Source organism: Xiphias gladius, chromosome 16 (assembly GCF_016859285.1).
Source record: "Xiphias gladius isolate SHS-SW01 ecotype Sanya breed wild chromosome 16, ASM1685928v1, whole genome shotgun sequence".
Lineage (NCBI taxonomy): Eukaryota > Metazoa > Chordata > Actinopteri > Istiophoriformes > Xiphiidae > Xiphias > Xiphias gladius.
In genome coordinates, this window is record NC_053415.1 from 14,850,257 (window position 1) to 14,994,019 (window position 143,763).

General features: G+C 39.2%; 9 protein-coding genes across 23 annotated transcripts; 2 read left to right on the forward strand and 7 right to left on the reverse strand.

Annotated features, from left to right (window-relative positions):
- Positions 1-451: 451 nt before the first annotated feature.
- On the reverse strand, positions 452-42,706 carry LOC120801578 (obg-like ATPase 1). The gene is made up of 11 exons (XM_040148724.1): positions 42,692-42,706; positions 42,492-42,583; positions 36,585-36,728; positions 34,904-35,031; positions 22,220-22,395; positions 18,371-18,451; positions 17,907-18,004; positions 7,453-7,593; positions 6,808-6,904; positions 2,696-2,818; positions 452-553 (listed from the first exon to the last, which is right to left on the reverse strand). Exons 1-11 carry the CDS (start codon positions 42,704-42,706, stop codon positions 452-454), a joined length of 1,197 nt encoding a protein of 398 aa, XP_040004658.1.
- A 3,532-nt stretch (positions 42,707-46,238) lies between these two features.
- sp9 (sp9 transcription factor) lies at positions 46,239-48,132 on the forward strand. Its single transcript, XM_040148723.1, has 2 exons — positions 46,239-46,259; positions 46,834-48,132. Exons 1-2 carry the CDS (start codon positions 46,239-46,241, stop codon positions 48,130-48,132), a joined length of 1,320 nt encoding a protein of 439 aa, XP_040004657.1.
- A 2,261-nt stretch (positions 48,133-50,393) lies between these two features.
- cir1 (corepressor interacting with RBPJ, CIR1) lies at positions 50,394-56,454 on the reverse strand. Its single transcript, XM_040147524.1, has 10 exons — positions 56,268-56,454; positions 54,985-55,079; positions 54,619-54,692; positions 54,463-54,476; positions 54,245-54,297; positions 54,098-54,146; positions 53,375-53,495; positions 52,401-52,507; positions 52,034-52,119; positions 50,394-51,582 (listed from the first exon to the last, which is right to left on the reverse strand). Exons 1-10 carry the CDS (start codon positions 56,337-56,339, stop codon positions 50,883-50,885), a joined length of 1,371 nt encoding a protein of 456 aa, XP_040003458.1. The 5' UTR covers positions 56,340-56,454; the 3' UTR covers positions 50,394-50,882.
- Positions 56,455-56,921: 467 nt separating this feature from the next.
- On the forward strand, positions 56,922-60,264 carry scrn3 (secernin 3). Of its 3 annotated transcripts, none has more exons than XM_040148351.1 (8): positions 56,922-57,031; positions 57,276-57,448; positions 57,571-57,752; positions 57,972-58,171; positions 58,871-59,083; positions 59,189-59,351; positions 59,451-59,631; positions 59,757-60,263. In XM_040148351.1, the coding sequence occupies exons 2-8, from the start codon at positions 57,293-57,295 to the stop codon at positions 59,916-59,918; spliced, it is 1,257 nt and encodes a 418-aa protein (XP_040004285.1). In that variant the 5' UTR covers positions 56,922-57,031; positions 57,276-57,292; the 3' UTR covers positions 59,919-60,263. The 3 variants fall into 3 exon arrangements, with proteins under 3 accessions (XP_040004285.1, XP_040004286.1, XP_040004287.1); XM_040148352.1 differs by having other exon boundaries at positions 57,279-57,448; XM_040148353.1 differs by lacking the exon at positions 56,922-57,031 and having other exon boundaries at positions 57,280-57,448; positions 59,757-60,264.
- Positions 60,265-60,999: 735 nt separating this feature from the next.
- On the reverse strand, positions 61,000-69,860 carry gpr155a (G protein-coupled receptor 155a). 4 transcript variants are annotated; one of them, XM_040148348.1, is made up of 14 exons: positions 68,716-69,860; positions 67,253-67,652; positions 66,758-66,926; positions 66,490-66,645; positions 65,693-65,776; positions 65,452-65,572; positions 65,235-65,319; positions 64,933-65,023; positions 64,614-64,821; positions 62,972-63,102; positions 62,461-62,556; positions 62,311-62,375; positions 62,030-62,167; positions 61,000-61,799 (listed from the first exon to the last, which is right to left on the reverse strand). In XM_040148348.1, the coding sequence occupies exons 1-14, from the start codon at positions 69,179-69,181 to the stop codon at positions 61,604-61,606; spliced, it is 2,406 nt and encodes an 801-aa protein (XP_040004282.1). In that variant the 5' UTR covers positions 69,182-69,860; the 3' UTR covers positions 61,000-61,603. The 4 variants fall into 4 exon arrangements, 3 of the variants coding, with proteins under 3 accessions (XP_040004282.1, XP_040004281.1, XP_040004283.1); XM_040148347.1 differs by having other exon boundaries at positions 64,599-64,821; XM_040148349.1 differs by lacking the exon at positions 66,490-66,645 and having other exon boundaries at positions 64,599-64,821.
- Positions 69,861-72,121: 2,261 nt separating this feature from the next.
- Positions 72,122-80,361, reverse strand: LOC120801526 (acetylcholine receptor subunit alpha-like). The gene is made up of 9 exons (XM_040148636.1): positions 80,319-80,361; positions 78,773-78,915; positions 78,638-78,682; positions 77,735-77,844; positions 77,093-77,288; positions 76,161-76,398; positions 72,832-73,055; positions 72,342-72,578; positions 72,122-72,250 (listed from the first exon to the last, which is right to left on the reverse strand). Exons 1-9 carry the CDS (start codon positions 80,359-80,361, stop codon positions 72,122-72,124), a joined length of 1,365 nt encoding a protein of 454 aa, XP_040004570.1.
- Positions 80,362-86,332: 5,971 nt separating this feature from the next.
- Positions 86,333-95,426, reverse strand: chn1 (chimerin 1). Of its 5 annotated transcripts, XM_040148919.1 has the most exons (7): positions 95,175-95,426; positions 93,621-93,705; positions 90,503-90,676; positions 88,716-88,793; positions 87,849-87,986; positions 87,151-87,256; positions 86,333-86,534 (listed from the first exon to the last, which is right to left on the reverse strand). In XM_040148919.1, exons 1-7 carry the CDS (start codon positions 95,424-95,426, stop codon positions 86,363-86,365), a joined length of 1,005 nt encoding a protein of 334 aa, XP_040004853.1. In that variant the 3' UTR covers positions 86,333-86,362. The 5 variants fall into 5 exon arrangements, with proteins under 5 accessions (XP_040004853.1, XP_040004855.1, XP_040004854.1 ...); XM_040148921.1 differs by lacking the exon at positions 90,503-90,676; XM_040148920.1 differs by lacking the exon at positions 87,849-87,986.
- A 22,986-nt stretch (positions 95,427-118,412) lies between these two features.
- On the reverse strand, positions 118,413-136,409 carry atf2 (activating transcription factor 2). 4 transcript variants are annotated; one of them, XM_040149075.1, is made up of 12 exons: positions 136,335-136,409; positions 135,611-135,682; positions 134,163-134,259; positions 133,965-134,083; positions 133,721-133,846; positions 133,110-133,288; positions 131,763-131,877; positions 130,008-130,130; positions 126,700-126,936; positions 126,051-126,257; positions 123,232-123,337; positions 118,413-120,443 (listed from the first exon to the last, which is right to left on the reverse strand). In XM_040149075.1, the coding sequence occupies exons 2-12, from the start codon at positions 135,656-135,658 to the stop codon at positions 120,214-120,216; spliced, it is 1,587 nt and encodes a 528-aa protein (XP_040005009.1). In that variant the 5' UTR covers positions 135,659-135,682; positions 136,335-136,409; the 3' UTR covers positions 118,413-120,213. The 4 variants fall into 4 exon arrangements, with proteins under 4 accessions (XP_040005009.1, XP_040005010.1, XP_040005011.1 ...); XM_040149076.1 differs by lacking the exon at positions 136,335-136,409 and adding an exon at positions 136,213-136,317; XM_040149077.1 differs by lacking the exon at positions 130,008-130,130.
- A 1,431-nt stretch (positions 136,410-137,840) lies between these two features.
- Positions 137,841-140,284, reverse strand: atp5mc3a (ATP synthase membrane subunit c locus 3a). 3 transcript variants are annotated; one of them, XM_040149281.1, is made up of 5 exons: positions 140,155-140,284; positions 139,857-139,954; positions 138,980-139,054; positions 138,277-138,467; positions 137,841-138,150 (listed from the first exon to the last, which is right to left on the reverse strand). In XM_040149281.1, the coding sequence occupies exons 2-5, from the start codon at positions 139,893-139,895 to the stop codon at positions 138,036-138,038; spliced, it is 420 nt and encodes a 139-aa protein (XP_040005215.1). In that variant the 5' UTR covers positions 139,896-139,954; positions 140,155-140,284; the 3' UTR covers positions 137,841-138,035. The 3 variants fall into 3 exon arrangements, with proteins under 3 accessions (XP_040005215.1, XP_040005216.1, XP_040005217.1); XM_040149282.1 differs by having other exon boundaries at positions 140,067-140,188; XM_040149283.1 differs by lacking the exon at positions 140,155-140,284 and adding an exon at positions 140,043-140,065.
- Positions 140,285-143,763: the final 3,479 nt, after the last annotated feature.

Consider the following 143,763-nt stretch of genomic DNA (forward strand, 5'->3'; position numbering starts at 1 on the left):
GGTCGGCAGGACCGCTATCACCATCCCCATGCAGCTTCCCACTCAATACAGACATCCCAAAACACACACAGACTGGTTTTGTCAAATGTTTTATTGAGTGTAGACATCTGGGCTACTGTAAAACATGCATTATCTGCAGAAGGGGGAGAGGAGCAGGTGGCATTGTCCCCGCTGTCAGCTGTGTCAGTGTTGGCACCCGTGATGGAGATTAATGAAGTATCTGGAGAGTAATATTCTCCTTCAAATGCTGCTACAATTTGGAGTGGGGGCCGATCCTGATCTTAAATAGCAAAGCTGTCAGAGTTTACTGAACCTCTGCTTTGGCACATGAGGGGGGATTTGATCAGGATGGAAAAACAAAAAGTGAGAAAGTGGCTCAGTGTATCACCCCCCCCCCAAAAAAAAAGGGTAACAATACAGTCAGTTATAGAAAACAAACAGATTGTTCTTGTCACTTTTTCTTTGGGGCATTTGGTGTGTTAAATTTGAAAAAGATGATGTCTCCATCCTCAACAATGTAGTTTCTTCCCTGTTGTCTGTACTTCCCAGCTGCCTGTAAGATAACAAAAAACAGAATTAAAATAAAATTAAATAAACATTCAAAAAACAAACAAAACACTGTATGGTGCACTGTTTCGTACTTTAGCTTTCATCATTAATTGGCATCATGGACAATATAAAGCCCATAATAACAGTGTATATTGTTAATAAAAACAGAAAATAATAGTGCAGGATTAGTATCCAATCTATTTCATTGCCTTCAATAACTTCAATTGCAAGTGTCATTTTCTCTCCACACACACACACACACACACACACACACACACACACACACACACACACACACACACACACACACACACACACACACACACACACACACACACACACACACACACACAAACCCATGTTTTGTTCAAGGGGTGTCTGAATTCCCACTGAGTGAATAATCCTCTCTTCTGCCTATTTCAGTTTCATGTACACGAGCACAACATGTTAATAAGTCTTTGATTACAGCACTATCAAACTTCTCAAGGAAACAAAATAAGTTCTAACATTTCTTTTGTGTACAGTAAGTGTTTGTTCTCCTTCCCGGCAAACTCAAAATAATTGACTTGAAGTGCTAATACGGACAGGTTTATGCATTCTGGTTCTGCACAGCGCACAATTAATTAGAAGAATCAATGTCCCTTTAAAGGCTCAGGAGACCATTTAATCCAAGCTCAATACCACCAGAAACACTGGATGGAGAGGGAGACAGGGGGAAAAAAAAATCAATGGCTATTTGTGATTCCTGAGTATGTATTAAACCAGACACGTCTAACTGGTTCATTTGCACTTGAAAGCAGCCATCTGGAGCAGCAAGCTTGGCTTAAGCAGATATGATTACTAATAATGTGATATCCTCGTACGCTGGCCCTATTCAGAAGGCCTATTCCCACAACTGGCATTAAATAGCATGGACCTTAATGCCACAGTCAGAAACGCTCCATGTTCTTATGAGGCTCAAAAAGGGATTAGTAAGAAAGCATGCAGTAAGGACCTGACACTCAGATCTCAGCCTCAGATAACAATGCTGAAACCCCCCAGAGACTGACAAATTTCACCCTCTGTTTGCGGCTTATGAGGGCTGTGAACAATACACTGCTGCTGCATTAAATATTAAATGCTTATTAAAAAAGACTTGAATGGTAAAGAGATTTGAATGTTTCATAGTACTTCCTTTCCACACTGGTCCCCACAGGTCCCCGTGCGTCACCATGACTACATTGGTTGAGTCTGGAGTTGATGGTGATGATAGTTGGATTGTAACAGCATGGCTTACAGTTGCTGCTCACAGATGTCACACATAGCAAAGTTAACTTCTGCTTTAATTCAGTAAATTGTGAATTCAATTTTAAATTGTGTCTATACAGAAAAATACATTCTAATTATTAAAAAAACACTTTGATGTGAAAGGCATTGTACAGTGTTGATTAGCTGATTATTAACCCTGTACCTTCATTTACCGAATAATAATTTATTCATCTGACACTAAATTGATGCCAAACCTAAAACAACACTTGTAGTAGGAAAGAAAAGCATTTTCAAGCATTTTGCAAAGTACCTGCTGTAGTTGGCTCTCAGTTATTGTCTTAACAAATGCACCATGAAATCAGTTATTACATTTGACAGGAGTGTGCACATGAGCAACCTACAGCCCAGTTAAAAGGTCAAAACAAACACTGGCCGTCATTAAAATAAGATATGCAAGTCACATTTATGCACTACCCATCCATGAAACAGTCCTGATTTGAGGAATTTCACACTTTATTTAACTTGCCGCTTTATATCACTGTCACATGCCCACAGTGGCTTGGGGATTTGGCAACAGAGAACTCTTAGCAAACAGCGCACTCTAAAGATCTGATAAATGCCTGGTGAGGTGAAGTAGTGCTACCTCTGAGCAATGAGCAAGAACTACCATCAGCCGGTTAAGACACATCGTGATAAAGATATGCACAGCTGGAGCAGAATGGCAGTGTTTAGAGCCAGAACCAGCTGGCTTGTCAGGAGTGGTGCCGGAGTGTGTGCAGTAATTTCTTCCCCTGAGTAAAGGTGAAGCGCAGTTTGCAGTAGGAGCTGTGTGGTGACTGTCAGCTCCACTGATCACAGGAGATTCCCCCTCATCTCCTCTGGCACCCTGACTGCTCACCTTGACAGCGCTCTCGCTGCCTTCCTCTTTAAAATCCTGGAATTTCATTACTTCCGCCATAATGAAGCCCTTCTCAAAGTCTGTGTGGATCTTCCCCGCAGCCTGTGGAGCCTTAGTTCCTTTCTGTCACAAGGAAGGAAAAGAGAGGACAAATGAATTGTTTTGGAGAAGATGGATTACAGCATGCGAGCGACATGGTGTTTGATAGGGTGATGGCGCTGTGAGCATCACTCTGGGGTGTTTTCAGTCAGGGGTATTCTTGCCTCAGCCTTGATTTCTGGATAGCTTTCCACTCGACTGTGCCTTGCTAGAGCGGCCTGGACACCGATAAGGACCCAGCACTGCTATCAATGCCTTCTGATTCCCATTCCGTGGTGGTATTGATTTCTGTCCAAGCAATCTTGCCTCATTGTGGGTCGCTGCTCGGCTCTCTGGTCATGACAGCAAGAAGACTCGGTGTTGCAGTGAGAGGCCAGGATGGTATAGACCTCACTGCATCGTGCCTTACTATTGTGGCGCTCCAGAGTTTGGTAATTCAAATCCAAACATTTATAACATCTCTCTCTTGTTAATGCAGGGCTATAGTGCTAGGGTACGTGAAACTGTTTTTGTTTTCTTTAAACTGACATGAAATAGACAGTAATGGTTTTATCTTCAAAACATACATTAAAACATGCCCCTGCAGTTATTTCAATCCAATTTAAAAAGCACAAAATGACAATTTAAAAGTTTTATAAATTCTTTGTACCCTGAATCCTCTTTAACACTCAAAGACACAACTGGTAAAATGTGCAATTTATATGCACCGAAATAATGCTGGGCAGAAATGACAAATGACCCAAATAAGTGACGTGGCTGCAGTGTATCATTATGACTCCTGGCTGTCGACCTGCTCGCTCCCTCTCTGCTCTGCAGCTCTGTGCTCAGGAACTGTTGAGCAGTTTTAATTATGTATAAAATCAGGTTGGGGTCAACATATTTCATGCCAAAAGAATGATGCGTATTTAATGACTCTAATACATTACCATCTCTTTGCAATCTCATTGACGGAGTGCTTGTGAGTTTAACTACCATTAATCAGCATCAAGGTTTGTCTATCTGGAGAAAAATAGATTAAGGGAGGGATTTTTTTCATATGGCGCATTACAAGAGATCCACATTGTCCTAGTTAAGAGCTATGCAGAGCAGGCTGATAGATAATGGTCACCTCGAGGCTGCCTAATAAAGCATGTTAAAGGACTTAGGAAGACGACATTACTGAGTGTAGTTTTTACAATACAAGATGTATTGGCTTAATATAGTTACTCACTGATGCTTACCTGACTAAATGCCCCTCACACCCAATCAAGGCTGGCTGTAATCAGTTATGACGAGGAGGGCAGGCATGTATTTGAGGATGCCTTTGAAGTGTTTCGAGACTTTTTTTGTAAATAGCCAGGACATCAGTCATGCCGAGACAAGTGTGTGCCTGAACTCGGTGATGTCATCTGACTTAAATGTAATCTGTCCTGTATAGAAAAAGATGGAGTGAGCTCACCTTCCCCTCTGGCCTGTACACAGTCAGGCCAAATCATGTTTGGATGTGATTCATATCATCTACAACAATACATCTGATATTTATATAAAATAATATATATTAAGACTTGCCATTATTTACAGGTTTGGTGTTACACGCAGCGGTATAACTTTCTTTTCTAGTCAGTGGCAAATGAATCAGGACAGTTATTGCACTTTGCTGCACTGATATAAAGTCTGCATTTCTGATCAAAATGCGAATATTTGTCTAAAGTATCATGTTCATGGCATCCTGTTGGCAAGCAGTCTGACGCTCATACTGTATAACTGCAATGTCTTGCGTTAATATCTGACCAGGCGTCTTGTTTCATGTTACTCTCGCTTCTTTAACTTGCTGTCTTTCTTCTTTGTCAACCATCTTATAAAAGCACAACACCCTGAAATAATCTTCCAAAAGAACACGCATTGTGGGTTACTGAGTTTGTATGTGTTTCACACAGAAATTTTAACACAGAAATAACAGATGATGTGGTGAATTCCTGTATCATCTGTACATGTCCTCCTTTGAGAGAATTGGTTAAGCTTTAAACGTAGCTACCACTTCTCAGTGGGATTTATAGGGGAAAACAACATTTTTGACTAGTGCTTTGTTTTTGTGAGTTATCCATGGATCTATAGCTGGTGTTCATATTCCAACTAGTGCTGTTCACCACAGCGGCGGGGTTTCCTTTAAACAACAATTTATACTATGCTTCAGGAAAATGAATTGAAATGATTGAAAATAATGTTTGTTATGGTCGGGAATTGTTCACCATTTTTGGCAGCATACAAGACCAATGTCATTCACTGCTAATGCTATTTATTTTGGTGGGTACTAACTTACTACCGCGAAGCTAAGAACTGGAAATGCCATGTAAGCATCGTCATGAAATGTTTGTAGATGTGCTTAATTTTGTGAAATAAATTATATATATATTTTACTATTTTTTTTTTTAAAGTTTGGAAGAAAAAAAACTATTGTGTCATACCAGAGATCTATCATGACAACACAAAAACACTCTCTCATGTACAGTCAGTTGGCAGTTTTTTGGGTACGCTGAGCTAAAACTAATGCAGTCTAATACAACAGTTCTGTAATAAATCCTCCCGTGTTGATTCAACTGTATGATGATTCTGGAGGATGTTTGTGGTACTGTTGAACTGTACTGCAGTTTTTCTGTCTATGTTATTTAGCCTACCCTCACTGATATAGATGGGGCGGACAAAATAATAGAAACACCTGTCAGTGTAACACAATACAATTCAACATTACCACAAACTGCAGCCTCTAAAATTGCCATACAGTTGAACCAGCACCTCTCTAAAACAGTTTCTACAAAAACTAAACATTATAACCTTCATGAAGGGAGGATTTATTGCAGGACTGTTGTATTAGGCTGTATTAGTTTTAGCTAGGTGTACCTAATAAACTGGTAACTGATTGTATGTCCTTTGAGATAAGAAGTCATTTTAATTTTAGAGAACTTTAAAGTAGTATCTGCGATAATGGTCTTAATTGTAACACACTCTGTGAGATTATTCTGTCATTATTGCTTCCAAATAAACATATTTCAAAGCAGCCTATTCAAGAAAGATATTGAACATATCTCATAAAATTTTCTTGACTATTCATAACTCAAATGAGAACACTGAAGAGGCTCACATTCAAAACCTTACTGATCTGCTTAGTGAGAAGTTCTTTGAAAATTGCTTTGTGAAAATGGTCCTCCAGGCTGTGTTTATGGCATTGAAATGGCATTCTGTGATGTAAAAGTTTGATTAAAAATTGCAATCCCTTGAAATACATAATGGGTTGGAAGACTGGTGGTGATTAAGCACAACAGGGTAGAACCCAAACGTTAGTTTTTAAAAAGTTTCTCAAAAAGTTACTTTGCTGTAGCAAACCACCTAATGTTCATGGATTTATAATATGTAACCCCTGACCAGTCATTACCTCATTATATCTGTACTCAATTCTTCTATTTGCTCAAGGAAAAAAAAACAACAACAACATAATAACAGGATGCAGAGCCAACATCTGTATTGATGTAAGTCCTGCGATCCCATTGCACAAAGCTGTTGGCGGGCCGGGCTCAGTAAACTGAGACACACAGGGAGGTGGAGCCCCCAGCAAGGCCCACAAACAGTCGAATGAAAAGCGACATCAATTTTGGCACAGACAACCTCCGTCACACAGATTAGGCAGGCACAATGCACAGGCTCCTTATCTCCAGCGGCAGGAGGAGGGCAGGCAGATCTGCACAGGATGGAAACATTCTCATGGATGTAATGGGCAAAATCAATTGTTACCTTCCTCAATCAATGTAGCCCCCACTTTCACTGTTCAGCAGCTCACCAGTAATTGAAGTTATCCTTGGCCTGTAATGACTAGCTAAAGCACAACCATGACAAAGTTGAAAGTGTGTGATATCAGTGAGGGTGCCAGCAGGGTGGAACATGGGACACTGTGTGTATTCTTTTGTGTGTACGTGGTTGTGTACATGTGGTACACACCCGCACACTCTCACGTATGTGCACAGCAGGCGGCTGGCTCTTACCCGAATGGTCCATGCACGGACCTCATCTGGTCCAGCAGTGAAGAAGTACTCCAGCTTCAGGGCTGCGTAGCCTGCCTTGATGATCTTGCTCAGGGCGCTGGTGGAGAGAAATTTCAGCTTGAATCAAGGGGTCTGAACTGTTTAAGTAGTCTTTATTGCCACTGATGCCTAGACAAACTTCACTTCGGTGGCAAGGCCCCATTCATTCCAAAATAAACTCATTAAGTGAATAAGATGGGTCACTTCGTTTCACATAAGACACTCAACTCTCCAATGGTTTCTTTGATTAATTAGAAAGCTTGTAGACTCATTTAGCATTTTTAAGAATTCAAGCCGATGCGTCGTTGTGCGCTGAAAGAAAAAAAAAAATCTGCCGTCACAATTTTTCTCTCCATAGAGGTTTTCACACGAGAACAATAAACTCAAAATGCCCAAGTTATAATTATACCTACAGATGACAGATGACAGTTAAAAACTTAATTTAGAGGAAAACCCTTTGACTGAGTTGTTCAGTAAGAAGAGGGATCCTTTGCTTTATAATGGTAATTACTCTGCCATTTATTATTCTATCAGCACATGCAATTAAAGGAGTGCATGGAGGACACAGCTGATAATAAAGTGTGGGGAGACTGAATGCTAATTAACCTCTGCGTCTTCTGCTCCGTGCAGTACATCTGTCTCTCCTCTTCACTCTTGTCCTGTAGCTGGCTCTCCAGGCCACCGCTGAAGGGGATGACCAAGGCCCCGGGGTCGTGACTGTCCACCCACTCCTTGATTTTCACCAACCTGGTAAAAACAGCAGCCACAAAACTAGATGGAGGACTTGATTAACATGAAATTATTTGTTATCTGCTGGTGCATGCATATTAATGAGAGGCAGAAGTCTGCACTCCAGAGCTGGCATTTCTCTCGGAGAGTTTGACTTTCTTTCCATAAAAGTTTCTGGCCAAACATTTGATTTGACATGTGCTCTCTGCAAGGAGCAAATTCATAAATTTAATGTGCCCTTCATAACTTGTGGTGGAAGAATTATTTAGATCCTTTACTAAAGTAAAAGTTGCAATATATCAAAGTAAAAATACTAGTATACAACTATTACAAGTAAACATTCTGCATTTAATTTCTTCCTTAGGTAAAAGTACAAAAGTATTATTAGCAAAAGGTACTTTAAGTACCAAAAGTAAAAGTACTCATGCAAAATAGGCACAGTTATATATATGTATTATAGGGTCAGAATCGTACTTAAGTAAATGTACTTAGTTGCTTCCAACCACAGTTCACAACACACACAAAAACGTAGCCTGATTTTTACCATAAAAGACAACGAAAGTCATTCACCTGCTGAGTGTCAAACTGAACATTTACCGTAAAGTCAGGAGGGAATAAAACAGCTAACCATCCTTACCTTACTTATAAATGTCATTCTCTTAAACGCCTGAGTTTTTTTTTTTTTTTTTTTTTTGTCTTCCAGTCCAGCAGGACACCTGACATTGCAGGACAAAGATATCCTTACACTTAATGGTAACTCTCAGTCAGAACAATATCAGGGGGTTAGGGCAATTATGAGATTAGCCTCACAAGCTCTCAGGCTGGGATTGGACAGGTCTCAGAGAACAGCATCACACAAATCCATTTTCACACGGCGGCCCTGAGAGCTCCTAGACTGGATTGATTCTAAGGGGTCCCGGTCATTATCTGTAATCCTAGTTTCCTGTTTAAAGCCCATAACAATCAAAGACTGGGAGGGACCCAACCACCTCAATACCACATCTATTCCAATAACAATGTCACCTCTTTATCACCTACAGCACCATATCACTGCTCCTACCTAATGATTATCAATATACAATATATGACAGAGTAACGGGTGCAGGAAAAGCACAGTGTTGCTTTGATTGGATGTTTTCCCCAACAAACTACAACAACACTACAGGGTAAATTTGAAAGGCCTCATATTCCAGTTTGTCTGTCTGTTCAGATGCACATCTATTAAGAGCTATAACCTAATATTTCCCTTTCTGCTCACACTATATATGCCGAGTTGATGTTTGACTGCCACTGCAATAAGGTAGTAGCTGATGTCTCACCAACAAAGGAAAGAAATATAAAACACATTTAGTCAAAGGCAAGAACCTGAAAACACAGGAGATGGCAGGCGTTCCAAGAGGGGAAAAAATCCAATCTGAGATAATAACAGCTGTAGTTTGTCACTTTTAGCAGCACAGCTGTCTATTTGGTGGCACGTTATTTGCATTCCTCAGGTATTGCGTTCTCTACAGGCGGCTGAATAATGATTCACAAATCACTCTCTCCACACCAGTCAAGGGCTGTGATCCTGTGAATAGACCATTGTACCTGAGACTGTAATTGGTGAAGACTTGACAGAGCTGAGCCAAGCCAGCCAAGTAACAAAGAGGCTCTTGGTAGAAGGCTGAGGGATGATTTTAATAATGTGAAGCCGAGACAGAGAACGTGAGCTGCAAATGAGCTCGGGGGTCTCTGGGTCCTTGCACTGAGTGACACAGGACCAGACAAACACCTTGCCACAAGCACATGAAACATCCCCTTCTCTCAACTCCGGAAACAAAGCACTGTCAATTAAGAGCTTTGATGCTCCATCAACATGACTCCCAAAACCAATTCTGTCAACTTCACCGCTGCCACTTTGCAATTTGTATTTATGTCCTTTCCAATTATTTGTGTGAAATTTTCTGTAAATTGGGGAAGATTTTTATGTAAAACATGCCGCGGATATTTTTTGTCTTGTTCCTATCTCTCTGTTATTCATGAAATTCTGAATTATGAAGGGTATTCACGTAAGTCTGTATTTCAGAGAGAGTAAAAGTGTTGTTTTCTATACATCAAGGCCTGTTTACAAGGAATTCTGCTCAATGTCATGTACAGTATTTCCTCTTTTTCTACCACATCAAAAACACGCTTGACTTATTTTTTTAATGGAGGGTGAACTGGCTATGTTTCTTTTCTGCTTATTAGCCACATAAGCAGACTGAAACTACTCTATGTGCATTTGAGAAATTTTATGGTCAAAGCATCAAATAAAAATGTTTTCAAAAATGTTTTACAAGTCTAAGTTACACAAAAAGTGTGTGTGTGTGTGTGTGTGTGTGTGTGTGTGTGTGTGTGTGTGTGTGTGTGTGTGTGTGTGTCTATGTCTTGTCACTCCCATTATTTCCCAGCATTGAGTGCCATCTCTCACTGCTTGGTTAATAGAAGGATTCAGCACTTTCTGGTCTTCATATCCCTCTCTGAACAAATGATGCCTGAAATTTTTATTCTTTTTATAATGGAATTCCAATGGCCTTTGCTGCAAATCAAGTGGAAATTTTTGCATATCAAGTGGGAAAAATTAAATGTTAACCACGTTTTAATGTGATTAAGGATGACAGGGACATTATTTCTGCTAATCATTCACCAGCTTGAAGGCTCAAACAAGGCTAAGGAACAAGCCATGTTTGTGCTTTTCCTGCTACTCTCAGTTCAAAGAAAGAAAAATAGTTTTCTTACAAGTGATTTTTTTCAAACTTTTCCAAATATAATACACGTATGCATTAATTATTTTGGTATATGTTAACTAATAAAAACAAGTTCAATACGAAAGCAGCACCATCTGTAATTTGATATCTGTTTATCTCACATCTAGAAAAACAGCTGTCATCTTATTTGCTCTAATCTTTATATTTAACGCCTGTTGTATTTACAATACATCTCATTTAAAGTAATATATATTGTGAAATGACAAAATAAAGAACAAAACCATTGGAGCTCCCACAACAGACTGGCCCTGAATGGTGATGTCCCATGGGGGGCCACCCTCGGGAGCTAGTCTATTTGTCTCTTTGTGTGGGAATCCTGGGGGGGGGGGTAATTCCTGTGTTCCCACATGCCTGGGGCTTCCCTGGGCTTTGTCAGTGCTTTGATCTGCTTAAATGGCTCAGGAGGGAAAAACAATGGGAATTTCTAAAGTACAGGGGCAGCTACCTGAGACAAAGACCTGGGCCTGCGTCTGACATGCATTCATACAGGTTGGCTTTATTATGAGCACTTAGCCAGTTAAGCCTGTAAAAGGTGGGCAATCCCCTTCAGTTTGAGTGTTCCTTTCAGATGCAATTGAACGCTGATGGACCTGAAGAATAATCCACTACCTACGTCCCCTGACACACCCACAGGTAGAGGACACACCACCTGAACCCGGATATAACAGCCACGTGTGTTACCAAGCCACATAACCTGGCAGCTGCTAGCTTGCATGACGGGCACAGACTCATCAAGTAATAAACCCAGGGTCCCCTCTGTTTTGCTGGTACTACGTTGTGCGGACAAGCGTCCTAGGGGGTGAGGATGGGGTGGCACACAGCATGCACTGACCCCCTCCTCTTTCCATCCTCTGTGAAGGAAGACAGAAATGAGAGGTATGAGCTCATGGTGGCTTTTGAGGCTGGGAAGTCAGGGGCTCTGTGGGAAGCTTTTCATCCTCCCAGTGGTGAGCTCCTGGGCAACAAGAGTGCAGACGCTCACTGCTCCCTGCGGCCTTGGCCGGATGGAAAAACATTACATATCAGTTTCGGAGAAGGAAAGAGATCTGACACACACACACACACACACACACACACACACACACACACACACACACACACACACACACGCTATTGCCAATATTGTCGACTTCTTTCAGCCTTCAAAGCGATCATGAGCTGAAGGAAACAGAACATGGCGCAGGCACAATGGGAGCAGCTTTAATTAAGAGCATCATCTCACATCATACCTCAAACAAACCTCGAGGGTTTGCTGGTAACAAGCTTTTTTTGAACAACTTTCTTTTCTTTGATAACTACACCCATTAAATTTTTAAAGACAAATCTTGTGACTTTAAATGTTTGCACATGATAGATAAAACTCTAGCAGACTATCATTCCCGGGTTTGTCTTTACGATGGTTGTTGAGAACACATTGTCAAAGCTATGGCATGGATTAAGACTATTTGTGGGAGGAAGGTGGGGGGGGGGGTCGGGGGGTGGGGGGAAAACATCAGAAATTCAAACAGTAACCCAGAGGAGTACATTCTACATCACCCAAAATAATTCCCTATGTGGGGTACCCATGCTGTCATTCACAGCAGTTGACTGGGCGAGAGAAAATAAGGGGGCTGGGGTAGAGTGGGGGGAGTCATCAAGATGTGACAATTGTGACAAGAGCAGGCAAAGTGTAGCGCTGAAGAACGCCACACGGATTTCTCCATCTCTTCTTTTTTTCCGGCTTGACAGCTTAATGTCTACCACATGCAATATTTATTCTCATCGTGTGTCAGACTGTCTAGCTGTCCTAGGGAGTACAAAGAATGCCACTTATTAGAATAAAAGCAGAAGGAAGGTAATCAAGGACATATGTAACATCAGCCAATCATGCCCCCTTCCAAATCCGGCATCGTTTTTTTTTTCCCCATTCACAACAGTTCAACAATAATCCTGATAATAAGCATTCAGGAGCTTTATGTGGCAACACTAAATTCATTTATATGTCTCATTAGAGCTGCCAAGGCTGTAAGCTACTTACTGTGGCATGTGCGTTTGGTCTTAACCTTATCACAAAGATAATAAAAAGCGCAGTTCGACAAAGCCAAAGCCATCTTAATGTATCATTAGACAGACTTGAATCTCGCAGACATTTCTTTTTATGTCTGTTATGCCAAACTACAGGCTTTAGAGGGGAACAATTCCCAGGGTGCCCTCAGAAGATAGCAAGCATGTTGTGCTGCTACAGAGGTGTCTACATACATTATGAACTGCAGGAGACTCACTCCGCATTAGTGTCCTTGGGTTTGGGAAGAAGTGACAATCTGTATTCGATTTTCTAGAGCAAACTGATTTCTTGCAGGCTCATTATGGAACAAAAAAGAATAGAGAAAGTCTCCGTCAGTCTTATATTTAGGATCTGTCTCATTAGTTACAACTACAGTGCCGCGTCTTCACCACAGGGACACAACAAAGACAACAGGGTGACATGTGACATGTAAACGGTGTCCTTTCATTACCTGGACTCGGGACAGTCAATAACCAGGCTAACTGGACCGACAGGACTTTATTAGCACCATCTGTTTCAGTTTTACTATACAACCTCTCCTGTTGTTTTCTCTCACTGAAAGCTAGCTAAAGGCATCCATTAGGATCGACTGTGGGCAGTAGGGTACAACATCTTACCATGGGAAAGTGTTTCTCAGGATCCCACACTGCACAAGGAGAGTGGACGGCTGTGCACATTAAAAAGGAGCAAGTGATCGTATATCTCCCACACTGCTTTGAAAAGTGAACTCCCTAGATACTACTTCCTAAAAACTTGGATGGAGCCAGTGGTTTTGCACTCAATAAAGTTTCAGTTGTGTTTATAGGAATTATGGTTTGGAGTAGCTGAAGTGGGCTGCAGTGACTGCTTTCATGGATTGGTTTTCAGTGAATCATAATAGCCCCCCCCCCTCCATCTCAGTTTTTCCTCTGTCTGTAAATCTTGATGGGTACTCAGAAATGTTTTTCAAAATGATCAGACAAACAATTAAAAAAAAAAGCATGCTTAACTTATTACTGGTATTTTTCAGAAACAAAAAAACGATTTAACTAAATACAAGTCAGAACTAAAGCTGTGCAGATGAAGGATATTTTCTCCATATGTTCTCTTGAAGAAAGCTTGGGAAAAATAGGTATAAGCTCTCAAGAAAGACGGTGCACAAGAGACATGCTGAGGCTCCTGTCAGGGCTTCCTTTACTTTAATTGTCAAAGCTCCTCCTACAGGCCAACTAAAGTATTAGACTCAGCAAAGACATTTTCCTGCCTTTCTCCTCCTTCTTTAACTGTGGATCTCTTTTAACTTAGCACCAAAGAGGTCACCCCTCATAATAACCGCAATAGTCTCTGCAGTGAGACCTCACCAGAGTTGAAAGATAAGGCTGATTTTCTTCTGTATATTTTTTATTTCAATAAATCCTGTGTCCGAGACTAACCCCAGCATTGCGTTAGTCTCTAAATACCTACCGCCCTACCATTCCTACCGAAGATATAAATCTTTAAAAAGGTATCACAAATATATAGTTTAATTTTTTTTTAAAAAGGATAAATAATTTCCTAAACAGCTGTTCACTGCAATTTCTAGCATAAATTAATCAAGCAGGAGTAAACTGTGCATTTTCTGGGGACTATTTTCAGCCATGGATTGATACAGATTTTGTCTGATAGTGAGCAATTATGGCAGCAGGACTGTGTATGTGGGATTGACTCAAAATAAACTACAGTGTTCATGTTCATTGCAATAAAGGAACAAGCCACTCAGTGCATCTGTGGGGCACACTGATGTGTTTTTAATAGTTTTCAACAACAATTAACTATATCAAGCTCTGGGTACACAAACCACATTGTAGGATCAATTCGTTGCTGGTTTTGGTCTTTTTATGAACTTGTTGACTGGGAAAAACACTGAATATTTCTAGCCTTCTTCTTTAACTTCTGACAGATGAACAGATAGTGATTCAGTGTCTTGCTCAACAACACCTCACCAAAGCTGTTTGCTGAGATCAGACTGGGACTTGTCAAACAAAGGTGAGTCTCCTTAAGCACCGAGACAAACCACTTCTTGTCCATAAACAACTGTGTTTTCAACTTCATAGTTACTGTATGTGAAATGGCTGATGAGAGTACAAGCATGTCATAAGATTTTTTGAATTACACCATGCCAGACAAATATGGAAAAAGGAGAGATCAAGTTATGCCTTTGTTGGCAGGATAAAAAGAGGAAAAAGGTTGACTTGAAGAGCAGCTGTAGTATGAACCTATTTCAACCGTGGTTTCCTGGCATAGACTAAGACAGGGGCACCTAATGTAACACAGGTTGAGATAAAGAAGTACACATGCCCATATCTGTACATTCACTACATGCAGTAAATACACACACACACACACACACACACACACCTGTATAAAGGAAGACAGACAAACAAACCAGGCACTCACAATATATATATATATAGTGTTTGTGTGTGTGTGTGTGTGTGTGTGTGTGTGTGTGTGTGTGTGTGTGTGTGTGTGTGTATATATGCAGTTCTTACACTCACCAGGAGAACCCACGCCGCAGAGGCACTCACAGACAGGTCACAGTTGCTAGTTTCCTTAAAGGTCACCTCATCTACTTAAGAGGCAGCAATTTACTTTAATGCACATTGTCCAAAAGAAGAAATGACAAGAAATAAAAACATCACTGCATATCTGGAGTATTCTCAACTGTGTCTTTTGCCATTAAAAAATGTGACTGCTCTTAGTTCTCAGAGGAGGATTAAATAAATATCTGATATCAAACCTATTAAAAGAAATAAAGAGTGATACAGATGATGAGGCCACAAGCTTAATAAACAATATCTTAACTAACAAGTGAAAAACACAAACACTGAGCAGGCCGCAGCCATCACATCATCAACAGTGCTTTAATGACCCTCTCTAACACACAAACTACAGTATGTGATGCAAGCCTTCCAGGCAGCTCACTGACGCCGAGGAAAGAGGAGAAAGCCTCTTGATAGACTCTTGTAGATGCCATTCCCTATCACGCAATGCCTCTCAGTCATGAACACATGACAAATGCGGCCTTAATCATTTTTTACGAGGGGGGATGTGCAGGGGGCAGCGCATGGCTAGAGGGGAGAGGGGAGCGGTGAGCAGCAGGCGGCCCCCTCTGCACAGAGGAGAGGGCTGTGTGGTAAAGTCTCCTCTGGAACATCACTCGGCCAGCGTGCCTTTGATCTCCACACCGCAATTACGCCAGCATCCAAATGAGCATGGAGTCGCCTCTGAAACAGACTTCAAACATGCACATGTACGCATTCTCATACACATACACATACACAGACACTGTATAGGATTGGAGCCATGTGCTCCTCTCAACAGTAAATGATGTACTGTCTCCAGCAGAGAACCTGGGGATGAAAGGAGGCCTTGCTCCTCGTCTGATCCCTCCATTAATGATGGCTTGCTAAAGCTAATACTGTGTATTCTTGTCTAAACAAGGGCAGCTTGGTATGTGGTTCCCCTACTCTAACAACAATGAACTTTTTTTGGAGACTCAAAAAGTCTGATAAAACTACTGTACTTGTCCATGTGTGTTTAAAAATGGTGAAATATTCACTAGTGTTCTCTTAACTGTCTCTACGACCTGCTGTTAAGTGTCTGTAATAATAAAAAACAATCAAAACTAATACATTTAAATCAAAAGTAAGTTTTGGTGGAGCATGTTGCTAAAATACATAACATCGAGCTAAAGCCTGACTGGTAACATGGACTCAACAAAAAACAGGAAATATAAAACAGTACTTTAAAAAACGCAGGTACTGAACCTGTGAAATGGCCTGAATGGGTGTCCTGAGAGAGACTGATAAAATTGGCTTATTTACCTCATTCTATGATTCGCCTTCTTTTCCTCCACACATTAAAGCTGAGATTGCAATTTGTCTTGCTGTTTGCTTTGAATAGTCCTTAACCGTATCATCATCTCTCCTGTGCTGGTGGAAAAACACGGGAGCATGGCGACAGCCAAATGGCAGTCTGGCGTCTCTGCTGCAGACTAGCTGCCATTAGGGCTCAGAGCAGCATTTATTGTACAATTAGGGCCAACTAGATCTACCTGTAATCATCTCCATACAGGTGTGAGCTCCTCTCTGGACAAGGGAAGTGACTCATCACTTGTCAAACATCCACACTTTGATGTCAGCATTGTTCATCGTGGAGCCCTCAGGACACCTGAGCAGTTTGTCTGTTTGACTGTTTAAAACGCCATAAGATTTATTGCATTTCTTACAGTTAAAAAAAACAAAACAGACACACGCACACAGCAGGAAAAAAAAGCTCTCTTCCTACTGATGACGGATGTTCCACATATCATGAATCATTTGATTTATGAGCTCTCTTTCTCCTCCCCCGGTCTGACAGTCATACTTTCGTGTCAGGAACATTTTAACAAACAGTCATAGGTAAACAACTTCCCTTGTAATACAATGCTGCCAAGTAAGGCACTAAAAACAAATTTTGTAAGAACTGACACCACTAGCATACAGGGCAATTGGAAAAGTGCAATAACAATCCACAAGTAGGTCTTATTGACAAAATGGCTGCAGTGTGGAAAAGTAGCCCTTTCAGTTATAATGGATGTCTAACATCAGCCTTCTAGATCACCTCTCACTGTGGCCAGATGACGACATTACTATAAAAAGTGTTTGTAACAAAGCAGAGGATCTTAGAGCCGTGAAGAAGTTTATATTAGTGCATTGAAGGTCCTCCTCAGTCAGTTCACATTATAAATAGTTTGCACCTGCAAAGCAAAAAGTACAAATCCCTTGTAGATAAGTATTAAAAAGCGAAACACACGTACTTATGCCATTTTTCTTCTACTCACTTAGTACAGAGAAAGCCTAGGTTGTCATTGTGATATGTGGAAATTTCATGGCTGTAAAGTGAAGCTTGTAACTTGATCAGCAACATGTGAAGACAAATATTTGGAGTTAAGCAATTTCAGAAAATATTTAAGGAGTGTTATCATTATAAGTTATTCGCTTTCTCCAGATGATATTAATTATTTCTTTGGCTTTGATTGTTCATATATATATTTTTTAATGTCATTTAAAGCCCTCACTCTCTTTGATATCATATGGAAATGAGAAATTTTGATGGAAAATCGAGACCATATGCTAGTATGTGCTTAATGAAGTGCAGAGTCTGGAGGCTGGTTGGGGTTTGCAGAGCTGGATGCTGTGTTAGAGCTTACTTAGTGCCACCTCCAGGCAGATCCTCTCACAAAGATATGACCGTTACTGTCAGCAGGAGACCACAGTCAGTAGATCAACTAGGCGAACTCTCACACACATACACACACTTCTCACACCCCAGCACATGCATGCGCAGAAGCATGCGCACACACTTTTTATAGCTGGAATGCAGACTCGATCAAAGTTAGTAGAAATCAATGTAACCCTGTACATAAGTAAGAGAAAAACTCTTTGGTGATGATTAACGAGTGCAATGAATTGACTCCATGTCGTCTTCGAAGCACTTACCATTTGTTCTTTTTCCTGATGTAGTCTCTCTCAGAGAGGTTAACAAGGTAAATCATTGGTTTAGATGTCAAAAACAAGTATTTGTTCAACACTTCGATCTGTGATAAAGAAAGAAAAGGCAAGTACAGAAAACGCTGTCCCCAAAGCAGCCTTTGGGGACAGCATGGACAGAGATAAGTCAAGCCAAAACAAAATTAGGGTCTGGTGTATAACCTCTGTGTGGACAGACTATATAGCATTTAAATCAAGATCAGCATGGCCAGATGTCATTAGCTTGCACAAAAGTAATGTCAAAACATAACCAGTAAAAGATTAATTTGTGATTTGTCAGAGAAGACATGTTTCTCAAAAATAAAAATAAAAAAGAGGAGGAAACAGCAGTTGTATTTTTAGGTTAGATATAAAGATTCACAAGATTAATCACTGTAACGTACATGTTACTGACTGCAACATCAAAGGCTTACCTCCTTGTCGTTCCAGTCGTGATAGTAGCGGACATGTTTCTTTTCATCCACTACCCAGCTCTTGATTTTGCACATTACGTCCTGTTTGGGGTTAAAGAGAATGAACAAGAAGCCATTAAAGGAGATGAAAAAGAATATAAACCCAGCAGGGTATGGGGTAATTATTTCCTAAATGCATTGCATCCTGATGCCAAAATGAACAATGGCTGTGCTCGCATTTAAGCAGGAGTGGACTGGCTTTGACGGGGATGGCATGCACAAGACCCCATTCCCTCCTTTAAATCAAGACAAAATGCCTTCTGGGGTGTCTCGCTTAGAGTCGCAGTTTTATACATCAATATTCCATTGGGACTGTTTAATGAAAAGGATAGAGAGAGGAGACAAAATTGGAAAGAGCAGGGAACTAATTGGAAGTTGGTTAGTTAGGTGTAAATTATTGGTCCCTCCTCGGGCACTTTGCAGAATGCAGTCATACTGAATAAGTACTAGTGAGATACAGAACAAATTATTCACTGTTTCCTCTGGAGAAAATATTGAGTATTTCCAGCTATGTATGCCACGTTCATTACTGAGGTACTTGTGGGCTGAGACCACAGGCAAGACTGGGTCTTGACAGGATCTGGAAGCGGAAAAGGGTGGGAAAATGGGAGGGAGGTAGTTATAAAATTTGTAATAAAGAAATTGAGCCTATTATTGTTGATCCAGCCCCAAAGAAATTAGCGGAACACATTCTTTTTGTTCCTGTCAACTTGACCTCCCCCTTCATATAAAAACTCCCCCACCCCCTGCAACACTCCCCCAACCTCCTTTTCCCTCCCCAAACCCTTGCAGCACTTCACAATCATACTCCCTTTTGAAAGAACTGAGGAAAAAATCCTGCCAGAGCCTCAATTACACAATGGCAGAAAAAGCTCCACACACTGACCCCCAGCCAGCTGCATTCACTCTCTGCACATCTCTCTCCACAGGAATTCTAAAGGCCTTTTAGTCAGGCAGCCAGAGTGCAGCCAGCGGGAGAGAGCGCAGGAAGAGCTGCATACACTCCGCCCGCGCCGGCCCAAGTCTTCACAGAGAGATTAATCATCTGTGAAATGGAAACAGCAAACGGCCGGTGACACAGGCTGAACCCGCTCCAGGTTTCCCTCATCAGCTCGCAGCCGCCGTGCAGCGTTCCTCTAACAGGCAGGTGTTAATAAAAGGCATATAGGTCCCACAGGGGTCAAACACATACGCCTGCCACCATGAAGCGCTGCTGGTGGGCTGGCTTCTTATTATTGTTTTGTAAGGATAGGGATTTTGAGGATTCATATGGACAAAAGCGATGAAACATTGTTCTTGTAAACAAAGCACCAAAAAATTGATTTAAATCCTTATAACAATGCATACATATGAGCCCTGTGCTCCTGCATGCAAAGAAATTTTGCTTAAAGTCACAATGACATATAAAGTAACTCCTTCAGCCTGATAGCGGAATTTAACCATAATATACTATTTCACAATAAATTCAAAATTCTTGATTTGGTTTTTTTCTTAAACACCATAACTTCAGCTTTGACCCCTTTCTGTAGCAGCAAGTGAATGAAAAACTCCAACCAATATAACCTTAACAAGTTTTTTTCTTTTTCATTAATTTTGCCCCCTACCGGTCAGATAAACTCTGATCATTTTCTTTTAGTTCACAATGTTAATCATTCCCTTCTGTGTTTTGTCCAGCCCCAACATCCTGTTTCAGCAGGAAGTTCATTAAAAAATAAGCAAGATTCCCTCAAAACACTTCATGTTTCATTTGTGTCACAAACAACATATATTCAGCATTATTCTTTTTGTAGTACATGCTTAAGGTGTTATACGATACTGCATAATTATATACTCATAAATACAGCAGTTCTCTCTCAGCCTAATATGGTATGGTAGACTGTTTCCCGAATCTTGCATGACAATGTACAGTACATTTCCCGTGCTGCCTATTTTGTCTCTGCAAGACAGTACTTTGCACTTTCATTCCAAGACTTGATGAGTACAAAAAACCCCAAAAATGCCCATGTACATTAAATCAGGCTCCTGAATTTAACTGAACTGCATTTTTCATTAAGCATATTTTTTTTAGCAACACAGTGACTTGTGTGGTTTTGCCACATTTGTTAGAAAATTTCACATTTTTAAAATACATTTTTTTAATGTAGTTTTAATCTTATTTGATTTTACTTTATTGATATAAAACAACATGTCTGTCTAATCTAATTTTGGATTTTTAGTATAGCTTAATGTAAACTACTGTCACCACTAAACCGGCTCTATAAGTGTGACTGGTGTGTCATCTTGAATCATATCAGATTTACCAATGTGATAATAACCAGATATCTAAATGGTAAAATAAGTTCCTGTCTCATTCTAATGCCACTAAAGTACTTTTTAAAATATGCCACAAGCAGGATAAAGCATTTTCTGCTCATGAAATTTCAGTTCCACATAAAAACCTGTAGAGCTTATGAGTGTGACAATTGAAATTAGATCTTATTTCAAATTACACAATAAAAAGGAAAGTCTAAGGAAGTAATCACTATCCAAATAGTTGTACAGACTTTCCATTTATTTCATAGCATCCTGTGGCTCTACGAAAGAAGGTACAAGCACAATTGTTTCTTTTAAACTGTACACGTAGACATAGAGTTGATGCACATGGTCTGCATACAGATGCTGACATAAACATGTGTATATGTGTCTGGGCACAGCTGAGCATGTCAAATGCCAAGCTCAGCCTGTGAGACAATCACACAATTCCCCCCATCTGAAAGCTTGGTTCACCCTTTGATAAGCCCCATTCTTTGCCATCTAAAGAGGTCTTCTATAGATTCTCACTTGCCGACATGTGCACAACCTTGACAAGTAATGTAGATCATTTTTATTCATTGCCTAAAATTGTTAGCAATTATGTGCGTAAGCGGCCACCTGCCTAGCCTGAATGGCTCCTGTCTTTGGGGCTACAGGGGTGTGGGGAAGTGCTGTTGGCTGCAAGGAGGAGGAGGGGTAGGGGGGGGGGGGGGTGTTTAGTCTGAGGGGAACCAACCAGGCAAGGGGCCTCTGCAGCAGGTGAAATGGCCCCTCTCGTTAGCGTAATGAGTGGTCAGAGCCTCAGTGTGTCGGGGCCTGAAATTGGGCATGCCGCTCCAAGTGAAAGGCCAGATCCCCTCGCATGCTGGCCTAGCTCATCCTGCTCCAATGATGGAAGGGCATCATGAGACATTTACAGCCAAATCATTGCTAAAGTTGGGTGCTAAGCCTCATTACCTTAACAATATGACCACCTGAATGTGAGTGCATCCACATACTTTTTGATCTGACATCCAGAATATGGATTTTTTTTTTTTTTCTGAGCTTACCCTGCACCTCATTGCATATAACCGAGGATCCTCTGTTAAAGAGTATTCTAAACATTTACGGTATTTATAGCCAGGTATAGGCATATGCGTCACCCACTGTATGGCCTTACACAATTTCCTGAGCCGCTATAGGTATATAAGCATGAGCAAGAGCTGTGCCATGATTTGAGTATTACTTTAGATGAAAAGACCTGTGTGGAAACACTTTCATTAGCCCAGTGCTGTGACCCAGGGTCAGCAGCTGAATAAGTAACTCTCTATTAATGATTTCTACAGCAGAAAACCCCTGACCCCTGATCACTTTCAATCTAAGAAGGGGAAAAATATGGGGCAGGGGGAGGGGTGAGACCTATTGGAAGAATATAAAAAAAAAACGTATTTTTTTTCTCCTTGGCCATGTGTGTGGGAGGGTTATTATTTGTGCCTTGCTGCGAGGGAGAGCAAAGGGCCTGCTGGGACATTGACTCACATATTCTGGTTTGAGTTTCTTGTCACCGCCTCTAATCGCCGTCTTCTCCAGCTTGTCAATAGCAGGGCCGATCATCTCTTCATCCTTTAGCCTCAGCTCCTCATGGATGATCTCCATATCCCTCACTGGGTCCACTGTCCCCTCAACATGGATGATATCCTCATCCTCAAAAACACCTGCAGCAATAGGACACAAACACACAGAGAAAAGCATTAGTATAGACTTTTTTTTTTTTTTTTTAGCTACAACAGCACTGCTTTACACAAACACATAGAACAAGCAACAGAATCAATGTCATTGACTTCTTGAGATCAAATGTGAAACAGTGATTAGATTTAGCCCAGAAAATCATTAGCTTTTGCAGAGAATGTGGGAAAAATAAACATCCAAATGAGAAAGCACAGTAGGAGGCATAGGAAAGTCGTAACAAATACAGTAAAATATTCAGGAATATATTTAATCTTTCTTGTCAGTTTGCAGATGTCAGAACCGTAAGAAACAAGCTTATAGTTTCAAATTAAGTTCCACCAAAACTGCATGACCAGTATCTGGTCATGCATTTCTACCCAACTGTCTTAAAACTATTAGCGATTAAGTTAAAAATATGAGAAATAAACAAAAGGTATTATGATTTCACAGAAAAATGTCAACAATCATAAACGAAAGAGGACAGTGTTCCCCTAATCATTTGCGTCATAGCCGTGGCTGTGCTGGTGATTAGGTAATGAGGCTCTGAAGCAGACTATTTAGCCAGCAGTGGCTCTCAGGACTCCTTCTGATTCTCCAGCATAGCTCAGGGTAAGGGAGGGGAGTGTACATCTGTCACATGAGAGTGACAGCCTTTCACATTACCGGTGGCAACTGTTCTCCTCAGTGTTATCCCAATACATTCTTTAATTTACAACTCATACAATTTGTGAACCATTTGTTTTATAATAATACTACTTAAGTAAAAGTAGCAATGCTGCAATAGAAACACAGTCCAGACTATACAGACTATAAGTACAAGCCCAGCAATAAAAATGTCTCTTAAGTTAAAGTATTATTAGCAAAGTGTGTTTAATGTATCCAAAGTAAGTGTACTCATAATTCAGAAAAAATACCCCTGTAACTACAAGACGGTTATATATATCTATATTTATATATATAATATTATATTACTATTATATATTATTGGATTATTATTACTAATGCAATTAAGTAACTTGCATGTCGTAGCTGGCCAATGGAGCTAGTGTGAACTATTTTATATACTGAGTTAGTTTATCTAGGACGGCACATTCTTATTTTTGGTATGTAAACTCTTAATCAATAAAGTGTCCTGTGCCTAAATCTGTCTAATAAATTAAGAGGAGTAAAAAGTACAATCTTTCCGACTAAAGTGTAGTGGAGTAGAATAGCATGAAATGGAAATATTCATGTAAAGTACAAGTATCTCAAATTCGTACTTAAGTACAGTGTTTGAGTAAAATTACAAGGTTATATATCACCACTGGAGCACCTTCATGCTAGATTTATGTAAGCAGTGTATAGTTGGATTTGGAATACAACTACCCACTTTTTCGTAAATCAGTCAACAACAGTGACTAGTAAAGTATCACACTGTGGCATAATGGGAATGCCATATCATTCAACAGGGAAGTGGATGTCAGGTGAATGATCACTTGGCTTTAAGTATTGCTGCGTTGAGAGACACTATGTGTGGAATGTGCATGGTGGAGTCACTAAATGTAATCAACAATCCATATTCATGTGTTGACACCTGAGTGTGTGAAGGACCGTTGATAGGTGAGGCCCTGCGAGATAATAACGTCACCAGCGTGATCCACATTACTCATCGCGGAGCTGTCATACCATCTCTCAACAAGTTCTGACGCATGTTGAAAGTATTGATGATTCAAATAGCTGTCCGTAGCTGTCCTGATAAGAAACTGCGAATCTGATATTCAGGCAAATCTTTGCAGAGCTGCCTCCTGTATGAAGTTATCAGATCACTAAAAAGACCTGCTGAAGTTATCATCTCCCATTCCACTAATCAGGTCAATGTCCTAGTTGTGTACACAGATTGCATTCACACTAGTGACCTGGCTTTATGGATGACAATGTTGGTCCACTATTTTTGTCCATATTGAAATATCTCAGCAGCTATTGGATGAATTGCCATGAAATTTGGAACAGATTTTCATGGTCCCCAGAGGACGAATCTTAATGACTAACGCGATCCCCTGACTTTACCCCTGGTGCCAGCACGAGGTTGTTATTTGTGATTTAGAGTGAAATGTCTCAACAAGTGCTGGAATGGTTGCAATGTTGGTACAGACATTCATGTCCCCCACAGAATAAATTATAATGAATAGCATGCTAACATGCTACATCTTAAACCTTATACCTGCTAAACATCAGCAAATCAACATTGTCTTTGTAAGCTTGTTAGCATGCTGGCATTTGCATTTAGCTCAAAACAATGCCGTGGGTAAGTACAGTCTCACCAAGCTGCTAGCATGTTTGCAGATTCCTAATCTTGTTCACTAATAAGAACCAGTGCCTCTGAGACCTGTTCTGAATGTTTTTATACTGTAAGGGACACAACATTGTAAACTGAGCCCATATGAACTCACCAGTGATCTCCAACATGCACAGAATATCATATCTTTTTCCTTTACAGTGTTAAGGAGGGATAAGTACCTGCTTTTCCATGGAACTAAACTACAAGGCTTTTACAATCCACGCGTCACCCATCAGTTGCATCTAAACAGACACAGCTAAACAACAAAATGACAGACAACCAAAAATCCTACACCAGTGGCTTTGTTATTCATGCAAGTCAACATAAGCTGAAGACTTTTGTGCAAGCTGTCATCCTGTGCGTTGTCCTCGTGGTGAAATGAACTTATCCAATTACTCTTTGCCTAATCAGGCTGTTTTGGTTCCTCTCCTCTTGCAGAGGTACTCCACAGTATAAACAGTTCTCTTACGCCACACAGAAAGGGGCTAATCAGTGGAATTATTGTTTTGCTGCTCCAATTTACCAGCTCCCTGTTCAGCACTGATTGGAAAGAAAATTTGCTATTGTGTCTGCATGAACTCAGAAAGTATAATGCAATGTAATAATTCTGTTAGCTGCAAGAATATACATACATTATAAACAATTATGATGTACAGTTTTGATACACTGTCTCCAAGGGAATATGCATATGAGTCTGTGGTTCAATTTAGAACATACTAATTGAAAAAGGTCCACATGGTTAATAAACCATATACCAATCATGGTATAAACCATATACCATGATTGGTATAAATCACTGTTAATGAAAGCTTTAGAAATGCCCATATGGACAATCATTTAAAAAAAAACATTTCTAACTTTCTTAAATAAGTAATCAACAGTTTTTTGACCATTGTTATATGTCCTAATAAAAACAGCTGATAAATCAAAAATTCAAAAAGGCTTTGAAAGAGCAGGAGCAGCTGATCACTCACTATTTAGTCATCAGTTGACACTCTCCCCTGACTACCACATATTCCAAAGTAATTTGCTTTAATTAATTTCGCCTAATTTAACATTTACATCTACTTTACCGCTGTCCCATTCAAGGCTTAGAGCTGGAGAACAAATGCACGAGGTGAAAAAGAGGAGAGAAATCTGATGGGGCAATCTCCACAATTAGTCCTTTAACAACTGAGCCTGGGTAGGGCTCTGTGAAGACAGCTCTTATGAGGCTGCAGCGCCACACAAAGCCACATGCAGAAAAAGAAAGAGGTCGGAAAGGCCCAGTCTCAGGAGTCAGGTCTGTCTCGCAATTTACATGTTACTGCTTCTTTCAAATAGTGTATGTTTGGAAGACATTATTAACAGGTGCTCCATTATTGTCAGAACAAAAGGATTAGTCTCTAGAGGGTGACTTGTGTTCAATAGCCTAATTAGGGATCAGGCTAAGGTCTGCAAAATTATGGACTTACAGCAGCACTGCAGACTGGTGTAGTCTGAGAAGATAAAACTTCACGAACTGATACATAGAAATGAAAAAAAAAGGAAAGAATATGTATCCTTTAATTTTGTTAATCTGTTTACATAAACCGCTTCATGCAAAATTCCCTATATCACAGGTAAGAAAATACAGTGTAAACAAAGTAACAAAATTTTTTTTTTTTTTTTTTTTTTTTTTTTTAAGTAGCTCTCTGTTTTCAGTTAGCACAAGTTTAACACCTAAAAGCACCAAGTGTGCTTGAGCTATCTTATATCATTACTTTTCTTTCAGGCATTCATCTGAGTCAAGATCAATACTGATTAAGCTGCTTCCTCTGATGTTGCTACCTGGGAGGATATGTGGTCAACATAATTCAGTTAAATTATAGTATTCATTGACTTCTAACTTCCTGTGCATGTTTTCACATGCAAGATGGGTAAGAGCACATCTAAAGAACTTGCATTCCTTGCACTGCTTTTAAAATGTTCATGCAAACTCAGTGCCGCAATTCTCCTGGTATTCAGAGCAGTAAAAGCTATTTTATGAGTCTGTCAGGAAAAGCACATTATGGATGTCTTCCCAGGATAAAAACACTGGCAATGCACACAAGGGTATTTATGGTTATTCAGGAAATATCTTCTCGACATTCATTTTAGGATACATGAAATTAAAGGCGATTTGTAGTACGCTACTTCTGTAGCAGAGTTTGTGGCATATTCAGCCACGTTTCTTTGCATATGTCAATTATGGCAAATACATTGGCTGCTAAAAAGCAGTATCGCACCAGAAAATTGTGGGTTTTAGCCCTTCAGAGATACACTCATGTTTTCTACATGATCCCATCTTTCCAAATAGATCACAGTGAAATCACAGTGCCTGATAGTATGAATATCAGTACCTCAATAAGTGTCTCCAATTCCTATGTAATCTACTGTCAGATGTAGTGTCTCTTACCGAGGATCTTACCATTAAAGGAACATCTTTCCAACATATTTGTAATCACTGACTGAAAAAAAAAAAAAAAAAAAAAAAAACTACATGTAGGGGACAGCCGTTCAGACAAGCATGTTTTGTGTGCAGTTGAAAAGTGAATGTATGGGGGGAGGCTTCAGTTTTCATGAACTCTGACAGAAAACAACAGTGTTAATTCCCTTATCATTAGCTAAACCTCTGTCATTCCATTTATTTTGTTAAACCACGGAGTATGAGAGTGCTTTGATTGAAAGGAACCGTCATATGCACATCGCTGTTGTCCCACATCATTCAGCGAACAAACCTTTTTAGATCCTTAACTACTATAGTGCTGCTGATTGCACAGGCGCCAGCAATTTTCTAACCAACTGCCACCTGAACAATGATGTGTTCAGCTTTCAGGCCCTCCAGCCTTTCAAAGGTGAATCATTTCACAGTTTGGAACGAGATCTCCATAGCAACTCCTCTTTGAAGGGTTTAGAATCACCATCCAATAATTCTATGATCATCGGGCCTTGCCATTCCCAGTGGTTCTTTTCACAGCGGACAGGCAAGGGGGGCATGAGGAGGAAGCAGGAAGATTCTACAGTCTATTTCAGGCAATTCATCTTGCAGCCCCATTAGAATTCAAAATATTGCGACCTTCAATCACCGAGTATGTTATCTGGAGCTGTGGCGATCTCCAGTCAAGATGGGTAGACATTTTGCTCTAATCATCCATGATGAGTGGAGGCTGACAAAAACGCTTCATTCTCGCTGAGGCAAAATGCTCATTTAAATGCTGTGACAGCACCTCAACACAGCCTGAAAACACACAAAAGGAGGATGATCCCCACAGCTAAATGAGCCTGATTTTGAATTGCAGTATTGGTTAAAACAACAACTAACTTAAACAAAGAACTGCATGCAACACAGAGCAGCATATGTATAATGCAACATTTCTATTTTTACTCATGAATAACAAGACGCACGAGTCGACCAGGTGCTAGGACCCACCTGACACTGTCATACGACAAAGTGTCTTTTTTGTCTTAGGATGGTGAGGGAAGTGGGTCTTTTGCTCCTTATAAAGTAGTTAACTTTGCAAAAACAGAGTGGATCATGGATGAACATAAAAAAATAAAGATATATAAACAATACGATGAAATCTGACACTTACATGCTACAGTATACCCAGTATCTGCAAGAATGTAAAAGCACCAGAGACAATAGTTACTTAGACTAATTTTTTTTTTTTTTTATTAATATCTTGGAGTTTATTTTCTCTTTGATAATTTTATTTTCAAAAATTACAGTTGTTGGCTTGATGGTACCTCATCAGAGAAAAATATTTCATCCAAGCTTTGTATGGCTTTGCAAGCCCATTGTTTAAAATTAATATGTTATTATATACTATATGGCAAATACTGATATTTGCCATATCCATGGATTAATACTCTATTGATACAGTATGAGAAAAATTTGTTCTTACTATAGGCTAATGAAAGCAGGCTAAACTTGTGGAAATGTTTGGTCAGAAAAAAAGTGTTAATGTTAAGCTAATGAGAACAGTGTACCATCACTATACTGTGGTAATGTTGAGAAAAAGTCATATATAATGTTTTCTTTGCTACTTTTAAGGATATGCTACTTGATCTTATAGAAATCCATGCAGTGAGCTAAGCTACGTTCATCTCATTGTTCAAGTCTTTCCCCTGTAAAAAAATGATCCCATATGTTGTCTTTTATAACCCATAGTTACGTTGTATTATTAGGTGACCTCTAGTGGGTGTAGTAATTATGACAGGAGCAAAGGAAGAAATCAGGTGACGTAGTTTATATAGTGACAAAGTCTGCATTAAGCGGAGGTTGAGGTGGATGAATGGGTTGACAAAACACAGGACTTTCATTCAGGACACGGCTATTCGTTTCCCATGTGAAACCGATAATCAGCATTTTGTCTTTTAACCATGACCGTTACACAACCTTAAACGTGTGTTTGTCATTGTTACCATGACAACGAAGGCTCCTATGCCTCATATCATATGAGGGTAGGGACAAGTGACTTATACAGTCGTTTAAAAATCCAATGTTTTACACTTTTCTGGTGTTTTATTTGAAGTTTTGGTATCCATGTGACGATATATTTGTGGTTTTAAACACCAAAAACCATCTCAATATAGTTTTCCATCTCCTCTCTCACGCTTCTCTCTGGAACTCTACCAAGAACGGGGCATTTTATGTTGGTCTCTGAGTCTCTCTTTTGATTGGCTGAGTGACGTACAGCCAGGCCAACCACAGGTAATGGATTGTAGCCAACTACTGTAGCTAAGTTAAAACTGTCTGACATCACAAAGTTACGGAAGTCCTGATGGCTCCTTTTAAGGTACAGTTTCTGAATATGGGCTGTGTGCATTTCTCCACGGATTGAGTGCTTGATAGTTTCAAAGTATTTATATAGCACCTAAACCTGCTCAAAAAAGACATGGAATTCTCGCTTTCTAGAATATGGGACCTTTAAGTTGGAAGACTAAATGAATTTGTCAGCATACTTTCAAAGATAACCCAGTTTATATTCTTTATTTTTTATAGTCAACAAACCCCTTGAAAAGACTAAAAACAACAATGAACTGAACCTTCTATCAAGTACTGCCTTTGTTCGAAAGAGCTGATATGGGTTGTTCCTCTGTTCCATAGACCTGCATTGATGTCCAACAACAGTCCTAAAACAGTTTACTCCTGTTCGAGTAATGTTTGCTAAAAACTACAGTGCCAAGCTGTTCTAGGAAGTTACTCAAACTTTTGATGAGCATACATCAATCCCATGTCACACAATTATGACAAGATTGAAAACATGTCATGTCATGTCAGCATTTAAAATTATGTTTACATGTTTTCACTATTTGTTTTGTATTTGCAATAATGCACGATTACATTAACATACTTGTGTAGGCATTTGGAGGATTTCTCTCTTTTAAACAATCTATCTGCAAAAGAGTTTTAGCAAAAAATAAAAGCACATTTTTAATAACTAGTATTGGTTGTTTAAATGAATACATCAATGCAACAACTGACTGCACAACCAAACTGCTGCCAAATTCGCTCATTGTCTGATCTGTTTAGATAGTCACACACATGGAAGTTACTGGGCTGGCTGAGGTGTTTTGGATGTTTGTCAAGTTTGAACATTTGTGAGTTGGTGAGTGATAAGGCAGAATTCCTGGATAGCAGCCATTACTGGCGTCAATGAGGAGGCAGGTTGGCCATAAATCTTCTCTGTCTGAATAGTCACTCGAGTTTGCTGTTAAATTCTGTAGCTTAACAATCTCTTGATTTGTTCGCTATAGTGGAGTATGGGCTAACGTCTGAATGATGCACCTACCAAACACATTCAGCACAGATTCAGCAAAGTGATAGCCAACTGACTCAACCACTCACTCTTTATCATCCGATGTGGATATTTATCAGCTAATAATGACTAATGTGGAAGTCCATGAGGATATTGGAGATCTTTAAACAGTGAAAAAATTTTCAACGTTAGTAAATAGGACTATTTTCTTGAGAGGCACAATTGTTGTCAATTTGTTGTTGACTGACACTTTGATTTGACTAGCCACAAAAAATCTCGCCAAAATCCACCTACCAGCACCTTTAAAGATGACTAAAAAACACATCATGTGTTTAATCTGAACAGAAACTAAACCTTGCCATCACCATGAGGTTACCAGACAGCCAGAGGAGACTCCAGGACAGAGCCAGGTTAGCTGTTTCTCCTGTTTCCAATCGTAATGCTAAGCTAAGATAACTCTGGCTCTGCTCTGGCTTCATACTTGACGGACTGCTATCAATCTTCTCATCTAAGTGTTGGCAAAACAGCAAACATGCATATTTCCCAAATGGTTGCGTTTTCGTGTTAAATAAGGATGATTAGCATTAGTACTCACTGAATCACATCATCTACACGCATGCTGTGTGTTTGAACCATGATGGCAGTCAGTGCACAATATTATACAACTGATGCAAAGGATTGGGGCTTCAGCTAACAACTATTTTCATCCCTGATCTGCCAATCGTTTTTCAGTGAATCACTTAGTCATTTGGTTGATAAAACATAAAAAATAGTGAAAAAGACTCAAAGCTGCACAGTGTGCAAGCTGATGTCCTCAAATGTTTTGATTTTGTCCAACAAACAGTCTAAAATCCAAAGGTTTTAAGCTTACAATGATATGACAGGGAAGACCAGCAAATCCTCAAATATTTGGCCTTTTTGCTTGAAAAATGCCTTAAACAATTAATCAGTTATCATATTAGTTGCTGTCAATCAACTGATAAATTAATAGACTAAACGTTTCAGCTCTACAAGGATACAGTTAGGTAACATCTGTCCTGTTCTATTGCCAAGATCTCATGTAACGGATCAACTCTATTTCAGTAAAAACTATCACCACTATTTTATAACATGGGAGGAGTTCCTTGTGTCTTTTCAGGCAGTAGAGGAGGAGAGGAAAGAGCCTCAACTTAACCAGGAGTTGAGGTGCTGAAAGCATGAATATCACAGTGAGAGAAGAGTCTATGCCAAAAATAACAGCTACTTTCCAGTCGGCTGCCCACAACCACAGCCAGTCCCTTAATATAAAACGTGCTATACCACAGTATCTTAAGGCTAGATTCTTACTGTGTAGATTCTGTCGTGCAACCGTAAATAAGACTTCATTATAACTGAGCTAGAGGATTCCTACGGTGATGGGCAAAATCTAATTGCTGGAAACCAAACATCTGGGAATAAGGCCAGGTGAGCTGGCAGAGTTGCTAGTGGGGAACAGAAGAGTAGATGAAGTAGAACATGTCTGTGTCTTGTCTCAGACAGTGAGGATCCAGCCGCGTTCCAGTCACTGCAGAAGCACTGGGAACACTTAGCCTGCAAACCATTTGGTTATGAGACCAGGGAACACCAGGCAATCAACAGAATCAGCTTTCAGGATGTCATCATGCGCCCTAATAGTTTTTGGAATTGTTGAAAGCAAATCCACTGTTTACACAGGCTTTTCAAAGTCATTAGGGGTTGAAAAATATTCTTAACGTGCACACTACTAGGGGAATTTTGTGACCAGATATCATGAAGACAATCCAGTTAGGCTGCTCCCTGGAAAAAGCTTAATCTTTTCAAAGAAAAGATGGTAACTTAATACACCTTCATGTCTTTATAAAACCTCTGTAACACCTTGTGAATGTTCACTATTTCTCAAAACTTCTAAACACAGAACTGTAACCGATATAAGAAATAATGGACAAAATAATTTAATTGACAGAATTGGCAGAAACGTAGCGCTGATCTCTAAAGTTTAACAAGACTTCAAACATAATTTCATCACATTCAGGTCAATTGCTTGTGTCCTCAGTTTGCAATAACAATCACACTGAGCTGTTTCATGTTACTAATGCTGTTAATCTCTCAGTAGTATCTTTACAGACCCTTCTACTAATTACTAGACAAAAAAACGTACTACTCCAGACACGGAAAAGTGTGATCCTCCACAACCATATAATCAAGCTATATAAAAGTAGTGGCTTCAGCATTGCAATCTGCCTCACACCAGATAGATATAAATACAAAACAAAACCAGCTATGTTTAATGGTTAACTTGTGAAACACAACACATTGTTTCCAAGGACTTCACAAGTGTGAAAACAATGGCAAACCAGAGCAGACAGATGTAAAAACGCACAGAGAAGAAGCTTTCAATCGTCCTATTACCAGTTGTTGTGGATGTTTGTCTTCTTTGTGTGAGCAGAAACAAAAGAGTTGGTTTTGGGTTACAATCGGGCATTTACATTTGGTCCATATCAAATGCACTGTAGGTGTTTCTAATCATGGACACAATAATAAAAATAAACATAAACCACATAAGTAACAATATTGTTATGTAGAATCGTTACCTAAATTATTGAGGCTTTTTTAAAAATGAAACTCTATATACACAGTTACCAGTTTATTAGGTACACTTAACTATAACTAATGCACAGTCTTATACAACAGTTCTGCAATAAATCCTCCCTTCATGGATGCTTCAATGTTCAGTTTTTGGTGACACTGTTTTAGAGAGGTATTTACAGACGCTAAATAAAAGAAATACATCTCTGTATAATGTATTACAGTTCAACAGCACCACACACTACATCCTCCAAAATGACCAAAAGTAACCTAACTAACCTTCATGAAGGTAAGATTTAATGCAGTACTGTTGTATTGGACTACATTACTTTTAGCTAGGTGTACCTAACAAACTGGTAATTGAGTGTATGTATGACCTGTACTTAAATATTTCCGTCTGTGGTAGGAATGAATTGGCTTGGGACTGAGTGCCACAGATGGGCAGGGAAAAGTAAGTATTGAGAAAGGGACAAATACATTGTTTGGGTCTTTCCATGGGAACTGTTGACAGTAACAAAAATGTAGAAATACACCAGCCTTATCCTTAAAATTTTATTTTAGCAAAAACTAAACTAACAACAGAGCTGTTTATCTCTAATATATCTTGTCCAGTCTGTAAATCATTACGCTACTAAGTCTCGCAGTGGGTGGTCTTCCACCTCCACCTCTCACCAACCATCATGCAGAAAGGCTATTTGAAACCTGCACTGGAAAAGAAGTACTACATGTGTCATTGATACACAGAGACAATTTAGGAACAATACAGGAAAATGGCCTTAATCTTAACCTTTTCTATCTGTTCTATGCCTGCCACCAGCGACTGTCTAATCAGAGCTCCTTTGACACAGAGGGAAAGTCAATAACAGCATACAATCAGTAAACAAATTCTGCTATTTCTAAAAGGGTCTCTGCATTCATTTCAGTTGCTGTAATTTGATTTATTTTAGCGTGTAACACTTTAATTGTGTAAGACAAAGACCATGTCAGGGACCAGGAAGAACTTGAGGCAGAGGGAAGCTTAGAAATTGTTTTGAAGCCTGCCTTACTGAGGGACACAGAGTTTGATGGGAACCATTTGCTGAGTCAATCACATCTATACATTCACAGAGTAACAGAAGGCAGTCTTTCTAATCATTCGAAATATATTAGTTTTTTTATATATTTTTACTATTATTACTACAATTGTTGTCATCAACATAATTATTTGTTTTTGTTTATGTTTTGTATCTCCTTTAAGCAATAGAAGTGGCAATACTCCTATATTATTTTATGTTTTATTGTTAGAATTGTTACAAAAATACATGCTGTTAAAAACAAAAAGGAAGGGAAAACAAAAAAGAGACCTTTATTCTCACAATATTCTTATTAATAACTTACTTACCTCCACTATTCTCAAACTTAATCAAAAGTGGCATTAGTGGTATTAGAATCATATTACGATAACATGTGGTGGTCCTTCTCAACTATCTGGTAATGTTTCCAAGCCCCAGGATATGATGCTAACTGTGTGAAGCTTAAACCAGATGCAGATCCTTTCACTTCCCACTTCTGTGAATCTCATTCAGGGAGCCTCCCAGTAGGACTGTGAGGTTTGTCTGACTTCATTAATCCTGACTGTTATGTTGATCTTGGCACCCACCACACTAGATGCCCCACTAGCAAAGCTACGGCACAACTAAGGCGTCATGGTGGAGTCTTTTAGTGCAACCAAATGTTGTCAACGGAATTGCTTTAGCTACAGTATAAGATAGAACTGCACATATATGTTTAATGTGATTTGTTGATGATCTGAAATCCTATTAGAAGAAAGCAACCCCTCCACCTGTGACTCACGTGTCATGTGGAAGATGCCGTCACAGGCGCTGATATGGGAGAGGAAGGCATTTCCCAGGCCTTGGCCAGCATGAGCACCTTTCACCAGGCCAGCAATGTCTACAACATTAAGAAATGCTGGGATTTTGCTGCAAGCCAAGAAGTAAAAGGAAAAAAAGGTCAGCCATTTAAAACTTCAAAATAATATTAGTACCTTTTTATTTAAATAAACACCTTGGCATTAGCTTGTCCTGCAATTCAACACAACAGTCCTGTTAAAAAATAGTACTCTTGAGAAACTGATTTTTAAAAATGTTATTGACCCTGTGTCAGAGAGGTGCCAATCATGAGGATTTTTTTTGAGTTTTTAGTTTGTGATGTTGTTGAATTGGACTGCATTATAATGTGAAGTGGTACGAATGAATTGCTTCTGCACAAGTGTAAAAGAGGTGAACAAAATATCAGAAATTCCATTACAATGTAATTCAATATAACATCACCACAAATTATAGTCTCAAAACGTACCATAGCATTGAGTCAACAAACAAATAACCAAAGTGGTCTCAACGGAAGTTGAACATGTAAAAGAACAATTTTTTCAACAAATCCCATGAAAACACCAAAACTAATAATGCATTGGTCTGCCTCTCAACACTTCCAGACTTCCCTACCCTGGCCGTTGCACTCAGCGCTACGCCCATTGGTTCGTAAATATATAGTTTCACTTTTTAAAAAAAAGACAATTCTCAAAATAGCTGGGTGCTGTATTTTTTTTAGCAATGTCATTCAAAGAGGAGTTAATTGAGCATTGTTGAGGACTATTTACAAAGGCGGATTAATACACATTTGATGCCCAAGTGAGTAATTTGCATGTTGGACTGACTCAAAATAAACTGCACCTGCCATGTTTATTGTAATGAAGGAACATGTCACCCGGAGGAACAGTGTGGCTCACTGATTTGTTATTAATCATTTTTGGACAACAATGGATGTCTACGACACACATGAATAAGCTATATGAGGCTTTAGATACTCTGGAAATACTTGTTTGTAGGGTCAATTCATCTGTCGTTTTGGTCTTTTCATGGGATTTTTTTGTGCAATAAGAAATATATAGAATGTTACTAACCTAACTGAATCCTAAGAGAGTCTGTCAGGGTAGGCAGGTAGGTATTGTAGAGTTGTTAAACTGCATGGTATTTAATTACACAAGTGTTTTTATTTCTATGGTTATTAGCAGAATCTGTTTTACATGTGTTTAGCTTAATGTAAAGCTCATAAGTAGGACAGAACTGAGTACAGCCGTCCTAGTGAGATTCCTGCTGCTCTTTGAGAAGCAGGATCTTGGTTCTGGTCACTAAAATGTACTGAAATGTTCTGTAGTATTCAGCATGCCAATTCTTGTCTGTCAAAAAGAGATGTCCGGCTAGTAATTCATCAGCATGGCACAGCAAATCTGAATTCAGCCCACTTCAACAGCCTCCATACATGTGTATGACAACCAAGTGTCGGAGGTTCAGATGCTTCAGATTTTTCTTCAACAGAAAACCTTGGAATAGAGCAGTAATCATACATCATACAGAACTGGCAGCTACGTGTCAACAACGTTGTTGTGTGTTTTCTCATACCTATAGCAAGAAGACTGGTAGAGAACACAGATCTGAAGTGTGAATAATAGTACGTGAATGATGAGACCCCATACCTGGCAGGTTTGTGGAACTGGCAAAGGAAATCATAGCGTTCATCTGGAATGGGCACTCTGCTTTCATTTGGGTCAATGGTGCAGAAGGGGAAATTTTCAGCTGCAGCCTGACTCTTTGTCAGCACGTTGAAAAAGGTTGACTTCCTGAAAATAAAAACAGCACTGAGGTCAATCCATCTAAAAGTGCTGGTGTGTAGAGCCTGATGGTTTGATAGAATGATGATAAAACACTTCAGTAAATTATGCAAGATTGGCTTTTTTATTTTCTGTGCAAGAAAGTAAAGGTTATTCTAATGGTTTTGAATATTTGAGCACTTGAATCAAAAATACTCTGTAAAATACTATACCCAATTACAAGGTCAGATAATCCCATAATAGATCAATTGTAAATGGAATCCAGGGGCAAATTACATTTCTGATAGATCTCAGCTGTTGAACTGAATCAGCCAAATGCTGCCCCATGTTGTGATCACAGAGAGATTTATTTTTTACTGCACAAGCAACTCAAGTATACTTCAAAAATCTACAGACAATGGCAAGTGTCTAAGAGTAATAATGGCATGGCAGTTATCTATAATCCCGGACTTTCGGTCTTTATCCCCTCACTTGGTGCTCCACATTGAAATGATTGTTTGCTAAGTCCTATAGGCATGAAATTGCTTGAGATTGCTAAAGTGCATGCATTAATTTCTTATATAAAGCTGGATTGTTTCTCTAACATACTTGAAGGCTTTTCTTGGGTCACCTTGGGGAAAAAAAATCATCCATAGTAACACTATTTACACATTGTCAGGTGTAAAAAATGACTTAATAATCTAAATAATTACACAGCAAATTACTTACTTACTTACTAAATTGCCAATTAGAGCCCAATATCCTGATCAGTAATAGGAAAAGTTATGTGTATTGAGAAGTTTGCAGCCAGAAATTAGACCAGTGTTTTTCCACGGGTGGGTATTGAAAACTCCTTTTTATACAGAGGGACGACAAGTAGGCCCAATATTAACTTAAAAACTTGAACAGGGTTTACTATGACAGCTAGGTATGTGACAGACAAAAATATTTCTAATGCACATAAACACCTATCACACGACCGAAGTTCTGTACTTTGACCATGTGATGACAGCTGTGCTAACTCCAAATGTTGAGCTGTAACGCTTTAATTTAATTTTTAGCTTTAATTAATGTAAGATTTAGTATCACAAATTAAATTTGACTCTTCTGACTCTCCTGACTCTGTTTACTTTAAAGTTTACTTGGGGGCTAAAGGTGTTTTTAAGATCTCACTTTATTCTTGCTTGGTGTAGCCTTATTTTTCATAGCCTGCTATGTCTTTTTAGCTTGGTTACTTAATCAGAGTCAACCCCTGCGATGGACTGTTTGATCCATATGTCCTGGAAGAATCTTCAGCGCATCTAGGCCAAAAAAACAAACACGTAGTTATACCTTTCTAATATTTGTAATTCCAGGGTCCACTGAGTAATATTAAGTGGAAAAATCAGGTACTCTTAATTAATGAAGGTTTTTCATGGCACAGCAATTAATTACCTCTGCGGTTATTGTTGGTAGTCAGTAATAAGCGGCTGTGGCCTAAAATCAAATTCTGCCCTGCCATATAGCAGGAAGCAGGGGGTTAAGAGAGATTTTTCCTTCAGTAAATTAAGCGCTAAACACCAAGTTAAGCCAAGAGAGCAGAAGGATGAGGAAAAAGACAACTTTATAGTCAGTTCACACACAAGGGAAATTTTCGATATAGAAAATCTCCTCCTAAGTCACACAGATATTGTCCTACATTTACTAATTTCTTCAAAAGGGGCAGAGGGCTACCTGTAAGACAATTACAATACATTTTAGTAATTTTTTTTAAGAGAACATGCAAATGTGCACCGTCTCAAATGTAGCTGTTTTTCTAATACATTACATGACCATTGTTATGGTTGATATTTGTGTTAACAGTCCATATGAGAAACGATGACTCCCTAGCTAGTTTGCGAGGCTGAATAAGGAAGTGAGATTTGTTTTTCTGCGTGAAGGCCCTGTTCATCTTAATCAACTTGTCTGTCTTCATGGAAACTGCCTAATTCAGTTTCATGAAGGCACTGTTAGATTGTTTCCCTGAGCTCACATCTATCCATTCTGTATAAATGAACACCTAGAAAACTTTGGATAGCTTATGTAAGAATAACACACACATCTTGTTTGCTTGTTAAAGCAGGGTGATTTTTGCTTTTTTATGTTTTCCATCAGCTATCAGAAAAAAAAAAAATTGAAAAAAAAAAGCCAATATTTATTTATATCTACAAATGATAACTGTTTAAAATATCTTCAGGAACTGAGCAAAATATGGCCATATTAACTTTTTAAAAATATTAAAGGACATTCGTAGGATACACAAAGTATATTTTAGATTAATTGCTCACATTGGTTTCTTAATTTAGATCTGCTACATGTACAAAGAGTGAGACATGAGAAAAAACCCCAGTGCATGATGAGTTTCATTAGGCAGACTGTGCTGATGCACTGGGTGAAAGGCAGGTACCAGTATGTATCTCTATTAAATTCATTTTGGTCTAGGTAGATAAATTGGGGGAGATCTATAAGAATGATTTGACATGTGGCAGTTAGGCCATACACTGTATATAGTGTAAAATACTGTATGTCCCAATAAAGGGTTAAATGGACAAGACTAAACTATTTTGTGTCTATGAGAAGGAGAATGGTAGTAAATAGAGCATGTACTGGTCTAAGTGTAGAAATAGCTGCAAGATTGGCTGAATCACCCTTTCAAGCTTCCCATGTGTGTGAAGAATGGTCAGTTACGCCCAACTAACAGCAGGCTGGCATGTGAAGCACATTCATGAAGAAACCATAAGAGGGTTGACAAGTTGTACTTTGACACAAATGTGTTATGGCAGACCAGAACCTCAATGAGTTCTGCTTCTTATACCAGGAAGAAATTGTGGTTTCGCTGCGGTTAGAAATGAAAACACTGGACACTAGAGAGATCTTTGTGCAATAAGCTCCAAAATCTGGCAGAACAGCTAAGGCAAACTGCATGTGAAGAAGGGAACTGAATCTGTATAGAGTGTTTATTCTACATAATCAACATCCAGTACCTAAATATATAATAAAATGAGTCCTGTGAAAAATACTCTAAGCCTGTCTGCAGTTTAATTGAAACACTATCCGTGCCTTCGAGTTCGCTGATTCATTACAGCAACTGGATAATGTCTCGACATCATGGGCCTTATGTGTCCCTTAAAACCTGCAGTGTTCGGGTCTTAAATAGCTTTCTGGGCTGCTTGAAAACAATGGTTCTCGTAAAAATGACTTTAAAAAAAGAAATTCAATGAGCTGCAAAAAAATGAGAACCTGTTAGCTGAACGGAAGATGACCTATCACCTTAGCCCTTCCTGTAGCTCTAAGGGGGGGTTACATGAAAGTCATGTAGGATCTGCCCAGTGATTACGCCCCGTCATTGATATTGCTGAAGGTCTTGGTAGTTGCTGACAAGGTGGATTAGTCTGGCAAGACCTGACATGCAGACAGCGTTTCAGCACCTTAACACAAAATATGGCCCCGCCACACCGTGCTACAGTAGAGATTCTTGTCAAGTTGTCCACCTTGCCAATAAAAATCTCTTGCATGGAAACAAATTAGAGACTGAAACACTCTTAGAATCTCCAGGTTTGTATCTCAGAGAAATGCTCAAATCCATGCCAAAACACTGTTCAAACAATCATCATGTTTCCTTTGCCAATAAATGCTCCATCCTCTCCAAACTACCTCACGTTTATTTTGCACCCCTCATATTCATTGATTGTCTTTGATTACACCAACCTATTGACCAACAAGAATTTGAGAACACCTCAAAGAGACACTTGTACACACTCCTCTTTATGGTTAAGTACCATCTTTTTAATTTCACCACTAGTTGCTCACTGTCAACTTCGTTTACATAAATTCCTCCAACAAACCCTCACCACTTACATAATGCAAGCATCCTCCTTCTGCCCTCCTATAATAACACCTTATACCATAGAAGTGAGAGGCAAGATCTTTTACAGACTACACATACAAGAATCTCTTTCCCTATGAGCTTGTATACATTTAGTTCATTCCGCTGCAGATTTTTAGGTTTAGCTACAAAAGGTTACTTTATAATTGCAAGACACCAAAGCATATCTTGCACATCCCTTTATGCTTGAAACCCTCTTCTTGTTAAAAAAAAAAAAAAAAGGGTAATGAAAAAAAAAGGGTAATGAAAATAAGATTGCTCTCCCCTCCCCTTATAGGAAAAGATGTACAAAGTATGTATAATGGCACTTGTTTACGATTCTATTTAACTAAAAATGTAGAAAAGTTGCCAGACATGCAAAATCATCTCTCTACATAATTATTTGCCACTGGCACTGATTGTACCTGTGAGATTGGTAGCTGTTTCAAGCAACTATGGCCAAACAGACATGTCGAATTCCCAAAGAGAGCACTACCTCATGCGGTGTCTGACACAGTGCAAAGCTGAAAGTTCTGTTGCTTTGAACGCGCCAGTGACTTTAACACAGTTTCCTCAAAAATGCACTACATGTATCGCATTAAATGTGCTTTCTCTGTCAATATTAGAGACATATTATTTGTTAAATCTACAGCGGGGACTGGCTCGCATGGTGGGTCAGTGGTACAGTAAGCACTGAAAGCCACGTGTGCGCTTTGTGATGTGGGTTACCTCTGGTTCCTCAGATTTTCCTCCACAGTTCAAAGACAAAAGCCACAGGTTAGGTGAACTGGAAACTCTAAATTGCCTGACATACGACTGTAATAGCGACTGTACTGTTGAGTCTACAGTGTTTTTCCTGTGATGGACTGGAGAGCTGTCTAGGATGCACCCTGACCTCTGACCAGTGACCTTTGGCCATGCAGGGATGAGTGATAAGTGGATATTTAAAATTAATAGACAGCAGAAGTTGTTAATGCTTTTCATTCATTTAATGTTTTTTTTTTTGCAACCGCACTAGAGTGGTAGGAAGAATATAGCTTAGTTGTTGCTTGCCGTCATGCAGTGTTATTCACATGTAGATGGATCATGACAAACTCTCACCAATAAGACGTCTAAGAAAATTGAAGTGCTATTTTCTCTAATTGAAAACACACTGCCGTAATAATAAAACACGCATTTACAAATTCAGAGACACAGGATGCAAAATACATGCTACATAACCGCAGTATACACAGTAAACGATCAGAACTTAAACTATTTTATTTAAGCCATGTATTTTGATAGCTTTACCCGAAATGATAGCACTTATCTGCTGTAACACCCAAAAAACAAGTAATCTTTGAGGCATTTTGCAAAAGTATATTGCACACTTATTTATAGAGAAAGAAAGTTAAGACACATGGAAGGAAAGACATGGAATGAAAAGCTCTTGTGAGATTTGATCCTTAGGAAGCAGGTGGGACACATGGTCCCCGCCACTCTAGAGCCTTAGGAACACTCCTCAGGTTGGTAAGGAACATTGAAATTTTTTCCAGAGACAGTCATCTAAGGAGCAGGAATTTTTTACCATCTGGCTATTATGTACATCGAAAATCATGAGCGTCATGCTCCATGACATTTTTCTTGTTTCAATATAAAGGTTATTTTGTGCAGCAGGTGTTGAACAGCTCCTGTCAAAAATGTAATTGAAGTCTGAAGTTGTCCGTGTATCTAAATTCACAAATTTCTTTAAATTTAATCTCAACTCTTTGGTCATGCACTTGACTGTACTCACTTTAAGTCCTGCCTTCCATGCATTTATATGTAGGGTTTCATAGAAGGCAAGTATAGTTTAGATGTAGACAGACCACATGTTCATCCTCCTCTTACCATGGCCATAGTATCTATGTATATAAAAATCTTTTACTTACCCAACATTGGGCAAGCCGACAATTCCTATTTTCAATGAGGTGCCGAACCTTCCAATCAGCGGTGGTGGCTTTGGTGCATCATCTCCTTTTCCCTAATAAAGACAATGTGGAGAACTGCAGTCAGAATGAGCACCTGCCATTACATAATCTACAGTACATTCCCATTCTCTCAATGGAGCTAGCCCTTAACAACAACGCACCTTCTTCGGAGCCATTTCTCACACTCAAGTTTTTGCTGACTTCCACAACAGCTCACCAGCTCAGAGAAAAAAAAAAAAAAAACAAACAAAAAAAACTCATTGACAGAAAATGGGCTAAGCTAAGTCCTCAAATGTAACCAGTCGACCGCACTTCAACTGGCTCGCTCCTCACGCTCAAAATAGAACATGCAGCCTCTGGAAATGAAAGTTGACACTGTAAGCTGGCAAGCTGATCTGTACTTCCATATTTAGCTGTCGATACTATCAATGCAGGTTGATGAGCTGCTATAAGATCAGTCTTACAGGGGACTGCTACTTGGAAAGTGGGTCTTGAAAGCGTAGTTCATCTCTGTCAGAGGCTTGAAAACAGCTGCGTGCTTTCTATTAACATTTGAATCATCTGTCTGACAGCCCTCTAACTGAAGACATCCACAAGTTGAATCTCTATACTGACAGGTCCAAACAATTCTGCCACCAAAATAAATTATGACCTGGCAAACTTAAAGTGCAAGGAATAAAACAAACTCATGGGAAACGGCAGATGAGACACAGACATTGTCATTTGAAGCCACCCATAACAAAACAAAGAGGAATAAATACTGTTTTTAGCATTGTTTATATTTTGCAAGGTACAATCACAACCCAAAAATATCTGTAAGAAAAGTAATAACATCTTGACAAAATCTTCATACTTGTGAGCACTTTTTCATTCAACAAGCGTCCTTATGATCAACTATGTACGAGTGTAATCATCATACAACGATATCCAGCTTCAGCACCAGAGAAATAAAGCATAACATCTTGGCACTCATAGTTTCCGCCGACCCCCTTCGAGAGAAGCAGGTGTAGCCGCGTGAACACACAAAATTACTACAATTAGTTAAATGTCCTCAAATAAACTTCCCTCATCAGAAATACAAATTAAAACACACAGGGACACAACCAAAAACCATCACCCAATCCGGCAGCCTGTCTGGTTTAACATGCAGAAAATGAGGATCTAATAATCTGGATTTGAGGCAAGTGAGGCCGGCTTTGTAGAAAGAATTTAAATGAATAGGTCTGAATTAATCATTTATCTTTCGTTGATGGATGCACCCCCACTTAGGCTCATCACAATAGGTGCAGAGCGTTTTGTTCGACCATATAAATCATTCCCATTGTTTAAGGTACATTGATCAATCTAATGGCTTGTAATAGGCTCCTAATTGCCACAGAGAAGTGCTCACGAATGGAGTCCAGAATTACAGATTCAACTCAAAATTCTCACTTGAATGACAAGGCAAGATCATGTTCTCCGCTTTTGTCTCAGGTAGACATCCTCTGAAAAAGCACTGTTATTTAATATTCTAAGTTGATGTGACAGTTGAAATGAGAGTTGAAATCCTTCTAAATAAATTTAAGGCAGAGTATATAAAAGGACAAGTACGTGTATTGTTGCATAAAGAGTCAGTGATTCCTGTGCAGTCTTCTTTGTTAGGACTTAGAGGCATCATTATTCCAGGCTGAGCAGGTCACACTGCTCCTTATTAAGATGTAATACTATACGACTAATCATGTAGGCCTCCATAAGAATATTAACATCTGAAACGGAACAAAAACTGTAATACCTCTCTAATATTCATTTCAAACTAAAATGATGAAATCATGTTTTTAATTGAAAAGATAAATAATGTGATCTTAATTGAAGGGTAAATCTATTTTCTGATTTTTCTTTTTTAATAAAAGAAAATACACTGAAAAGAAATGCTGAAATCTGCGTTAATTTTCATTTAACGCTCGAATTAATTTCACTTCTTTAGCAACAATCAACTTTGTTTATGCAGAGCGGACATTTAATACTGTTAACAGCACTCTGCCAAATTGTCATGATTGCAAAAATGTTTCCATTTTCTTGGCAGCGCTCAGTATTTGATCAGACTGATTTTTATTCACCCTTCCAAAGGTGGGGCTTTACAGCAAAAAAAGAGTATTTGGACAAATTGCGCCTGTGTTGGCTGGCAGCATTCATACTCTATAATGGAGCATTATTTGCCCGTTTTGAATACTGTATTGCACATCTCTCGGTCAAGCCTTTCTCCGGGAAAATTGCTTTAACTTTTAAAGGGATGATGATTCCCATCAGAGCAGGTCAATTTTACATTGTGCCATTACCCGTGAGCATTTTAACAAGCTATGGAATATACTGGCTTATTGAATAGTGATAATAAAAGAAATATATATATATATATATATATATTAAGAGTCACGAGTTTAGGGAAACCGGTGACAAACGCAATCCTCTTAATTGTCCACAATTTAATTAAATGCCTGATTAGGTTGGCATTAAATTTTATTTCTCAGCTACAAGACAGGCAACGTGCCTCCTGTTAAATCAATTTAATGGAGATGACTGGCGGCCTTACAGCAGGCACCCCTGGATGCTGCTCAAACTTTTTTTTCCGACTACAAAATACTTGTCTTTTTTAAAATGGGATCTATACGTGCTGATAAAGCAAGCTGCCATTTTTAATTAACCCCTCATTACCCCCCCCCCCCCCCAAAAAAAAAAAAAAAACAAAAAAAAAAACAAGTAGACGGGGGGTGGGTGAGGGGCGAGAACACACGCACAAGCACTGACGCGCGTAGATTTTGGCTGGAAGTGAACAAACTCTAAGTTAGTTTATCGATTACAATGTGTTTTCTTTAGGTATTCAGTGGCGGGTCGTTACCTTCAGACAGCTCATAAATAATCTAACCGCGGTATGAGAAGCGAGGTCTGTGCTGTCAGGCCTGTTTTCTGGACTTCTTCACTAAACTTAATCCATCTCTGATTTTCCAATATGAACACAAGGACTTGAAATATTCAGGATGGACCATCTAACACCAGTCCTTACCCCCCTCCCGTGCATTACAGCTGTACCATGGCTATATCGACTCTTTAGATAAAGTCATCAGCAACGACAGCGTCTCGCGCACTGTTCGGGAGACTCTGGACTTAAATAGCGACAATTTCTCCATGACGTGTTGCGCACGATCTGAATATTGAAAATCAGACGGGAGAACCTGGGACTACACGGAGGAGCGTGTCCCCGCGATCCGCAAACGCTTTGAAATGAGTGGAGAAGCTTACCTCGTGGAGAACTGTCGCGTGAACTCAATTTCTGAGACATTGAGCCTTCGTGTGAGAATACATAAAAATAACGGCATGCATTAAAAAAAAAACAAAACAAAAAAAACAAAAACATACCAAATCGGGTCTTGCATGACAGTCCGAGCAGACGCTGCACAACAGATGATTGACGGCGGGGTTTTTGGTGTTTCTGTCTGGGGTCGAGTCTCTCATTGGCTGACTTCCTCCCCAGGCACGAACGCAGCCATGAGATTGGCTGCGCGTCCTCGCCAGCTGTACTTCAAAGAACACGCTCTCTACAACTAGGTAGTGTTGAGAGCTGCGGGACAGGAGAGAAACCGTGTGACCCGAGTCAAACACGGTGAGTCTGAGTCAAATTGGAGCCGTGCAGCACTGAAATCGCGAGCACTCTCATCAACTGCCCAGACCCTGGATATGGCTACGTCTATACTTGGGGTGAGTCTGACTTTGTGCGCAGAAGTTGTGCGTAAAGTTATTGTAGCTTACTTTCCACGGTCAAAAAAATAGAAATAAAAATAAAGTGTTTACTGCTTTCTCGAGCATGCAAGCGTTCGGAGTTCTGATTTATTAGTGTCATTTAACATAACTTTACTTATTTCGGCATTTACTTGTTGTTAAATGTTAAATGCGGATAAAGCTTGGCGGCAACTTAATCAAACCAGACCTCATCCAACTTTGCAGTGTTTATGGTATTTCCTACTCTCCATGGTACAGCCGATCTGATAGTAAACATTTTGAAAGAGTTTGTAAAAATGTTCATCGTTATTTCGTACGTTATGTTTCATTTATGTTATACGCGGGGTAAAACAGATACTTTTAATCTGTTTCGCCTCCTGTCCCTCCAGTTCAAATGCCACTTTTGAATTACCAGTTGTTGGAATTCATTTGTTGAAGTGCTGTTTGGTCGTGAATCGGTCGTCTGCTTCCCAGCTATCCGGGTTAAACCGGCATCTGTCAGCCACTATCTGTCGTTGCCTGTTTTAAGTCCAACTTTTCGCGTGTTTTTCAGGAAGAGCCACGGTTTGGAACTACACCTCTAGCTATGCTGGCTGCGACTTGCAACAAAATCGGTAACACCAGTCCGCTTACAACTTTACCCGACTCCAGCGCTTTCTCAAAAGGTGGATTTCATCCGTGGAAAAGGTCCTCCTCCAGCTGTAACTTGGGATCCAGCCTGCCCGGTTTCACAGTAGCAACAAGCCGCGCATCGACAGGACTAACACCGACCAGTGGCACAGGCAACAGCGCCTTTTGCTTAGCCTCCACCTCCCCGACCTCGTCTGCGTTTTCCACAGAGTACAGCGGTCTGTTCTCCAACTCTGCGAGCGTCACGTCCCAAGAGTCCGGACAGTCGGCTTTTATCTCCAAAGTCCACACATCAGCAGAGACTCTGTACCCGCGGGTGGGGATGGCGCACCCGTACGAGTCGTGGTACAAGTCCGGCTTCCACTCCACCATCTCTGGCGATGTTGCGAACGGAGCGTCTTCCTGGTGGGATGTCCACACTAACCCCGGGTCGTGGCTCGATGTCCAAAATCCCGCAAGCACCCTACAGACCTCGCTGCACTCCGGGACGCCCCAGGCGATCCACTCCCAGCTGAGTGGCTACAACCCGGACTTCTCCTCGCTGACCCACTCGGCGTTCAGCTCCACTGGAATCAGCCCCTCCGCGTCCCATCTACTGTCCACAAGTCAGCACCTGTTAACGCAGGACGGTTTCAAAACCGTCATCCCCACTTACACAGACGCTTCTGCCGCCAACGCCATGATTTCTGGGGGCAGTTCAGGAATAAGTAGCTCGTCGAGGTCGTCCAGGCGGTACTCCGGCAGAGCAACATGTGACTGTCCGAACTGCCAGGAGGCTGAGCGGCTGGGACCCGCCGGGGCCAGCCTGCGGAGAAAGGGACTCCACAGCTGCCACATTCCCGGCTGCGGTAAAGTGTACGGAAAGACCTCTCACCTCAAAGCGCATTTGCGATGGCACACCGGCGAGCGGCCTTTTGTCTGCAACTGGCTTTTCTGTGGGAAAAGGTTCACTCGGTCCGACGAGCTCCAGAGACACCTTCGCACCCACACCGGCGAGAAACGGTTTGCGTGCCCGGTGTGCAACAAGCGCTTTATGCGGAGTGACCATTTGAGCAAGCACATCAAAACGCACACGGCCGGTGGAGGAGGCAAAAAGGGGAGCGACAGTGACACCGACACCAGCAACCTGGAGACCCCGAGGTCCGAGTCCCCAGAACTTATTTTGGAGGGGGTAAATCCCAGAATCGCTGTTAAGGATCCGTCTCCTCACGACGAGCCCTGATCAGGCGACACCCCAAAATCGAACCAGATTCAAAACTGCACAGCGTTGAAAACGGGTCTTACTTGACAGACGACACAGGAGAAAATATTCCGAGAAGCGGTTGCAAAGTCTAAAAAAAAAATCTATCCTCCACAGGCGTAACGAGTGTTTCATTCGTAAATCCATCTAAAGAAACCCGGAGTGATTTACTGTAGGCCTTTGGAAATTTTTAGGGACAACTTGAAAATGAGATGGATGTTTGCTAAGCGTGCGCCAAACCTGTTGAACTTTGGTTGGACAGTGTGAGTTACATCTTGTATATTGCCCACTAAACTATGTGTTATTTTCATGTAAATGTTAGGCTATGATTGTTTTATTCGTGTTGGTATCCTGGAAATCAGGGAGTTTACTTTCGACGCACTTTGTGGATATGTATGTACACAGCTTTTTCAACTTTGGTTAACCATTTTATTTCTTTGCTAAAAAAAATATCTATATATAAATGTTTACCTGTATAAAGTCACACGTATAAGACTTTCATTTTATCGTAATTAAAACATCTTAAAAAAGGCTTTAACTGTGTGATGTAGATTTCATATTTTTGTTTAATTATCTGTTAGGTTTTAGATTTGAAAAATAAATATACATTTTTATTTAATTTGGAAAATTATTTTAAAGGCTGAGTGCTGTTCATAGGCTACTTTTTCTTAAAACCACCTATAATACATTGACTTTCACTGTTTCCCCTATGGAATAAATCAATGTTTAATGCCCCGGAAAAGACATTTCATGCCTAAATGAAAATCTTGTTAAATGGTATTAATTATGACTTGGAGCACATCGCAGCCCCATGTGTCTTGTATTTGCGATTAGGGATTCGTGTCTTATCAAATATCTAATTAATCTCCGAGACACCTTTTGTTCAGTTTCACTTTATCGGGGGGTTTCTAAGGGGGTTTGATGACAAAGGTCCCTGAATATTTATTCTAATTGTCCAAATTAACTGTTGTCATTTGCATACCAATCGATGGGCCGAGAATAAGGATATGGCTTCTGTCTCTTTGCCAGAAACCGCATAGCTGTTATGGGAACAGTTTTTTAAACTTCAGAAAAAACGAAGGGGCAAAGAGTCACATGCAAATGCTGCATTAGAAATGGTCTTTGCTCGGCGCAGTCAAATGGTGCCTGCATGTTATTTGAATATCAGTGGCCCCGTATTGAAAGGGTTCAAGGATGCTCTCTGACTTCTTTGTGCTTACCCAGTGCAGCGTCCGACTCTCAAAAGAGAAAGCCGGGGAATAATTACAGCGTGAGCCCGGGGTTCGGAATACGTCAGGGAAAAGCATCTCCTCCTGACACCCTCTTTTTCCTTTCTTTGTTTCTTTCTTTTTTTTTTTTTCGAAGAGGATGTTAAATTGACCAGAAAGCAATAGAGGGAAATTATTTTCATTTCCTTTTGTGCAACAGCGGCATCAAGGAAACGGTCAGATAGCGAAAACTATCAAATTAGATTTAGACCATTTGAATTTCATCAAAATATAAAAAGAAACACTAGCAGCAACCCTTAATGGAAGAAACGTTGAAATTTAAAATGATACGACACGTTTAGCAGTTCAAATAATTTTTTTGTTTGTTGTTTTTTTTAGATAAAATTTAATGGTCAATCTTTTTTCTCGCCTTTTTGAGACTGAACGTATAAAATTTAGGCCTAAATTGTGAATAAAAGGAAGAAAATTTCGCTCAATTTAGGTGGTTAAAAATATACCTTTTTGAAATTCGACACATTTTGCCCATATTAAAACATAAAATACCGGTCTGCATTAAATAAAAAAAATATAGTGCAGCGTTACTTCATCTCCATGCTCTCACTGCTCGCTTTTGCTTCCTTTCTGATATATTCTGTATTTTCACGCTGGATGTTTGGACAGAAATCACATTTGCTCTGTTTGAGTTTGACGCCCGCAAAAACCCAGAGGGACGTATTTCACAGCTTTAGGGATTAGGCACATTATGTCATGTCAGTCAGAGAAACCGAACTGAATTTTTTAGAATTATTATTAAAAAATATATATTGTGCGCAAAAGTGTGATAATTTGCTATCAGGTGTCCAGAACCCGAAAGAACAATTTAGTACTCAATGGGAATACACAAGCGTAATGAATCAACAGACAAATTCACATCTTCATCGTCCATCAGATCTATGAGGATGACATTCGTTTCATTCATTGCAAATAAAAGGCATTGAACTGAGAGGATTAAACTTTTAATCAGAAAATAAAAGTCCAGATTTTTGATGACGTCAACACCCGTCGAAGCATCACAGCTCACAATGTCGATACCCCCCCCCCCAAAAAAAAAAAGACAGCAACGAAGGGAGGATATAAACTGCAGCAACAGAAATAGTCTTTCTAGCAGCCAACTGAATATGAAAATGAGTCCAAGATTTTCCCATCAACAGATTAGAGCTGCAATTTGCTCCAAATGGCAATCAATTAATTTATACCGTCACACAGTACAAGAAAACACGAGAGGGCAATGGGCTGCATCTAGATATTTTCTGTCGACTGCTTCCCTCTACTGGAGGAAAAGGAGAAAGCCCACATGCGCAATATCTGCAGGTTGATGTTTAAATAGAGGGATTCTGTTTGATTACCAAGAGAACTACTTAACAGCAACTGCAAAAAAAAAAAAACAACAACATAAAACTTAAAAGCTTTTTCACGTTTTGTTCACTGTTATTGTATAAGGTAAAAAAAAAGTCTTCAAAAAAGTCAACGCTTCCTTTTAGCTCTGTCTTGGCTTCTCTCTCTTCTCTCCCTACTCCTACTTCTTCCTCTGTCCTCCCTTTCTTTCCCCCTTTCCCTGCTTCTGCTCCTCCCATCTGCTGTTCTGCCTTTCCTTCCATCTGCGCTACTTCTGTTCCTCTCACCGTCTCTACTGCTGCGCCTGTCTTTACCTCTGTCCTCCCTGCCTCTCTCGCGGCTCCTACTTCTGTCCAAACCAGACTTCGAGCTGCTAGGTCTCTGCCTGTCCCTGCTGGTGTGTCTCTTTCTCTCTTGACCTCCCTCCGACTTGATCTTGTTCTCCGGGCTGCGATTTCGACTCCTGCTCCTTCCCCTCTCTCTCTGTGTTGGTCTATAATCTCGGGACTCCTCTTCCTGCCGCCTCTGTCCAGTGTGAGGACTCGGTGACCTGCTCCTGTGAGAAGAGGCCTTTTTCCGACTCTTGACTCGCCGCTCGCTTTTTGAGCTGTTATCCCAACAGGAATCTTTCTTCTTGTTCTTCTCTCTCTTTTGGCTCTTGAACTTGCCATGTCTATCTGAATCTGAGCCACTATCACTGCTGCTGCTGGAGGAGTCACTGGAACTGCCACTGCTTTCATGCCTTTTCGTGTGCTTTCTTTTGCTTTTCTTCTTCTGTTTTTTGCTCTTCTTTTTCTTGGCCTTCTTCTTTTCCTGGCGATCAAGTTTTCTGTAAAACAGCAACAAAACATATCTGTTCAATGAAAATTTTCCAACAAGGCAGATTATAGATGTCCAATATGAGTAAAATAAATTCTATGAATCACATCGAGGTTTAAGGGCAATGTTAAAGGACATGTAAGCTAATTAAAAAGCACTGCACCAGAAGGGAGAGCAATCAAATTATATATTTATTCTTTTTAAACACCTGATATGCATACACATTACAAGCACACAAGGTTTTCAAATTTAATAGCAAATTTATAGAACATCATGGTAACCCTGTAATTCATCACATCATTAATCAGGGATTTCCTTTCAGCTTACTGTATCAATATGAATGTTAAAAATATTCAAACCTTGTTAGAAATATAATTTAATTTTGGCTCAATAATCAGAATGCAGTTCAATTCTTTCAAGCCTTTATACATAAAGAGTTGTAAACTGTGCAACATTTTTACCGGAGGAGCTTCTGTTTTTCCTTGGTTGATAATGACTTCAGAAATTCCACCTCAGGATCCTCCTCTTCATCGCTGGCAACAAATTCCTGTAAAAGTACACAGCACATTGAAATTTGCATTGAAATAAAAGAACAACACACATATAAATACCGCTCCCCAAGCGAAAACTGAGCAAATCTATATTTGATTATATCAGCTGAACATCTTTAAACAATGATAAAATCTGTATTATCAAATCTTGACCTTTGTTGCTTTAATAACTGGCCACTTTGCAGCATTTATACATGCCAGGTATAGATATAGTTAATCTTTGTGTTTGTACATCGTCCTGTGCGTGCAAAGATGGGAGTGTGAGACAGACAATTACCTGTGATGGATCACAAACAGTAGCATTCCTACCAAGGACACATTTTTTCAGGGCAAACCCACTGTTTCGCATCTCCGCCATTAACTCTGAGGGGTGCATCGACGGACCTGTTAGCACAAATCACAGCCTCAGAGTCCCATTGATGTCAAACCCATGCCAACCACTATCTCCACAGTGGGAATTTCAGGGGCGGCTTTGTTAACAGAATGGGACATCAAATCAACTCACTCCACTTCCGGCTGAGCAAATCATACAATATCATTCTCTGCCAAAGCAGCAGTTAGGGGAATCAGAATACACAATAATTACATTTTTTTCTCCCGGCACAGGAGGGGGGCCATTACAGCACTCCACCATCAACACCATGCACTGACTGGACTCTCCCCGGGTAAACATTATTACTTTACTACTCAACTCGCTGATTGCAGAACTCAGAATCAGCTCAAGACTGGGAGCTCCGGCTGAAACCTGAGAGGAAAGGTACAGTCGGTACACCTGCTGCAAAGTCTGTGACAGACGAAAGACGAAAGCTAACCTACTGGCCACGAATATCAAGCGGCGCAGATATTCTGGATTCCTGTTCTTTTGTATACACATTAAATTATCCTAGTTTTTAAATTGCATAACTTTAAACAAACATATTTAACAGAAATACACACACCTGTGTGTATTTCTGTTAAATATATATACATAGATATATATATCTATATCTATATATACATAGATATATATATCTATATCTATATATACATAGATATATATATCTATATACACACACACACACACACACACACACACACACACACATTACATGAAAATAAAATCTCTATATGGAATGGCTGTTTTTTGTTTACATACATATCAAAGCATGTTAACATTTAATTACATGGATAAAACCTCCACACTTAAAACAAAAGAACTGCAGGGGAAAAAGTTTAAAATTATGTTTTACACAAATATTGAATGCACTATACCTGCTGCCTCCTCTGAGGCCACAGAGCTGGCATTGATACCAGACAGCCCATAGAGAGGACACTCTCTGTCTGTGTTCACATGGCCCCATTTGTGACATTTGATGCATCTCACGTTGCGCACCTGTGAAGTTAACAACAACAGACGTTAGCAATTGACTCAATAATGAAAATGCATGCATAATAATGTAAACAAAACCATACTCTACATATCCTTTTAAAAAATGACTGCAACACCTGATTAAAAGGCAAAATACATTTCACTACTGTTTTAGACTTTAAATTAATGATGAGCTCTGGTTTGATTTCTGAGAATGTGCAATGTATAATTATTACAGTGTATATTGTAATGTATTGGTTCACAATATTTTAAGCTTCTGATCCATTAATAAAAAATAAAAAATAAAAAAATAAAAATCAGTGTCTACATGTGACCCCTGGTCACAGTTTATGGCTTGATTGTGAACATGTGTAGCAAACACTGTAACTAAAGTGTAATTTTTCTGTTTCATGTGGTTTCAATTATAGGACTGGGAAGAGGTGAAAGTTACCCAGTATTTCACAAGAAAAAAAAAAAAAAAAAAACACAAAACACAAAACAAAACCCTGCGAAAAATAAACTAATTTTGTTAAAAAGACATAGTATGTTTCATTTTGTTTCTTATTTTTTTCCTCAACTTGTGATCCCCTCAGATTTAAACCCCCAGGTTTGGAATCATTACGCACCTGAATTCCAAATGGCTGATCTCTAATATTCATGTCATCCTTTGCATACCTACATGTGAAAATTAAAAATAAAAACAGCACAAATTCTGGGAGAACATTGGACAATACTCTCAGAAAATGTCATTGGTTATAAATACAACCACTTACTTCTCTCGAGGAGCTACCTTCTGCCACTCAAATTTGTACTCTTCTTCCCCCTCCTGACAAATAAACACATTTCATAATGGATTTCAGTATGTAACTATTTCTTGTTATAAATGATTGGAAACCCATTTAAACCACATCCAACATGCTGAACATGTGTTCAAACTCAGAATGTATATAGATTGTGGAATTGAGTAGGTTTGTTATTTGCTCTACTTTACCTCGTTCTTTTCCTCTTTAGGACAGAAGACAGTTATGAAGAAAAGAACAAGTATTAAAATGTTAATACATTATTATCTTAAGAATCAAATGTTTGAAACTGGAAGTAATGTTTACCGGGGATTCAGCAGAGATGGTCGGCTCAAATGATTATTTACCTTTAGATGCTCCAGGTGGAGCCTCGTACATGAAATTGAGGCCATTTTTAACACGATCATCCCCCATCAACAACCTGGAGGTTAGAAAACAAGATTGATAAACTTCATGACAATTTTATTGTAGAATTCAACAACATTTACAACATGAATTTGGAAAAGGTCTCGGGAAAATGTCCACTGGATTTCTCCACAGATTGCTAAAGTTAATGTTGTATAAAAACCTTTCCTTTTGCTGAGTCAAACATTCAGTATGCATTAATCAGTAAATTGACAATACATCTGTTTAAAAAAAAAAATCTGATATTAATTTTTTTTTTTTTTTTTTTAAATGGAGGTACAAGATAACATCCTGTATATTTATATAACCTGTTGTTGTAAGTGTCCTGCTCTTTCAGGTATGCCTGCATAAGTTCTTCTTGCTTTTTCTTCTCGAAACTTAGTTTCTGCTCTGCTATCCATACCTGTTTGAAGAAGAGAAAAGGACATACAGCACACATTCAAAATAATTTTTTGGATCAGTTCACTTGCCTGACACACAAACACTTACACAAGTAATTTGGCTACAAGGAGGTTCAATTTTTGTGAACAATATGCAATCACTGCCCTGTACCTACCCTATGCTGCGTTTTGGAGCTGAGATGATAAGTCAAATAACGGAGTAGGTGATTAGGTGGCCAACTGAAAAATGCCAGTAATTTTTGAGGGCTTCAGCTTTTTAAATTTGAAGATTTGTTGCTTTTGTTTGTTTTGTAGAGTAGTAAATTGAATATCTTTGCATTTTTGACTGTGGGTTGAAAAAAAACATCAACTAGGACTCTTAGAATTTGTAGTGGGCATTTTAAACCATTTAAAAAAAAAAAAAATATTTTTAATTTTTTTTTATGTTACTTTAAGGCCTCATGTAAATGAATGAATAAAGCAAACAAACGTTTAGGTCATTTCTAATTTCATTTATTCATAAAGTTGAAGGGTTGTGAAGTATATAAACAAAAATACATTTTTATATCTGCTACATATCAGATATACAAATGTATTTGTATATCAGTTATATAAATACAATTTTATAACTGATATGTAGCAGAGGGGGCTCAGAGCCTAATTTCATCTGCAGTTCCTTGGCTAAATACAACATTTGCACATACTGTATATTAAACCACCTTAACAATCAGCAGTGGGTTGTGTAGCAACTACAGTGTATTACATATGGAAATCCATGGTCAGCATTCGTTTTCAAATACGGAGAATTCAGTGAAAGAAAGCGTAATTAAAAGCTGTGATGTCTCGTTCAGAACATTAACCTTGGCTCTCCCTCTAAACACAGTGATGGCAAAGTGAACTGAAGAAAGCTGGACTGAACATCGTCACTTTAACTTAGCTACGAATAATGATAGCTATAGCTTTATTCAACTACAACGCTACATAGGCCCCTTAAGTTGTTTGTCTACACTCATGATTCATAGTGAATAAAGCCTCTAGTCTATGGTCAACATTTTCTATCAAGCAATCATAAAAGCGGCTCATGTTAGCTCTCGCTAAGTAGCAAACTGGGCTAGCAAAAGCAATACATAGTAAGCATAGCTCGTTAGCTAGTAGGCTAATCTGCTGTTTTATAGCCTCAAGAAGTATAGCTACCTGCAACTAGCACTCACCTTTTTGATATTAGACTTCGACGCAGGGTGGAAATCTTTCTTGCACATGAAATTTGCAAACGATTTCCCCATGGTTGAAAGCCTATAACGTTATCTGAACTGAAAACTTAGCGAACGGAGTCGTTAGCACAGCTTCCCCCACTTCTAAACAAATGTGTCCGCATGAAGACGGTTCTACATTGGTTAGCCGTTGACGTACAGAAGTAAATTATGCTTCAAACTTGATTTATATTTGAAACCAGTGACTGTATATATTGAAACTGCAACTGAATGGCAAACACACAATATCACAACAACAACAGAGCTAAATTACTTGGAAAATATAAACCAAAAACAACATTCTTTAATTGATTTTGTGCATGAGGTTAAAGGGTAATACATCTCCTTCACAGACAGCGCTTATCCATTTTGATAATGAAAATGACACCGTCATCATTTATATATATATATATATAAGTATTTCCTATCAGATCATAGAAACGTTAAAAAATACAAAACTGATTTGTTTTGGAGGACAATACAATAGGCTCTAGTAATCGTAATAGCCATCGTAATAATATAGAATGAGGAAAACAGGTTAAACAAAAAAATATTCTGTAAAAATGTGAGCCTGTAACTCGCGTCACTACGAATATAAAACGTGCTTCGCCGCGGTCACGTGACGGCAGCGTTTCCCTGTGAACTGACGAAGTCATATGGAGACAGAAATAAGAATCGAAACTGACACCGACACCGTCGGTGCTCGGCAAGACCAGAAAACATAGGTAAGGTTAACCTTGTTGTATCGGTGAGTATAGTCACAGCGTTACATGGCACTGCACACTTTGAACCTAACATTTAGCTCCTAATCTGAACTCATACCAGTGAGGTGTATTCAAAGCCTTGGTGCAGTGGTTGCTTATGCTAAGGTAACCATGCCCTTCAAATCTGACCATTAGATATAAGTGTGTTGTGTGTCTTTAATTTGTGTTACCCAACCAGTCAATTGTTCTCTCTGTTTACTCTCAGCAGGTTTGCGATTCAAAATGCAGCCATCCTCCTGTGACACCTTTGTGGCTCTGCCCCCCTCCACCGAGGGACAACGCATCGTCTTCGGGAAAAACTCTGACAGGCCCTGTGATGAAGTCCAGGAGGTGGTGTATTTTCCTGCCAGAGACTACGGTGCAGAGGAGAAGGTTGAGGTAGTTGACACACGACAGCGTGTTATTGCCCTCCAACTCTCAAGTTTCTCACATTGGGTACTTGGTGAACGAGCCGTTAGATAACCATTAACAGCCTCTGTCCCTGTGTCTTGTCTTGTCAGTGTACCTACATAGAGATTGAGCAGGTTGCCCATACTCATGCAGTTGTGTTGAGCAGACCAGCGTGGCTGTGGGGGGCAGAGATGGGCGCAAATGAGCATCAAGTGTGTATTGGGAATGAGGCAGTGTGGGGCAGAGAAAGTGCTGATGGTGACGAGGCTCTCCTTGGCATGGATCTTGTCAGGTAAACCCCTCGTAAACGGAGTTGTCTTTATTTCCGAGCCTCTGTTACTTGCCAAACTATGATCATCGTGTGGTGCAAAGCCAAATTTAATGACATCGTAGCAGCCAGAAGCAATTTCCTATGATTTTTTTTTCTTCAGCTGGCTTTTGTCAGTTCAGAATACATTTGTGAGAAACACTCATAGACAAAACATGAATCTGCGACCCTACAATTTCACAGGCTTGGACTTGAGAGAGCTGACACAGCTGAGAAAGCGCTGGATGTTATTACTGAGCTGCTGGAGAAATATGGTCAGGGAGGATCTTGTATGGAGGATGAGTGTAGCTTCACCTACCACAACAGCTTCCTCATCTCAGACAGGAAGGAGGCATGGCTGCTGGAAACTTCAGGAAAGTACTGGGCTGCGGAAAGAGTTCAAGGTAGGAGAGACCTACAGAAAAGGAACATTAAGAGCGGGCACCTATTTGCTCTGCTCATGCAATGGAATGAGTTCAAAAGACCCTTTATTGTTAGGCCTGCAGCATTTCCATATGTGATTCATTAGTTGAAACCACACAGATAAACTGGTTCCTGTGTATATGTCATCCATTAAATGGCAAGAAGTTGCAGTATAAAATGCCAAATATATATGCATGTCTCAGGGAGTTCAGAAACAGTGTTTCCATTACATAGTGTGACCACCAGAGAGCGCTGGCAAGTTTATTTTTCTACCATAAATTGTCCTGCTCAGTGCATATATTAGTCACAATTCTTAAATAACCAAATTTAAGGGGATTTTTAAACTCAATCTCACTAATGGCGCCTGCCTCAAAAATACAGTATCTGTCAGGCTACAGTAGCATTCCATAATAGCTGCCAGTCCAAGCCTTTTTTTTATGTTTATTGTGCCTTTAAATTTTTTCCACTTTTCTTAATTTAAGGAACACCTTCCGTTTGTTTTCTTGTTACCGCAGTCATAACTGAGGTCAATTTAAAACAGCCTCGCAAGAATATGTAGTAGTAGAGTTTTCTAATGACACACTGGACTCCTTAGGTTGCTGCTGAATAATGACATTACATGCATCGTAGCAGTATGTTTTCATTTTGATGGCTAACCCTCGCATTTTACCCTTCTCTAGGTGGATATCGCAACATTTCAAACCAGTATGGCATAACAACTAAGATAGACAAGGAACATCCAGAAATGAGGGAATATGCAAGAAGCAAGGGTTGGTGGGATGGAGAGTCTCAGTTCAACTTTGCTACAGTTTACTCCTTTACGACTACAGCCAGAATTGAAGCCTCATGGAGCCGACTCTCTGAGGGGAAGAAGTTGTTGGAAAAGAGCAACGGTTAGTTAATGCGCACTTCACTGTTGAAATGTGGGACTCCATCAGGAAAAAACGTTACATGACTTCTACCACTGTTTATGCACGTGTTGATTTTATTTCCTTAAGGCCACATCACAGCCCAGACAATGATGGATATCCTGAGGGATAAAGATAGTGGCATCAACATGGAGGGCATGTTCATGACTACAGGAAGTATGGTGTCTGTGATTCCCACGAACCCTGCTCTGCCAGGGGTTCACTATTTTACAGCGACTCCAGGCCCTGAAAGGTAAAGAACTTGATCATACTTCAGCTGGTAAAGCCCCCTTTAAAGTCATTTTCACTGCTGTTTCTGATGATTTACAAAGTGATTATTTTTGTAAAACAGGTCTGTATTCAAGCCGTTCATCTTTGTGAAACACACCAAACAGTTGAAAGAGACGACTTCTCCCAGTTACGGTCCAGATGACCCTGTAAAGAAGAAACCCCGCTTCCAGAGCAAGCCTGACCGCAAACATGAGTTGTTTGTCAAGCATGAAGTGGTGACTGCCATCATTGACACTTACAAGGTTTAACAATTTTTAATTCAAGCCTGCAGTTTACCTAAATTTGTTATTTAGTTTAGTATGGCACCTGTCTGCAGAAAATGTACTAAGAAATGATATTTTCTATTTTTTTTTTTTTTCGTCTATAGGACAGAGGAAAAAAGATCACAGACAATATGAGGCAGCTAGAGAAGGAGATGATGAAAAAGATGGAGGTGCTTCTTTCATATGGTGTTTTGGAGCCTGATTGTTTGGCAAATCTGTTCACAAGCTCGGTCCAGGAGGAGATGGCTACGTACAGCAAAAGCTAAGAGGCCCACAGACTTGTTTTGTTGGAACCACAAACGGGTCTCTAGGGTGAAACTAGTAGTACATGTCTCTGCAGTTTGTTCACCTTTTTAGTGGGGTACAAATACAAACATGCTTGAATAGTAAATCAGAGCATAACATTAATAAAACCATTGTATAAAAAATAAAGCAGGATACTCAGGCAGTAAAATGTTGTAAAGGATGGATTAAATAGTAACCATTGACCAGAAATACAGGACAGAACATATTAATTATCTGATACAGGATTTTAGGGTTCAGTTGAGAAATTTATTTTAAAATAAATCAAGATCATAAATAAGCAGCTTTTGACAGACACTGTTTGCTACACATTGTATTAAAGTATTTTAATATTTGCTTTTACATCATTTTTTTCAACGTTTCTGAGTTGGTAATAAATACAAATCTTTGCACTTCATAAAAAGAAAAAAAAAAGTTAGTTTTCTAATTGTATTATTATATACCTGAGAGAAATTCTGAATTACAGCAGCTCCTACCTTAACAACATTCATGAGGTTTCCAAGTTCAAGAGGTTTATGTGGAGGAGTGAAGGTGGATACTATGTTTTTTAAAGTGAAGGTGAGTACTTTCAATTACGCATATACATTAACACTCTTAGTTCACACACTTCTTCAGATAATTAGTCCTGGGGCCTCGTTGCCACATTATGGTCAGCACTTATTAATGATCACAGCATTTTTAATTTTTCAAAAGGCAGTTTGCTTTGTTGTCATTAAAATAATAAAACAATTTAAAAAAAGACCATGGAAATAGGGTGAATCCTTTTTTTTCAAACTGGCCAGTTGTTTGTTGAAATGGTGTATACTGCCGTTATAGTAAACAGTGTAATCACTATTCTACACCAGTGTCAAGTCATTTTAAGCTGGAGGTAACCAAAGCAACAATACCTATATTCATAGTACAATACCAGTTAACTAACTGGTGAAACTAATGTAATCATAAATTAAACTGACTATAAACAAACTATAAAAAAATGAATAAATCTTCCCTTCTTTCCTTTAGCAAGTGGCTTTGGTAAAATACAATCCGAGGTGTCTCAATTCAACAAAATGCATTCAGTGGATGACAGGAAGCTTTTGCCTGCATCTCTACTTTGGTATATGAGGGCACCTCTTTGTGGATTATTGCTCACATAATGACTAAAATAAAACTACTGAAAGTTCCATGTGCACGTATTTACTGCATAAAAAATGATGCAAGTCTTGTACCACCCCTAAGGATTAGAAATGCCTGTTATTTATGTTATTCTTGAAAATGCATGATAAACAAAACATCTTGAGTCTTAGTTTTGTAGCTGTAGCCATCACTCCTATCATTTATGTTAATATTTTACTAAACAGCTTTGTTGCAGATTAAAGGATGCAGCGATATCACTGCAAAAGTCAATCAGGAACACAGACAGACATGTAAATAAACTACCAGTGTACCATATTTACTTGCAAGAGAAACTGGCAGATCTTAAAATTACTACCTAGTCTGTCTGTTCTTGACATTTAGAATTTAAGAATTTGAAGACTGACTTAAAATCTAATGCACTTTACTAAGCCGTAGTTGCATGTGTAGTTTTTCCACAGAGATTATAACTGCCACTTCTGCTACTCCCACCTCTCAGTTTCACCTCAAAATAAATGGTTTTGACCTTTTTGTGTTATGTCATGAAGCAGTAATAAAAGCTGCTGTCTTGGAAGTCATATTCCTGCTTGATGTGCTGGAGCACACCACCCTGCTGTAACCGCATCCCGTAGAGTACTGCCTCACCATGGTCTTGAGCCAAGCCCACCTGCTGGAGCCACTCCACAAGTTCACAGCCAAGAAAACAGTCCACCCTCGTCCTCTTTCCACACCTGAAGGTCAAAAAGAAGCATTCACCCACAGGTCTATTGACTTTTCTTTACAAGCAGCCGCAAGAAGCAGAGGAGAATCAGACAGAGCCCACCAGCAGAGAATGATTTTTGAAGTATTGTGGTTTATGAATGACTCTAAATACATTATATTCCAGGGAATATGTTTATTTAAGAGTTTTTCTGATCAACATCTGACTAGAGTAGCAGTGAGTACGACTATATGCTCTCACCTTCTCTTTTTAACAATGTCATGACAACATTGGTCCTTGTGGTATTTGGTGAACTGGGTGCAGGTCATTCTGATATCTTCAGGCAAATCACTCTGCAGCTGCTCTTCTTGCTTCTGTCCATACCATAGATTGTATAACCTAAAGACCATACACAAAAACAAAATTTAAATGCATCTACACTGTATACCATATAGCGTAGTATACACATACTATATATAGACACAGCACATACAGTATATTGTGTGTGTAAAACCTTTAAATATGCTTTAAATGTTCTTTACCTCTTCTTAAATGGTAATATAATCAAATGCTTGTCCAGCCCAAACAGAGCGAAGGAGAGAAAACCCTGGCAACAGAAGACATGTCACGACACTGGTATGGTGTGACAATATATGCTAACAATCTTGGTACTAGATTATTTGGAACCTAACCTGTCCATAGTTGGCCACAGCACAGAAGAACTGCAACTCCAAGTAGAGTCTACCAGGGATGCGGTTAAAGAGTAACCACAGGCAGCTGGACAAGTTCTGTCATGACAGGAATAAAGAGGGATTTTAGTTTTGAAATATGAAACCAGCTAATGCTGTTGGACAGGACGAGCCTCTAGGACCAGGTGAGTGAAACTTACTGCATTAGAGTGATTCATTTAGTGTCAGTTACGGAACAGGATGTATATAGTATACTGAACTGCCTTAAAAGTTGTGTCGGATAAGTATTTTCAACATTTTTTAGATTCACAGAAACATAAAACCACACGCTGCGAGGTTTAATGGTATTTCTATTTAGTCTTATTTAATATGTTTCTTATCTCTTATTTAATGGGTTTCTCTAGAGAAGTCTTCCTCTGATACTGACAGGAGGCAGAAATCACAGGGCTCAGCCATTTGTGTCTAATTTTGGTTTGTGGTGCACTAAATATAATAATGCAGGTGGTTTACTCACAGCAAGCAAGCTGACAGTCAGAAGCAGACATAAGAGCACATGACGGGCCACTTGTCTATCTGCAACCTGTTGGAGCTCTTCCACCTGGACAAGCAGGCAATCTGTTGACTCACACCTATTCTCACACTGACCTGAGGGGGGCAGCAGAACAGAGATGTAAAATGATGAATCTTATGAGTTTTAGAGAAAAGCTGTATATTCTTCAAACAGACGTTACACAATTATGGTTGTTGTGTGCTGATATGGTTAGGTTCTACTTAGTGGGGTTTGATGCATTTCAAATTCTTGGAATATTAAAAAGCATGTAATTTCCTTGTGAGTGCGATTGGTGTGTTGTTCATATTTGAGGTAATGATCATGTCACACGTGGGCTGGGGTGGTGCACATTCACATATGAGGCATGCTGATAACAAAGTGACAAAAGTGAAACTGATTCTCTGACTATGTTCCTACCAGACCAGTTCCCTTCACACCAGAAGCGGAGAGCAGATGCAATATGTGAGTATAGTAATTCAATACACTAAGCATTACAATAATAAATCAGAGGGTAATTCAATGCAAGTAGTTTCACATTTCATTTTTTCTAACCATCTCACTAAAACTGCAAAGCTCATCTTGAGTTAAAGATGAAGGTTTTCATGCTACTTCATCTGTGACCAACTTTCCCTTTGTGATTTTATTAGTTATGGGGAAGCTTCTACTGTGTTCTATTTTTCAATTACTTATTTTTTATTAATATATTTACAACACTTGTGTTGCTTTAAGATATTGGAATCATTTTATACTGTAATAACTAAGTATCCTACAAATCACATTCATATGATGAGAATTTAAGTATTTCTTTTCAACACTTGGGTTAGCGGCTTGTGTCTATTAGTAGTCGTTGCTCACACTGTTAATATGACTATGACCATGATCTTTTACTAACCTTAACCAACTGTCTCAACTTAACCATAACAATGTTCCCACATGCAGGTAATAGAAGAACAATGAATCTAACCAGTAATTTCCCAACAGTCCTGTCTCAACATCCCCTTTTAAAGTAACACAAACTTTAGCCATGGAGGCTCAATTACAAGTCAAAGATACTCTATTTTTGACAGCATCAATTGTGGGAAATTATGCATTTAATAATGCATTTTTCACTTTAAATAAGGAAGTTAACTTATCAGGAATTCAACTTATGTTTCCTCCAGATAACGACAACGAACAACTTTTCTTCCTACTTTGATCATTTTAGCGTTTACTTTGGGATTTTGTAATTTCAGAGGCTTTTTTTCTACTCATGTAACTGAAAACTATCCAATGCAAGATAGACATCAGACAGTTGCATTGCCTATGTGGCAGTTTGCTGTAGACGGCGTCTAGATAAGGTTTAGCCTTCACTTTGGATTATAGATTATTCTCTTCCTTTCCTCTCCAACTTGGGTTTTCCCAACTGACAAGCCATTTTAGATATTAGAAAATTCCTTTATATGCTTCAGTGATTATCATGTGCTGTGATTTTAGTCATTAAGCTGTTGTGCTTTGCAACTTTGTCTTTACTCAGTGTCATCAAAGTGAAACCTTTAAAAAAAAAATGATAAGGAAGTAAATTTGAGTTTTCAAGTCTGAGTTACCTATTTACCATGAGTGAAAGTACCTCTGTTAAGATCTCCTGATGGGGCGGCTGGCTCAACCAGCATTTGGTTTTCTGGTTCAACTTCAGTCACAAGATCCTCTGCAGTGCCAGATGGAGAGTTTCCCTCTTGAATTTGGTCATTCTGGGCCCAGCTTCCTCTACTGAGACACACAAGTGAGCCCCCTCCCAGCAGTATGCTGAAGGCAACTACAACTGTGGTGCAGATTATCTGTCAATATACACAAATACAGTATTAGGACTTTTAAGTAATTCTCAGATGGTTCCCAAACAGATCCTAAACAGCACAGGACATGAAAATAATTTCCATGTATGTTGTTACCTGTGGTTTGCCATAAAAGGACGTTGAGTCGACAGTGGCAGACATTGTTTCTCCCGAAATGAGCAACAATGCAGTTACTAAGGCTGGAATCCTGTTAATATAAAGAAATAATTTACACATAATCACTGACAGTATCAAAATGTAAAACATAAACAAGCTCATTGACACTGTCCTTAACCAGCAAAGTGACACTGAATTGTAGATGAAATTTACAGGAATGTTTGTTTGATCATTTACATTCAACTTAGACGAAGACAAGTTTAGTTTCATTTCTCTGTTCCTTTTTCTTTAAAATAACTCACCCCCAGCCTGCAATGACTAACATGCCTGCTGAAACTTTCAGCTCCTCAAACCTTTTCATGAGCACAAGTGAGAGTGCTATTAAACCTAAAAGGTAAAAATATGCATTACAAAATTAGCAATCAAATGTCATATATTAGTAGAACCCATCAGGAGTAAAGTAATACAGTTTAATGTGAGGTTAATGTGATTGGATGGATGTGTTCATACACAGCATACCTGGCCACACATAAGTACTGTAGAGTGAGGTACATAATAATGCGAAAGTCAGGACCTGCCCGATCAAGTTGTCTTCCTTCTCCACAAAGTTCCACAGGATCATCCCAACACAAGTTAGAAACTAGAGACCATACCATAACAAATATTGGCATTTACTGATGTGAAGTTACATTTGCAGTTAGATATATTTTGTCTGTTTAATTAATAGCTAATAAAACCGCTTTAGAGCGTATGTGCTCACCTGTGCCAAGAAAAGGTTGACGGTAAACATGTGAGGTAGCCTCTTGAATTTCTTACTTAAAAACATGACAGCAATTGTCCAAACCTGTCAGAGAAAACACAAAGATTTCAAATTGTTCATGTTTACCGACAGAAAGACTTTTGCAAAGGTGCTGAATACAACTAATATTCAACTTTGTTGGCTTTTTATACAATTTAAAAGCAAAGGATAGGTGGAATTATTCAACAGAATGACATACTTGTGAAGCATTAACTCTGAAGGACAACAATTTAAGTATAAGACACTGCGGAATAGTACCAAAACAAATGTAAACATGTTTCATTACAGCAAAGATTATAATTGTTTTATACAGGTTCCTTAAAAGATATGCTGAAAGTGAGAATAAATGAGGAAGTAAGTCTGTAAGTCAGTAAAGCATTTGCTCACACATCCTCTAAATGATGGAGCCTTTTGATGTTAACCTGCAACAGTGGTACAAACATCTAACAAGAAGCCATATTTTAGTATTTTCCCTTTACTTGTGTCAAACAATAGAAACTATCAATGGTGAATTGTGCCATGTTTGGGGAAAGTATAGTGATTGACTTAAATCATGGCAGACTAAACTGCTTTCAGTTATGAGGTGAAACGTGCTCTAATATGAACTTTATGAAGTTATTTTGACTGTTTACTTCAGTTCCCCCATACTGAGATAAAACAAAATAAACAAAAGAATCAGATGATAGAAAGTCAGTTATAAAAGACTATCCAATAACAAACCTTCATATGTCACAATTAAGTAACTAGTTGTGACTCACCAGTGCAACTAAACTCACTATACTTATGTTAAAGCTGATATTCTGCAGTGAGTTCACCACAAGCTGAGGATCCATCTGATGGATTGTAAGTAACCAGGCAGAAACATACATTATTGGTGCTGAGAGAAAAGTGCTGATGACCATCCCAGAGGTCACCTGTTAGGAAGTAGAATAAAAAAAATCATGTGCAGTGAGTTACAAAGAAAAAAACCCAAAAGTACAGTATCTGAATGGAATATAGAAGGTCAGAAGGTAGATGTCAACTCACAACTTCTAGCTCCGCGTTATAATAGACAGCATAGATAGCCACACTTGGAGCAGTGGGAAACACTCCATAAAGAAAGGCATAATTGGAGAGGCTTGAGTGGTTCAAAGTGCTGGTGTTGCTGTTGTCCAACAGATCTACCATGTCCTTACAAATCAGGGGCATTAGCAACCTGAAAGTCAAATCAAAAGACTGGTGTCATGTACCGTGTATTAAAATACTTACATAGACTAGCTATTATCATGCTATACACTCCTGAGACCTCTTAACATGTCGTCCATTTGGTAAAAGGCTTGTGGTCTGAGAAAGGTCTGAGTCATCCAAACCATCAGCACAAAACACGTGTTGGGAGCACTTTACAAAGCATTAACTTGCTGACTCTCTCTGCACTCCTAGAGAATGTCATTATAAGAATGCAAGGTCATCTGATAACACAAAGTCTTCTCTTTTACAAAATGACCATCAGGTGCAGTGAAGACGTTAGTGTTTTCCACTCACAGTTTTGCGGTAATGAGTAATATCAGCGTAACAACTGTGGATCTGGTTAATTTCCTCAACTGGCCCACCATGGACAGACCCAAGTAGAACAGAGCAGCTCCCCCGAAAGAGTTGGCCAGGCCATCCACAAATTCAGCCATGAAAGCAGGAATTGTCTGTTGCAGGGCAAAGTGGGCGATGATGCCGATGACCACCATGAATACTATAGGGTTCTTTAAGACCTGTAAAACTACAATTCCCACTATCAGAAGTTTACTCTGCTGGTGGTTTCCCTGATCCCTCCACTTCTGGATCTCACAGAAGGCAAAGCCGATGGGATTTAGAAGCATCAGAGACACAGGTGCAACCAGGTAGATGTACTGGAGGTACTCTGGGTATGTGCTCTGGTATAGGGCTTCAACTGTGGACAAAGATGAAGACAAATGGTTCAGTATGTTGGGATGTGGTGCAACAGCAGTCAAGAAAGTCAAGAAGAACATCTGAGTCCTCAAACATGCAGATGCAGAAATATTTATGTTGACACTTTTTGTTTTATGAAACATATGCTTTACACATAAGGCCCCTGGGCCCTCATTTATCAACACCGGTACAAGATAGGTCCTGAGATCACTCCCTAAATGAAAAATTACGGATTGAGTAATGATTGGATCATTACGTAAACAAATCGCTTCGAGGTCTGTAAATGATTAGATTTAAATATGTCTCTGTAAGAGATGGGAGTCTGAAGAACTGACTCAGAAGAGCCTCTAGCAGAGCAACAGTTCAAATATGAAAGTTCCTTAAGTTTTAGTCATTTAAGTGAAAGCAAAATAAAAGATACTTATTGGAAATGTCAATATTCGATTATTAAATATAAGAAAAATATAGTTAAGGAGTAAGTTGGTGCTGCTATTAATTGTGCGTAAGTGAAATGAAGAACTGCTGAAATCAATTTCCACTACATTTGAAATTTGCATAAATATCGGTTACTCAGACATGTTAAAATTGGTTTGTAGAAGACAACTAGAAGCCTGAGTGTCTGTAAAAGAATGTAAACAGACTATAAACACAGTAACATTATTTTTTTTTCTTCAGAAGTTGACAAGTGGGCCACTTAGCCCAGTTTTGGTGGTTATTTCATGCACACCTCTCCATTTCAACCAGAGGTAGCTGAATGTAAGCATGATCAGAGGTATGCTTATATTTATGGAGAACCTTGACTGTGAGTGCAAAATAAGGAATCCCACTTGGGTGAAGTGATCACCCTCGTGGATTAGAACATTTCTGTTTGAATGCACTGTTGATAAAGTAGGGACCTGAAAACAGTGATATCCAGTTCGGTATATTTAGGTACTTTACAGTGTAACAAAGGGATAGTTATACTTTTGGTTTGATGGATGGGGAAGCGTTAAGACAGCATGATTACAGATGCAGCAGTAAATTAAAGCCACTGTGGGTGGTATGCTTAAAGGTATTACACTTACCAATAGGATATCCCAAAGCAAAGTCATTGCTTTGTGTGGCAAATATTGAGAAGAGCCCAGCTTTACTATAGCGACTCTCAGGACTGGAAACAATCAGCGTGAGGACGCATACCATGAAAAACACAGACACTTTGGCGATGAGGATGCTCCAGAGAAATGGCCAGATGACATTACCAAAGTCAAGCAGTACCATATTCTTGAACAGCAGCGCTGGGAGGGCAAACTTTGACACGAAATTCCCCAATCCTTTTGCCTGGGTGGAGGTGATGATGTTTGCCCTTCCTGCGATGTACCCACACAGAATTATCCCGAAGCACTCCAAGAGAGCCGGGAAGAGCTTGGCAATGGACATGGTGGAGGGAAGAGCAGAAGGGTCCGAGGCTTCCTCTTCATAGAGAAAGTTGAAGATGGGGGTTCTCCCCGGTGTCTCCATGGTGCTGGTCCTCCCTCCAGAGACACCTGTCATGCCTGTTTAGCGGTCATGTTAATGTCATGGCCGACACTCCCTCGGCACTACCAGGTACCAAGAGAGGCAAAGGTACAGTTAAAGGAGTGATTAAAGTAGTTACGGTAAGAGGGCTGGTTCAAAGGTAACCAGATAACGGACAACTTCAAACGCAGCGCTTAATACGTTAGTTCACCGAAAACATCATCATACGGTTGAAAGGACCCCTTTTAGAGAAGTTGTAAAGTTGCTACCATAGAGCCAACGGGCATAGCCATTTCAATATAGTTATTAAAGTCACTCTCAGCTCTCTAACAGCAACTGTGCTCTCTCGTGTATCGGTGTGTCCGCCAACTTCCCGCTGGTAGGAGTAGCTAAAGAGTTAGCCACCTAGCTAACGTTAAGCTGGCGGATCGACGCCGACCGTGTGGTCGACGGAGCCAACTGACGACCGAACTTCACCGCAGGAGTCAGTCCGCCGTTACAACGCTGTTCACGTGACTCTCAACTAAATGCTCATAGTTGTCGTTACGAAGCTTTCGCTCCAGCTCCCACCCAGCAACTTTCATAATCCGCGACTTGTCAACACAACTTCGCCAATCACGCTTTCAACGCGGGGGAGAGGGGCGGAGTTGACTCCGCCTCGCCGCCTACCTCCGAGCGAAGGGCAACGTGTCAGCGTTCAAGGTGCAAAGGTACGTTGTGCAATGAGCCGCCACCAGTTACGCGTTCGTCTTTGCCGCTCATAAAGGATGATTTGAAACGACATACAGTACCCGCCCCCCCTTGATTCTCGGCCTCCCGCTCGTCTTCTCTCTCCCTCTGCGCGTTCGTTTCCCTCTCCTGGACGCGTGAATGTGCTTGGGGGTTGCCCGAAATGCAAATGGAAAAATAATGTTAGATAATCTTCTTACACCTCCTAAATGCACTATAAAAACTTTATTACTGATTACCCTAATAACCCCTGGAGGTGCGTGCATTTACTTGATGATTCAGTTATTTTTTACAAGAGTGACACTGAATGGGATCAAAGGGGAAGGGGCCCTACTGAGGCTTTACATGTACAGCGTGATTTTTCCACCTCACCACCATTTTTCTTTATTGTTTACTTGATTAATATTTTGCGCTATCATTTTTAAATAGTTTTTATATTTCTTTTTGTTTTACACAAACATAAATAATTATCTTTTTTTTTTTTTTTTTTTTTACAGTGATGCATGTGTTAAGCTGCTGAAAGATGTTTCTTTGTTGATAGTGTTAAACAAAGACAAACAATAAGGCCTGCTCGTTATGAGAGCTCGTGTTATATTTATTCGGTTTAAGCCGCACTAGGCAATATCTCTGCGTTAATGATGGATCATATAACTGGGTAATGTGTGCAAGGGGTGACTTGTAGTGACAAACCCACACCGAATTATTACCCAACTCCGCACTGTCCCTCAGCTTTTGTGATAGCATGTTATAGTTTGTGTTTACAGCTTGTTGCTCTGCCCCCAAGTGGCCAACAACAACAACAAACAATTAATGCAGCTTTAAATTTTGATTCATATTCCATGTAAATGATTTTGTCAACGCGGAGGTCTATATGGTGTGTCAAAGCAATCTCCACACCGAGAAGAGACATAGAGAGTCTTTTAAAGGGCAGAACTGAACTTCAGTACATTCTGAGAACCAACCACTTCCTTACTTATTCTTTGATCATTTCTTCATCAGGAAACTTGTCCAACTTCGGTCTATATTTTATTTAGGCAGAGATTTTTATTAAACACTGATGCATTATGCAGTTTTATATATTTTGTTAAAAGAAAAACAAAGGGTCAAAACATGTTTATTCCTCAAAGTAAGATATAGTAATGAGACCAAGACCAAGTCTCGATTACTATTTTTGTAGTCAAATTTAGATATATCCTGTCTACCATGCCACCAACATGTTTACATGCAAATTCTACCCAGGGTGTAGACCCTCACATTCCATGAATAATGGTAGCTACCTGTAAGGCCTGGGTCAGATAAGCTTAGCTAATGACAGGCCTGTGTCACACACAGCTGTCAGAGCAACAAGGCTCAGTGGGCTGATGTTAAGCTATTCTCCTCCTATGATTTCATCAAGAGTTCAGGATCCAACAGATAAACAACCAGGCAAAAATATATGTTCGAGCTAAAAGTGCAAAGGTAGGAAATTGTTTTCGTGTTTGAATGTCAAATATAGGGTTGGTAGAAAAATTTACACAAAGTAAACAGTGGAATGAGAAACAGTGGTAAACACTCCACAAAGAAAGGAGTCATTGGAGAGGTTTCAGTGTTTCAGAAAGCTTTTGTTGCTATTGTCCAATACATCTCCCATGTCTTTGAAAATGACGGGCAAGTGGAAAACTATCTTAGCCAGAATATCAGCCTGTTACACAGTAATTCCATTGTCAGAATTCACGTGTGACTGTATTATAGCTAATAATTTCTACATCTACCAGTAGATGTTTATGATATCTAAAAATGTGTTGCATAACTGATCAGTCACATGCTGTATGTCAGAAAGGAGGTCATAAAGGATTCAACAACATACACTAATCAAGATCAGTGACCCAGACAATGGACAAAACCTTTTTATTAAGTTGTTACCTATAAACATGTCTAGGAAAACTGGACAATATTCCAAAAAGTCTGATAACTTTTGAAGTAATTCATTATTCAAATTGCACACATATATTCCTTAGAAAAAAAAACACTGCTTTGTTTTAAAATATGCTGAAGTGTACTGTATACAACATGTTCTTGTAGATATACAAAAAAGAAAGCATTCTTCAAACACCAAAAAGCAAACATACACAGACTTCCACAAGCCTTGGTGTAGACTGCGGAATGCTGCAGCAACTGCAGCTTCAAAAACAAAGATAATACGTTTCGCTTTGAGCAACGAACTAGTCATCTGAGAAGTTAAAAAGGTTAAACATAAGGCACAAGCCTCTAGAGCATGCTCAGCTCAATGAGACGGCCTGCGAACACGCCTAATGTGCCGATGAGACACACAGCCATGAAGACACACAGCAGAATATGATCCAACACCATGGCCACAAACTTCCACTCTTCAGCAGCCTGCAAAGAAAGAGGGACAATATGTCATACACACAAAAGCAAGACTTATTAAAGAACCACATTAGAGACGCTTTTTGGTGAGACAGATTACATTGTTGGATTCCTCATCTGATTTCATGGTTTCTGCGATGTACTTGACTCCTTCAATGGCACTACGGACATCAGGATTGTTGGTGATGGGTGACTGGTAGGGAACAGCAGAAGTCTGGTTGCCAGAGATGTCTGAGATGTCAAAATCACCACCATAGATGCTTTTAATCTGTTTTTCTTTGCCAGGGCGCTTCATCGTTGAAAAGAACATGATGTTAGGGATGGTTTCAATAAAAACCTGCCATAAAAAGACAAAGGATAAGCACAGTGTCAAGGAATATGCACTATCAGAGCAGTTAGATTAAATAAAAAAAACAAAGATATTCTGTCTATGTACCACTAGATGGCAATGGAATGCAGAGGAAAAAGGTTAAGAATAGTTTTCCAAAGCTTGTCAACCTTGGAAATGTGATGGATTCATTTTAGTTGTTCAGCTCCACAGTCAAAATGATAAAAGTCATTGTGCTCTTCCCCTCTGCTCCTGTCCTCACCTTGCGGACCCAGTCTGGCATTGTGTGAGTGCTTGGGGACCGGTGGTGGGTGTTGATGACAATGACAGTGATGATGATGGAGGCAATGACGAAGACCATGGTGAAGAGCATGTACTTCCCAATGAGTGGTACAGCGCTGGAGGTAGAGGGGATCAGCTCCACAATGACCAGCAGGAACACAGTCAGAGACAGCAAGACAGAGATGCTGAGAGTCATCTTCTCACCTGGGAGACACAACAAACCATCATCACTGCTCCGACTGACTTTTTAACTCTAAAGCTCACCATGAGGTACAGAGTGTCCTGCACTATGCCGCTGCATTACAAATATTTGTGATCAATCAACATTTACACCAGTGGTTCCAAGCCTGGAGGTCTGGACCTGATTAGAAAAAAAATTTGACAAAACAATCTCACGGTAAGGTCCATTTAGTAGCACATGATTTTCATCGGTAGAAGGATTGTGCTCACATGAAAGCTTCAAAAGAGATACTGAAAGTACCTTGATGTGAGACACAGTCGCTGTTTCCAACATCACAAATCAACTGAGAAAACATTTTTGACAAACAATATGATGTTTATTGTTCTTAGGCTTTGTTAAATCTATACTTTCTTTCTTATTGGATAATATCACCTACTGAGGAAAAATCCTTCAAATAATCTTCACAATAGTTCAGTTGAACTGGTCGCAATTGAATTTTTTAGGGGTCACAGGGCAAAAGCTTTGGAAACTCGTAAATTGAGAACACAACTTCTGTCCCATATACCGAAGAGCTGATAAGATGTTTCTTAGCAGTCAAATTTCAAGTAACATTTCCGCATACAATAACACATTCTGTGTTTCCTAAGGACATCTGCACTTTAAAGGACATGTTGAAGTAATCTTGAAAATGTAGTCTGAAATTTGAAACAGCCACATTAAACAGTATTGGGTCATGATACCCTTAACATGCAATCTTATTACGTTACCACAAGGGAGAGCTGTTTCTATGAGCCTGTTTTCTGAGTCCCACACGTGAGCCTTTTCCCAGTCATCCAATAAGGAGTCCACCTTCAGTGTTTTCACAGCAACACAATAACTGCATTGTTCACCCACACAAGCAAATCATATTTAAAGAGTGAGAGGCAGCTTTTTTTCTTGAGACCAACAGTAAAACAAGTAAACAGATTCTGACACCATTTCACACAAGTAAAAGGCAAGACATGCTGTTTTTGTTGCTCAGTATGAGCAGTTATCCCTGAGAGAGCATCTTTTGGCACCAGCTTTTCCTTCAGCTTCACACTATCCTGTCAGCAACCATATCAGAAACAGGGATCAAGTGATGTATTATACATTAAAGCAAAGGCCTGCTTTCAGACATGACAGCACAGAGGGACTCTGGGTAATGAGGCACACCTACACACTGTGAACATGGCCAGATGTGCACACAAGCGGTGCTGTTCCTCTAGCAGCCAATGTAGGGACACCTCAGACTGACAGGCAGTATTAAAGACAAGGATTTGACTAAGATGATGTTAGTTAATATCATGAAAACATGGATAACTAGAAAAAATGCTTAATAGAGCACAGACCTCTGTCAAGGCCAACGTCAAACAACAAACACCAGACTTCAGTAGAAAAAATTCAAATTCATAGTAAATGATCTGGATCTGCCTCAAAATTTAATGGGTTCTTCCGTGGCCCATGTCCCATCCCTCCGATAAGTTCGATGCCAATCGGTTCAGTACTTTTTGCGTAATCTATTTTTATGGTTCAGAAGTTTAAAACAGACACGGGTGATCACATAACCTCCTTAAGCCAAATGGTTCTACACGTTTGTCTAGCTCCGCCAGATCCAGATTATTATCTGGACCTCCAAACTGTACAAACTCCTAGATCTCAACACAATAAATATGTGTGATTTTTTTACATCAAGATCCATACATTAGTTCCTGAGAAATTGACAAAAATACAAAAAAAAAAAGCCCTATCTCACAATGTTAAGGAAAGTGATAAAAAATTATGTGTTCCTCCCTGGGACCCCATGCCCAATCCCTCCACCAAGTTTGGTGCAAACTGTATCAGTACATTTTGCGTAATCCTGCTGACAAATAAACAAACAAGCAAACCAACAAACAGACACAATGACAGCAATGATATGAACAGCTTGTGTTTTTGCATGCTCCTTCTAATACACATATACATTGTGCATCTGTATAATTCAGGTGAGCAAATCAGTTGGTTTTTAACCTAGATTTTAAAGTGTAACCAGGGAGGGGGGCTGCAAATTAGCTTCAGCTAGACACCCTATATACATTACATCTGTTCTATTGCTCATCTGTTTGCAATGTTAATCTGTATGGTACCTGTTAAATAAACAAATAAAGAAACAAGCAGAACATCACAATCGGACTAATTGGAGTGACACTTTTAGGCATTTAAGGAAATACATATACATATTTGCTCTCTTGCAGACATTTAGATGAGAAGGGTGATACCACTCCCATATCTGTCCATTAAATACAAACCTACAGTCAGTCGCTGGTTAGCTTAGTTTAGTAAAAAGACTGGAAATGGGAAAACAACTAGCCTCACTCTGTCCAAGAGTAACACCCACCAGCACCTCGAAAACTCGCTAATTAACATGTTATATCTTGTTTGTTTAATCTGTTCAAAAAAACAAAGTGTCAAAACGCCAATTTGCACTTTATGGGGGATTATGCTGTGGACGAATTTTTTGCCGGGCACAGCGATGTCCTGGAGGGTTGTCGTCACTGTGAAGTTTCCAGCAATAGTGGTTGTAAACAACTTGAGAATGTAAAGCAAATGCAAACACAATGCAAACCCATTGTGTTAGGTATGATCTTAATGAACTGGAAAATACCAAGAAAAAAAACGGTTACAGTATGGGTAACTGGCTCAGAGAGTATGAAATTAACTAGCAATGGATGCAATTTATGCCATCCTGCAAAATTGTACTGGACAAAATCAATTGTGAATGCATGTGAAGACATATATAATCCCCAAATAGAGAGAGAGAGACATGCTAACAACAGACATATAAAATATATGATTTGATTTAGAAAGGAAGATGATGGACATTGTTACTCCACCCTTCCCCCTATATGTATGTTATTATTACTATATGTATTGTGTGTAGTGACTGTTTAAATATCTATGTGTTTGTAGTGTGCCCTGGTACATTTCATTTTTTGTTGCAAAAATCAGACAATTATTTAAAAAAAGGAAGTGATTGTGAATAATAATAATAACCTCACTATTTACTGATAACTTAGTGTCACATCCCTGTGAAAGGAAACAATGTTGAATCAGTGGGCTTATCAACATACCAGAATCTGTAGGAAGATAGAAGACAAGGCCGGTCAGGAAGGAGAAGAGCATGCAGGGGATGATCACATTGACGATGAAGTACAGTGGGAGCCTCAGCATGAGGAAGTGGTAGGTGATGTCCAGGTAAGGGGTGTCTGGGCAGCATGCATAGTACACCCAGTGCTTCCAGCCGCGGAAATCCTTCATCACCCACTCTCCACTCTCCATAAAGTTACTCAGATCAGGACGGTCACTGTCCTGGTGAAGAGAAGCAGTTAACAGAGCGATGATGAATTCAAATTCTTATTTATATATTTCTATTCTTCATTTCTATTTTCCACATGCATTAGTCACCATTTGTTTCACTGTTTATATTTGTACTGTTTTATTATTAGCTTGTCACCTGTCAAGTACTTTGAATGGTATTATCTCTATCTGTGTGTAAAGTGCTAAACACATTAGATTTGTTTAATATTTTTCTCTGTTTTGGTTCTGTCTGCTGATAGGTCCCTCATGCTTATCTTCTACTCTGAATTATGTTTGGGTTCAAAGGATTGTTAAATAGGGCAATGAAAACTCTGTATACAGAATTTATTCTACAAGATTTGTGCTATGATGATATGATGAAATGTATGTTAGTATATGGAATTTATTGTTTTTATGTTCGTTATACAGATTAATCAAAGAATTAGTTAATTAGTGAGCTTTAGAGGTCGCGGTAGGTTGATTTTTTTTTGCCTTTGGACTGCGCCAAACTAGCTGTTTCCTACTGTTTCAGGCTTTATGGTAAGATAAACTAACATGCTGCTGTATTTAGTTTCATGATTAACTGACACAAATGAGAGTGGTATCAATCTTCTCATCTAACCCTTAATCTCAGCAAGAAAGAGAATATGTGCATTCCCCAAAATGTAGAACTATTCCCTCCAAGAAATGGTCTGAATGGAATTACAGGATTGACGACGACCAAGTTTCCATCATAGGTCCAGGTACCCAGCTTCATGCTGCAGTTCTGAAGGTCAAAGGGGAAATGCAGCACAATAATTTCACAGTAGCTCTTGAAGATGGCAGGCGGGTTCCACGTGATCATTCCAGTGTGCTCCAGCAGCACCTTGGTCTCATGAACGATGGCAAAGTCACCATCAGCGCTGCGGGCACAGACAAACACAGGCAGCATTAACATGGGAGATAATAAGCAGAATGTTAACATAGGGGGACATGAGTGCCCGAGGATGGGTTGCTGCTGCTGTCGCACAGCCCAGCCAACCAGCGCTCAGGTTGGCACAAGTTGTTGTGGCACTCGGAGCTGGTTGTCAGGGAAAAACAGCAGTGTGTAAGATGTAGCATATGGTGTGGGGAAAGGGGTGGGGCTGCAATACAGAGGCCAGATTTAGCCTGCTGAAATCTGAGCTTTCACACGCTCCAATCTGGAGGGTAGGAAAGTGTGATTAAAAACATAACTGACAGGGGTGCTGATTGTTTGTAGAGGTCTGCGTGCTGTAGGTCACATAAAGCTTATTGTAATGAAAAATAAAAGAATTTTAGAAAAAAAAAGAGGGACATGACATGGGTCAAATATAGCCTGATCACATACTTGTTGTAGAGAACCAGATCAGGCCGCCAAATGTCAGTGGAGGGAACTCTGATCTTTTTGATGCCACCGTAATCCTCTGGGTTCCACTTCAAGTTCACATCTTTCCATTGCTGAAAAAACAGATAAGGACGACAAGAACAAGGGAAAGTACTTCAATAATGACAACCATTATTACATTATCAATGTTTTTTTTGTGTGTGTGTGTGTATGGGGGGGGGGGGGGTATCATGCAGACTATGAAAAATGTTCAAAGTAGGGACACATTTGTACAGATAAACATTTAAAAGGAAAATTACTATTTCATTTTACCATAACCAAATTAAACTTTACTCTCTGTAATTTAGTTTGAATATGTGTAAGTCTGTTCAAACACATCTTTTTGCAACAAAATTCTTCATCTGAGGAGCAACATATATCAGTAATGGATTCAGTCAAACAAGAATTCCATCTGGTCCCAGAGAAATACCCTTTGCTAGAAGAAAATCGGTGCAGCAGAAGACCAGGATCTATGACTTATATTTTGTCCTCTATAGATAGGATGGCACAAGAAAGTGACTGCATCTGCTCATTATTGTGGTCAGTCCTGAAGTTTCTCTTTATGTTTACTTATCACGACAAATCAGTATTTGTTTATAACTCTTCAAATCTTGTGTATTTTCAGCATACCTTAAGTTCTTTAAAAAAAGTATGTTTTCATTTAATTTCCTGGCATGGATGTAATTTTCATAAATAATTTATAGCTAGAAGCATGATTATATTTAATTAATTTGTATTTTTTCCCCATCTCTGTCTTACTCATTTTAATTAGTATGCTATTGAGGCTCTCTGTAATATGATGATGTGTCCACTGTCCTTCTTTTTATAATATCACAACAAAAAAATGAACATATTCACTAATCAAACCTGTTTCAGTCTCACGTTGCTGCTGACGATCTGGTTGACCTCATCCTGTGGATCCAGATAAATGTGTTTAGACAGTTGATGATAGTGAATATTTAATGCAGGTGGGGGGATAGTGTGTGTGATGCGAGGCCTCACCACACTGATGAGCTGAATGAGCTGAAGGCCTACGGTAACAACCACCGGGTCCTTGAAGTGACTGACAGGACGGACAACCTTATTGTAACCGGTAAAGAGAGTTTTAACTAGAAGTGTCTCATCAGAGGAGCCCCAGGCAGCACCTAAAACAAAAAAGACACAGGTTACAGGCTAATAGCTGTGTACTTATAGTGGGTTACTTACACTGGGAGCATTTAGACAGTGAAATTCCTTTTTTTGGGGGGGGGTCTGATGCTTGAGGTTCATTTAATATAAGTTGAAAATAGATGTGACAAGTGTTACACTATTGGTCTGTAAGATGTTTGTGAATATACATATATGTAGATAGGCCTATGTTGCTTCTTAAGTAGACTGCAACTGACCCACTTTTACGTGGTGTGTGTGTGTGGGCTTATTTTACTATAATCGTGGGGTCCAAAAACCGGGAGCCCACTATACTTGCAAGGTCTGACAGCTTTGTGGGGACCAAAATTCTAGACCCCATGAGTTTAAATAGCTGTTTGAGGGTTAAGACTTGGTTTTAAGGTTCAGGTTAGAATCAGGTTTAGGTTCAGTTCAATTCAATTCAGTTTTATTTATGTAGTGCCAAATCATAACCGAGGTTATCTCAGGGCACTTTTCATACAGAGCAGGTCTAGACCGTACTCTTTATAGTTATATTTTCAGAGACCCCACATGCCCCTAGGAGCAAACTCTTGGCGGTTAAGGTAAGGTATGGGGTTAGGCATTCGGTTGATGGTTAAGGATAGGGTGGGTGAGGCGGGGGGGGGGGGGGGCACATTATGTCAATGACAGGTCCCCATAAATATAGTAAAACGTAGATGTGTGTGTGTGTGTGTGTGTGTGTGTGTGTGTGTGTGTGTGTGTGTGTGTGTGTGTGTGTGTGTGTGTGTGTGTGTGTGTGTGTGTGTGTATTTATATGCATATATTTACTATGTTAGATTTTGGGTCTAAATTTGGCAATTCTGCATTTAAACATGTGATGGCTCCCCTGTAAGGAGGGGGCGTGTTAATAGAGATATTCTTATTCTATTTCCGCAGCATATCTGTCACAAGCCAGAGCAGGATCCCCTTTCATTTTTCAGCTGACCTTGAAATGAAGGTTATTTGACAGCAACATGTTGTTTGAATGGTTGATTGATTCTCGAGACATTCAAATCAGTAAACTAAGGAATCGCCTGAACATAATTACGCAGGTGACTTCATGTGGTGACAAACCGACAAAAGGTTGTAAAGCAAAAATGCACGGTACACGTGACCTTGTCAATCAAAGCGCTGGGTTGCATAAATTTAAATTTGCTCATTAGTTTTGTTGAATTGGATCAGCTTACACTGACCCGAGAGCAGTTTCATTATACATAATTAATGAATAAAGGGTTTAGTACTTTCTTTTCTAGCTTTTTCTAACTTCAATTTGCTTGAGACAGTAAAGCTAATTCAAGTAAAGAGTAACATTTTTAAACAGGTAAACAGCAAACATTTTCTGAAGTTTTAAAGTAAATTCCTCTTTAAGGTGAGTTCTTACCTGCTAGAATGACTAGATGAAAAATGAGAAATACAGCATTCATTCTTGTCAATAAACCCAGGCATCCAAAACCAAGATCCAACTTCAACACGTTGCCTGTTGACCACTTGAGACTAAAAAAGGTTTGACCCACCTAAAACATTCTTTCAGGACTGGCAATTGACTTACTGTACAACCTCCAGGCTCTCCACTGGCAACCTTGTTGTTATTGTCTGACAGCGGATGTGAGTGACTTGATGCCAATGCTTGTCATTTGAGAGGGCCACATTCTTTGTCATCTGTTATAAGATCAACATGCCAGCGTAATCCACCACTGAAATATCTCATCGTGAACTTGGCCGTGCACAACCATGAGGTGCAAAGACACAACACATGCTCCCTGCCCTCAGTTTTTCTTGTATCAGTGATAAACTATTAATGCTGCCTTTAAATCTATAAAAGATGTTTCCACATTGAATGATGATTTCACATACATGTATATAATCTGTATCTGTTTGTTCCATGAAAAAAATCTACGTGTCCTGGCTCATTTTAATGTGGGTGACATATGACATATCTAGTATTATTTTAAAGCTTTGGATCTTAAACTACAATTGAAAAATAAAGCACTGTCAAGTTCATTACTGACCTTGGAAACAGTAGTTGACAAAACAATCTCGTCACAATGTTCATTTAGTCGCAGTTTTAGACCTTTGATCGTATCACATGATCATTAGTAGATGTTCAAACTTCTATTTTTTTGAGCACTTTGGGGACTTCATTTAGTGTACTTGAGAAAAAAAAAAGAAAATTGAACATCTGCTGAGGAAATTCTGATCGAAAGCTCCAGAAACAGCTACTGGACCTCAGTGTGAGCCAGTGTGAGCAATGCACAGCAACATGCTTTTATATTGCGTATAACTCAGAATTTAGAATTGCCTACAACACCTGAGATTTTATCTGATAAGAAAAATCTTAACCATTTAGTATGCCAGTGGCTCTAGGCAAATTGAGATATTGCCCAGCTAGCACTCCTGTGCAAGATTAAAAGCAACGAACCCCAAATCATTTCTTGTTGGGTAGAGTTACTGGGAATAAATATAAACTTCTTGAGGCTGTATGAATTTTCTGTAATTATACTGTATATGAGATGTACTTATGTTTATTGTTGTATGTTGTATGTTGTATATTTATGATATATTCATGTGTATTTATAAATGTTTTCCAGGAACGTGAATCCCTAAATGCTGAAATTAGATTTGAGTCAGGGTGGGATGAAATAAATTAAGCTTAAACTAAGCTTGGTAAGAGTTTCAGTGAAAGTGAATGCATTGCTAGGTAAAATAAAATAGGGTAAGAGAGGGGAGGAAAATGTGTTTTGATTTTTGTTTTAGCTTCTTTTTGGGTGATGTTACTTAATATATGGTTAATCTGAATAAGTAATCTTTTTCTTTTAATTTGTCTGACTTTTGCTGGTCTTTGCTTTGTTTTGTGTGTTTGCATGTGTGTGTTTGTTTTAAAAAAAAAAAAGATTAAAAAAGAGTGGGAATTGTCTGCAAGAGGGCAAAATGGCAACATGTTAGTCCCCCTATTTAGCATTCATAAGCAGTATACAAACATTTAATAAATGGTTTATAGCACACTATAATGTAGATGTGTGCAGCTATAAAGAGATTTTCATAAAAGGTTATTAATGGATTGTATTTGTCAGCAAATATAATTTTTCGTATGAAGACATTTTAGATTATTATAACTGTTTTGCTGTACTGTAATTCATTATCTGTTTATACAGCAGCCTCCAATTATGGGTGCTCACAGGAGGAGTTATAGTAACATTTACATCTGCTTAAAACATTATAAACACTACATTATAGTGGGCTTGTGAAATGTTTATGAGGGACCAAAATGAAGTTTTACTGGAAAATCTAACGCAGTTATACCTTAGTAGCCTTTCAATGTGAAGGATTAATATTTATCTTATTTATTTTCAAATTATTCGCACTGTGCCTCTCACATCCAGTTGCCCACTTAAAAAAAAAAAAGCTCTTAGATAACTCAGATTGTCAAAGCCTTGTGTTTCCTGGGAGCCAGGTGTTACATCCATGGCTCCCCTCTATGCTCTACCCCACCCTATCGGGCCTGTGATGGGTCAGGCAACTCAATTTCCTCACATCCCCAATCCGTTCAATCAACCAGTCACTCAACCACAAGCCTCATTCATCTCACTTAAGGACAAATGACCATTTTGGCAATGTTTGAATTAAGAGAGATTTGTCTCGACCCTCCCCCCCTCTCTCTCCTCAGTCACTCAGGCCACCTGAATTTACACCATGTAAGCACCGCTTTGCCTTTCTCCAAGTCTGTCATGTAACACGTGACAAGCCATCATTGTATCTGCTCAGTCAACCTCATCCCGGGCGGACATTTTTTTTTGCTCTGTCTAGTGTTCATTACAAGACTTTGAAGTCTCACACTGCGATTCCCGCCTCTAGAGGACTTTAAGCTGTGTGTTTATATGTGCCCTGTAAGTGATTAAATGTTCATTGAATCTGAACGAAAGCCTCTATGTAATATCTGCAGGGGTTGGATGAAAACTGGGCAACATACTGGATGTTTATGCCTCGATGAAGATTAAGAGGATTAGAGTTTTCCTAGTCGAGATTATGACGTGTGTTGATTTACATGATGTTCCAGCATAAAATAAATATAGATAAATATATCAATAAATATATAAATATTGAAACTTTGAACAGTTGGCATTGTTCCTTGGATGAGAAAATCTTATATTTTCATCATATTAAACCCTTAGCCTATATGTGTAGTTTCAGTGTTGCTAAGTATGCATTTAATATTTCAGAAATTTTTCTGCTAGTTTGTTAAAATGCACTGTTTACTGTTCATGTACAGTAAATTTACAATGTACATGTATATAAAACTCAAGCAGAGGAACATTCATGATTTACCTTTTAATATGATTACACTAGTTCATGTTTTATGTGAAATACAGAAAAAATAGGATTATATCAGGCCTTAGCCAACAATTAAACACAATAATCATTTCCATTCCTAATACTTCACATGTGTGAATTAAATATTTTCTTTATATTACATTTGAAAATCTATTCAGGTCAGCTGTATGCAAGGAGGAAAGCATTGCCATTTAGTCAACAGAGAAAGGTCAGTTATCTCATGGATCACAGCCTTTCAAATTTAGTCTCACTGCTGTGAATAAGGCACAATCACTGCACAATACATTTTTTAGACATTATTCCAGCATGGTGTTATCACAGCATCTGACTGCGAGATAGGAAGCTCGATAGCTTTATTGGTGTGGTTTACTTCCTTTCACAGTCAATATCTAATGTGGATGAGGATATGATATATTTACAATTGCTGATAATGGCACAGGAGGCTGAACGGTTGGATGAAAATCCAATTTTGCCACACAATCACCAGAGACAAGTCTGAATTTGGCTTACATTAATTCAACGCGATGTGGTCACAAAACCCAAGTGATTAAATGTCAAGCAGCAATTGCTTCTCAGATGCTTTGTGGGAAAATTGAGGCATAAAAAAACCTAAACGCAGGGAGTGGCTGAACATGAAGCTACGGACAACATGGTATAGAAAAAGCCAGTCCATAATAATCCAATCTAAACGCTTATATGTCCACATTCTCTGCAGAGAAAAAACTGTGATTTAATGTAAAATGTGGCATATAATAAACATACTATCCAAACAACTTAAATTGAGTTTATACAGTAGGTAACAGTGACCATGTAATAAGCCATGATGGCTGTGCATGGCTGGTTATTGGAAACTGCTTGGAAAGACATAACCTTTGGGTAATTAAACCTAAAATGCATAAATTTCATGTGACATTATTTGCACATATATCCAGTAATTAACAGTCTCCCCAGTGCAAGACTGCTGTTGCCTTAGGTGTTGCGGGTTTGGTTTTAATCTCACAGTGAATCAGTGTGACTGATGTGTTGTTAGAGGGGCTTATGTACAGTCACGTGACATGTGGCTTTTAGGCACAACCTGTCATTCTGAATATGCAGAATGAAGGACTATCACTTATCTGCCAGGGTCATTTTGAAGCCTTAAACAAATATGTTGCTCATGTCAATTTTCTACAGCAACATAAACAATCTTGATATATTTTCATTTTTTATTTAAAGGGTAAGGCTGGTGTTATTATATATTTTCTTATTGTTAATAAATCCCATAAAAAGACCAAAACCACCAATGCGTCTTTATGCTTTACAGACTCCCTACCCTGTCTCTATTACTAAACCCCAAGCCCATAGTCCCTATATTGAAGACAGAAACTGTTAAAAATGGGTCACAAATGTATGGTTTTACTTTTTAAAAAGACATTTCAAAAGTAATTTCTTGAAACAGCTGGGTCATGTAGTTTGTGGCAAATGTTACTCAAACAGGATAGAGAGTGCATTTGTTGGGGACTATTTAAAGTGGTGGATTAACACATATTTGGTCCTCTAGTGAGTATTTATGACAGCACAACGGTGTATGTGGGACTGACTCAAAATAAACTACAGTGCCCATGTTCATGGTAATGATGGAACACTTCGCCTGGTGCATTGAGGAGTTTTAAACAGCGATGGTAGACAGCGCACAGAAATAAACAATAGCTCTGGTTACACAGTCAATATTTGTTAGTGATATAAATTCATTATTGGATTTGGTCTTTTCATGTGATTTGTTGACAATACAATGAATATCAAATAGGTCAAAGAAAAATAAAATAGATACTGAAGATATGTCGGGAGACACAAGACCAGACCTTACCGAAATCATCTGATTTCTGTTGTTTATTACTGTGAAACATTTGCTATACAAAACTACGAGATTTAAAAACATATTTTTTATATTTACAATGGATAAAATGACTGTTTGAATTGTGAAAGGGGTTGCTCATATTGATGAACCAACAGTGAATTTCCATTCGACTTTGCAGTTCCTCTCAGCTTTGCAAAGGTTTTTAGTGTCTTTTAGCTCATTGTTTTGGTTGTTTCTTGACTTGAGCTTTACTTTTTTGGTTCATTCTAACAGCTCTTATAGAGTTGTTCCCAGACTCAGTAGGCAGATGTTCACAGGAAAAAAAAAACCCATAACCTTCCTAAAACAAAACAGCAGACAGAAAAAGTCTGTGACATGGTGGGACTAAAGAGCCAGACATTTCCTTCAGGAGTTGGAGACCAAAATAGGAGTAAATAATAATGAATATTGGACTCGCAGTCGCCCAGGCGCCAGATAACGTGTTGAAACATACACCTTATTTCTCCTTTTCCTAGGTGGCCTTGTTAATTAGTTAATGCAGGTTTAACAAACAATTTGATGTAGATTTTTATTATTGCAATTCAGATGACTCAATTGGCATTTAATGTCTCAGGGTAAGGTTTAATAAATTAAAGTGATCATGCACACGTATACAAAAACATTACAGTAAAAAATTAAATTCACAAATAATGCCGTTTATAACACAATAAAAAAGGTTATGGTCAGGGAAATGCACCAGTGTGTACACATTTACAGGAAAGGCTCATTCAACTAGGAACTGCAGGTTACATGAAAAAAGTTGAGGAGATAAAAAAATACAGCATCATAAAAAGTACCCCAGAAAAATCCGTAGCTTATTTTTACATCCAGCCATACAACGTCTCACAGAAATAACTGCACAGCAGGCAGCCGGGAATGTGGACTACAACTTTTACAGAACAAACAAAAGCAAAATCACAGCGCTACACAATCTTAAACACATGCTGGGTTACAACTACAAAGCAACAAAAACCTTGCACCATGCATGCTGATCTGTCGGCTTCCTAAAATCCCCCGACAAAAATGGGGAGACATAGAGTACGTACAAGTGTAAGGTTCATCGTCCACACCCAGACAGGGGAGGACAGATGTTAGGTCAGCACTAGTCCATACACAGGGCATTTAAAAAAATGTATCAATAAAGGTAATACAAACAGTCATTTAAGTCTTTACACAAAAGAATGAGTAGACAACTGTTTTATAAAAGTCCTGATTTGTGTTTAGAAGAGTATATCTTCATTTTTAATGAGCACCTCCACCACCTGTCTCTGGTAGCGGATGTCATTGAGTGCTGTTATGGCGTCCAGGTTTGGTGCACGCATGAGGGTGGGCCCGAAAATGATGCCGAGGTTCTCTACGTTCATCAGGTTGAATTTTTCATTCTGCGTTACCCTGAAAATATGCATTAGAGTTAGAAACATACACTGATTCTGGAAATGAAAGAGTTTTAGGAACTGTGTGAAAATTATTGGAGTGGGGAGGGGGGCTGAACATTATGTTTTAAAAAAAAAGCAAGGCTCTCCGCAGTGTTACTAATATCTTATTTTGACCTTCCCCTTGACTAAGAAAAAAACTGAAAAAGACTCCCCACAAAAGTTGAGATAAGCTTTGCCAAATTAAACCATATGTCAACAGAGTAATAATTTTCTCATAGCCACCACTTTGATCAAGAGAAGTGGAATTAGCAATTGTCAAAATTATGGCAAAAATAAATAAAGTGATGAAACCTGTTTACTGAATATTCGCCACAGCCCTCCTGTAAAAAAAATGAGCTCATGGGTCGTCTGTGCAAGCAGCTTATTATGACCCATTGTTATGTTTTATTGTTTGTTGACCCCTGGCAGTTATGTAATAGTCCGCATCAAAAAGAAGGTTGGGTGGATGGGTGGGTCCACAAAGTATGACTGCCAATAACCTGCCATAACCAACCCCCTTTTCTGAAACCCCATCCCTCAAATAATTTTCACACAGTCCCTTAGGTGTTGCACAGTTCGACTGGGTTGCTCACCTTTTTAAGTGTGCCATGAGGTACTTGAGAGTTTCACAGTGTGATGGCGGCAGCAGAGCAAGAGCCTCGCGGAAAGCTTCCAGCTTCTTTTCTGGGTGTGTGAGCTCTGGGAAACAGAAAGGAGTACGTTTTTAGAGTGGCCAGAACACACTCTATGACCTCAGAGGACATAATCAGGAATCAATGTAGCTATTTCCTGTGGGGTAATAAAAACCATTAGTTCCTGAGCGGAAGTCTGATGAGGGCATGCTGCTTGAGATAGTTTATGCAAATTAACCCTGTGCTCTTGACTGTATGGTTGTTTTTTTGTTTTGTTTGTTTGTGGAAAATTAGAGACACTGATTAGGTTTATTTCTCAGGACTTAAAGCCAGTGCTGACTTTTGAAGGTCACTGACTGAGCACTATAAACTCCTTAATGACATAGTGTCCACAGAAATCAAACATTAGTATTTGCTGCAGGGTTACTGAATTGGGACCCATCAAAATGTACAAATGTCCTTGTTCTTTTGTAACCAGCAAAGCATTTTCTGCAAAGTAAAAGAGGAAATAAAGACAAAATCCTAAGGCAGCTAATGCCTGTAATGTGACTCACTTTGTGTTTAATAGTGACTGTTTGCCATCTATAACTGCAGCAAAGTCCAAAACATTGAACAGAGAAAGAGGTGTGTTTCTGACTAATTTGTCTGTTGTGACTTACTTGCAGCCTCGATGAACCTGGGGTAAGCATCGTATGAGATGATGGGAACAGGCAAATCCCTGAGGTACAGTTTCAGAGCACCCGTGATGATATTGATGTCTTCATAGGCGTTCACTGAGATGTCTGTCTTCTCACCATCTGTGAGGATGTATGATGGAATAAGGAAGACAAGAAGAATAAAACTGTCAAACTGTAAAAATAGCTCACATCAGCACTTTCACATCACAGTTTGAATGGAGGAATAAAGAGATTGTGTACCAGTGGGGAAAAAAAAAAATCTGCTCCTGCTCTGTATTTTTTTGCAAAGTAGCTGCTATCATCCGCCTGGCCTGTTTTATTCTGAATTTCCCTCGGTTATGCCTGCTTTCCAGAGCAGGCCATGGCCTACTTGTGCTGGCAGACTGAACATCACAGTGCTGTGAGCTGCAATGACACTCTGTCATGGATGATCTCCCACATGCGGATCTGGCTATGAGTTTAGCCCACTGCTGCGGGGTTTTTCTTACAGTTAAAATTCACACTGCGCTGGGCCAAGACAGGCTCATGCTCACTAAGTCTACTACTGAATCCCAACATAGTGGAAGAGTTTTTTTTGTTTTTTTTACAGCTCTCTTTAAGACAGTGAGAGTACATCCATGGTTTGTATCCCCTCAGGTCCCCCCTGTCTGCCCACACTGTGAAACCCTGCGTGAGAGGGACATGTCGGGATAGTATCTGCTCTCCCAGATGGACACTAATCCTTCACTAATGTGTCACTTTCTCATTAATCTGAAATGTTCTGTGTGTCGTATGCAAACAAATGTAAGCATGCAATGTCAGTCTTCATGTTGTGAGCTGACAGAAATCTATAAAACAAGGGAGACATACCTTTGTCAAATGCCATCTTGACTTCCTCCACTGAATCACTAAATCCAGATATTCTGTAGAGGCCTTCAGACTTCAGTCCTTGAGGAACAAACATGAAACAAACAACCTTTCAGACATTGTCAGGGCTGTCACGAGTAATGTAGAAAAATTCACCTGCATACATTGCCTTGTGTAATTTAGGAAATGCCATTGAACAGTCCTAAAAATGCATAAGAAATTAAGGATAAAATGTCGACGATGTCACACAATGGAACAACATGGGCAGATGCAAATCTGCATCACTGGGCATAATAATAAAGACATAAATCAATCTTAGCTACAGATGTATATTAGAGGGGAGATAATAAAGGAACAATGAGTTTCCTACAAAGTTGAATGATTTAACTGAAATGCAATCAACAAAGGCAGCAGGCAACAGAGTAATGTATTCCTCATTACAGGTTTACAATTACCCGCACACCCATCAGTTCCCCCAGTCAGCCCCCCACCCCCTGCCCAAAAAAACATTAACTCAGTAAGTAATGCAATCTGACTTTTAACAGCTCAACCTACGTAGTATATACTGTCGATCGCTTACTATAAAATTAAAGGAAAGCTGTTTTACAACAAGCATCATAAATACAGCAAACAAGATCCGTAAACTTAATTTCAAATGGCATTTCTTTCTTCTGCATAATATCAGCTAAAAATGTTAAAAATGATTGTTTTACTTAAATTTAAAGTTACTGCATTTTTTGAAAACAGTTAATTTCATAACTCAAGAGTTTCCTGACCTGAGTTGACATGAGCGCGATAGGTTGTCCTAGAATAATGACTAAATGTCTTATGGAAGCAAAGAAAGCAGTACGGGTATGGAATACCTATAAATTTAATTTAAATACTACTTAATTTATAGCTCTGAAACACTTTACTTTGAGAACCCTGTATCATAATTCATGTGGTTTGACTTCCCCTCTGTAAAATTTCCAGAAGCTCGTTTCAAGTTGCGCAATTCAAAAAACTTGATATTAAGTATTATTTTGTAGGTTTTACAAAATCCAGTAATTCAATTGTCCGATATTCAAGTTGCTCATATTCAATTTGTCAATTTTGGTTCTAAAATTTAAGTCAGGTCAAAAAAATCAGGGTGCTCAAATTGGATAGGTTAAATTCTGATGCCATGCTCAAGATGGAAATTTCTAACTTGAAAATTTAGACCACTTTGGATAATAAATTGAGCCTTAACCAATCGATCAGACCTATATCAGGTCATCAGGTTCATTCTGTCAGTCACATGATCCCCGAAAAAATATTAAGAACAGAGACTTGTAACCTTAACACCTGAATGTTCAATATGAAATGAGTGAACCTGGAAAAAACAGCAAAATTTCTTGGAAATTCCAAGACTTGAAATGAAATGCCGTTGGAGCTAGATAGAAGTAAAATATTTTAATGCTATAAATGCAGTAGCATTGAAATTTCAACATAAAGTATTCAGAAGTGATTAAATTTCACAATTGCTGTAGGTATTCAGTTGCTTATATGATTATAAATGATTATGGCTGTTCTTTGTTTCCATTTCTTTCTCTTCAGTTTGTAGCATTTCAACTAAGATCCTTCAGTGGAAAGCCTCTACTCAGCCAATTACTCTCAGCAAATCAGAGTCTAGTTTTCAAGCTGTTAGGGCTTAAAATTAATTCACATAGTACTTAAACTAAACTACATTGATCACATTTACATCTTGGGGAATATTGTTCTTATTTTGAGCTATATACACACATGGATGCACACACGTGTCCAAAACCAACCTCTGGACTCGATCTCTCGTATGCACATGTCCACCACCATGGGACGCGCTGTATTATAAGCTTTCACAAGGGTCGTGAGGTCACAGCTGTAGACTTTACGGATGTGTCTCAGGTCTGGCTTGCAGTCGTTGGGTACCAGAGATGAACATTGTTTGTGGACGTTCAAACCACAATCTACAAAGAGAGACAGAGTGGTTTTAGTTCATGAAATCCTGCAGCTTAAAAAAAGTCATAACGGAAGGGTGGTATAATGTAGCGTTCATATTTACTCTACAAAATTTGTCAACCTGAAAACAAAGTCAACAGAGTGATTTATTATGGTTCAGTCATTTTATCTCTGAACCGACTACTATTATGTAAATTCACACATACACAACATCAGGTTAATCTTGATTTGGGTGGATGGTATTGTGTGTGTTTTGGCTTGCAGGAGAGTGTTAATTCCCTTGATCAATATTTGTCGCCTAAATGATTCGAGACCACTGGAAAGCTCCTTTCTCTCTCTCCTGCACATGGCATTGGAGTCACCTTGAGCACTGGATAGATCCAAAGTCACCTCTAGACGGCCATTTATTTCACACAAATATCAAAAATAGTCAAATAAAACAATAATGAACCAGAAGACAGGACGTTAATCTTAACCGTAACCATGTGAGAAAATTACGTTTTTGACATTTTTTCTCCACTATAAGATGTTTTCAGACAAAAATGTAATCTGGGCAGTGTTTAAATAGCACATTAGTCTTGATGTCAGTGTTAGTGTATCCCACATTGTGTTTTGTCTTCAGTCACAGTGGACGGGGCCCAAGGCACAGCTGTTTGAGGGCAGGATTCACCTTGTCGGAAACAGACGAGCTCATGGAGAGCAGATGCACAGAAGTGAGCAGGGAGACACTGAAAGGACTGAAAGGCCTGGAGGAGGGACAGTCAGCGCCGCTGCGCACTCTATTCTTTTCCAGATCCAAGCTCACACACAATGGCTGTGGAAGCAACAACTAAGGCGCTGCAGGCTACACTAGACCTAGTTTCCCAGACCAAAATGGGGCAGCTCTTCAACCTCTTGGATCTTTTGAGCTGTCTCCAAATTCTGAAAGGGTTTTTTTTTTTTTTTTTGACAAATGCCATGTGCTTTTTAATTCTAAAAACATAAAAAGTAACATTTTGATCCCTCAGAAGAACTGCTATTTTTTGATTTTAAATAAAAATCTCTTCCTGAAGGGCAAGAATCTATGCCTCTGCAGGACCTCATACAATATTTTGATTAATATGGGTCCCTAGAGAAATTCAAGCAGCCTATATTTATATGCATTGATGCAGAAATGTAATTACCTTAAGAGATTAGTCTCTTAAGGATATTTGACAAGCAGTATAATAGAGGAGATTCTGTCATCAGACACAAGTCTGCTGAGCTCCTGGTGTCCATGTGAGCACACTGATGACCCTGGGTCCCAGGTGGGGCGTGTGAGGGTGAGGAAGGGGCCCTAGGGACATCAGGAGCCAGGAGACAGGGGATGCTGCTTTACTTCACTGTCAGCTCTGTCTGTGTTGCTATGGAGAGGAGGATGCAGCTCCGTTTTGGCTAAAGGGCTCTGAGAAGAGATTTAATGGTGGTTGGCTGCTAATTTCTAATCAGCACATTATCTCTGTGTCTAAGCAGCAGAGTTACCAGTTGAAACCAGTCTCTTGACTGGATCCAAAAACAAAAAGCACCACTCGTATTTGTTAGATGTTTTGGTTTTTCTACCAAGTATTTAAGTTAAATAGGGGTTGAGCTGCGTGACCTAGCTCTTTAGTTGAAGCTGCTGAATTTTAATGTGTGTGGAAACAGAGCTCCTTCCCCACGCCCTGAGCTCTGCTCCTCATTAAAGAGACATGCCAGCTTTGTTTTCCTTCATGGGCATGATGGGATGAGGCTGGGGGGCGTACTCTGATGAGGAAATGTGGCACAACAAGCACAAGCAGAGGCTGGCTTTCTGGCACTCGACCAAAAACAGTTCACACATACAAAAAGAAAAAGGGGGTGGAAGAACATTTTTTGGTATGCAAATCTGAGCATCATGTGAGACTTCGCTGCCCTAGATTCTGGTTGCTGTGGTCGAGTCTGAAGGAATGGGGATATATGAGTCGATAAAGACTGGCTCCAAAAAAACGTGCCTTTATTTTGCTTTCAAAATCAAGACATTAATAATTAATATCAGAGCTCCCTCAGATTGGTGTGACACACTTTGTTTCATCAATAAAACATCAATGACACACATCAGACTCTATTATAGCTCTATTCTGGGATGGGGAAGGAATTCTAACAGCCACAGTGAAATAGAAATCTCATCAGAGCATTTGACAAGCAAAGGAGAAAATATAACAGAACCATTTCCCTTAAAGAAAGAGGACTGAATTTGTGTATCTTAAATCTTACACAGAAAGTAAAGGGATATTTATAAAGACTGCAAGTTCTTACAAGAGTGTAGGTGAATATTTGTTTTTTGAATGCACTCACAATGTGGAGCTCATATTGACATAATGCATTCATCAAAGTACAGAGAACTGAGCTTAAAAACATGTTTTTTCAGATGCACGAGAATGTAGTTAGACCTCTGTTGTTTGTGTGTTTTCTGGTTTATAATGCGGCTATTGTTTACACACTAAAATCACGGAAGTATATGGCCCTTGTTACTGTAATGATGACAACAGGATGTGAGGAACTGCCCAGGCATGAGGTGAAAAAAATCTTGTCATTGTTTGTGAAAGGAATAATGAGCCAATTTTAGATTTTTGAAATAATCAAATCAAAACTCATTCTTCTGCATGTTTGAACTGATTACCCCGTTCACAAACCTAGTGAAGAAAAAAGTAGGTCAAAAATAAGACATTGTGAAGCATACCTGTTACATCATAGCTGTAGGGCCACCATGTCACTCTGTTATACAACCCATAATCCACAAACTAATGTTGGGGTTTTAGATTAAATCTGAATAATCCAGCTCCAGATGAACTAAAAACCAAGTAACCCATATACAGCAATGCTCACTTTGTACACACTGATTGTAACGATAGGGCTATGACGTGAACAAGCAGTTTATATAAGACTGTGTTAATATAGCCTGAGAACAAGATGTACCTGCACATTTGACCCCCTGGGCCATTAGTCCCCACATGAAGCTGGCACAGTGTTCACACCAGTGAGGCCCTCGAAAGGTATGGACCTACAACAGAGAGAAGAGGAGGACAGTGACAGATATTCGTGATGAAGAGCAATGACAAAACAGAGCGAGAAGAGCGGGTAGTTGCAGCCATTTACTCCACAGACACCCCGTCCTCTTCCTTAACAGGCCAGAAGACCTGTAGGTGCTGCCATCTTAAATGAGGCAGAGGAGGAGGATTATCTGTGTGTGTGGAGGGGAATTGTTGTTCAAACAGACCCTCAAACTGACAATACTGAGGTGACTCCAAGCAGGGGGAGGCTTTGCCATCATGTCGCAGTAGAATTTGACATTTCACCAGAGTGAAGGGGCAAGTTGTCAGGGAAATTTGCTATGGAAACATTAGAGGGCTGCCTTGCTCGGCCACAGCTCAGCCAGTCAGGGAGGCCTCTGGGAGCAAGAGCAAGCCACAACTCTCCCTGTTCCTCTGCATTAAGTCAGTAGCACATACAGAGAGCCAAGCCATTTTGTATAGAATCCCTAGTATCTGGTGTGCATAACATTATGCACGTGATCACCGTGTTACAAATTATTAACTGATGGGCACCTGAAAAGTTCTTAGACATCAGTTTTCACCCATCAGTAATGATGTCCTGATCACCCGGAGAGATGTCTGGTTTCATTTCTTTTCATGTTCGTAGGGTCTAAGGACTATAATTTAATACACATCTAATCAGTTTTTGCTCTTTTTGGCTTCACATGATCATGTAATTCTTTGTTTTATTGGTGACACAGACAGTGTCATGCCTGTTTATAGGTGAGAAAAATGGCTAAATGTAGATGGTCAATGCATTTACATGGACTAATTAATTTAAGAGGTTGGAGTATGAAAATGCTCATCATATTCAATATTTCAAACAGGAAAGACAAAACCACTTAGAACATATTTTTGTCTCCAGCTTTACAATAAAGGAGAAGATAACCTTCAAACTTGTTTAACAGTCAGTATTATACAGTATGTTTGGTATATGAATACATTAAAATACTATCTTTATTATGAATTCACACAAAAACAACACTGTTAAAATGTTGAAATGCAACATTCAGTGACACAAAGGGAACAACGCAGAAGAAAGAGAGCAGTGAGCATCAGCAGTTTGAAAGCCTTGAAGGTAATATTTCACCCCCTGCTCTCCATCCCATTAACCAGCCAAACTAGGAGAGTGAGCCTGAGCCAAACAGGGATACACTCCTCCACTGTTTCCCCTCTCCATCAGCCTAATCTGTCCATCTGGTGCTCAAACTAACAGCAGTTGTCCACAGACCACCCAACAGATTTTCTTTTGATAAAAGCTCACTGGACAGACCAAAACAGCTCTGTTTTTCATCCTCTCTCCCATTCAGTAACAAACGCCCCCCCCCCCCGCTTCCATCTCCCACAAGGGAAGCATGAGAAGCAGCCCTCTGGCCACACATGATGAAATTAAAAGAAACATTTCAGGGGAATGCAACACCTGACAAGAGTGTCTCACCTTGAAGTTGTGGACTTTCTCAGATTTGGGTGTGCGGTCGCTCTCCTTCAGTGTGGCTCTGCGTACCAGTGAAGTGAGCTGTGAATAGGCGAATAGTTTAAGTGGCTGCCAGAAAGTGGCTGGAGGTTTCTGTGGCCCCATCCTCATCCCCAAAGCAGCCACCAAGATATCCTCCTGATTGGCCTCTCGCTTGGCCTTCTGCACCAAGGACTTCTCTTCCTTGTGAACCTCGTAGGACTCTCTAGATGGCATTCTGGTGCTGCTGTTTCCCAAACCAGATGAAGGAACAAACCCAGCAGAAAAGTACAAAAAAATGAAGGCAAAACTCCTTGATGCTCAGAGCGAATCTGATTCAAACAATATTACTTGCATTGTCCCAGTTAAACAGACACATCACAGAAACAAAATTAAATTATGAAAAAGAGTCTGGACATCATTTAAAAGAGTCCAAAAGAGAAAAAAACAGCGGTCCTCATTAAATCCTTTCGCAGCAGTGACAGTACATCAAGTGGAGCCTCTGTGGTAGGAGTGCCAGGTTTTATACAAAAGAGGTGCAGCCCTGGGCGCTCATGTGGTTCTCTGGGAACGTGTATGCAGATGAGCTGAGTGCCTGTGCTAATCCTCTCCTCCCTGTGCAGAGCTGATATTCTCCCTGGAACAGAGACAGCACAGTGTTGTGTACGGATGCTCTCAGAGCGAGGGGGAGGAGTACAGGGGCGGGCCCTGTAGCAATCACAGCAGATTAAATGGAACCCACCAGCCAATCACAGCATGGATACACCGGCTTTATAGTAGCCACCACCCCGCCCCCACACAACCATCTCCATCAGATATCCAAGCAGGGGAGCCTGGGTAGGATGAAATGAGAGTGGGATGATAATGAGCAATGAATGAGTCATGCATCAAGAGTGGGCTGCAGCCTGCAGAACTTGCGACGGCAGTGGGCCGTTGGAGAGGGGAGCTATTTTCAAAATCATGTTGCCACAGAAACTGGTCATGACCGGGGCCACAAAGAGCAAGAACACAAAAGCACCAAGCATGAAAGCGATATGAGACCTTAACGCACACAAGCTTTCATACAAATAAAAGAAATGTCATATTTGGCAGCATTCGGGAAAAAAAAGGAAAACACGAAATGAATAAAGAATAAAGAGGCAAATAAAAGAACTCCTGAAAAGGTAAGAGAATTGTTAATTAAAAGGGCACATTGTATTTAATCAAACCATCCATAATGTAACAGCTTTGAAATTTCCACTTTGACATATTTATGCATCAAAAACAGATTAAAATCACATCCCAGTGCTCTGCTTGAAAAGAAGTATTTTGTGTTTTTTTAATGCCCTTTAATGCTAGACTTTTCAGGGTTTTTTCTGGATTATGTGAAACACACTGAATCGTCTTTGTATGTGAAACATATTGTGCAACTAACTTTGCCTTGCCTTACCAATAAACAATGTAAACATCACCCTAGGGGAATCTTAAAACGTATTTTATATTTCATATAATAACATTCAGTTTAATAATTCGTATTATAAATCAATATTCACTGTCACCAGAATTTTATCCCATCCTTTTTAGATTATAATAAAATATACGATAAAGAATTTAACAACAAATGTCTCTATCAGGCATGTGATCTGGAAGCTGGGAGTTCTTTCTGTCTATGCAGTCTTTGTCTGAATGTTCATTTCCTTGAGGTTTACACTGATGCAAGCGTTGTGTTATGTGTATGCAAATAAAGTATTAAATATAGCATCGCAATAGTGATGTGGGAGAAAGGATCTGCAACCTGCTTTTGCTATTCACACTGCGAGTCAAATGTGATTATGCTCCCACGTCTCAGAGCCTAATTCAGACCCGGCTGTTAAAGTGCAACGTTCTCACTTTTATGGGAGACAGCTGGAGAGGAAGCGATTGCACAGACCCTCCTTCAGAAATCAGCTCTTGCTGCCCCAACCTCAGCAGAGGGGTATCAAAATGAGAGTACGAACAGCGGAGGGGAGTAGAAAAGGGGCTTTGAAGATCATTGTACTTATCTAGAATGGCATCCCAAACGGTGGTGCCTGACAGGAACATGAAAGATGTGAAACGGAGGGCTTCCAGTGCAGCTTTCCTCTCTCATGCTCGGTGAAACTCTGCTCAGGAGGGTACCTGAGAGTGGTATAGATAAAAGAAAGAAAGAGCCTTTTACATGGGCCAGTTCATCCTCTCAGAACCTGAGCACTTTAGAAGGTTTTGCAGCGTAATTGTGTTGCCTGCTGTTAAGTGCTGAATGAGCAACTGACTCACAGGGTGTGGTTCACTTTGAACACAGCTCTAATTGACACTGATTGATTTGCTTGTTTCCCAAACATGTCCGGAGATGGGGTTCTTGAGGATGGATGTATACAATGAGGTATCTTTTTTTGTATTTTCTATTTTTTGCTACAATTCAATCTTACCATTAAACAATTTGATTGTGATTTGACCCACAAACCAGCATAATCTCAAACTTTTACATTCTTTGTTTAAACTTTATTTCCTCACTCCCTCCCACTCTCTGTTAAGCCATTAATCGGTTGAAGATTGTGCTGACTATTTGTGTGGGGTCGGAAGGTTGTTACATAAATAAATGTTCTTCTACTGCACAGCTGACCCAGCACAGACATTAAGATCCATTAAGAGGACATTGGTATCCGCTCCTGTGATCTCATTGCAAACTGTCAGGGCTATGATTTCTATCTCAGTCTCTCACATAACATACTTTGTTTGAGTATTATGGAAAACATCATAATCCAGAACAAAAATACACAATTCACAGCTAAAGCAAGTATCAAAACAACAACATGCAGTTTAAGTGACGTCCAACATTTAAAGGCTTCAAATTCCTGTCAAATTCTCCTGATCCACAAACCGAATCCTTCAGCAAAGCTGCAAATCATGAAGTTATATAATGTTACATAAGCGGAAGTTACAGCATGATGACGAAAGTGAGCGCCAGGAGGTCATAATGAAGTCCAAGAAAGCAGAGGACTAATGGCAGTGACTGGGATGCCTGCACACTGAAAACGCTCAGTAGCGCTACATGCCATTAAATGTGTGAAATGACCACAAGAAAATTTGAATTTCGTCAAGCATTGTGGGTGCTGTGACAGCAGTGGGATTACTTTTGCATTCTGTAGCCATTTAAAATGCAGCATATAACACCTCAACATACATTCATTATACAACCATTCAATGAGGGACTGGGAGGGAAGAACACAATGTGAATCAGAGACACAGAAAGGCTACATATGGTTGAGCCACCACTTTCAGGAAATACCACATATGCATAAGATGCAGTGCGAATCGTTGCTGTTTTGCTGTGCTTGCAAGAAGACTGGAAGAAATTACACCATAGTTATGGGGACGACTAGATTACCTGGATGAGGCTGGAACAGTCTGTGCTATGACAGTGATGTATGGTAGGCTGCTATCAGGGTTTGCTATTCGCACAGCGAGGTCAGAGCATGCGTAGGACACACTCTTTATAATGCATAGTGTGAGGTTATAATCACAGCTGCATTTTAAATTATGGATTTACCCTAGTCTGTGATTTTACTCTTGAGGAATAGAAACCTGCATAAACATATTTCAGCGGTTAAATCACTGCCACCTGACTGTTCTTAAAAATCCATGTAAAACAGAGCAATATTTAGTCACTGAAGCAGTCCTGATAGATGCATGGTATAACTGTTGCAGTAACCACGTAGTCTGAAAATGTCAGATACACACAGTGACTCAGTGCTTCAATGACGTGGAAGCAAATCAGTGAAAACGTTACTGCCTTCACGCTTCACGCCTCACACTCACAATGAACAACACAACTTTGACAGAAAGACTTGAAAATTTTGTATTCTCTGTGCACACTGTTGTGGAATTATACCTCTGGTAGAAGAAATAAAATGAAGTGACAGTCAAATGCAAATACTGCCATTAATCCTATCTTGAGAAACAATTTGGTTATCACAAAGCCGTCTATTTGGGAATCACCTATTTTTTTATAAAGAACGAGTGGGTATTATATGTAATGACAAATGGTTGTGAAGAATAATTAAAAGGCTTGAGTGGTCCTTTATCTCTGTGTGATTCTTTGGAGAGCAGTTTCCCCCATCAACAGTGTGAATACCAGTGTTCAGAGCTTGATGAATGACTCATTGTGCATCAGCTATTTTGGCAACAGGGTGATGATAACAGGATAGGATGATTTAGTTAATGCCTGAGATAATTAGTCAGTGCTTACGTGTTTTAACAGAACAACAGAGGAATACCAGATCTGCAGAAAACAAAGAGACTGAGTTTACTGAATTTGCAGTAACAAAGCATCTCGCATATATCCTTAAAGGATTAATCCAACATTTTGGGTAATCTCTTTTTTTTCTTTCCAGGACTAAAATGAATAAATCTGTATCAAGCTCATATTTTGCATTGTGTTGCGTTCACATATTATGAGATGGATGGCAGAGATGGGAAAGATTCCTATGTTTACAGCATATTGTCGGACAACTCAAGAGGCTTGTATAATAAGAGTTATACAGTTATTTGAGGGATAAAATATAGTGCACGGACAATACAACACTACACCCATTAAATCTAGGTATAATCCCAATGTCTGGTTTTCAGGCACGTCTCTATTATCAAGTGGCAGGCTGAATATATATCCAAACTTCCAGAGTTTTTTTCCAGTCATAATTATGATTTTGATGTTGAAGTCACAAACCAGTAATCAAGGTAACTCCAGTAAGACAAAAATGCAGTGATAATATGATGTTGGTATTTTTGTCTTCATGCAATGGTTAGGGAAAGTCAGGGGTGATGACATTAAACAAACTGTATTTGCAATGAAAAAAATTCCAGGTTTGTCTTTATGACCACATAAATCCTTGAGAAATACGATAAGTGGCTGAAATGAACAAATTGTGGTTTGTGACCCAATAAAACACATAACACCCCTAAAATTACAAATTGTATGTGGTTTGTGCTCAGGTTATACAAATAAGATGAAATGCATTAATTAGAAGGCACTAGAGTTGTTAGTAGCTGTATTTTTTTTACCTATGGACTGAGCCAGACTAGCTGTTTCCCCCTGCTTTCAGTCTCTGTGCTAAACTATGCTAAATCTATGCTGGCTCCAGCTCTCTCTCTATATATATATCTCAAAGTGTTGGACTATTGAACTATTAACTGTACTCTTGCTATTCCCCTGAAACCTCATGGGTTTAAATACAGCTTGTTAAACTTTCACCACCCCTGACTTTCCCTAAATTTATCTGGTGGTATAATCTTTTCAGATTTATTTTGTATTTATTGCCAATAAATAAAAATATCTACTACTACTATTACTACTTTATATTCTGTTCTGAAAAAGTTAAATAATGATATGTGCAAGCATGTCTGTGAAGGTGTGCTAATGCTTTATATATATATATATATACCTGAAAATCTCCCTGTGTGAGCATCCATACTGGGAAAATCTGAATGCAGAAAATCACACGCTGTTCTCATAATCATAAATGGCTAGAGCAGCTACAGTATATAAACATTTTTTCACTGTTATGTAACTGTACCTTACTCCCCCACATCCCTGGAGAGACACAGGCTAGTCCCTGCAGCTTCCTGACGGACAGAGAAGTTTCATGATCAGCTCGCACACAATCAGCTTTGGTCTTATCAATAACAGGAATCAGGTCAGAGTTCCTTTCTGTTGTCATCACATAGGAATCATAAGACTTGGAAAAAAACAAATTTGATGCACAAAGAAACATTTACACTTTCTAAAAACATCTAGATAACAGCTGGGTGAGCAGCTGGGATAGGACCCAGAGGAGTCACAGATAGAAGAGATGCTGAAATCTCTGAATCTGAACTTTTATTTCACACCCGTCACATTATGTCTTCTAGTCAAATCCTGGGTCAAGTTAGTTATGATAAAATAATTTAGATTTGACCATATAGTTGAAATTTATGAAATAGAAGTAGATTAATATACACTATATGGTTACAAGTATGTAGACACTCTCTTCCACACATGTATTTTTGTGTTTTTGCTTTTCAGAAGGTTTTATTTTACTGGTCTGTAAATTCCTTGGAAGTGCCGTAGAAAAAAAACAAAAAACTTTGTCGCTAATTATAGATGACAATGACAACAGAGATGGTGTTCAACTGGAACACATCCAATTATTTTATTCTGATTAACTGCTAAACCAGCAACCAAAAGTCTTTTCGTCAGCTTACGGGTCATCTGAAAATGCTCAAAATTGAGTAATTTTGTCCAAGGCCAGGGTACAATTCAACATATATGAAGAATTAAGCCTCCAATAATAAATCAAAGATGAATGGTTATTGGCTTGTCTTTAAATGGAGCATTTTTTTCAAGGAAATTCTTCTGAAAATCTCCAGCTGTTTTTAAACTCAACACAACTAAAATAACAGCCATAGAGCTCTCCTCTTCCCTCCAGTACAAATTACACAGGACTTTCCAAGAAACTACCAAGAAATCAATGAAACATTCTGAGGAAATAACCAAACTGCTAAAATAAAGAATTAGCCACGCTTTCATGGTTTAGGCCACACCCCTTCGTTTCAATTAAAGGGTCTGTAAATGCTACAGAATAAAATGATAGTTTATACAATAGTGTTCTTCCAGCTTTTTTGCAGCAGTTTGGGAAAGATCCTTTGAAAGGTCTAAAAAGAATGATTGTTTGAGCTTGATGTGGAAGTTATCAGAATCAGAATCAGAAAAACTTAATCCCATCTGGCACCTTCAGGTTGAACTGGAACGACGACGGTGTGCCAGGCCTTCATCAATACCAGTACCCATCAGTACACATTATTTCTCTTATGGCTGAATGGGAGCAAATTCCTGCAACCAGGAATGCAGAAGAGTGAAGACAGTATATTAACATAGTACTTTATTTGAGTGTTCACACAATTTGGAATGTATAGTAAACATTGGCAGTGTAGGATGCAAAGTACAATTTTTGTACCCCTGCTGAGCCAAATGTGCCTTTAAACCGTAGTATAATCATAAAAGAGTATTGAGAAAAAGTGTTTACATCTTTTATTTTTCTCCCCATTTTGAATGTGGGTATCTACACAATGAGGACAGTGTATAAAGTCAAACAAGAAAGTGTGTGTGTATGTGCTTGTTACAGTGCACAGAAAATGAAAAAAAAAAAAAAAAGTTTCAGCATAAGAAAGTAACACTCCTGTAGCGCTGTTTTTCAGTGTTTGCGGACAGGTGGCCCAGAATCACATCTTAGCTCAATCTGCTCACTGTCTGCTCTGGCTGAAGAGGACACAAACCTGTGGCATGTTGACCATATTGTATCCTATTATGTCTCGCTCGCTGTAGAAGAACAACATCTGTTTAGAGTGCCATGTTCCCACGAGAACAATGTTTCTGAGCCGCTGGACTTCTTTTATACACCGCTGGTTATCCTGAAATTAGCCGACTAGTCCCAGGAGGAGGCAATGCTAATAGATATTTTAGAGGTGCTGATGTATGAATAATTTCATTAGGGCACTTTAAACTGCTCTACACTGAAAACATATTGCTTTCTGAGGAACAGAGTGAGTGCTTGATGTTAAAAGAAATGTATGTTAAAATGCATCGTGCGGCGAGGAGAGAATAAAGCAGAATGAGACATAATTATGTAACGTTGCAGCACAGAGCTCTCCAGAGCTGTGGCAAAGTAGCCTGAAGCCCTAATCATCTCTGAAAATATTCTGGGCTCAGCTCATTAAAATGCCTAACAGCTTTATAAAGGGCAGTGTGAACACTTGTGGTGAATGACACAGTGGATTAAGGAAGGAGATAGACCCCCCCCACAAACAAACAAAAAAAATCTTTTGACGACCGATAACTCATCCCGTTTGCCTGAGAGGTGTTAAAATTTGGCAGTTTTGTCTCACATAGGGGACAGTAGCTGTGGTCAGCTTGAAAACTTGTCAGACCACTCCTGCAGCAGATTCTACTCTTCCTACGCTTAATATGTTTAGCACAGTAATTACATTGCATGAACGGGACCAAATAAACTAACTCTGTGTTGCTCCACTGTGCTCCACAATGCATCAGAATGAGTTAAATGTTTGAGAGTAATAACTGCTTTGTGTTTCTGTTCTGAATTTATGACAATTTTCAGTTTCTAGTATCTACATTAGCACAGTATCGAGACTAAGACTCCACAGCCTTGCCTGCTATGTGTGTATGTGCTTAGACACAGTGGTGCTTTGGGCTAAATGCTATCAGCATGTTTGCTGGTAATGTTCACGATCTTAGCTTAGCGCATTGGCATGCTAACAATTGTTAATAACAAGGACATCACCAAGTGATTAGGTTAAATCATCTAGCAACCACAAATATCTGTGCCATTGTCCTGTACCAATGAGGCTTTACTGAGCTTAGAACAGTTTCACAGCTCCTCCTTGAAAGCAGACAGCTATGTCGTGTTATGTTCACAGATCAGATTGAGTTCATTACACTCACCTTTAGTCATTTCTTCCCTTTAATCGTCTATAACTTGAAGCCTGTTTGTGTGATTCTTACTATCATTCGTCAGTTTCTGTTTTTCACGCCACGCAATTAAGTGCAGACCGGAAAAGTTGTGAAAATCATTTAATTACAGGATTTAAAAAAAAAAAAGCAAATCTCTATCAAACCAGTGTGTGGCTTTTCACATACAGAGACTCATAGTTTCTGAACTTGACTGTGCACTGAATGTTGTAACTGTGAACGGTAAAACAAAGGAAATCAGATTGGTCCCTTGCCGTAATTTGAGTTCAGCTTCTAATAAAAATCGAATCAGAGATCAGTTAACAGTTAATATCACCTTCAACCTTTTTTTTTTTTCTATTTTTTGCTGTCGTTTCTATTGGTAATAAAAACATTATACTCTCCAAGTTATGCAATTTGCTGAGACTTGGGAAAACGGTGAAAACATCGCTAAACATCCAGGCTGTATGCAGACCCCCAGGTTAGCCAAACTGTAAAATTATTACCCAACATGTCTGTGTTAAACCTCCATCAAATTTTACAGAGGCCTTGCTGGTTGTATCTTGTCCCACAGTACTTTTCTTATTTTTGTGTTAGTTTTTCACTGACACTATGGGTGACCCTAAATTTGGTTTTACCCCCAATGTGGTTTAGATAATCCGGCTAAATTGCCGGCTTGTTTAAAACCTGTCTCAATGTCTGACTGCCTAATGTTTCTTTCTCTGTTGGACATTTTAACAACGTTGTTGTGTTCCCGGATCTCGACAATTAACTTTGAGAGTACAGTGTTTTCATAACCAATAGATTGAATGGCCAAACATGTCAAAATGATCCTTTAAAAAAAACAGTTAACAGTGCTACCAAAGTGTATTTCTTGTACCGCAGAATTGTGATAACATGGCAGCTGGCAAAGGTAAAATGACTGACACTGATTGCTGCATAAACAACAAGCCAGTAGATAGAAATGTATATGAATTTATATTTTTTCAAAACAAGGCATTCGGCTAGAGGCAGTTTTTCAAATCAGCGGGCCATGAATATCAAATCATTCAAAATTACACAGAGCAGAGCGACTGGTGGACATCTGGTCAACCGGTGTCTGTGGATGATACTCTCCCCATGCTGCCTGCTTGTTAGCATATCAAAGACATACATTTATTTCTCAGACCGAAAGAGAAAAGAGAACAGTTTTTAAAGGGGAGACTGAAAAACAAAAGCAGTAGTTTCAACAGTAAAAAAAATATCAATTTGTTTGGAGATTTTAGTCCATAGAATAAAACCTAAAATTTACATAATATCTAGAATAAGACCTTACACAAGCAGTGGGTTTATGAATGTAATATGCCAGGATTTTCAGACAGAGTTGCTCTTTGTTTTTATAAGCTGAGGTTGAACTCAGCCACCACCACTATTATCCAACCTTGTTCATGAGTCCCCTGCACTGTGAGAATACATAGCACACACTGCAGAAGAAAGGGAAATTTTGCTGCACAGGTATTTAAGCTGAAAAAAATCCCCTTGAACCATTCTTCATTCTCTGAATACATTTCAAAGCAATGTGAAATTGTCAGTCTATACGTCATCTCTTACTGCGCCATTAACCAAAGACAATCTCCCTCATTGTCGACACGCCGCCTCGGTTGCCTCTGGCTGGTTGTTTTCTCAGGGCTGCATTTTCCTCCAGAGCCCCGTTTCTCTGAGCGTCAGAGTTCCTTTACCATGACCTGTATCCATCAGATGACTAAAAAACTTCCACTCAAACTCATGATGAATCAGTATTAAAGTTCAATATAAATAAGCAAAGGTCTTACATTTCCACAAATAAACGAACAAGTTTGACTCCAACTATTTGTAACATTAGTTGGATTAATGACACCTTGCTGCCACTGTTACATATTTCGAAAAAATGATTTTAGTTATGCTTCAAGAGCACCTCTGTAGTCATGAACTCACTGCAGTTTAACTGTCCTTATGCAGTCCCACTTTACACACCCAATGTCACCACGAGGTCCTTTAGGGAGCTGTCCTGGAGCTTTCCATCTAATCACATGGTCTTCTTTAGCAGATGGATCTTGCCAAGTTGTCATGAACTTGTGGATGTACATATTTTCATTTTTTTCTGCGCATTTCAAAGAAAGATAAAGTAATTTTTGGGAGAAGAAACAACACATTGTTCCTGTTACAAATAGTTTTTTGTAGTATGATCAACAGTTTATGATGGCTAATGTTAGCTAAATTTAAGTACATATTGTTTTATAATGTACATTACTGAGTCAGTTTGCTCACTTAATGACTCTCTTTCACTTGTGCTACTGCTATAATAGCAGATCATTTTGGCTAAATCCTAAAAATTAGTTTAGCTAGACAGTAGTAGCATTTAGCATCATTGTCACTTGTAGCCAAAGTAACAACTGTTCAACGAAAGTCACGTTAAGGACTTCTTATCCATATCTGCTTAAAAGCTGGGGTTCAAATTTTATTCTTGACCTTGGAAGCAGCATCTGTCTCCTCTTTCTGGTTATTCATTTAAGCCTCTCCGCATGATGAGCAGAACAGACTGGCCCTGATCGCGCTCTGGTTATTTACCATTCAACCTGCCAGTCAGAAGGCCCATGAGCTGAGCTGATTCAAAATGGATCAAATGAATAATACGGGTATGCAGTCGATACAAAAAGCAATTGTTTTGCATGCAAAACAAAGACACTTAATTTTCCTTTTCCTTGAACATTTCCCTGCTGCTGTATGTTCTGTTTAGACCATATTCCACCATGTAACAGCAGAGAGAGCTGTTGCATACAATGCACATTTCACTGAGAAGGCTGGCAGTCTTTACAAGGCGAGGCTTATGAGCTGGACAGAATGATTGTGGTTAAAGTCGCCCTAATTCCCCGTCATTGCTTTCCTGACCAGGGAATAGTGGAGAACTGCAATTTTAGATTTCACACATTGTAGAGAGGCATTTGGTATGTTTGCACTGAGACATAAATGTTATGAAAGGGTGAAAATATCACCGCATGTCTGCACTGATCAATATGTCATGGCTTATGTGTACCAGAGCTGCATGTTTACACAAGGACAGCCCAGAGCGTGTTGGGGTAACAGGGAAAGTCACTCCCAGGAATTTGGAACACCATAAATGGCATAACATTTTTGTTAAAAAAATCGTAATATTGGAATTTTTGTTATATTTGCTGACTATTAAAGATATAATAAATTGACTGTTGAAAGAGCTGTATTTTGTAGTGACTAATTTCTTTTTCAGAAAAGATAAACTAAACAGTTACTGTTAAATATGTTTCATCTACAAAATTCAACTTCCACTATCATTTGATGGCCAACAGATCCCTTGTAAGTAATTAAACTTTAAGTGTTTTCCAATTGTTTAAACTGTGTTAATGACAGTATTAAAAACAACATATTTTCTCAGTTATCTCTGGTGGTATATTCTAGTGCCAATAGTGCTGGTTTGATTTGCCCTTGTTTGCCCAAATTACGAAAAACAGAAAAGAAAAGAAAAGAAAAGAAAAGAAAAGAAAAGAAAACTTTATATTCGGTATAGTCTTTGTACAAACAATGTGCTGTTGAGATTGAAAGTTCATTCCTGACCTTGGAATTAGCAGCTCATAAAACAGTCTTACCACACAGTCCATTTTGGAGCTGCTCTGGAGCTTTATCTCGTATCACAAAATCTTCCTCAGAAGATAGAGTGAAAGTGTAGATTTTCCGATTTCTTGTGCATGTCTTGTGCTTATAGGTGTAAAATTTGAGACTGAGAGGTCACTCTTCAGTAGGCTATATAATAAATCATAGACCTCACTTTGGACAGTTTTCGATAGCCATGTTTGCTGGTGAAGAAACAGTTTTTTATGAAAACTGTTCACAACATGTTCTGTGGATTATACAGAGTAGAGGGATCACTGTTTCTGGAAAGATACATTGCAGTTAAATTATTTAAATGTAAACATTTCAATGCTGTGACTGTCACACACAAAATTGTGTCGCACTGGAGTCGAAAAACTCAGACAGGGCCAGACATCTCAAAACGTAGAAGAAACAAAATCGAAGCTAGTTGTATAGCTAGATACCACTAGACCTAAGCGGGGAAATATGTTTGTGGTATATTTTGTTTTTTTGTAATTTGGGTGAACTAACCTTTTAACATGCCAAATGCGCTGACACAATGCAAGTATTTATGGGAGAATTTTGTTTCATCAATGAACATATCACATACATAGATAAAATAAAGTCTGAGGATTTTGTATCTCTGTGCACATACGCAGAAAAAAAAAACTGCTACGATCACTGTCGGGTTGGGATAAGAGATCTTTTAGAAATCAATCAGAGACGATATTTGACTTCAAAGCAATTTAAAAATTCCTGAAAGTCTGTCTTAAAGCACAAACAGTAATTAGCCATCACTTCTTTTAATGGGGGAATGTTAAAACAGTGATTAGCATGTCTTTGTTGTCTTGATTAATTCATTCACTGGCGTGAAGGCAAGCAGCTGCAAGTCTGCTAATCAGTGGCAACGCTCATCACAACACGGCAATCTTCATGACAGTCTGGTGTGAGGAAAAGATATTATAGTGCACAAAACTATCGATCATGACTTCAGGATATGAACAAATCCAAAATCCTGACACATGTGGGAATTTTTAAAGGGTTAATTATAGGAAATAATGTGGTTCTGTATATTTTTTCATATGCCAGCAATGGTGATCGTCTCTTTGTTGCTTTCAAATTTAAATTGTGGGCTTCGTGCCATGGATTGTACTGTGCTTTTTATACATTACACGTTCCACACAGACGGATAACGGGTCAAATTAACATCCAATTCAACACTAAACTGTACGTGAAAGAAGGGAATGAAAATGGAAGATGTGAAAGGAGTAAGAATCATGAACATGTGCTGCATGTAATAAACTGATTTCTTAGAATCAATTCCGACTGTGCGTACTCCTTGAAATCACTGGAAAAACTTCAAAGGTTTCCATGACAGATTTCTTTGTAACAGGTTAAAGAGATGTCATCTTTTGCTGTCATTTAAAACAAAGGACCTACTCGTTTCACAGGTTTGGGAGCAATCTGAGGCTTGTAACTGTAGAGTGTCTGTGACTGTCACTGTTTAAAAAGACATTTTCAGTTATTGTGTATAAACTGTGACTTCTAGAGATTAGTGAATGTAAAATGTTATTTGTAAACAACTATAAATTGTGCATGACCTCCTCAATACACACAGTTGCTCTCATCAGCATGATAGTATTGGGACAGTGGATTAGTAAAGGAAACCTCCATCTTCCCCCAGTTTAAAATCAAGCAAATCCATACAAGATTAATCTGACACCCAAGACCGTGAATATTTGTCTAGATAAATAGAATGAAATAAATAAAACCATTCAAAAATCATATCACATATCTGCTGTTTTGCTGTTCACGAACCAGGTTTTCTACACCACCATACAACAGACCTTTCAGTCATTTTAAGTCATTGCAGGAAAAGCACAGGTGTAACTAATAACATCGATAATGGTTGCATTCAACGGTTTCAGGGCTCTGCTTAAGACCCTTTTCACTGCAGACTTCTTGGCTTGTCATTGCAGGAAAAGCACAGTTGTAGCCGACAACATTGAAAATGACTGCTTTCCGTTTAGGTGGGCTTGTCCCAGAGTCCAGTTACTGCGCATGCTGGCTCGCGGTCACGTATTACCACCACACTTGATGCAACTGAGCCCATGTTAAAAGAATTTGCTTCCCCTTTGGACTTTTCTTGCTGCGACAAGTCAAAATGTCTGCCGTGAAAAAAAGGTCTACACCTCCATATTTTTTTGAATTTGGCAGAACACAGTTCACAGTTAAAACACAAAATAAAACTTTAGCCATTGTAATGGCTTGATACTATGAGGGTAAGTTAATGTATCCTTATCAAGCACTAACAATACTGACCATGATCTATGTGATGACAACTGTATGATGACAGAATTAAGGTAGCCCAGGTTCTAATGAATAAATGATTTAAGATAATTTTCTTAAAGCATAAGGCTGGCAGTATTCAACCTTTTCCTTATTGTCAAAAATCCCATCAAAAGATCTGTATTAGTCCAGATCTCAGTCCTTTTCAGTACCATTTCTTCCTGCTGAGGATTTAAATCTTTAAAACCTGATCAAACATATCTGGTCTTTATTTTAAGAAAAAGGCTCAGTACAGTTTAGTACAGCAGGGCACTGTAGTTTTTAGCAGACATCAATACAACAGTGGTAAAGAGTGTATTTTTTTTAGGGACTACTTTCAGCTGCAGATTGATACACACACATTTATTCATTCTTGGTTTTAGTCTTTTCATGGGATGTGTTTAAAAAAAAGCAAAAATGTAGAGCGTCAACTAACTTATCCCTTAAAATGACTGATTATGTAAACAGTGGATGCTTGTCATATGGGAACTGAAGACAATATATCTGCTGACACCATGTCCCTCTCACAGCTCAGCGTTTGGCTTCTCATCTTTGTCAACAGTGTGCACAGCTGAGCTGAGGAGTTTATTTTGTCTCCGAAGGCCTGGCAGACGAGCCCGATCCTCGTTTCACCTCAATAATAGAGTTTATGAGCATGAGAAGCAGAAGACAGTCTTTAATACTGCCAATAAAAGCGGTGACCTCGCAGTCCCTGGTGTCATCTGATAAACCTCAGTAATCATGCTCCCCTTCATGTGCGATGAGAAGTGGCCTCATTAGCTCGGCACTGCTCTTAAACATTTGATAGTTAAGTCCTGGGTTAGCAGCCTCTTCTTTAATCCCATTAACTTCATCAAGCTCAGCCCCGACTTAGCTGTTGGAGAAAATGTATGTTAGACCATGCAGGACCGCGCTAAGACAGAACTAATTCTGTCAAATTGTGTGCATCTTGAACATAGTTTTAGAGTCCACATAAGGATTTCTGAAATTCACACTGGAGCGAGGCTGTTTTTAAACCCATTTAGCAGATTTATGGAAATCCCATTAAAGGGTGACTGACTTGAGTTAGCGCTGTAGGAATTGGAAGATACAGCTTTTGTGACAAAAATGGACCCATCTCATCTTTCATGGCTCACGATGAATATAAAAATCTAGTAGCACATTCTCACAAGAGAGAATCTTTAGATAGATACCTGTTCATTAGACCCATAATGGTTATTGATGAAAAGAAATAGATATATTAACAATTCATTGGAAAATAAAGCAGCAGAGAGTGTCTTGATTGATGTAATTCTGAGTGACAGTAGAAGATGGGCGCTTTGTATTCCTTTGATTCAAATGTGAATTTCTCACCTAAATCTCTCAAGGTCATTTCAGTGGAGCTGCACCCTTTAGGCATGACGGTGAGTCAAACCTGAGACTAATGCTTTATGCATTCAGAGGCAACAGAGCCAAGCATCATTTAGAAGTCAGCGAGTTTCTTTTAGGTAACCAAAATAAAACAGCATTTTTATTGGAACCTGCATTTTAGAAGAATGTGCCATTTTTCATGTAACACTTAGTTTGTCGCACAATGTGTTGTTGCTTTGATAATGAATGAATGAATGAATAGAGCAGCAGCAGGCACAGATATTTTGTAGAACTTCTTACTTTGTTATTCACATCAAATTAGGAACTAAAACCTTCCCACACACCATATGATGCCCAAACGATTTATTGAACACTTCCTGGGGTGTGATGGGTCTGTTAAGTGGGTTAGTAGGCTCAACAGAAAGAACAAAACCTTGGTTGAAAGAAGGCCTGAGATTCTGAATTTAAGAAATGATAAATATATTGATCACACGCAGGGAAAATGAAAAGTCACAGCAGCATAAGTAGAACAAGACTAGGACTCCACAGCCTTGCCAGCAGCTCTGTGAGGCTGTACTTTGGATAAATGCTAGCATCTGCCGGGTACCATGCTTACAATGATAATGCTAGATCGATGTTTAACAGGTATAATTTTGGCCATATTCACCATCTTAGTTAAGTGTTAGCAAGCTAATATTTGCTAATTAGCACGCAACACAGAATACCGCCGAAGCTGATGGCAATGTCATTAGGTTTGCAGTTATTCGGTTATAAAGTATTGGACTCAATTAAATTTGGATCAGGTGATGGCGCTTTATTAAAGTAAACTTCATGGTGATGCTAGTTGAAATGTCAGGGATTCACCACAGTAAAGTGAATAGGATTCATCCTCTGGAGAACATGAAGGTCTGTATAAAATTTCATGACGATGCATCTCATAGTTGTCAAGCCATTTCAGCCAGGACCATAAAGTTGGACTGACCGAGAAAGCAACCACGCCGCTAGCATGTCTAAAAACAAATAATCTGTAGATTTAATCGATAATGAGAAAAATCAATAGTCGCAGCCCCAGTCAGCACAAACAAAGTGTGTGAAAGGCATATCTCATAATGGAAAGGTTCACAGTTAAATACTGTGACTGACTTATGGTCCAGTTGTTGTTTCGGTCTGATTTATCCAAAATTGTATCTTTTACATTAACCTAACTTAGAGAGATAAAAATCATTTAATGTAAACAGAGGAAAATCCTCTAGTGCTTGAGCTGTTTTTACAGATTTTTTGAAAACAAAGTGAATAGAAACTGAAGATCAAATGTGAGAAAATAAGGAATCTATCACAATAACCACTGACCACAAGAAAGTGCTCAGAGCCAGCTCAATAAAACTCAGTACTATCTGTACAACATGGCCCACCGTGAAATGATCGACGGCGTAATGAAGGAGCTAATGAGGGGGATCAAGTTTGCTGCAGAACCAATAAATCAACACAACTGTGCCTACAATGATACAGGAGCAATCTGTAACACCGGTCAGTGCACAGGCGGCAGAGGGTGGAGGGGTGGTGGGGTGAGGGACTAAAGGGGGGGAGGGTAACAGATACGGGGGGTCGGCACTGTAGTGCAAGTCAATGTCAAGAGCACACTGATGATGCTGTATGGCTTTTGAAAGAGCACAGCTTCATTTTCTATATGCAAAATATATAGTTTTCTTAGGCATGATCATGAAATAATTTGATAAATAACTCAATCACGAATACATTGCAATTAATAAGAATTCCTGTTGACACCTCTTTGGATAAAATCAATCCTCAGATTCCCGCTGAAGTGTCTGACAATCAATAAGGCTTTGCACTGATCAGCAGTTAGTGAAGAAGATTCCCTCGTGTAAGCATGTTGAAGCAAAAGGTCAATCAACACTTCAGTCAAGAGACACCTAAGGAGGCACCTTGACAGCACATTTCGAAATCATTTAAAAAATAAATTGTCCTCACGCTGAGATCAGAAGACAATTCCCCTGCTGTTGTCATCTGTGAATCAATAATTATGAATTATGGATTAGAAACAAAAATCAAGACAGTTTTGCCTTCATATTCTGTCATGAACAAAGAGAGATGCCAGTGGAGAAGACAGCAGCTTTTGTCTCTCATCTTGCACAAAGGCATAGGAACAAAAGCAGAGCACATGTGAGTAGTTTAAGTTTAAGTAAGGCTGGCATTTTTCTACACCTTTCTCTCAGTCAACAAACCCCATGAAAAGATCAAAACCAACACTGTATCCGTCCATCTCTCAGTACTTTCAATTATCCTGCCCAGTCTGTGGCTCTCAGCCCCAAGCCCATTTGTTCTTCCTGAAGATGTAAATCGGGTCAAAACATGAAGTATAATTATTTAAAAAGACTTAATAAATTGCTAAAAGAGCTGGGCGCAGTGCTTTTTAGCAAACATTCCTCAGACGGCAGTAAAATGTGCATTTGTTTGGGACTATTTTCAGCCATGGTTTAATACACATTTGGTGCTCTCACGGTGTGGGAGTCAACACCCTCACAGGGGATCACAAGATGAATCAATTAAGTGAAGAGATGGTTTTCAGGGTAGGACGTTTTCACAAGACAACAAAGGTCTGTGAAACGCAAAGAAATTAATTTCCCCCCCAATTTTCTGCCCTTTTCGTGTGAAATACTGTATAGTGTAACCAACTTGAACTTGTTTTTGGGGTCTACAGTGCAGAGGGACAACCTATATCAGCCCTTGGGTACTATGATTGATACATATATCCATTGCATTTAAAGCCAGTTAGCCAGAGGCCACTGTAAGTTGGCAGGCAGGGACTAACTGTAGTTAAAAACCAGGCAGCCTTTTGCTCAACACGGTCCACGGAATATAAACTTAACGTAGTCAGCCGAGGCCAAAACTCAGAGAGTTTGTTATAGAGGCTAAAAAAGAAATGAGGGTGCGATGGCTTCCTTCAGCTTCCACCTTCGAGGAGGTGGAAAAACAGCCTTGAACAGCTATTTTAATATTATTCACTAGATTTCCAGCACCATTTTGAATTTTAGGCTAGTTTATACTTCTACTCCACTACTATCAGAGAGAAAAAGAGAGGGATCGGTTATTTTGCAGATGCTTTGCAGAATGCTTGTATGTGATGAGCTTGTTGTTGCATACATGTAATACAACTGTAAAACACTAAGAAAGGAGACGTTCTGACTCCAAAATGAGCTCTTTTACTTTCCTTTTACTACATTTTGCTGATAATCCTGTCGCACTTAAGTCAAATTTTGAATGCAGAACTAAAGGAGGAGTAAATGAATATTTCTACTCTGTAGTTTTGCTACTTTTACTTAAGTAAAGGATCTCAATACGTTTTCCACCAAACAGGAAATTCCAGCTAGACAAGATGTCTGCCAGCACTTCTGCCTGGTTTTACCAGCATGTGCAGCCTTGTATCATCAGCAGAGTGTGAGTGGAAGGACCGCCATAAAGTATTGATAACAAAATAAGTAAATCACATGAAAATCAGGACTGAGTCATAGAATAACACCCACACATACAGGAGTAGGTAAGCCATAGACCTTCAATCATACTAATTTCAGCAGAGACGACTGGAGGAGACATCCTGGAGCCTCCAGACGCAGCGGGGAGGCCTGGTGCCCAGGGGAGGGACTGGCAGAGTCGTGCACATGCCCACTGGGGATTCGCCTCCACCCGTGCACTTGGCGATAGCTGAGCTGATACACCCTTATAATGCTATTAAATTGATGCACATCCCTGGTGGCACAGCCAGATGCCATGCACAGTCGCCCTCCAATCAAGAGCAAAAGCAAACGCACATGATAGTATTTGGGGGTTGCCAACTGAAAAATAATGAGTGGTTATCAGTATTTGTAGAAAGAACATATTATATCTCATCAAGAGTTCAATTAAATGCCCAGACCATGTCTAAAAGAAATATCTTATTCCTTAAATTTGAATAACAATAGAGGCCATTTTTACTGGCTGCTGCAGGCAGCTTGCATTGTGTCCCATGTTTGGTTTGGGACACAACCAGTGTATTTACATAATCTGAATTAAATGTAAATGAAGCTGTTTCATCTCCGTCTCCCTGGATTTGAGGGGTTAAAGCGTGTGCTCAAAAACAGCACCCCTCAGCAGGGGGAGAGAGTCTTCATTGTTGAGAAAATCTGGAGGGAAAGGCCTGGAGCATCTTTTTTTTTAGCAAACCTCTGCGTTTTTCAGATTTACCCCTGATGCCCCCTGAAGGAAAGAGGGTAGCCAGTTTGCATTTATGATACAATTCACGTAAATTGGGCTGTTTGGCCTTAATCCTTGCCTAATTAAGTGCCAGTCTGCGGAGGCAGACTGCTAAGGGCCAAAGCATAATACCTGTCGAATTATGGGAACAGCTGGAGCAGCCTGCCTGTCAGCAGATCAGCTCCATATTATTATCCTGCTCATTTATCGAGAGGCCAAAACAGGGAGACTGCCAACGACTATAGTATATTGGCCATCTTTATTTTTGTTGCCATTCAATTAGGCTCTGCCTCTGCTGTGATGGCTCCATGTGTGTGGCTTGTAATTTTGTGAAATACGGAGTCTTCTGCTTGGAAACAAATTCACAGATAGTGCTTTTTCATTTCAAAAACAGAGCATGTGGATCATGTTCAGCACCTAAACTCTGCTGTCTGTTTAAAAAGCTTCTCTTTCTTGCCACATTAGCCAGAAAATGGAGATACCTCTAAATGCTACGCATTCATTAATGAAAAAAAACCTCATGAAATTAACATTAAAATCATTATGGAATGAATAATGAATAAGACAGAGCTGTTTGCTGGGGGGAATTCAATTAATCAAACAATCTAATTGAAAAGGTGAAAAAGAATAAAAAATATCACTGTGATGCTCCACTTTTTCCTCCCTCCTCTGATTTCACTTCAAAGTTGCAGAGCCCCTCTGTAGCATTACTCGGTCCAGCTTTGTAAATACGTAGCAACAAGCCAAAAGTGTTGTTATTCACGAACACTGTGACCTACATAGTAACATTTAAAATTCTCCTCTCTGTGATCAGCAGCTAATCAAGGCTGCCCTAGTTAGGCCCTGTTAGGGAGCGTCGCTGTGTTGGCAGGGAAAGATTTGTCACTGTAAGATGAAAAGCACATACACAAATTAGAGAAAGCATATTACTCCCAAACTGTCATTGACTCTAAATAACGATAACATAAAGGCAGTCTGTCTCAAACTGAAATTTAACAAGTTGAATTAGTGAAGAAGTGTCCATTCTGTGCTGTTATTTTTGAGTATATCTTTCATTTAAAAAAATGACTTGTTTTCTTGAAGAAAGAGCTAATACTATGTGATTCCTTTCAATTCTTCAATAGTTGGAATTGTGTTACCGTAAATAACAGATGAATTAAGTCAGTGACTTCCATGTGAGGCTTAGGTTTGGCTGTAACGCCACCTGCCTGAAATTCAGAGCGGGTGCTGGTGGATTCATTGCAGAAACGTTCAGCTGTGACTTGAGTGAGTTACATATTTTGCTCAGGTTTTTTATTCCGTCACGTAATGAGTGAGTAAACTGACTTTTCACAATCAACACTATCGTACAGTATTCACTTTATATGTTGTATTATACTGCTGGATGTGAAACATCTGTACAAATGCCAGGGTGATGTAATGGTGGACTTTCAACCTGTTTGAAATTTGAGATGCATTTATTTTGTTTTCCTTCTGACTAAAATTCTTTTTCTTATCATAGTACATCTTGTTGTGTCTGGGAATGATCTTACATTTGCACAAATGTCCTCTCAGATGGTTTGTACTCTTGTAATAATAGTCCACGTTAACACAAATTTTAGACTGTTTTCAAACATGATATACAGTAGAGCCAGAGTTACAAAAACTGCTGGATAACTAAAATGAAAAAACTAAAGGTTATAAAGTTTTAATTCAAAGGGGGATTTGGAAGCAGGTCCCAGCTTTCATATTCAAATCAGTCCATTTGAATGAATACACACGGGACTGTAAACTGAGAATAATGTGCTCAGGCACGTGCAGAGTCGGTGCATTTCAATCAATGGCTGTAAAAGGCAACTACTGGCACCAGTGTAAGTAGTTGACAAATAAATAAAAGACACAGCTGCACCTGACATGTCCTTATCTGGCTGATCGTCACATTTTATGGTGATAACAATGATTATTTTATCTACCCCCGTATCATCCCCGTGGCGCACTAGTTAACAGTCCTTTCACTGACAGCTAAAAGACCTTTGCGAGCATAGATTGTGTATTTGTCTCCAGTCTGTTTATTTCTGCAGTGACGAGGCATTTTTTTAAATTCTGGCTACTTCATCGGCATCACCAGAGCTGCTCTCTTGAAGCTTGAAGCTGTGTGTTATTATATGCTGCGTGTTGGCCCAGCAGACAGTGTAATGTCTATTATGTTCACCAGCCTTTCAACAAGTGAATTCAAAGTGCTTTACATAAGACATAAAAAGGCATTAAGACGAGATATAAAAGATACACGAGGCAATATAAAAAGACACACTATGAGTTACTTTATGCTTCTACTCCACACATACATTTCAGAGTGAAGTATTGCACTTTTTACCTCACTACATTTATCTGGCAGTTATATTTACTAGTTACTTTGCAGATAAAGATTTTACACACAAAAGATATGATCCACAAATAATATATGATGCTTTATTATTACTTATTAATATATCCAGCACATAAAGGAGTTAAAAGTATTTTACACTGTGGTAGTTTTACTGAAGTAGAAGATCAGGGTACTTATTCTAACACTGCAACTACAAAAACTCACATTTAGAGAAAGGGTGATAATAAGGCACAACAAAGGCCCAATACCTGAGTTTGCCAAGGGGCCCCTCAAAACACTAAACCCACCCTTGGGGACAACCCCAAGCATCTCCAAGATGAGGACAGTTCACTGAAGCTGTCATGAAATATGTGAGAAAGTATTATTTTTAGAGAATTATAATGAAGCACAAAAAACAGTCCTTCCCTCCAGTGGTCGAGCTGGATTGATAGTTGAATATTTCATCACAACACTCATCATGTCCAGGTCCAGATCTTCCACAAGGTGGCAGAATACACCACAAGAAATGTTTATGTTCACCAGCAACATGTTTGGTCTCTTTAGTGGTAACAATGACTCTTCTTTTCATTATGCAGTGGTTTCATGCCGAAGTTACAATGACACTGTCCTGTTATAACTACTGTTAAAGTATGTGGTGAGGACTGGACTTATCCATTAATGATATTATCAGCTTATTTAAAGAAACGTAATAACATGTTGCCACCATCTTTATTTATTTTTTTAACTTAAAAAAATTCACAAATTTCATTCGATCTGTAGTTAATACAGACAAAGTCAGCTTGGAGAATTAAATGGAAGCAAGGCTGGATTTTAAAGAGATATTAAAAGGTTTATTACAACAACTTAACAATTCAAATTTTATACAGAACTTTCACAAGTTACAAGAACACTTTCAACACAGTATCACACCCCTTTTTTTAGCAGTTATGCCGAGGTAAAACAAATAACCAAAGCTTTCATAAACTTAGAAACACAACTCAAGTCAAAACAACTTGTTTAATGATATTTATCTGACTGAGACATTATCGAACAAAGTCAAATTCTCGCAGAGAATTATTAACTCATGCAGATAGCACAAAACAGTAGAATTTAAAACAAAAACAAAAAAACAAAAAAACTTTAAGAAGACAATGTGTTAGCTTCTCATAAAACTACACAGTAGTAAGTTGGTACAAACTAAGAGAAAAGGCAAATTGACTTCATGGTGTGATTTGCTTCCTACAATTATTTCAATGATGAAACGCTCACAATTCTTACAAAGCAGTAGTAGTGTTACTCTAATATACATGATGTGATTCCAGTTCACATCTGAACGCTTTAATTTTTACATGACGATGTTACTGAGTCAGGGAGAGGCCTATCCTAATGACTGAAAGATTTTAAAGGTCAGCTTTTAACTGCTAACAGAGTTAACGTGATCAACAGAGCTCAGCTACTGAATCAGGCTATCCTATAAAAAAAAAGTACATAACACCTTGAAAGATCAGGTACAATGTATCATTGATGTTATTTACAATGTTTTCTAAAAACGTCATCTAAAATTGCAATCATGAAAACAGCATAATGTCCTTAGGTGTTCTGCATTAGACACTAGAGCCATAAACAGTCAACTGTAAAGCAAAGACAGTATACAAAGCAAGATATGTCCTCTACTGAGCAATAATGTTCATGAGACCTTTAATCTGAGAGAATGGCAATCAATTTAAGATAATCTGCATTAAAAAGGTACGGAAGTAATTTATACAAAAAACATTAATGGCACTGAATTAAGTCAACATCACCATGACTGAGTAATGGAGAAGGTACTGCAATCCTACAATCACTGCTTCAGGAACAATCATACTACAGATGGAATGTCAACGGAATAACATACATTTATAACCAACTCACCCCCTTAAGACTATTTTACAAGCAGAGGTGAGCTCAAACATTCAAACAGCACAATGCAACTACAGCTGATCTCACTCACAGAAAAGTTGTCAAATTTAAAATCTGATTCAGCCATTTACATGTGTGTAATGTGACAGTATTCAAATCTACTTCTAAAAAGCTGCCGGTACTTAACACATGGACTGTCAAACTCTAAAAAGGTAAACCAGTCATCTCTCAAAATGTGCAACATGGAAAAAGCAAATGATTAAAAAAAAAAAAAAAAAGTCACTGCTCTTTATGTAACTATATCATAAAGATAGTGCTTATAAAAGTCAGAAACAAACAAGCAAACTAACTACAAATGAGCCACAACACACTTTGGTAAGTTCTCTAACAATTCACTGATCAACCGTTCAGGCTGATCGCTTTCAAATAAAAAAATATATAAGATTAATAAATAACTCACACAAATACAAAAAACATTTTAGAACCATGTGTTTTACATCTTACACCTAAAGTGCCTGTTCTTTTGTCTTCATTAATTCCAGAGAAAACATTGCATTTTCAAAAGCATTGTCTATGGAGGACAAAATGGACCAAACATATAACAAACCAATCAAGAATAAATTAAAAACAGTACAGTCCAAACTGAAGCTGAGAGAGAATCGCTGTCTTCTGTTTGTCAGAGTGATAGAAGAGGCAACAGCCCTCCAGTGTTGAGGCTCGGGCACAGTTTGGGACGATCAGCTCCCTGAAGGCTGGGACTGGGTGGCGCCCCTCCGCGGCTGGCTCTCCTCTGTGCTCTGGTTTGATGTGATGGCGGCTGCGGCAGTGCTGGACGGGGCGGAGATGGCCGGGGTCGTGGAGGAGGAGCTGACCCCGTTGGAGGTGCTGATGGAGCTGTGCTGGATGGCCTCGTTCTGTGGGCTGCCAGGGACGGACATCTCCTCGCAGCTCTCGTCTTTGTCAGAGACTGCACAGATGACACAGAAAATCACCATTTGGGCAGTGAACATATCGTGGTAATGTTTGGATTTTTTCATACATTGCCTGTTTATGCCGTTTTAATTAACAGCATTTACCTGATATACTCCAGAAAGGCCTGGGAAAGCTTTGTCATGCAGGCCTAATCAGATGTAAAAGAGCTCTTTGCATGTGGTGTATGCAAACCATTTCATTAATCCCCATAATGCTACTTCTGCACCCCTTCCTTTAATTAAAGCACCAATGTCAATTTAAACCCACATCATAAGGGTGCATTACATTCTGGGGCATGTGGCAGTGTTTCCCATCCCAAACTGCATTCTCATTTGTTTTTTGTTACCTTGCCAACTACTGCAGCGACAGATGATTACAGCACCTGATTTTAATGATGCTCACACTGGAGAGTAGGGAAGACTTGGAGTTGAAATGCCACCAGCTGTTAGGCAGTTGCATTGAATTAATTGGATCCGGATGGAAAAAAAAAAAGAAGAAAAAAAAAAAAAAAAAAAGAAAAAAAGACTCTACTCTCATGCTCTGTTTCATAAAGGAATAAGGAGCACAATAATTAATATTGCTAATGATATGAAGTCACTTGTTATGGCACTATGTAAGTCATGATTGGGACTCGTATTTGAGATTGTAAAATACAGATTCCATAGCAAGAAGAAGCAATTAAAAGTGCAACACAAATGTCTTCACATTAGAAGCTTCATCTGCCCTCTCGGCTGGACTTTGACCATATGATTTAGTGCAAGCGAATGTCAAAGCCCTTAAACTCCCTTGCTGTTTTACTATGCAGAAGGTCGACCTCAGAATAAATCAGCCTGGTGGTTTTGTTCCATGTTCAAGTGAGCATTATTACTCCTAACGACATTAAGGGCTGGCTGGATGATGTATAATAATACTCAGAAATTCTGGTTTCCTGGGCAGCCGGAGCTTCTTTCTGCTCTCTTGGTTTCTGAAGTGGGGTTCGCTGTAAGCAGATGGACAGCTTGGTGTGCCAACTGAAAGCATGTCCTGGCTTGTTTGTGGGGCAGTCTGGGTAATTTCCCCCCACCTGTCATGGCTACGCCTGGTCAGGACGATGAAGGGTATTACTGGGTCTGGAGGCCAGTGTTGCCTTATGGGATGTGTAATTCTCAGAAAACGGATAGCTTGATGAGGCCTTTATATGAGCGAGAGCAGCCATGGATCAGTCAGAATTAAATAATGTGTTTTACTAATTGTGAGATAGATTATTTCAGTGATTCCCAACCAGAGGCACTTGTACCCCAGGGGGTACTTCTACAGCGAACAATGGGTTAAGTGGAGAGATTATGGAGAAGTTCCAGTAATTTGAAGAAATAGTAAATATATTTGATTTAAAAAAATATATCTAAATATTGAGTCCTAACACCTCTGCATTAAGTGTCGTGATTGCAAAACCAACCTAATCATTGACGGTTCAATTGTAAACATAAATACTGTAAGAATATCTACTTTTGCATATTCAATAGTCTTAAATAAATTTTAACAGTTTAAAATCAACTCGAATGAAAACATTTGGAACATGATGGTTGGTGTTGATGAAGGGGTGTTCGAGCTCATCTGATAGGGCTGTGGGAGTACGTCAGGCGCAGAAGGTTGGGAACCACTGGATTATTAATTCTCCCTAGCAGACATTTATTTTCACATTATTTGGCCTTCCTTCTTAGATTGTCTCACTTCTACCCCACCTGTCCTCATGAAACAAACTGATGAACTGGGGTATTTGGATGGGGATATATTTTTCCAAACCATATAAAAAGTGCTCCAAATGTTATCCTTCACAGAGGTCTAGAAACACAGACATCCTCAGAAAACACGAGAAAGATGACCCACTTCATCTGCGGATCCTGCTAAAAAAATCCATACGACACTAAGTGAGACCTGGCTTTGACAGCCCACTTTAGCCTGGAAACCATCAGTCCCATAATGCACATGATGTGTGTCAGTGGAATGGTTAGCAATAAGGGATGCATAATGAACAGCCTAGCTTGGTGGACATCCCACAATGAGAATGCACTGCAGTCTTGTCAAGCTTGCTGCTTTAATGGACTCATTTCAGAGGCAATCATTGTCAATACAAGTCAGCAGAGGTGTTTAGAGCACAGAGGAGAAGTGGCTCGGAGCGCAAATGTTCTCATTGCATACTGGCTCATCTGTGGGGGAAGGTGAGTTATGACCAGAAAATCAGAATGACAGAACCTCAGCCTCAGGAAACGAAGAAATATAGGTGATATAACTCTAAATGAGACCACGTGACGAGACTGTACAGTACAGGCTGACAACAGGAAATTTAAATGAAGAGGCAGAATCTTTTTGTATATTCAAGTATTCATAAAGATGATCATTGTATGTAAGCTGAAGACATTAAAAGTTACATTCTAATTACTGTATTTACTGTTACATGCGAGTTCATTCACAGTAGATATTTAGCTTCATCTAACAAATTTATTTAGGTGTCAAATGAGAAGAAAACAATTGCTTTCTTGTTATTACTACCTGTGGCCTCTCGAAAGGACTCCGACAATGCTGCGACTAAGAATTTGTCTCCAACAACATTGCCCATAAATATCTAAACTTTTGCAAACTTTTTTTTTCCCAAAAAAAAAAAAAAAAAAAAAAGGGATTTAATATGTCAATAGCTCTTTCCATTGAGCCATAAGTAAGACGTGTCCTTCTAGTGGTTAGCTGGAGCTCATTTTAGAAGCGTTCCACTGGAAGCCTCGGGCTGAGAATAATGGAGCATTACTCACTGTGATAGCCAGATTTCTTCTGCATGGCGGTTACAGGGCAATCTTTATGAGCCAGAAGAAGCTGCTTCAGCTGAGCCACTTCGTTTCTCAGCAGGGTGACTTCATTCTTTGGGAGAGAGAAGACACACAACAGCACTAAATAAAATGGTCACTCTGGTGCAAACAGTATGCCACATTAAAACACCAAGACAAACAGATGACATGTGCACATAGTTCAAATCTTCCAAAATGATTTTTCCAAACTTGATGGTCACATTTCAGCCCCCATACGTGTGAATTAAAACTCGATTCAGAACCTTTTGTCATGTAATTACAAAGTTTTAACCTTTTGTTTGAAGTAGAGCCAATAGTCAATAATCACTTTATCAGTTGATAGTATTTTTTTTTTTTTTTTACATAAACTCATAACATTCAATACGTAAACAAGTTTGTTTTTTTTTAAAGAACTGTGACCAAAAATTGTGTCAAAGACACAGTATGTGTTGAGTGGAACATTTTACACTTTAAAACAAATGTGTCAGTGCTCTCTGGTGGACAAACTATGTAACTATGACACTATTTGTACCTTATCTGAAACATATGTTTAGCATTTATGTACTATTCTTTTTGGTTTTTGGCCAAAATTTTAGCTGATACTGTTATATCTGCAAAAACAAAAGGAAAGTAAACGGGTCGGCCCACCTGATTTACCGGTCTAGTCCTAGTCTGAACCAAAAATAGGCAACAAGATTAAGATTTAAGTCTGAACAGGATCCCAAAGAACACAAGTAAAAATAAATCCAAAAGCCTGCATATATATTGTAATGCTCAATACAGTGTATACACTAAATCACAGACTGAATGTGGCTTTCTTCCCTGTATAGATGAATAGCTGCATCTTTTATCTAACTCCAATTACTAATGGGATCACAGGGCTAAATTGTCAAGACCTCCTTTGTACAGTAAACTTCATTAGTACAGATAAACTCATATTTTGTCCCACAAGAAAGCGCAAACACAGGGAAAGGTAACACAACCATGAATGAATTCAGAATAAAGTATGATGTACTTCTTCATTTATGTTTTTCCTACACAATAATTATGGGCCTTCACTGCTACCAACCAGTACATTTGTCAGAGGTGAGCTGTTCGGATTGTCAGTGCAACTTTGTAGATGCTGCTGAGATTTACGCTCTCGTGTCGTTACAGCTCCCAGGGGAACTGAGGATTTCTGCATGTCGTAAAAGAGAGCCACATTACGCTGAAGGTGACTTTAACTGGATTTAGAGCAGCCGGGGGCCTGCAGAACACCCGATGGCAGATTTAAGCTCCTTCTCTTCTGCTTTAAAGGACTATGGGCAGCTTAATCTATTAGTCTAAAAGCAGCCAATTTATTTGATTCCATCTGTTTAGTCTTGCTGGTGTTGGCAGGGCTGAGTTACTGTAAAACAGATTTAAACACAGCTGGAAGGATAGTATGTATCACATGTAGCCAATGCCATATTCACTGTGCTTCCACCATGACTGCTGCCATTTACAGCCAATATAAACACAGGCATTCCTTTCTACTCTCCCTCCAACTCACTTAAGAGAAGCATACAAGATAGACTTCTACACAAAAGTCACAAAATGCTGTTTCTATAGTTGGATGTGAAACAAGGCACCCTACTTTTACAGCTTAGCTGTGAAAATACAAAGCGTTTGGTTGACTTACAAATGCATTTAAGAAAAATCATTTCACCTCATAAGGTGAAGCCAAAACCATGACAATAACCCTGCCGTTGACGCTCTGGCTACAGTAACATCAAACTGCATCATAAAGAGAATGGTAATCCTGACTAAGATGGACTTTTGAGAGTTTAACTTGATTCTAACTTTGTGAATTCATCAAAATTCAGCAAATGGGCCTTGGGTAATGCTGGGAGCCCTGTGAGCTGCCTGGTCTGACACCTCATTAAAAAGCCAGTTAAGGATGATGTTAAAATAATTGTGCATCATTAGAGGCAGTTTCTCTGATCAGCTGGGCCATGTCAGGATGAGGGTTTTTACAAAAACTGCACTGTTGATTAATGCCTTCATGTGAAGCGCCGTTTTATTCTCTGCCACATGTTGTTCCTTTCTTTGTAGTCAACAGCGATGCTCTTACTGTTTATAACCCCACTCACTCACCTAACCTTACCCGTTCATCTACCCATACTTATGTAAATTCTCAGCTAGTGCACCCATGACAAGTGGTGATAACTTGTTTTGTGAACCAGATATTAACGACATGAACCCATTTTGTTTCCACTGCTGGCTGTCCCCTCCTCAACATTCAGCATCTTACTCTGCTTTCATAGAAAATAAGACAGTGAGCAAATAAACACCGCATCTCATTTAATTGTCTGGAACACCGAAGTGCTGCACCCCCGGCTCACACTTATCAACAGAGACAGCAGATACATGAACTGTTTCGAACTTGTCAACATCAGATCCTAATTGCTTCCAGCAAAATGAGGGTTCAAAAAGACACCTTTCCCTAGGAGATTTTTGAGGCCATTCAGTAAACTGCTGAGACAGAAGCGAAGACACGCTTGTGTGCAGCTGACATCTGGAGGATACATCTTTATTGACAGGGACATATCGATGTAAAGGGCTCACACACTGCAGCTGTCACACGACAGCTCTTCTTAATCGGCTTTAATGACTTCATCACCACAGAAGGGAAAAGTCTGTGTACACGCGCATATGCCAGCGGCAGACGACGATAAACAGACATGGGCATGCATACCTACATAAACCGACACATCGTCAGTAGCTGTTGTTGCATACAGTGAGGGAGGGTCAGAGGTAAAGAGCACCTGTAGTTGTCCATTCATGGAGCTGAGGTCCTCAGCCTTCTTCTCCAGAGACTGGACCCACACTTTCCTCTTCTGCCTACAGCGAGATGCAGCAGCCCTGTTACGCTCCAGGAACTTGCGCCGCTTCTCATCAGGGTCTTCACTTGTGGTTCTGCGCCGCCGACCCCCTGTGCTTGGGGGGTTTTGTGCAGGGGGCACCGGGGAAGCCTGTACAAAAACACGAATAGTAATAAAGAACAACAACTCCACATCTGCAATGCACTGCTGACATCACTGTGCAGCACTCAATACTGCACACTGAGTAGCTGGACTGGTGTGGTTACCCACACAAAATACTGAAGTTACTGTTAATAATCACATTAAGTAATCAGCATAGTTGTCTTTACATGATGAGCAGGAAAATAATTTCACCTTGTGACTGATTTGACATGTCAGTTTACACACAGCAAGATTTAACATAATAAAATCCAGTTCAAGGTCATAATGACATCTTGTTATTGCAAAAGACTTTAATGGAGACCAAAAGTATTCTACATGTACTCATAAACACAGATAAAATAAAACAAAAAAAGTCTCTTCTATGGTACACTTGTGCAACACTGTGGTGAGAATATAATTATTACTATACACTGTAGTTGTGAATACTTACAGGTGTCTCTGTGGTGGAGGTGGCTGGCTGTTGAAGGGAATGGGGAGAAGGTTCCTCGGTTGTATGCAGGTGAGGAGCCGAAGTGGGAGTTAGGGCTGCGGTCGGGCCTGGAGTTGGGGCTGGGGTCGGGGCAGGAGAAGTGGGAGCAGCAGTGTGGGTTACAGCACTGCTCTGAACTTCACCACCATCTCCATTGGTTACCTGAGGAAGCTGCTGGCTTAATGTGGCTTTCAGTTTCTGTGAGGACAATTCAGCACAGGCAAAAACAGTTATAAACCTTTCATGCAAAGAAATGGTTTGTACAAGAGGAAAATGTATTCCATTACCATATTTAAATATAGTACAACTGAGGTCTTTTTATTTTCACTGGCTGTGAAAGGCACGTGTTTACATTATATATATATAATCCATACTGTTAATTCAAATTAAAAACTAAAAATAATAATATATTTTTATTACACTACAATAAACTAAGCATGAGGCCTGAACATTTGCAACTAGATTTCTAAAACAAACAAAAAGCCACGTGCAGCAGCACACAAGTAAATCTACAAGGTTAGATTATAGAACAGGTTTACTCAGCCTACCTGTAACAGTCTACAAGACCTCCTGCAAACTGAAATGTACATTTGAAATTGTGGACCTGCGCTACAGATTTACAAATGAGTGAGCCGTGTGTGGGATTATTTTGAATACAAAACATGAAGTACGAGAAGTGCTAATTGTCTTGACAGCCGTACTTAAGAACTTGAAATGAAACTGGAAACCCAAGAAATTTTCAAAACACATCTCAACTGCTTACAAAAATATGTGCTTACAAAAGTTAAGGAAAGAAGTTCCAAAAGATGAATAACACCAGCAGACATAGCGTGACTCTTTAGCAGTTAGTGAACAGACTGTCACATCTTGCTTCAATGAAGCTACTGAGTTTACAGTAGTCAGCAGAGAACAAGTAGAGAGATGTACCACTGCTGACTTTATTAACAAGGATGGTTACTACATTATATGAAATATCTTCCTAAAACTATTTAGGCAGTCCATTTCCAGTAAAAATTAAGGTTACACAATAGCATTGTAAAATTAAAAAAAAGATGAAATCATATAAGTCAAGAAAAAGAGAAAATAAAAAGAAAATAAAAAGAAATCCTGAAATAGAGAAAATTAAAAAGTAGAATCAAAATAAGCTTGCAAAGAAAAAAGTTGAACTGTCTGTGCAAGCATGTAACACACTCTTCACAATCATCTGGATACAAAAGGTGAAGGACATCTACGGTACACCGTACTACCCCAACTATCAAAAAATGTACTTTTTAGCACATCGACCGCATTTGACACAAACAGACACAGGCCATTCAGAGAAACTGTTTCTCTTCAGATTGGTGTCCATATTTCACAGGCCAGTTCCTCCAGCATCAAACACTGGGCAAACAAGGTGAAAGTGAATGAGCATTTCGAAGCAATAACAAAGTGAGGGGGAATACATTTACATGAAAAAACAGAGGACCACATTATTCTAACAACTACCTTCGCCAGAGCAATCTATCTACCAAATTAGTTTATCGTGTAATACCCTTCCAGAAGCTCTTCTGGCAGAAACAAGATATTATTCTCTTGGAATGGCCCATAGAAAGAGGGAAAAGCCAGTCAGATTCATATTTCATCTCTGCCATGGAAACCTCATCAGTGTAATAACCCTCCATCTCATGGGTGTTATTCAACCATCTGCTACTATATTACTTATCTTTATTTTGCAACTAATTAACAGCATAATCTTCTAAATTCAGCAAGTTAATTATCATTATTGTGGTCTTTGCAGCATCATCAGTCCTTGTAAAGTGCCGTCTCCACGCCCCCTGAGAGCCAGGTGGGGGCGGGGAGCGGGCAGGTTGAGCGGGGGTCTGTTTGCTTGACGCGGGCTCATTAGGTGTTTGCTGATGAGCTGAGTGCGGTGGGAGGTGCCGGGAGTAAGAGGGGGGATGCAGGTCAGGCAGGATTCTGCTGAACAAAAGGTTCCATGCAGGGTGAGGCGGACTTAATGTGCCTCGCTGAGTGTGTGCCAGGATGCCCCCAGCTGGCTTTTGCTGGTAGCCCCCCTCCGGTTGGCTCCAATGACGGCGTGCTGAGCACAACGCTGTCTCTGCGTTTGTCATCTCCGTACCCCATGATCCCCGACAACCCCCACGCCCACTCCCTTCCCTCCTCCTCCTCCGCCAGTCAGGATCAATCCTTCCCTCCCAACACACACACACCTCCTCTCCATAGTTTATCTGTTAATATCCACAGGCAGAGCATGCTGTGAACGCTTACGGTTTCTGTGATCTGTGCTTCATCACATTGCCACTGATCTCCCTCACAACACTTCATATCTATGCCCTTCAACTATCACTTTTTATATAGGAGGACTTAGTTACAAGACTGCCGTGACCGTCTTCTCCCCACAGAGAAATAGTTGGAACATGTCTGTTTTCTATTTTTTTCTTTAGTAGCTGGAATATTATAAATCATTATTTTCATTAATGAATAATCTGTGACTATTTTCTCAATTAATCGATTAAACATTTTGTAAATAAACTATTTAATCGTCCATAAGACGAAAATAGTGAGAATTGCCTGTTATATTTTCCCATAGTCCAATGTGTCCTCTTCAGATGTCTTGTTTTATCTGACCAGCAGTCTAAAGTCCAAAGATATTCAGTTTATTATCATGTATGACAAAGAAAAGCAGCAATTCTCACAGTTGGTTTTACTTGTATTTTTTTTAATCTTTTATAGTATTGTTATCAATTGGTTTATTTATTGTTTATGTTCATTTTTATTTTTGTTTTTGGCCTAACATTGTTTTTAATTGTGGTCTGTAAAGCAATTTAGGCTGAATCTTTGCATCAAAGGTGCTATGCGAATAAAGTTATTATTATTATTTGAGAAGCTGGAAAAAGCAAATGTTTGGCATTTTACTAAATAAATGACTAAAACGAAAATAGTTGCCACTTAATTTTCTGTTGATTAATTGACTAATTGTTGCAGCTTTATAAATCAGTAAAAAGTAATCAATTTTTTAAAGAATTATTAGATGGTAAAATCCAGTTGGATAGTCCATTTATGAAAGGGAGGTATGTTAAAAATCTAACAATACTTTTGGATACTTCTCATTCAGGTATCCCCTAGCTCCCTCATCAGGTCAAAGACAGCAAATGTTTCCTCATAATCAAACTCTCTTATTACTTTGGTTATTATCGTCTCTCTCAGGTGGGAAATAACATACTCATAATGGAAATAATATTTGGTGTAAAAGAAGAGATAATAAATACCAGCTTTGCATCTGATTGGGCAGGCTGTGGCTGTGGCTGTGGCTGTGGCTGTGGCTGTGGCTGTGGCGAGGGAGGTCCTGGGATCCCGGGGACGTTAGGCACTACGGTGACAGGTCTGACAAGCTGACAGCAGAGACACATACGCAGATCAGCAGAGAAAAAATTAGTCTTCCGCAGTAAAAAGGCAGGCGGTGCCCCCCCACAACACAAACACCCATACAGCCACGGCAGGCTATCAGAGTTTCCTCATATCTCAGCCTCATTAGGTTGGATGGCCTGTTATTTTGTGGAGGCAGCGCCACATGGAGATGCAGTGTGCACGCTAATGAACCTCTGCCTGCCTGCGTCAGAACATATGGACAGGGAAAGTGAAGAGAGGATGGAGAGACACTAGTCGGAAGGGCAGAGCCAAGCCTCTTCACACAGTCACTGACAATGAAACAGAAGGAGGTGGGGAGAGCTGGAGAAGGAGAGGGAAAAAAAAGGGGGGGGGGGGTCCAAGTGAAAGGGAGGCCTACTGGTGGCTCATGTTCTCTATTTACTTTTGCCCTCCTTCGCTTGCCAACAGCTTTTCCAATCCCCACAGACTGGGAAGATACAGGTTTTTTCCCTGCTGTGTCGCTATCAGGAGATAATCATCTGCTGCTCAGTGTTCCACACAGACAATCAGGACTACAGCGAACAATGAGACAAGCTTCTGCATGGTGGGGTTTGAAAAAATACCAACAAGACCTTCATTTACAACACATTTCCTATATGAGAAACTGTCATAGGTTGCGGTTATAATTGATTTGCAAAACACATTAGTAGCATCCTCTATCTGCTCTGCCAGAAATCAAGAGTGTTGATTCTAATTGTACAAGGACAAATAGTAGTGAAGTATCCTGGACTGGAGCCTGCTGTGCCTCAGCCAATTCCTGTGTCTTTGTCACAGTGATGCACAGTTGTACTCTCAAGTCAATTATTTCACTCAACCTCTATTGCTTTGAATTGACTGCCAAATCTGAGGTGCCAAAGTTGTAAATAGTCCCTCTGTACAAGTAGGGCAAAGGAGATACGTGGTATTAATGTATTGCTACAGTGTAAGTGTATTTTGAATGTCACCTGAGAAGGACTTCAGTTTTGCTGATGTCCATACACAGTCTCAAATTTAAAATTTGAGTAACAAACAGCAGTAGTTGTATTACCATGGAAATTATGTATTTTATATTAAATCTCTTGGATGCACAAATGAAACATGTCACAAGTACACTTGTGCCCAGCAAAGCCTGTTATTTGACACTGTCCAGTGATTTTGTAGTCTATGCCCTAGACCACAATAGTAACCTAAAGTCAGGTTGTCAACAAAACATGTCATCTCTAGGTGCATTTAGTAGTTACCGTGGAGCTTAAAGAGCTAATAAAATGGATACATAAACAGTTAAAATTTTATTACAACTGAGCAAACTCTTATCTGCTGATGAAGATCATTTGATATGATGAAAAGCTCCAGAACAGCTACTAAACGGACCTTTAGGTGAAACTTATGTCAACAAATGCTTTGTTACTACTTTTATTGTTATTGATATCCATATTTGTTTAGCGACTTCAGGTTACTACATGCATTTTTGATTCTATTATCAGTTTAATTAAATAAACATCAGAAATAGCAAAAGCAAAAAAGGCCCAATTTCAAATTTCACAGTGGACTAAAATTCTGTTTCAAACACACACTGAAACTCAATATTAACATAATATAACCAGCAGAACACTCACAGGGATTGTAGTTGGAATATGTACACTTGAGTTTGTAATAGACGCAGGTATCGCAACTGGCATGGTCTGGCCGTTAGGCAGCTGTAAGAGCACAGGGAAGGTGCCAGACACCGGGCTGAAGGAAAACAACAAACAAATCTGTGATTAACAAACAAAACATAATCTGTCACAAATTAAAAACAAGAGTGGCTACTAATATACTAACATAAAGTCATTTCAGGCAACAACTGATGGGAATAAAATGGAACCCAAGACAGAACTCAAACAAGACTTAAAGTAAATACACCTGTTGCATAACAAAGTCAAGCAATATTATCGAAAGAGCGTTTTACTGCCACATTGGATCCAGTCAGTAACATCATTTCTGCCCATATATGGACTTCTAGTTCCAAAGCAATTTCGCCATTCGTAAAACACCTGGGATTTTCACCAAATCATCGTTCCCAGGCTTTTAAAACATTTGTTCAAATATTGAATATTTATACCTATGTAAACCTCTCGTTTAAACTGCAATTAATCTCTATTGTTTTGTATATATATTTATTTTTGTTTTATATATATTTTTTTAATTCTACAAATAATCATTTTTGCCCTAACCAAGTTCAGTTTAGCCCAACTTTAAGCTATGAAAATGTCTGTAGCCTAGATGTGAGGAACACTTGAGCAGCAGTGATAAATGCAGTGGATACCTCAAGTGTGTACACATTCATCTGGCTAGCTCTGGCCAGCTCCACTACACGCCTGCCCACAATGTTTTTTCATTAAGTTGTCTTTATGAAAAGCTGACATACACAATCCTGGAGTTTTCTGTCCATATCCTGAGTTAGACTGCTGTCTACTACTCCACATGTTGGTACCAGGGTATAATAATACATTCAGTTAGTGTATATCAACTACAGCTCCCGCTAGGTTTTGATTTTGCCTCTCTGTCAATGACTCGGGGAAAATGTAGGTCCTCAATGCTAAAATAATCAAACAATTAACAGGTGATATTAGGGCTCAATCGTATGTGTAAGTAAAAACAGTTTCAAAACTGCTCTGAACACAGAGTGTGACAGTGATGATTATGTGAAAACCCCATTCATTTTATTCACCACTCAGAAAGTCAACTGAAGCTGTATGTCTATATCTGAGCAAAACTGATGTTGTTTTTGAAGACAGGACCTAGGAGGTCCACAGCCAAAAATAAACATTCCTGCAGAGTGCAAATAAATCGAAAACAAACAAGCACATGCCTAAGGAAATATGAGCTCACCAAGACAAAACTGCACAAAAATAATTTTAAAAAGGAAAGGATGACTTAATGAAAACTGTGATTTTTAAAAATTGACATTTGGAGTTACTTACACTATAGGCCTATTAGTGGATGGGACTTGGGTAATAACAGAGCTAGATGTTGGCGATGGGAGAGCTTGCTGTATTACAACATTAGCCTCTGAGGTTGCTAGAAGTACATTGGGAACTTGGAGGGATGCAGGATGGACTATAGTGGATGTTGGCAGTGAGGCTGGCTGCAAAGATAAGTCCTGGAAACATCATACAAAACCTTAGCTGCAGGAATGGTTTAATGAAAACCAGATAATTTAAATAACTTCCTATTTTATGAAGCCGATATTTTACTTTTTCGTTGACATTAGGAATAAGAAATGTTAGGAAAAAAATAAGACTTACTTGTTGAAATCCACCTAAAATATCTCCCATTATTTTTCATGAATAATCTTTTGTGCAGCACTGTTTACACAACAGTATAAGACCTATGTATTACTTCAGGCAATTCAAAGTCAGATTAAAATTACCAAGAAGCCCGAACACTTATTAGATGAATGTTCATACCAGTGCAGCTGCAAATTCCAGAGTAAATTACTGATCACAGAACCAGCAGAACATCTTTCATGACATTCTTGTAAACTCTCTGGGATTAGCACAAATACCACAGGCATCTCATTTGAAGCCTTTACCTTGTCATCACTTGTTGTAGACTCGGGGTGAGGCAGAGGGCTATCTCGATGTGCCTCCATTGCTGTGGGTTCCTCAATTTTGTTGCGTATGATAGGCGTTGCAAGAGGTGACAAATCCAATGGTAACTACAAACCGTGAGAAGAACAAAAGAACAGGTCGGCATTGGACAGAGCATAGATGGAAATACCACCAATGGAACAAACAGGAGACAGGCAATCTGCTAACAAGATTAATGAGAACAACCTTTTTAATGTCATCTTCAGTCGCTTTTTTGAAGTCATGGTCGAACGGACTTGCAAGTTCATTGAAGAGCCCGACCTCCTCGCAGTTCTTCAAAAAGCGGGTAGGTGTAGGGGTTTGGTCTGCAGTGGACGACAACCTTCAGTGCACTGGTTAAAAGTATCATTACATCAAAATGTAAATCATTTCAGGTGCAGTTACCAGCAATGATGACACTGTCATTCCTTGCTGGGCCAAACTTCAGGGTCATCTCATGTTTGTGTTTGTGGACAGCCAAGTGGTCTTCATTTGTAAATCTCTAAGTAAGGTCAAAAAGAAAACAGTCAGGACAATGAGACATGATCTACAAGGATAAGGTTGCAAACGGTTATTGTTAAAATTTGTAAAAATGTGCAATAACTAACATTGTGACAAACAGCATATTCAAATGTCTGTACTGCCACTGTCTCATCTTCTCCCTCTGATGAGTAATATTATTCCAATTACTTTATATAAATAAAAGTAGACTAAATTTTAGAAACTCTTTTCAGTATAACACAATTCAAATCAACAGCATCACAAACTGCAGCCATTACCTATATAAAACAGTTTCAACAAAACTTAATTTTAACTTTCAAGACTGTAGAATTTTAGCTGCAGGTCTGATGATCACATCAAGAACACAGAGGTCATGTCTTCAGAACTATTTTCTGGTACTTTGGGGATCTGATGTTCAGTTTTAGTTAGATAGGAACTTAATTTTCCCTGTTGTGGAAAATTATCTCTGGCTTCAACATATAGTTAAAAAACAATACAATACAGAGTTACTGACAATACAGAACATTGGTGAGTACAAGCGACAAGAACGCAGGAAAAAAACTTTACAGTTCTTGTATATTTGCCAACACATTTGATGCTTGTTAGCCCAAGAAAATAATGAAATACATAAATTAATAAATACAACAATTCCCAACCAAAATCTAGCAGGTCTCAGATCATAATGTAGAGAAACTCAAATGATTCAAAATGAATAAAAAAAAAAAAAAATACAGTAAAAATATAATAAAGCAGTTGAACTTCTTAAACATACTAAAATATACAACTTTCTTTTTTTTCCCTTACAGAATTCTTTCATCTCTCTTCAAAATTACATTGGAAGGTTTTGGGGTGGCTGTTGGACTTATGACCTCAGGGTATTGAAAATCCTGGCTACAGACCCTACACACAGTGCATTTTCTTTTCTTTTCTAAAAAAATTAGGATTTTTTGGGGGGCATGTCTCCCTTAATTTGACAGATGACCGTCTAGACAGTGACAGTAAACAAGGGCAGAGAGAGAAGGGTATGCGGTTATGTTGTATGCGCCTTAACCATTAGGCCAGTGGACGCCCCACAGGGTGCATTTTCTTAAATGAAGTTGTGCTTCATCCATTCAGCAATGAGCACAAACTCACTCACAGAAAACATTGTGCTAGGTAGAATGCCAGTATAAGAGCTGATTGGTTTCAGCCTCTCTGTACACAGTATAATGAAGCTGTCATCTTTAGTGTGTCATGTGCAGTGTAGTTGATGGGAACTTGGAGGCAACTGGGGTCCAACAGCCACAGACCTGTCCATAGAGAGTACTTAACAGAGTAATTTGAAATAATCTGTGATAACAGAGATGACTTACCTGTCCACATCCAGGAGCAGTACATTGGAAAGGTTTATCATCACTCATATTAAGAATTCCTGTTTTGTCACCCTGAAATAAAAAAGGAAAAAAACACAGACTGGTTTTAAATTTCAGTACTGAAGATGTGCGTTAATGATTGTGTCACAAATAGGACTTTGGATCTTTTAACATGTCGAGTAAACGTTGTGGCTATAGTTAGGATTAATTTCAGCAGATGCACAGAGCTGAGATCGGATAATTATTGACAAAAGGATGGTTGGAGTAACACTGTAAAAGTGAAAGTCCTGAGAAATTTGCACAATGCATGTCGATGAAGGGCGGCTGCTTTGGTTGTTTACACCTCAGTGTCACCATAAAAGACGCCAAATTCTCGGTCCACTTATTTTGGACCAAAGACGCGACAGAGAAGGACATCCTGAACCACTTTTACTGTTTTCTGTGCTGTAATTATGATGCAAAGTCATCACACGTAAACCTTGTAACGTTATAACAGAGGGAGCGATCATCTGTTCCAGTCGCTTCCATGAAATAGCCTGAGCCCTGCGTTAACATACAACCGTCGCCATGTTTGGACTTATATACCACTGTAAACAGAGGACCTGTCAGCGTTTATTTCGAGGTCGTTTCATTGTACCGGAGCACAAGTCCCTCACAGTCCCAGAAATTAATTCTTTTACAGCAGCTTTGTACCCTGTCGTTGTCAGCTTCTGTGGTCACTTACCCTCAGCCACAACCCTCGACTTCCAAAATCCCACGTCTGTGCCAAAGTATCGCGAGAGTAGTTCGGGCTTTTCCGTAAACGTCACACAAATTGGTTCTCTATCATGACTGACCCTCATTAAGTAGTTTTTTTTTTTTTTACTTTATAGTGGAATTTATTCTAAATAGAACTACTCATTCTGTCGTAATTGTGGGGAAAGACCCAACACTTAAATTAAACATTAATTCTGTTTTTATGTAAATCTCATACTCATAATGGGTAAATTTCACATGCAAATTTTTTGTTTTCTCCAAATATAAATGACTTTTTGATATAACTTATGACTAACAAGAAACAGTAGGGCATAACTTTATTATGAACCTACTGATTTTATGTTTCCCTTTCTTTTTTGTTTTTTAAATATCTTAAAAATTACATTCTTATTAGCATACTGGGTAAATGTTTGCCCAATAATGCATCATATATTTTTTAGTTCTTGAAAAAGGATTGCACATTGATAGTATTTAATAAATACAAAAATATTCTGATTCATCATTTGGTTATTGCACCTTGAAGCTTCTTAATGTTTAATAATTTTGTTAAAAATTTTGCATTGTGGTAACCTGTGTCAACTTTAAATATTCGCTTCCCTGGTTCAGGGTCATGTATTAATAACTATTAGTGATTCAAAAATATAATAGAGGATTTTTATCTTTCATATTTCCATAAAGCTACCATGCAGAACTATTAAAATTCACCAGTGCATACATGTTTGCTTTCAATTTTGAAGTCCGATCCAAAAAGTGCACTTAAATTATCAGGTACACAAAATTCTTTTGTATGGCATTTTGTTTTTAAAATTACAATCTGCTTTTAATCACCTTTAGGGCCACAACTACTGATTCTCATCAACTGTAATGGATTCATCAAATCATTTACTCTATAGAAACATAAAAAGCCAATCACCAGTTCCAAAAGAACAAATTAATGTCTGAAGAGCCTCAACACAGAGATGTTAGATTTACAATGGTACCAAAAAAAAAAAAAAAAAATCCCTTGGAGAAGTCTGAACCAGCAAATGTTGGACTTTTTTTGTTTGCTCAATAAATTACTTGATTAAAGTTTCAAAATCAACTGACTCAACTGTTTCAACTTGTAACTAAGTTCAGCCCCATTTGCCTAAATTAGACTAGGCAGTATTTAAAAACAACCCAGCAAGGACTTTCATTCATGACATTCAAAAAAGTAAAAACCCATTATTTAACTTGTCTAAATTGTCTACATTTATTCAATGTCATTTACAAAAGCAAGCACTCACTTGCTGCCTAATTACATTACTATTTAACTGTAGCTGAACCAAGAACTCATTAAGGTGGACCCTGAAAACCTTGCATTTGATGCTCTGAGAAAAAACAAGGCTGGTGCATGGCAAGTCTATGAGCTGCCTCACAGCAAAGATGACATTCATGAACGCTGACTGCTTTCTGTTGTGTTAGCATGATGTTCCAGACATTAAAGTTACTGCCATTGTTAAATAGTCAAATACATGTATTTTAATCACGTAATTTCTTACATTTGTACAATACATGTTTTGCTTATTTCGACAGTGTCTGAAAGACTTGAAAATGTACATTTCCATGACACCAACACGGAACAATTTTGGTAGCCACAATAAAATATGTAGTCACATCTGTAATGAAAGTATCATATGACAGCAGATTTTTACATAGCAAACAGGATAAGGAAAGCGACCATCAAACAGAACAGTCCCATAGCTTCAGACAGGGCAAATCCCAGGATGGCATATGAGAACAGCTGCTGCTTCAGAGATGGGTTCCTGCAATCAGAAAAAACTATCAGTGAATCTATGAAAAAAAACAAAGCAAGCACCAGAAGTCTTAATCCAAATGAATTTGAATATTTTAAGGATAATTTCAGGTATTGTGGCAAAACTGAAACAAACCTAGCATAACCGATAATGAGGCTGCCGAACACCGTCCCAATTCCAGCACCGGATCCAGCTACTCCGACTGTGGCAGCTCCAGCTCCGATAAACTTGGCAGCGGTGTCAATGTCCCTGCTGACAGCACTGGTCTGGAAGCCCCTCAGTGTGACCTGGGTGAGGGTGCTCTGTGGCATCACAGCAACACTGCTCTGGAGCAAGAAAGTCAAAAAACGTAAACGTTCACCTTTGAAGCTGATGCCATGAGAGACGAAAAAGCAGTTAGTTGATATACAAAACAGAGTTAAAACAAATAATCTTATTGTTAGAATTAACTGATTATATGATGCCTAAATTCCAGTTTACATGATCATTTTTGTTAATTCTGTCAAGCACCAAATCCCAACCACGTTCATGTTAACAATTACAATGCAAATAGTTTGATGCTTTTCTTCAATTCAAATTAAAAACTAATTCTGCACTCTGAAAAGCTAGGAAGGGGACAATGAATTGGTATTTTTTTGTACTTTTGAGATCTTAAGTTTTTTGACAGTCAGACTAATTTCAAACTGTCATATTGGGGGGTCTAAACATTTGGCATCATTTGTAACATTTTATGGACTAAATGACGAGAATCAAATTGTCAGCATCAGTAATAAAAAACCCAGCAACTAAGTGTCAAGGACAGTCGCCGTCTCCGTAGAAAGCCTGCTTTTCTTCTTACCTCTGATTTGAGCTCAGGCTTAGACAGCACAGAGGCAGACAGGGGTCTGTAAAGAGCCCGGGAACCAGCACGGACCTGCAGCAGCAGCACAGATACAAAAGCAGTACAGGTTTAGTTACAAAAAGACACACATATGCTCAATGAGACCTTAAAACATTATTGGTACTATTCCAAAGCACACAAGCAGATCGAAGGCACCTTGAATGTCACTTTGTCAATCACAGTGTCATTCACTGCAGCCTGTGCTCTGTGACCTGTGGCATTTGGAGGTTTTCAAGTACAGTTTGTGGTGCCAGAGTCACTTGTTACTTTGAAGACTTATGTTAATCTATGGTGCTGGCAAACTACAATACAGAGCAACCTTGCTAGCTGACAGGTCTGCTGTAATTGAAACTAGTTAGCCTGCTGGAGCTACAAGAGACAGAAATATGACCTTGGAGAATCACTAGCAGCCCAGGCTACACCTATTTGGAGATTAAAACGCCCAGATGGACAAAGTGAACATTTGTGCATCAACTGCACCGAGCTATGTGAGAGTTTTCAGAAGGACTCCACACTAAACTCGGCTAACAGACTTATAATGACCTTAGCCGACGGCCATCATTGAAAATGTCCGCTACGAGCGGAAAGAGTGGCACAGTGGCGGTTTAACGAAGACGTTGTTCATGAACTTCAGAGCTACAGTGGCACCGTACTAGGTGTCTGTGTCGTTCAGTGCTTTAGCATTAGCTGACTAGCCTGCCGGCCTAGTCTGCAGATACCCGTGCCAGCCAGTGGCAGTCAAGTTCAATCGGAGGCCCACCAGGATTTAATAGTGACTAAAGAAAGCGGGATTCACATACACAGAACAGACACATACCGAGGGAAGCAAACTCACCAGCGCCGGCGTGGAGACGAACTTTGCACAGGCGTACATTTTCTACTTTAGGTAGTTTTAACCGGTTTGGTCAAAATCTGGTTGAAGCCCGGGTCTCTCTGAGGAGGGAAGACCGGAGAGAAGTAAGGTCAAACGGGTGTATAAACGCTCCACAGAGAAAATAAACACATTCATATGCACATTCACATCCACTCTGCGTGATGTCCTCACTTGTGCGCTGCAATATGAAGTAGGAGAGAGGATGAAAAGGGATTTGTTACAGACTAGCTTCTCATTCAAACTGCCATCACACACTTACCGACTGCAGAGGTCGAACCACAGTGGGACAGTGCGCATGCTCGATGTGAAGTATGTAGAGGCCCGGATGATGACAACGGAAGGTCATTTCACAGAAACTTTATTTAACATGAGCGCAGCAGCAATGTCCATTGACAAAATTGTCCATGTTTACACACACACTTGGATGCACCTTACTTGTGTAAGTACAATTAAGAACGAGGATTTTTTTTTTTTTTTCCAAATGTATAGAGTTGTACTGATGGAAACTGACAGCTTTTGTGAGTATTGTTGACCTGAATATATTTGAATTGAAAGAGAAAGTGGGTGGAGGAGCTAAGGATAAAGCAGCTATGGTCATCAGCACTAAGGGATAATGGTGCTGGTATGAAGGTATTTTATTTAACCTTTATTTAATCAGGTAGCCACACTGAGACAGATCACTTTTTCAAGAGAGACCTGAGGATAAGAAAAACCTTCCAAATTAGACAAACACGCCATAAGCAAACTGAAAGAACACATATAAACACATCTAATAAAAAAAAATTACAAGAGTCATAGAAAACATCAGATAATAAAGTTTTAAAATCTCCAAAGGGTATGAAGCACTCTAGCTTGAGGGCAGTTTGCAGTTCATCCCATTTAAAAGGTGGATAGTACCTAAAACCAGTTCTGCCAAGATTAATGTGCACATAAGTAATATATATGGTTACAAGTTTTAAAGTTAAAAGCGATGTTAGGTAGTTTGGAAGCTTTAACAGCAGAGCATTATCAATGAATATGATGAGATGATTATTACTTCTCTGGATATGAAATTTTAAATTAGTAATTAAGCGTAAAGGACTATGATAAACAGGATTTTGCAGCTGGAGTAATGCTGGAGCAGCATGAAAGTAAAGATTATCTCCAAAATCAAGTACAGACATTAAAGTTGACTGCAGAGTAGTTTCCCGGTTTGAAAATGGCTTTTTTCTTTTATTAAGAATATGCACCATGTAGATTTTGACACAGGTGGACAAGATAGGTAATAACAGAGCTTTAAAGGATAAGTCTGGTGATATTTTCTTATTGCCAACAAATTACGTGAAAAGCCCAAAATCAACGATGAATTCATAACACCATCCTGCTGCCATACATACTCACTAGAGCTGAAAGTGGTCCCCATCAAATACAGTATGCTATTTACTCATTTTTTTCATGACAGCATATATTTGTTACCTGTTTTTAAAGATTCACAAACAAACGTGCTCGGGGATGAATGCCAAAGGTATGGAAGGGAAGTTGGAGAGTGTTGACAGGTAGACGACCCATTGTTGGTTTTGGTTTTTTCATGGAATTTATTGACAGTAATAAAAATATGGAAAATCTCCAGCCTTAGCCTTTACGGCCACGATCATATCATTTGATATTGTGCTTTTGCAGTGCTTATTTCCAAACACGGACACACAGTGAATCTGGGACCTTGTAGGCTCGTGAGTGTCTGGGGCTCTGGGGCAGTTGCTCACTTTGCCAAAGGTTAATTCCAGAAAGTGGGTTTCATTTGTTAACCCTGAGCTAAGGGAATCTCTTGAGTTTTCAGGTCCAGACACGGAGATCACTTAAGTCTGAGTCAGCTCCTTTGGTAACTTACACTGGGAACCTAGCATGCTCCCTGGCAGGTTTTCTTCAGCAAACTGAAGAGTTTGTCTGTCTCCTCCTCCTGTCGAGCCTGAAGGAGCTGTCTGACATTCAAATATTACACATTGTGGATTCATCCTGACCCCAGAATAAAATATACACACTGTCCGTCTTTATAACACAGTGACTCTGTGGACATTAGACAACTGTCAGATTAGACACTGAAACATTTACAATACATAACTGTAGTAATCGTTGTAAAAAAAAACCCAAAAAACAAAAGACTGATCTATAAATATCTATAAATAAAATTCTATAAATAATCATTTCTCATGTTGTTACTGGTTGCACTAATGGAACATTCCTATCATAGTTATATCATTGGAGAGTGATATTTCTGAGTGAAGATTATTGTAATGCAGCTGAAAAGACTTTTAACATTTTAAAACTGGACTAAATGCAGTTTAAAAGTTCGTTTTTGATTATAAGCTGCATATAGTCTGAATTTGTTTTATCAGCATTTGAGTTACTGTTTAGATTTACTACATGTTGATATATAGTCATTATATGCTGCAAATTTTACAAATGTAAACAAAACCTCACACTCAATTTTAACCTAGACGCTTTTTCAATAGCAAGTTACCAAAATCATTAGGCTATTACTGGGTCAGACTATGAGGTTACAGTTATAAGTCTTTAAATAAATGTATGTCTTATCTTATTTCATATTCTGCTGCCATCAGCACTTTGTCCCATTCAGATTACAGCTGAATAAATATATTTAAAAATGTAATCTAACAAACAGTAGAGAGTAATAATAAAAATCATATAACCTACTTATGAAACGCACATTTAAACATGTCTAATTATTAGACATTGTAACTTTTTTGGTAAGAATTTTTGGAGGAACAATGTGGTAAATACCATTGCCGAAGTTGTGATCATTAACATTAATATACCTTTCCTAAAATGTTGTGACACAGCAACTCTAGACCTTGGCTACTACTGTGGGAAAAAGAGTCTGTTCCAAGGCTGGAAATGTTTGACTGTGGCATTCCCGTGCGTCACATCAAACCAGGAAATGAGAGTTTAGATGAAATTAGCGTGATTCTCAATAGTTTTTTGAAGACCATGTGCTTCCCCTTCCTGTATATTTGCTTACACGGGCAGTCAGGATCACAGTGATACAATTTCATTGGAATGTATCAACAACTGGATCAAAATTTTAGCTGGTAAAAGAGGACGTTTCCTCTTTCAAGTGTATTCTAAATTGCAATCTGACATGTCTGATACAAGAGAACTGCTTTTCAAACATACATTTTTAGATTCTGGCTAATACGGACAGCACAGAGAGTGTACAGCATGTACAGACAGGTGACAAATAAAAGGAATAACCTGAATAAATGAGTGGAGAAACATAACAAATGAAGATGCTTCCACACAGGTTCACTGCATGGTGCAATTTAGCAAGTGACATCCAATCGTGCTCCGTGGCCTGTGTAAAAATGCTCACAAGGCCCAGTTTTGTATCAAAATGGCAAGAGGAAAAGATCTAAGTGACTTCGAAAGAGGGTTTATTGTTGGGGCACGGATGGCAGGATCTTCAGTCACGAAGACTGCTCAACTTGCTGGTGTTTCAATAGGAACAGTGACTAAAGTGACATCTGCATCTAGATTTCTAGGAGAGACGTCAGTAAATAGGGTCGGGAATCTTGGTTGACAGCGCACATTTGATGACAGTGATGCTCGTGCATTAGTGCGATATGTAAGAAAAAACAGAAGAGCAGCTCTTCCTCAGGCGACTGAGAATGTCAAGGCAGGACGTGATCAGACTGTGCCAGCAAGCAGCAGTTTGTCAGCTGTTACATACAGAGGGATATTATGGTAGGATTGCAGTGCATAGACCCCTCATTACAGAGATGAATGCAGAGTTGATAGTTCAGTGGTGCAAAAACCATAGTCTACAGAGATGTGGAAAAAGGTGATATGGTCAGATCACTCGTCCTTCACCATG

Coding starts and splice junctions, on each gene's coding strand:
- LOC120801578 (XM_040148724.1), bottom strand. Junction 35,032..36,584: donor CAGTTCCACAAACCTGCCAG/GTATGGGGTCTC, acceptor CTTGGCTTGCAG/CAAAATCCCAGCATTTCTTA. Junction 554..2,695: donor GCAGCGAGAGCGCTGTCAAG/GTGAGCAGTCAG, acceptor GTTATCTTACAG/GCAGCTGGGAAGTACAGACA.
- cir1 (XM_040147524.1), bottom strand. CDS start 56,339: ATGGGGAAATCGTTTGCAAATTTCATGTGCAAGAAAGATTTCCACCCT. Junction 54,693..54,984: donor CAGGACACTTACAACAACAG/GTTATATAAATA, acceptor TCTAACCTCCAG/GTTGTTGATGGGGGATGATC. Junction 51,583..52,033: donor GAAAAACAGAAGCTCCTCCG/GTAAAAATGTTG, acceptor GCTGTTTTACAG/AAAACTTGATCGCCAGGAAA.
- LOC120801526 (XM_040148636.1), bottom strand. CDS start 80,361: ATGAATGCTGTATTTCTCATTTTTCATCTAGTCATTCTAGCAG. Junction 77,289..77,734: donor GATCTGGTTCTCTACAACAA/GTATGTGATCAG, acceptor CTGTGCCCGCAG/CGCTGATGGTGACTTTGCCA. Junction 72,251..72,341: donor CAGATGAGGAATCCAACAAT/GTAATCTGTCTC, acceptor CTTTCTTTGCAG/GCTGCTGAAGAGTGGAAGTT.
- chn1 (XM_040148919.1), bottom strand. CDS start 95,426: ATGCCATCTAGAGAGTCCTACGAGGTTCACAAGGAAGAGAAGTCCTTG. Junction 87,257..87,848: donor CAGGTTCATCGAGGCTGCAA/GTAAGTCACAAC, acceptor TCTGTTTCCCAG/AGCTCACACACCCAGAAAAG. Junction 86,535..87,150: donor CTCATGGCACACTTAAAAAG/GTGAGCAACCCA, acceptor GCATATTTTCAG/GGTAACGCAGAATGAAAAAT.
- scrn3 (XM_040148351.1), top strand. CDS start 57,293: ATGCAGCCATCCTCCTGTGACACCTTTGTGGCTCTGCCCCCCTCCACC. Junction 57,449..57,570: donor GTGCAGAGGAGAAGGTTGAG/GTAGTTGACACA, acceptor TTGTCTTGTCAG/TGTACCTACATAGAGATTGA. Junction 59,084..59,188: donor GTTGTTGGAAAAGAGCAACG/GTTAGTTAATGC, acceptor TATTTCCTTAAG/GCCACATCACAGCCCAGACA.
- atp5mc3a (XM_040149281.1), bottom strand. CDS start 139,895: ATGTACGCCTGTGCAAAGTTCGTCTCCACGCCGGCGCTG. Junction 139,055..139,856: donor TCGTCTCCACGCCGGCGCTG/GTGAGTTTGCTT, acceptor CTGCTGCTGCAG/GTCCGTGCTGGTTCCCGGGC. Junction 138,151..138,276: donor CTCATTATCGGTTATGCTAG/GTTTGTTTCAGT, acceptor TTCTGATTGCAG/GAACCCATCTCTGAAGCAGC.
- atf2 (XM_040149075.1), bottom strand. CDS start 135,658: ATGAGTGATGATAAACCTTTCCAATGTACTGCTCCTGGATGTGGACAG. Junction 126,937..130,007: donor CCCAATCAGATGCAAAGCTG/GTATTTATTATC, acceptor TTGTCCTCACAG/AAACTGAAAGCCACATTAAG. Junction 120,444..123,231: donor GAAGAAATCTGGCTATCACA/GTGAGTAATGCT, acceptor TCATCTGTGCAG/TCTCTGACAAAGACGAGAGC.
- gpr155a (XM_040148347.1), bottom strand. CDS start 69,181: ATGACAGGTGTCTCTGGAGGGAGGACCAGCACCATGGAGACACCGGGG. Junction 65,320..65,451: donor CAGTACTTATGTGTGGCCAG/GTATGCTGTGTA, acceptor TTTACCTTTTAG/GTTTAATAGCACTCTCACTT. Junction 63,103..64,598: donor CAGAGGTACTTTCACTCATG/GTAAATAGGTAA, acceptor TGCCCCCCTCAG/GTCAGTGTGAGAATAGGTGT.
- sp9 (XM_040148723.1), top strand. CDS start 46,239: ATGGCTACGTCTATACTTGGG. Junction 46,260..46,833: donor TGGCTACGTCTATACTTGGG/GTGAGTCTGACT, acceptor CGTGTTTTTCAG/GAAGAGCCACGGTTTGGAAC.